At 43.8% G+C, this 144,179-nt stretch overlaps 1 protein-coding gene and 1 long non-coding RNA gene across 2 annotated transcripts; one reads left to right on the forward strand and one right to left on the reverse strand.

Moving 5' to 3' along the window:
- Window positions 1–48,865: 48,865 nt before the first annotated feature.
- On the reverse strand, window positions 48,866–68,261 carry EMP1 (epithelial membrane protein 1). Its single transcript, XM_028532829.1, has 5 exons — window positions 68,038–68,261; window positions 54,269–54,380; window positions 52,335–52,431; window positions 52,082–52,222; window positions 48,866–51,154 (listed from the first exon to the last, which is right to left on the reverse strand). Exons 2-5 carry the CDS (start codon window positions 54,344–54,346, stop codon window positions 50,988–50,990), a joined length of 483 nt encoding a protein of 160 aa, XP_028388630.1. The 5' UTR covers window positions 54,347–54,380; window positions 68,038–68,261; the 3' UTR covers window positions 48,866–50,987.
- LOC118499129 lies at window positions 54,702–58,470 on the forward strand. Its single transcript, XR_004901646.1, has 2 exons — window positions 54,702–54,903; window positions 57,997–58,470. It is a non-coding gene; the product is annotated as an uncharacterized LOC118499129 (long non-coding RNA).
- Window positions 68,262–144,179: the final 75,918 nt, after the last annotated feature.

Below are 144,179 nucleotides of genomic sequence, written 5' to 3' on the forward strand. Positions count from 1 at the left end.
GGCCATCAGACATGAATTTCCTCCTCTCCAATGTCCCTCCACAGCCCCACCCTGTGCTCTTTCTCCCCTTTGGTTAATGCCACACCTTCCCACGTCCTCTGCAACTGCACCATCAGCTCTGTAGTCTCACCCTCACATATTGCATCTTTCTTGGCTCTGCTTCCTGAACCAGTGAAAGTATTCCTACTCCCTGTGCCCTGATATATCCCTCATCCCTACTGATTTCCCAGGAAACTACCGCCTTTCTCTCATTCCCTTCATTGTCAAATTTCTTTGAGTATGATCTTCTTTCCTACTTTTCTCATTCTCTCATTGGGCCTTTGAAAAATAACATCTAACATCTTCCTATAGGCCAGCATTGTTCTAAGTGCTTACGTATTGTGTATTAACTCATGTCACCCGCATGTTTAGTACTGTGCACTGAACACTACCATTAGCATCCTCATTCCTCAGTAGAGGGAACTGAGCACAGAGTGGTTAAGCCATTAGCCTGCTATCGCACAGCTGTCAAGTGGTAAAACAGGGCTTCTGACCTAAGCATTCTGAGTCTGTACTCTTGATCATTAGAGCAGCTGCAGAAGACATGTTCAGGAAGCCTGCCCATCCCGTGCTCCTCTCTTTAAAATTGTCAACCTGCCCACACTGATTGGACCTGCAGTGGATAGGTCCAGTAATGTACTGAGCTCAGCCAATCAGATTCTCAGTGTGAAAAACAGAGGGAGTAGCTTTGGTTCCTGACTTTCTAGTTCCAATCCTAATGTGTCCTATTCTTACATATCTATTAGATTGTCTGTAATAGCCTTAAAATAACTAGCTGCCCTTCTTAGTTGAGTGGTTTCTTTCCCTGTAATCCAATAATGCCTGTTTAAATCACATCCTCACAACAGCCCAGAAGCTGATCTTTTAAAGATTGCTAATCATATCTTAAAAATTGACTCCAGTGGCCTCTTTGTTCTGTTCTACATTTTTCAGTGTTCTACCAGGTGACTGCCCCACACCCTCGGGTGTTGCTCTCCTCTGTGCCTATCTGTGGTCCCCCCACCACCCTGCCTGACATCCCCTCCACTACTTTCCTACTAGGCTGTCTATGTCTCACCTTCTGTGGCCTGGCTCAGACATCTCTTCTAAGAGAAGCTTCCATAATTCCTTAAGGCTGAAAATGCCCCTCCTCTGTGCTCCCACAGTCCCCTCTGCAAATGTATGTCATTGTACTCCCTTACAAAACAGATGTAATTGGATATTACATACTCCTGAGCAAAAATAGCAAACTACAGAACAAGATGGATAGTATGACCCCTTTTATGTAAAATTCTATCTGTCATGTTAAAAAACATAAGCAGCTCATGTCACTCACTTGGCTAAAGCCTCCAGTGAATTTCCAATCATACCCAACGACAAAGCACAAAGGCCAGAGCTGGCCTCAGAGGCCCTGCAGAATTGGCCCCACCCAACCTCTTTGTTCCCACCTCTCCTTCTTTCTGCCTCACTCACATCAGCCACACTGAACTATTTTCCTTTTCTTAAAAACACCTCGTTTGCTCCTGCCATACAAACCATCTGTGCCCCAGTTGGCTTTGCCTGGAATGCCCTGTCCCCAAATCTTTGTCTGACTGGCTTTGCCTTGCCATTGCACAGGCAGCTCCAGACCCCAACGATGCAGTCCACATGAACCGCTCCCCCCGTCATTCTCTGTCACATCATTCTATTATCTTCTGAAAGTCACTCCTCCATTTATGTGGGTTTTGTTGGTCTATTGCCTGGAGTCAGCTAGAACTCGGGGTTCAGGATGCTGTCCTCTAGAAGCCAAACTTGCCTGAGACTTCTGACACCAACCCAAAGTTCGGGAATTTCCCCAACTCACCCACAGTCTCAATAATTGTCTAGAAAGATGCATAGAACTCACTGGAGGCTATTCTATTTAGGGTCACATGTTACAGGGAAACGATATGGATTAGAACCCACAAAGGAAGAGACTGGGTGGAGTGCAAAAGGTGGAGCTCCAGGTAGTCCTCTCCCCATGGAGTCACGCTCAGTGTTGCCTCCTCCTGACCATGATATGTGACATTACACACAGAGAGTTGCCAACCAGGAAGATCTACCCGAGCCTCGGTATCTACAGCTTGTATTATGTTGGCAGGATTGATTGAATTATTGCCCACATAGCTGATTTCAACCTACAGCTACCCTCTCCTCCAGGGGTGGGGCTTGGGGCTTACATCATACAGCCCAAGGGGGTCTCACATGAGCCATGTCATTTAAATAAACTCAGCAGCACCACCAGGCATCACAAATAAAGACACTCCTATCTGTTAGGCAGTTCCAAGGGTTTAGAGGTTAGATTACCTTCCCGAAGCAGACAGAAGCCAAACACCTTATTGGACATGGCCAAATTTCTTACTACACATTTCCTGTCTCTCCATTCTCTACTAGAACATAAACTTCTGGGTTGCAGAAAATAGACGATCTGTTTTGTTCTCCACTGTGACCCCAGCAGCACAAACAAGGCCATGTAAATTTTTATACAGAGTGTAACACTACTAATTCATTTCTGCCTAGTGTGTAACACTACTAATTCACAGCCAGGGTGTTTGCGAGATGCTGAGAATGTAGAGATGAGTGAGACAGATGAGCTTCCTCCTCCCAGGAGACGGACAATAGACAAATAAGTAAGCACCGTGTCACAGAGTGCAATCAATGCTGTGAAGGAAGTAAGCAGGTGATGTGGACAACTGGGGGCATCAGGGTGTTCAGGAGAGACATCTCCAGGAGCTGAGAAGGGAGCCTCTCAGAGAAAGACCCAAGGGCAGAGCAAAATCCAGGTTCAGAGTCAGCAGACGCAAAGGCTGCAGGGAGAGACAGAGCTTCCCATAGCCAAGGACTAGCAATGAGACCTTTGCAGCAGTTCTTACAGAGGACGGAGTAGTCGTGACTAGATTGGGATAAGAGGGGGCCAGAGGCCAGATCGGGAAGGGCCTTGGAGGCCATCCAAGGCATTTGGATTTTGTTCTAAGTGTGATGGGAAATCAAACGGCAGCATTTAAGCAGAGCAAGAATCTAATCCGACTTATGCTTTTAAAAGTTCACTTTCGTGGATGCATGAAACATAAATAAACCATGGGGAGGAGGGGGCAAGAAGGAGAGAAGGAAGGCAAGTTCAAAGCTTTTGCACCAGACGAGGTAAGAGACAGTGACAGCTTGAACTGCAGGATTGTGGTGAGAGATGGTCCAACTGGAGATGTATGTTGGTGGTAAGGCTGCTAGAACTTGCTGATGGATTGGATATGGAAATGAGCAAAAAGGAGGAATCAAGGATGACTCAGGGTTTCTGGTACAAGCAACTAGGTAGATGATAATGCCTTTTCGTGAGTCGTGGACACAGGAGGAGGAACAGGGCCAGCTGGCAGGGGCTACAGCAGGGAATTAAGAGTTTTGTTTTAGACATGCTGAATTTAAGATGCCAGTGAGACATCCTGATGGAGATGTCAGGTTGGCAGTTGGATATAAGAACTTGGGGCTCTATAGGAACAGCTCTGGGATGGAGACAATTGTAGACATTAAATTTATGCCATGAGAATACACAGATGAAGGGAAAAGAATAGAAGACATGGATGAGAAGGGAAAGGAAAAGAAAGGAAGGAAAAGAAAGGGAAGGGAAGAGGACAAAAGGGACCCCAGAACCAGGTCCCGAGGCATGTCAGCACTTGGAGGTCCTGACTGAAAGGATCAGCCAGCAAAATTGCATGAGAAGCAGAGGCTGGTGATATTAAAAAAAAATTCAGGAGAGTATGATGTTATAAAATGAAGAAAGAAGAGTGTTTCATGAGGGAGGAAGGGTCAAATGTTCCAAATATAACCAAAAGACCAAGATAAGAGCAGAAAACAACCCACTGTGTTTAGGATAATAGATATTTTGGCAAAGCAGTGCTGTGAGCCAGACTGGAGCGAACCGAATAGGAATTCATAGATGAAGAAGTGGAAGCAGTACATGTAGATAATACTAGGGAGACCTTTTACTATAAATGAGGCTATAGGTAGAGTGAAATGTGGCATCAGTTGCAGCTTTACTAAAGATGGGGACTTATACAGCACATTTACATGAATATTAAGGGGGAGAGATGCCATGATGCAGGACCAAGGAGTCATGAAGAAGACAAATCCTCTAGAAGAGCAAAGGGGAGGCACTGGCCTTTGATAGGAGACTGCATCCCAGGAGGAGGAAAGATGGAGGCAATGGTACACATACAGGTACACGTATAGACCTGGTGGATGGGAGAAAGTTTCCACTGAAGGGTGATGAGAGATCATCCCTGGGATGGAGAGTGAAGGAGGGGAAAGGGATGCGGGAGAGGGTGTTGAGGGGCAAGCATGAAGCCCTGGCTCACATCTTCTCCCATTCTCTCTCCACTCCCAGTACAGCGGCACTAGTTCAGGCCTAAATTATCTTCATCCATACAACCTCGATGGCCTTTTAAAAGATCTCCCACACCCAGCACCCGCTTAACCCTCTCTACCCTTTATCCAACCATCCTTTGGAGGGGTCTCCCTAAACCACAAATCTGTGGTACATGGAAACTTCTCATGGGCTTCCCTGTGTTTATAAATGCTCTAACAACTCCTCATCTGGGCGTGCCAAGTTCTCTATCCTCTGGTCCAACCTACCTTTTCATGCTTACACCCTGTGAATACATACTCTTCCCCTCTTCCTGTCCCTGAACCAAAACCACTGCAGCCCATGTATTGCTCTCCCCAAATGCTATGACATCTTTCACTTTTATGTCTTTCTTCAAGCTCTTTTTTTTTTTACCTGGCATGCCCCTTCTGTTTTTGCAGAAGTTCCACATATTTTTCAAAATCCAACACAAATGCTACCTATTTCAAGAAACTTACCAGATCGTTCATTAAAATTAATTTATCTTCCCATAGCTCCTTATTCCTTTAAATCGTATTATAAGAGATCAAAGTCTGGCTCGTACGATAAGCATGTATTTATGCATGCATATTTGGCTACTTGTGCACTTGCCTCCATCTCTAAGGAAGGAAGAAAGAAACAAAGCAAAGGAGGGACCACAGGGAGGGGCAGGGGAAAAGAGGAGCGTGAACATTTTCTGGGCCTCTGCTAGTGCACCCAAGAGTCCTGAAAAAAGGTGCCAAACAGTGCTTCCCACCACTGGCCAACCCCCCAGCAAGCCCCACCCAGCTCCTCCCCATTGCCTCACTGCAAGCATCCTGGGCCAGCAGACCCTCTCCCCTCCCCTCAGCTCCCTCTCCCTCTTTTTCTTCCCCCTCTGCCTCCATCTTAGATGCCTGGTAATTGAACCAAATCCTAAGAAGCAGCCCAGTCCCTGAAAAGAGCAATGCGGAGGGACTTGAAAGAAATACAGCAGAGAGATGAAAACGTAGTGTTGAAAAATCCATGCTAGAGGAAGCACGTGCCTCTCCCACCGCACACCCCACCCCCGCCCCTACTCGCTTCCCTGTATCCCATCTGATAAAATTCTGGCAGAGGCCTTGCTTTCCAGGCACACACGGAGACCTTGGGAGGCCGGGCCGAGCCTGTCTGGGGTGACAGAGGAATCATTGGTGAGCTGTGAGCGTCCACGTGTGTGCAGGAGGAGAGTGGCACTTTGCTTCTGGGGATCGAGTAAGAGGTGTGGGAGAGATGACCTCTCTTAGGAAGATCTGGCCCCCTCCCGCCGTCTCTCTCTCCGCTCCTGATGCAGTCAGCCCTGGCCAGGTACTGCCCTCCGCAGTCTCACAGGCCCCCTGTGGTTTCTGACCTGCTCCCTTTAGGAATCCTGAAAGGCAGGGCACGACCCTGGGCCAGGGTGTGTGGCTGGCCCCGCTCCACTTCATTGAGCACTGTTTGCTCTGAGCCTGGGGCGGGAGAGTTGAGCCGACCGGGCTCCAGTGGCCTGGAAAAGCCGGATCTCGCTCCCAACCCTGGTCTCTCTCACTCCCCTCGAAAAGCACTGCAGAGCTGCAGCCTGATTAATGCTGTGCGCTGACACACAGGAGATGGGCCTGCGATTCCCGGCAAGTGCCTCCGCGCCCCGGCGGAGAGCAGGCTCCTGTTGCTCGACTGCGACCCCTGGCGGCCCTCCGAGAAACTCTCCACATAGCTTCAAAAGCAAATGGGCCGCGCTGGACGGGATGCAAAGGGAGGATTTTAAATGAAACTGGGGTGAGAAACAGGCAGCCCCCAGATGGTGCAGGGTGGGGAAGAGAGTGGAGAATGAAAGGAAAGCCAATTTTGCTTACTTGTAATCTCAACAAGAAGGAAGAGAACAATCTGTTGAGGACAGTGGGGGCTTATGGAGGGGAGCAGGTGGAAATGTGAAAATCTGTTTATAGTTGGAATGGAATCTGTTTAATATGATGCTTACACAAAATAAGACTTAGAAGTTTTCCCCTACTCTGAACTCTGCTTCCTTTATCTTCACTTTAATTAGCAGTGGGCTCTGATCCGATTTTCTCTTTCATACTCCCAAACCAGCTGTATTTTAGAAGAGACATCTATTCAGGGAAATGAAATATACTTTGGCTTCCTCCAGTGCCTTCCATGAGCCTTAGCCACAAGAGCCAATATAAGACAGAAGTTAAGAGTCTGGACACCTGAGACACACTTTAAATCCTTAATGTGAATCCAACATCTGTCACTCACTAGCTGGGTGACCTTGAACAATTTGCTGAACCTCTCTGAACCTCTGTTTCTCTGCCTAGAAAACAAGTATAAGCAAAATGCACCTCCAGGATTATGGCAACAAGGAGGAATGGGTGAAGAGGTGCTCCTGCCCTGGTCTCTACCTCCAGAACAGGGAAGCTTTCTGATGCAAGTTCTGCATCCCTTGGGAGGACCCCTTTGGGGCATGACTGTGATACCCTCTGTTCCAGAATAGACCAAGTGCCTGTGATAAGTCCTCCATCACTTTCGCCACCTCCTTCCTTGTCTTTCCCATCAGTTCACACAGCTGTCCCGTCATCTCAGAACACACAAGCAGACCAGGCAGCACCCACAAAATGATATGTGGATGTAGGTGTGTTTGATATGCAAGGAGCTTCTTGGCATGGAGCCAGTCCTAGCTTGGGTTGGAGCCTGGGGCCTTCAGTCAGTCCTTAAAAGCTGAGGATCAATGTCCTTCTCCTTGGTGTCAGCATGCCATCATTCAATGTGAGGGTCTCCTCTAGGGGCTTGCCTGAGAAAGTGGTTCTCTAGGAGGTCCCTGCTCCTAAGGAGCTGCCCTAGTTGGAGAGGCATGACATATACATGGGAAAAATGAAATAATACATAATAAATGATGTGATAAATGGCATGGTAGAGGGTCACCTGAGGAGCTCGCCAAGCACTATAGGAAATCAGAGGACAGAAAACTGATTTAAGACATGTTTCTCAAAGTCATGAGGGCTCATGAGCCCCAAGAGCTACTGAAAGTGGTCATGGTACTTTGATGAGGTGGGAGAGCCCTTCTCTCTAATTCAAAATGTCCCACTGTGAGGGCACATCACAGGATCTACCATCCACAGTGGGAAGGACACATGCAGAAAATCCAGCTGCTCAGGGAGTCTCCGGCAGATGCTGGCCCTTCTTTAACCCCAGGCTTATCTCAGGACACAACTATCTTCCAAGGACTCCACCTCTGAGAGTGTGTCCACTTCATGCCCATCTTCTGGAGGACAAAATTGAGTTGCAACTAAATTTTCAGAAATGAACAAGAGGAAGGAAGATGGGGTCATGGTTACTCGTGATTCTTTATCCATTTGTTCATCAATTCACACATTTAACTATCCACTCATCTGTTCAGTCCTTCATTCATTCACTAGATATACTTACCAATTGTTGGATGCTCAGCACTGTGCTTTGAGGGGTACAAAATCATGATTCTACATTACCCTGCCCAACTTCAAAGCATCATCTCTTTTGTCCCACCCCATCTAAGGGACCAGATGTACTGTGAGATTCATGTGACTCCTTCCATTTTAGTATCTGGGCCCTGATAAATGCATATGCCAACACTCTGGTCAGCAAACTCTCTCATATTGAATCTAATCATTTAAATTGTATAGATACACCCACCCACTTGCTGAAGAAACAAAGAATATGACTCAATGTACTAGCAATTTAGGATCAGATACAAATATGTCAAGCCTTTGTCCCACACTAGATCGCTGATGACTGCCAAGGGGCTGGCTCTAGCCTGACCCTCACAAATGCCCACCCCTGGGGTGTTCACCTGCATTCATTCCAGTAGCCTTTTCTCTCTGCCTGCTGCCTCTCACTCCTACTCTCTGCCTTCATGGGATTTGTGACAGTCTGTGCTCTTTAAAATACTTTCTGGAGTGTATTTGCTTGTCCTTAGTGGTGGTAGAACGCTGTATAATTATCTCCCAATTCATCAGGCTCCTTAACAGGCAAATGCCTTTTTTTCCCCCAATAACTTTCTCTGGCTGAGGCACCAATAGGCCTTGTTGCTACGGAAACCAGGGTGGTTTTTTTTTTCTCTATTTTAATGGTACGTTTAAGGCTCCGCATGTGTGTGCACGCACACATATGGTGGCTGCTCGCTTCTCCAGCTCTTTCCTCCTCTCCTGCCTCTGCTGACCTGTCTGGCATTTTCCCTGCATCACATGTTTCAGAATGTTCCCTCCTCATCCGCAGCCCCTGCTTGTCCCCTTCCTGCCGTTCAGTGCCTCCACATCCCCCTACCCTTCCATCTGGTGTTCTCAGCTGTTTAAAAAGAAATACCAGTTGGCTGCATGAAATCTAAGGGGAAGAGGGAAATAAAGTGTAATTGTAGAAACAAAGCTTTGCAAAAGTCTTTGACCAGCCAGGTGTTTCCGGCTGGACAACTGGTGGCCTTACTTGGCCATCTTCCTAGAATGCGGAGCTTCTTCAGAAGGGGAGAGGGGATGAGAGCGCAGGTCTCAGCGCGGGAGTGGAGGAGGGAGAGCTCAGTGCAGGGGCACCATCTGCTGCTGCCGCTCCAGAGCAGGGACAAACTCACCTCCACCCAAGTCACTGGGTTCGGTTCAGGGACTGGTAGGGAGGGGCGATGTCAGAATGAGGGGTTGGAGTCAGAAGTTTGAGCCTTGGGCTGCCATTTCCTAGCTGTAACCTTGAGTAAATGACTAACTCTCTTTAAGGCTCAATTTCCTCATCCTTAAAAGGAGCATCATAGTAAAGTTGTTTTTGACAAGTAAATAAGTAATGAATATTTGTTAACGTCATGCCCAACATAGAGCCCGTACTCAATAAATATTTGTTGCCATTGTTGTCCTTATCGTTATTATTACCATTGTCAGGACTATTGGAGGATCGTGATAATAGGCAGGGTGACCACTGAGGCAGCAAAGCCTCCCACAGGAGGGACTAGACTGAGTCTTTTCTAGGTGGGAAAAAGGGAAAGAACATTCTTGTCAGAGAGACCAGTATGTGCAAAGGCATGAGGCAAGGACAGGAAACTGGTTCTGTGTGGCTGCAGATGCATGAACAGGGCAGGGACAGGGACACACTGACTTGGCCTGAACTGTGAGGACACTCGTCTTTAGTCTGGGGACTGAGCCTCACCTCCAGTTAATGGGCATGCGCAGGAAGGTCTTAGGTTTAAGATGGGCACAAGCAGATCAGCTATCTTGAAAGAAGAGTTTTTCTTGTGATACACAAAATGCCAAAGCTTTCCCTTGCTTTAAGAGTGATCCCTCTAGTTCCGCATATGAACAGATCACCCCCCGTTTCTCCACTTCAGCCCCATCCTTCCCAAGCGTTCCAGGCCGCACAGAGCTGTGCATCGGGACATCAGATGCAGCATGTCCCAGCCGTGTCCTCGAACTGGGCACCAGTGCAATGGCAGGGGTAGATGAGATGCCTTCTGAAGGCTCTTCTAGGTCTTGACAACATGACTGTGTAAGGAATTTAAAGGGTGGTTAGTTGGCACTGCAGGTGGAGCAGTTGGCAAGAGTAAAAGCATTTGTGTCTGTAAACAGAAGGGCCAAGGTGGGAGCAGCAACAGAAAAAATGGGGCAGAATGTACAGGCAGAGAGACCAGCCGTAGTGTGGTGATCGAGCTGGTGATGGGAGGGAAGGAGAGAGGTCAGTGAAAACTCAGGGCTAATTCTATTGCGCTTGGGTGCTGGAGAAACGCAAGGCAAGAATAAGATCGGGTGTTCTGGGTTTGGCCTTATTAAAAAGGAAACAGCAGAGCCGCGCGGTCTGCCGTGGGTCACACGGTGCCTCCACCCCCTGCTTCAACACTGAGCAAGCATTCTTGAACTTTGCAATCTGAAATTATGCCAAATGTTTCTTTTAGCTTTGGCTTAAAATAAGACAATGGTAGTTCTGAAAGTGTGTCAGCCTGGATTTCCAGAATCAAAAAGAGATCAGGGCTGACCAAAGGTAATGAGGCAGGGAGCAAAATTGCTGCTTCCTCTTAGAAGGGGTCTGGAAGTGTGAGAATGAGTGTTCATATTTTGGGGTGTTACATTTGCTCTTCAGAGCTCATAGGAAAGGGAGACTTTTACCCTCGTTGACTGATTTGTATTCTGCATGTTATCTGGATTTTAATTCTGTAATTAGAAAAAAGCAGGTATATACACATTTTCTAAATGGGTTTGACAAAGCTTCCAAAGATATACAGTTAACTCTTGAACAACTCAGTGGTCGCACAAGTCTGCATATAATTTTGACTCCCCAAACACTTACTAATAGCCTACTGTTCACCATAACACATAAACAGCTGATTAGCACAGATTTGGTATGTTATATGTATTATATACTATATTCTTACAATAAGGGAAGCTAAGAGAAGGAAGTGTTATCAAGAAAATCATAAGAAAGAGATAATACATTTACAGTACTGTACTGTATTAATTGATACCATAAGTTTACATTGTCTGTTCACAAGACAAAAAAAACCCACACTTAAGTGGATTCACCCAGTTCAAACCAGTGTTGTTCAAGGGTGAACCATCTAGGTAAAATATTTTTACAAGTAAGGAAAATGTAGAGGAAATGGGAAAACCAGTAAGCCCCAGTCTGAGCAAGGCAGCAGGTGAAGCTCTCCATTTGCATTACCCCTTTGGGCCTCACAACACCCAGATGAGATTAATACTCTTATGCTCTTTCACACACTAGGAAACTGAAGTTAAGATCAGTTGAAAAACTCGCCAGGGGTCATCCATCTAATCAGTGCTGGACGAGTAGGCAGGTCCACGTTTGCCTGATTTCAGAGCCTCAGAGACCTATACCATTTACACTGATGAATAGGATAATGAGAAGACAGTTCATCAGTCCATTACAGGGTTGACCTTAGACATGAAATCACATAAGTTAACCCTTTTATCTCCTGGGACCCTTCCGCAGAATCTGGTTCGTTGCTGAGTCATTTTATCCTGACCCTCATCCTCCAAACCTCCTCAGGCTCCAACACTCCATTTCCCTCTCTCCCTGACTCATCTGAACTCTAGTTCATACGCTTACAGCTCTGAACCCCAGCTGTTAAAAGTAAGCAAATTGACTTAACTGATCAAGAATGTGAAACTCATTTATAGAACAAAATGACTGATTGGTGAATTCTAAAACAGGAAAAAACGCAAAATGGTGAATTTCAGAGAGAGAAAAGAGAAATGGTTTGGGTCCAGTGAGAGTGTTTCTTTTTTCTTTTTAAACAGCTTTATTGAGATATAATGGACACACAGCAAACTGCCTACATTTAAGGTGCACAAACAATTTGATAGGTTTGGGCACATGGACACGTGTGACTGAGCCCTCACACAGGGTAATAAATGCATCTGTCATGCCCAAACGTTTCTTCCTGGGGGGGCCACTGAGTGTTTGACCCCCTCAGACTGGGCCAGAACCTAACCGAGGTGACTTTGTGGGTAAAATGGCTCTGTTCACCACGACAGAGCTCAACAACATTTTGTGAACTGAATGCAGCATTATAAGCAAGTGATTTTTAAGCCTGTTCACTATTCTGGAAATAGGCTGTGGACCTATTTGTAAACAAAAATCATGTGGAGATGACGACCTCCAGAAAACATATAACGCCCCCAATAGCATGATCTCCACAGGTCCTGGTTAGGAAAACACACATGCATTTAACATGGATAACTCATACAGGGGAAAATGCCACAGAAATGAGCTCACCATCCAGCCCCACGACCCTCACCAGCAGGCGCACAGCTCACATCCCATGGGACTGAAAGGACAGAGCTGAGGAGGCTCCCCGTCGGACAACTGTAAAGATAGCCAAAATTTGGGTTTTGGGGAAAATGAAATTCAACATTACGGAGAGACCCGTCACTAGACTCTCCGTCCCTCAATGACGGGAAACGTGCTCATTGTGTTTGGTGTCCCTGATCCCTGTATTTCCTAGCACAGGTCTGAAAGTGTTTGCTGGAAAGAAATGCTGACTCATTCATTGGAATACTTATGCAAAAGGAAATGCTCTCTGGCTTCGCATACCAATGGGAATCTGTGTTGTGGCTACTCAAGGAAATTTCACCACTCTGGAGATGAGCTGGCACAGACCCTGCTTGGGAGAAATGCTCTCACTGGGATCTCTTCATAGCCTGTGGACTTCAGGCACTGAGCCTTTCCCGCACACCAGACACTGCGAGGTTATGTTTTGGTTGGAGAGGTGGCTGAGCAAGCAGGCAGGGTGACAAGGACGATTCAAGGGGAATGACCCACAGCACAATGGCACATAGACGGAGCATCTAATCTATCTTGGGGAGTCAAGGAATGTCTCCCAGAGCCTCTGGCCTCCAAGCCGCATCCCAGCTACATCATCTATAATAATGGCCCACTTCAGAAACTAATAACTGATCTTGGGAAAACCAGCCTTATCCTGGAGTGAAATATCATGTTAAATACGTGCCTGGTGAAAAGCAGCGAGGGCCACGGGAATGTGAGCCACCACGGTGCCTAAAGATGGATGGAGAGTTAGGGTTTCTCAGTAAAATATTGTTGTGTCAAGTTCTTGGGGTTTTTTGTTTGTTTTTTGTTTTGGGTTTTTTTTATCAGGGTGCTAACATCTATCTTAAAATATGTCACAGAATGTTTTGTGAGGAAGTAGAAAGATAACAGAATGGAGAAGGTAGGGTGACAACAAGGGAAAGAGAATAAAAGGTAAAATGGTGTGGAGAAAGCAGAGGAGAAGGGAAGCTTGAGAGAGGAGGGTAAGGAGGGAGAGGCCAGAAAATGCTGAAAACTGAAGAATAAAAAAGCCAGCAGGGAATTAAAGAGACAATGAATAAAAAAGGAAGGAGCTACAATGCTGAATGCATATTAATGGAGAAACAAGACCAACAACAGAGGAATTTAGGGTGGGAGCAAGCAGAGGATGGAGAAATCAGCACCCAAGCAGCCTGGCCCCCTGGGGGGTAGAGGGAGCCATCTACTTACTGCCTCTCCACACAGGTTGGAGCTCAGAGGACCGGAGAGGGCTCTTGCAGATGTGGGATAGCATTCACGCAGTGCAATCCAGAGCTGGCGCCCCCTCCTATCTGATTGTCTCTGAGGGCAAGTTACAGACAACCACTTGTGTGACAAGGGCCTCTGTTAGCCATGTTCTTAGTAACATTCTTCTCTGTCCTTCACCAATTCTCAGAGTGTCCTCTGGTATTTAAGACCAGATGGCCAAGAAAGGACAAGGGCTTCTAGAAGTCTTCAGGGGCTGGCCCCTTGACACACTGCAGTGCAATCTCTGCCCCAGAAGCTTTTGCCTCCTTGATTCAGGCCAATCTCCGGAACAAGTGTCTGGTGAGGATTTTTCAAGTGTCCACATGATAGGAAGACTTTCTGGCTTTATCATGAGATATCCTCCAGCTATTCAGGTCTTAAAATAGCAAATGTTCCCCTTAAGAATCTGTTTAATTTTTTTTTCATTTACTGTTCCTTAGTTTGTTTTTCGTTAGAAGACATGAAAGGCATTCCCTGAGTTATGGTGACATTTATGTGAGCACGCTTGTGTCGATATAGACATCATGCCTACGCCAGTGCAGTTTGCATCCCTAAGTCTTCAGGACAGACAAGAAGCTAACAGCAAGAAGTGAAAGATATGGATGTGTTTGAACAGAGAGCTAATATAACCAATGCAATTAAACTGAGGATGCTAATAGAATTAACCAAATTTACCAGCTACTATGAGGTCATTGTTGATCAAATCCAAGAGTCTCATGGGATCACTCAAGGTCTTCAATTCCCCTCATTCCACCTCCAGGGAGGATGGTAAATATCAAAGATAATCTTATATTTTTAAGGTCACATGAACTTGATCAGGAATTGGCGCTCTCAGTGCACAGAGCAAAGGAGTTACCGTTTCTGTTATTCACCCCAGTATATCCCTTAGTTCCATCTTTTGCTATGGGTAATTAAGGCAATATCTGGGGCTGCCTTCTCTCTAGGTTTGTCTACCTTTTGCAAGGCCAGGTGATCCAGAGAACCTCAAAGGAAAGGCAGCAACCACAAATGAAGTAGGCCCAGAAGGGCCTAGATAGGCAGAGATGGGCCAGGTTAAATCCAGGCTGACCTCCACCATAAAGTCTTAATAGGGTACCGCTCTCTCTGGTGCTTCAACAGTGTCTTGAAATATATTTTCTTCTTGGGGGAGGTGGAGTTGATTGTAACTCATGGGGTCATGGTAACTCCAACTCTACCTGTTGGACTAACTTCCTTTGTCTTATTTCTGTTTGCTCAGCAATAATATATAAGAGTCTAGGACCAAGCAGATCAGAATACAGAGTTCCAAGTTTCCTTCAACTCTAAGAATCTATAACTGAGGAGGAGGGACACTTAACCTCCTCCCTGGGTTTCTGGGAACCATTAAGTATCAAGTCAAACCAAGAATTAAAGAGCATTAACTCAGAGAAAAACAAGACATGAATGAAAGCCTAAATGCTATTGTAGCAGCACAATTAAAGTTTATTTTTTAATTGAGAGTTTATTCAGTACCTACTAGATATTTTTTTGTTTATTGAGGATTTGCTAGATCCTTTCTTTATATTAGTTAGTATTTACTAAAAATCTACAAGGTAAGCATTATCATACTCAATTTACAGGTGAGGAAACTGAGGAATGGGGAATTTAAATAGACTGTTCAAAGTTGTACGGCTAGTAGGCAACTGAGCTGGCTCAGTAAGACTTCTGAGCCTATGACATGTCACAGTAAGTGACATGGCTGAGCCTGTCACTTAGGTCTGGGAGCATCTCTCCCATAGCCCTGTGTAGCTGCACACGCTTCTGACTCTCACTGGGTGATGTCTCCCAGTCAGGTGCACACTGACTGGCCACATGAGACATGATTGGGAATAATTGTGACATGACACAGTCCAGAATGACAAGCAGCTAGGGCTTGAGTGCACAGAAACCCTTTTGGGTCTGAGTTCAAGGGAAGGAGACGTGGTCATCTTAATAGTGTCTAGCATGCTTGGGCAAGAGGAGTTAGAGAGGACAGGTGACACTCCAAAAGCCACTTGCTGCCTACAATTGTAAGTTATCATTGCCAACACAGCCAGCTCTGGAGCCTGGAACCAACAGGGGTCATATGGAAGGGGTAGGAAATCAAGGTCAATCCTTTGGAAGAGTTCTAACCATGACCAAGATAGACCCAGAGCTTGTCAGACCCAGCAGCAATGGCTGGACTGGAGGCAGGCCAGGGGAGAGGGACAACGGTGCAGTGAAAGAGTGCCGCTGGGAGGCCTCCAGGGGGCCTGGCCCTAGTCCTACCTGATGTTGTAGGTGTGTGACCCTGGAGAAATCACTGACTCTCTTTGAGTCTTGAGTTCAATCCCTTGCAATTCTAAATTATTCTGATTCTAACCTGAGCCTATTAAATACTCCATAGAAAGATACCCTTTCTATAGAGCATTTAGAAACAAAAAACAAAGGTCCCTCTTATAAGAAATAGGGCAATACAGGGTTTCAGTCCAAAGACAGCCATAGATTGGTGTCTAGCTTGCCATCCAAGGGCATAAAAGGTCTCTTTATTCCCCATATTTTTTGGATGCCTTGGCTGCAGTTAAGAAAATACCATGATTCAACTGGCTTAAACAATATGGAAATGTGTTTCATGAGGAGTCCAGAAGTAAGTCGACTCCAGAGCTGGTCAGTTCACCCTTAAGAACCCAGAATATTTCCATCTCTCCCCTCCGCCATCCTGCAGGTGCAGCTTTGTTCTCAGAAGTAGATTTCTCACAGGGTTACAAAGGTGGCTGCTGCATTTCCAGGCGTCATTGTAATGTCTAGCAAGAAGTCTGTCTCTTCCCAGGCACCACTGTTTTAAAAGCAAGGAAACCTTTTCACAAGTCGTTTCATATCTCTTTGTCCAAAACTAGTTCATATGCCTCATCACATTCAACCACAGGCAAGAGGAGTGGTACCTGGGGAGGGGCAAGAACCTGGAAAAAATCAGAGCTCTGATAGCAGAAAAGAGCTGAGGAGGATGGGTGGAGAGATGAGGGTAGTGACAGAGTTGGTAATAATTATGACAAAAAGCAACTGTTTGCCTTCCAATACCCATTTTCTCTTCCTTCCTTAACAACATAAGCCCCGGTGTTTAACTGGGCAGTCTGCCATGCAGATTACATTTGTCAAGTGAACATTTTCACCAATATGTATGGCCATGTCCTTAAATTCTGGCCACTGAGATGTAGGCAGGGGGGCCATGTGGAACTTTGTAGATGTTGCTTAAATGGAGCTAACTCAGCTTGGAGACCTGCCACCTGTGTTCTTTTGCTTTCCTGCTTCTTCCAGCCTGCAACCCAAATGGACACCTGGATCTCCATTGGTCATCTTGGACCGTAAGTCAACCTTGAGAATGAAAACCACATCCTAGGATATAGTTTAGCAGAACGACAGGAGGAGTTGAGGTCTCTGGTGACTCCAGAGCCCCCGTACCTGTCCCAACATCCTATCTCTGTATTTACGCAAGAGGATAAACTCGTGTTTGTTCAAGCCATTATTTGTCTGCTCTGTTGCTCACCGCCAGCGCAGTTCTTAACTGGTACAGCAGCCCACAGTGGCGGCCACACTCCCGGAGTTAAATTACAGGGGTTATTGAGTTTATTCTCTCAGTTTGAGAATGCGGCAGGGAGAAGTTTTGGAGTCAAACTGATCTGCATGCAGATCCCGGCTTTGTCACTGGCAACTGTGTGACCATTGGAGAGTGACTTGAGTTCTTTGAGCTTAGTTTCACCATCTGCAAAAAGAGAACTGGCCATTTCTACTTCAAAGGGTGATCCTGAGGGTGAAGTAAGGAAATGTTTGCAAATTATTTTATGTTGCAAATGCATATAACAGATGCCTAATGCATGGTCCTAAATATTTTAGGAGACATTCATAGACTTTTAAGGACTTAGAAGTCCCATTGCCCAAATCTCTCATTTTTATAGAAAAAGAAACTGAACACCATAGAGGTGAAATCAGGTCCCAAATGCACCTGAAGGCACAGTGGTCATGATCACTCATCACAAGGAATACTTTCGTCATTCTGTGTCCTGCACAGCATCTACACTGCCCGTGGCCCTGGTGCTCCAGGACTTCCCTTCTGGACACACTGCCCGGCTCCTGAGGAGGGGCAGATGCTCAGTCCTGAGCGCCAGCCACCAAGATGCCTTTCTCCTGCACTGATATCATCAGTCACATCATGTGGCACTACTTTAATTGCTATCCTATTTTTGGAAAAATAGATGGCTAAACATAAGCAATTTTTTCTTAGCATTTTTTTTGGTTACTGAAGCAAAGTACTCAGTAAATAAGGACTGATTTGCATGACATTTTGCATGAATAGCGACGTTGAATGAACAAGGTAACAGACTTTGAACTTTCATAGGCCTTCTATTCAAGTTTAAAATATGTTGTTGTTGTTGTTGTTGTTGTTAATTCCCAGTAGATTTCCACTGACATTAAAATCAACCACAATTTGGGAGGCCTCTGCTGGCTACAAGGGGAAAATACAAAAGCAGTTATTAGCCAGTGTGTGCTTGTTTAGCAAGGTGAGGTTTGCCTTTATTTGTGCACACTTGGCCATGCAGATTTTCCAGGCATGGGGACCCTGGTTATGCTCTAAACCCCAGGTAACCTCGCAGCCTGGGTGTTCGCAGGGCCTTGTGGGGAGCCAGAGAGGACTCATGCCGTGCCTTCCCACGTCGGAACTGGTCAAAACAACGCCCACAGACATGCAAGGGCAAGCAAACCACAACAAAGGCCAAATAACCACATACCTCATATTCTAAATAGATAGCAAATTCCGCACTAAAATAACTACATAAAAGACTTTTGGTGTTTTTTCCACCAGCACAATCAGAATGCTCTCTCCCCAAGAAATTTGCCCCATGTGGCTGTTCGCATAACACACCCCAGGGCATAATTGTAGAGCATAGCCATGTTGGATGACTAGGGGAGAACAAATAGAATATAATAATTATTCTGCTCTGAATTTAAGTAATGCTTTTCTTCCCCAGAGGTCTATGTGCTTTCACATAGATTAGAAGGTAAGGGTGGGTATTAATACCCCCAATTGTGGTTAAGGAAACGGAGTCAGAGATGGAAGTTGTTCATCCAGAGGCTTAGAATAAAAGCCTATTAGAGGTAAATAATGATCTTTGACATTGTCTACGAAACGCCCTCATCTCTCAGATGAAGAAACTGAAGTCAGGATGATGATGTGACTTCTCTAAGACTGCGCTGTGAGTGGCCAAGTAATACACCTACTGCTTCATGGAGCCACAAACAAAAATTAAGTCTCCTGACCACCCGGTAAATGGGCTCTTCCATCTTCAAGGGCGGCTTTTCCCAGAACGTGGCTCCAAAACTGAGCCTTCCCACCCAGCAGCTATAGAGCAGAGTCTCGCTGGAGTCCAGGCCCACAGTCGAGGTAACATCTGCCTCTAGCATCCCAGGGGGAGTTTACTTCATGTCAAGAGTGAGCAGCCCAATAACTAGAGAGACCTTGAGGGAGTTCACGTTCCCACACAAAACCACTATCCAGGAGGACAGAAGAGGAAAGGAAGTCCCCTTTCCATATTACAACAGCACTCAAATTTCCTGCCCAGCTCCCTTTCATCATCATCATCATCATCATCATCATCATCATCATTACTCACATCCCATAACAAGATGGGATGCTACCAGGAGTGTGGGAAGGGCCTTGGTGTGTATTCATCCTCAGAGATTCTTTTCTCTGAGAGTGTTACTCTTCTTTCCTAGGCTTTGAGGGCCCGTGATATGTAGTCATAGGCACCAGCCCATGGAAATCCCCATTAAGATCTAGATTCCCATGAAGTTTGGGCTCCAGGGTTTGCCCAGCATAAGAGGAAGCTGCAAAGACCAGGCCTTGCTCCTGAGCTCTTGGGCTACAAGAGGCCAATGTAGCTGTCAGGGTTAGAAATCACAGGCCACAGAAGAAGGGGCAGTGTGCTGCAAGAAAAAAGGGACTGTCACAGCCCCTTCTTCTCTCTGTGCAGCTCTGTCAGAACAGTGGACAAGGGTCTGAGCAGAGGCTGCAGGCACACAGAGCCCATCCTATCCCTGCCTCTCCCTGCCAGGCTGCCTCACCCTCTTTCCCCACCTCCCTGGGCTGCAGACTGATTCTTCCCACCCTGGGTCATCTGCCTCCTCCTCTCCTGTCTCCTACTCTACTGCCTAAACTACTGCCTCCTCTACTGCCTCCTACTCTTCTGTCAAGAAAGGTGCAAAATACTTGACCTCCCTCTTCAGTGCCCTGCCCCTTCACCCCTACTTACAATCTCCTTATTGAGCCAAAACCCATTTCCCCCACTTATGAAAGACAGGAAAGATGCTCTCAGATTACACACCAAGCCCTTTTCTCTCAGGCACAAATGTCCTTCTCAAGGGTTCACATCCTCACCTCAAGAATAGATCTTCCTTAGGAGAAATGGGGATGATAAAGAATTTCACCTCTAAATCACAAAATATTCTAAGATACAAGGGCTTGTATGATATCACTGATAATTCAGATATTACACAAATATTTACCATATAAAACCACTACCCAGGAGAACAGGAGAGGAAAGGAATGGTGAGGAGCATGGAGTGGTTCACTGAATTCCTTCACATCACCAGCTGGGGCTCAGTTCAGCTCACCCCAATTTTGGACCTGTGTCTCACATGTCAGCCTCCCCTACAGGATAGGTTGTCAAACTTCTTAGGACGTGAAGACTATGTGGGGTGTCCTTGAACTCTGAATTTCAATGATATCTGCAGCTCTTAGGTCCCGGATCCCCCCTCACATCCCATCTCCTGGTTCCCGCTAGTGGCCAGCCACAATGGTGTTGGTACAAACACAACCAAATCCTCAGTTCTGGGTTTCTTAGGAGCTTGACATGTAGGTGGACAGTTATCCAGACCTCTGCTTCCATTCCTCTTGCTCCCATTTCGATGTTTACTAACATTTCAGATGGAGGACATGAAAGAGGAAAAGTGAAAATCCGGTTAGTCGATTTTGCTATTTTCTGGGTGCAATGGTGAAAAATGGATAGCCAAGGAAGGCAAAGCTATTAGCTATTGAAATCTCTAGATTTCTATTAACCTTATTTCCTCACAGATAATGGATAATTGACAGTAAAGTTATTTTTCTGCAACCTGCTTCAGAAAAAAAATATTTCATTTCTGATGCCATCTGCAAACTGGGATGGCTCAGACCCATAAATAATCTGTGTCCTCAAAGCTTGGTGAGAGAGCCCACAGACAGAAGACTGCCCAGGTCTCTGGGTCATGGGGAAGGAGACCCCACCTCACGCTCCCTCCACTGGGTTTTCTTTGTGCCCACGTGTGCGCCAGCATCAGCGACAGGTCACTCCAGCCTGCCATCTCCAGCCCTCCTGCACAGGCTTCACACCACCAGTCCCTCCGCCTGCTCAGACTGGCCTGTCATTGCTCCTGACCGCACCTTACCCTCCCCTGCCTCACTCCTTTCTCCCTTCTAGGCCCATTCCAAAAAGGCTTGACTTTTTCCCAAACCCAAGCATTCAAGGCTTGGCTCAAGTCCACGAGGACCACAGTGACCTGAGACAATGCCACTCAGCACGGCTTTGAACTCTCCACCACGACCACATCTTGTCCTCTGGAAACATCCAGTGGGCAAGTCCTGCCACTAACACAGAGTTCAAATTGGCACCAGGAGCCAGGATGGCAGCCATGTGCCCTGGGGCCCAGTCCATCTGCTGCAAACCCAGATCCTGCCACTTCTCAGCTCTGTCCATGAGCTAAGTCACCCTCAGGTTCCTCTTCTGTGAAATGAGACTGGAAATAGAATCTACCGTTTAGATGTGTTTTGAAACCTAAATGAGAGGAAACTACAAAGCACGTAGCATGAGGCCTAGCAGAAAATAAGTCCTGGGTGCATGCCGATTATGGCCATCATTAGTAACATCCCCACCAGCCCAGTCACAGCATGGGCACCTGGCGAGCATCACCTGGGACTTGCTCTGGGCCTGCCACTGGTCCTACACTCTTGCCAAGAGAGTCCCAAGGTTGTGTAGCTTGTACCTCGGTGCCTTCTAGGATTTTTAGTAAAAAGTCTCTTCTGGCATTTGCATGGGTGTGTGTGTGTGTGTGTGTGTGTGTGTGTGTCAAGAGGCAGGCTTGTGTGATGACTCTGGAGCCATTTTCAGGCCACTTGCACAATTAGCACTTAGTGATCCAGGACCAAACTGTTACTGGTCAAGCTCAGCGCTGCTCCCCTCCCCCACCCCAGGATGAGTTTGTCCCAGGAGGAGCCTCAATTCTCAAGCAAATAGGTTACTAAGAGAGCCAGCTCATCCTGTTTCTAGACAGTCCCAGATCTGTCTGCCTTAAAGCAGGTGTTTCCTCCCACCTCAGTTACAATTAGAATCAAATTATGCTCCCTTCAAAAGTCCCAGTTCTTACTTCTGGAACCAACTACCACTGCCACTGTTCAATCCTCCTGCTTCCTCTCCCTCTCCCCCTCCCCCCATCACTGCTGGCTCCCCCCCTCTTTGCCTTGACTACCCCTCCCTCCCAGGTTTTGCAGGCAGTGCCACATTCTGTACGCAAACTCAGCAGCAGTTTCCCTTTCCAGTCTGGGGGTTGGGGGTGGGGGGCGGTGCCAGGAGCTGGCCAGGATGAAGGGATCTTCACCTCCTGCCTTAAAGTGGATAGTTCTGCAGCAGACCTGCAATAGTTAACCTTTGCTTTTGAAAAGCAAGGAGACACTCATTGTAAGAGAATAATGACGGGCCAAATGTAAACCAGACATATAATTTAGGAAAAATAAATTTCATCTTAGGCAGCCTTTTACCTTAAGACTGTGAAGTGTTAACAGTGATGACTGCACATTTACATTTCTTTTTCATCTTTTTTTTTCTTTCAAGCAGCTTCTCATGGGAAAGCATCAGCTTTATAATTTCATACAATGGTGTACCTTTTTCCTTGGCATAAAAATAATTACCAGGCTAGAGACCCTTAGAGATCTTCCCTAAGTAAGAGACAAAAAGACATAAACCCTCCCGGAGATGTGTAGAAGTAGGCTGGGGCTCCCCCACAATAGGAAAGCCTGGTTATTATAGAAAAAACACATTATGAGCAATGGATCCCACTTCTCCCTGGGTCTCAGGAAGAAGTCCAGATGGTATCCTGGTTACCATTAACCTACTATTCTTTTTTTAACAGTAAGTTACCTTGAGGAAAGGGGAGTTTGGTTTCTTTTTGTTGTTGTTGTTGTTTGTTTGTTGTTTCCCTGAAAGGAGCATTTCTAGTGGCAGTTTTTCTCTTAGTGATGTCAAATTTATTATTTGTAGTATGTCATGCTTTGCATATAAGTAATTGTACTATGGTGATTTAAAATTATCAAAATTAATAATAATAGCAGCTAACAGTTACAGAGCACTTACTAAAATATATTATTCTAAAATTCATATATATATATATCTTAGATTATTAAATTTTTACAACAGTTCACTATGGTGATACTATCATAATCCCTATTTTTTAAATATATTTCATTGATTATGCTATTACAGTTGTCCCATTTTCCCCCTTCATTCCCCTCTACCATGCACACCCTCTCCCACCCATATTCCCCCCTTTAGTTCATGTCCATGTGTCATAAGTTCTTTAGCTTCTACATTTCCCATGCTATTCTTGCCCTCCCCCCATCTATTTTCTACCCACCATCTATGCTACTTATTCTCTGTACCTTTTCCCCCTCTCTCCTCCTCCCACTCCCCTGTTGCTAACCCTCCATGTGATCTCCATTTCTGTGGTTCTGTTCCTGTTCTAGTTGTTTGCTTAGTTTTCTTTTGTTTTTGTTTTAGGTGTGGTTGTTAATGATTGTGAGTTTGCTATCATTTTACTGTACATGTTTTTTATCTTCTTTTTCTTAGATAAGTCCCTTTAACATTTCATAAAATAAGGGCTTGGTGATGATGAACTCCTTTAACTTGACCTTATCTGAGAAGCACTTGATCTGCTTTTCCATTCTCAATGAAAGCTTTGCTGGATAGAGCAACCTTGGATGTAGGTCCTTGCCTTTCATGACTTGGAATGCTTCTTTCCAGCCCCTTCTTGCCTGCAAGATCTCTTTTGAGACCTTGAAATCAACGATAGTCTGATAGGAACTCCTTTGTAGGTTACTGTCTCCTTATCTCTTGCTGCTTCTAGAATTCTCTCCTTCATTTTAATCATGGCTAATGTAATTATGATGTGCCTTGGTGTGTTCCTCCTTGGGTCCAACTTCTCTGGGACTCTCTGAGCTTCCTGGACTTCCTAGAAGTTTATTTCCTTTGCCAGATTGGGGAAGTTCTCCTTTATTACTTATTCAAATAATTTTTCCACTCGTTGCTCTTCCTCTTCTCCTTCTAGTACCCCTATAATTCAGATGTTGGAACATTTAAAGATGTTCTGGAGGTTCCCAAGCCTCTCTTCATTTTTTTGAATTCTTATTTCTTCATTCTTTTTTATTTGATTGTTTCTCTCTTTCTTCTGGTACACTCCATTGATTTGAGTCCCAGTTTTCTTCCCATCACATTGGCTCCCTGTGCATTTTCCTTCATTTCACTTAGCATAGCCTTCATTTTTTTCATCTAATTTGCAACCAAATTCAACCAATTCTGTGAGCATCCTGATCACCAGTGCTTTGAACTGTGCATCTGATAGTTTGGCTATCTCTTCGTCACTTAGTAGTATTTGCTCTGGAGCTTTGATCTATTCTTCCAGTTGGGCCTTTTTTTTTTTCTCTTGTCGAGCCTGTTGCGTATGAGAGGCAGAGCCTTAGGATTTCACCAGGGCAGGGCAACCCAGTTGCTGGGTTGTGAAGCTGAGTGGGGGCGGGATCCAAGAGGGAACAATGGTGCTTGCTGTGCTCTCTGTAGGATTTCAGTCACTTCTGATGCTTCCTCCAAGCAATCTGGGCCTTTCTGGTGCTAATTCCTGTGTGGGTGGGCTTGTGCACGTTCTAGGACCCTGTGGGTCTCTCCAACGAACTGTCCTGTGAGGCTGGGAGTCTCTTCTGGCACCTCAACCCCCACAGGTATTTTCAATCCGTGTTTTGAGGCTTTATTTCCAGGTGCTGGGACCCTGGGTTGTGAGGTCTATCTCACTCCCCAGTTTCACCTAGTTTATCTGTGTGCGCGAATGTGGGACCACCCAGTCAGCCAGCCACTTTGCACACCGTGCCCCAATTCACAATCACAGCCTCACTGGGTCTGCCCATTTCCACCCCTCGCCCAGGGTCTGCCAGCCGCCACCTGCGCACCCACGGTTTGTCAGCTGCTTCCCTTTGCACCCAGTGCCACTGCTTTTTTTGCCATGACCCCTCTCCACCCAGCTACTGACTCCACCCCTCCTACCAGTCTGGATGAATGTGTCTATTTTAACTCTTTGGTTGTCGGACTTCCATACAGTTCAATTTTGTCAGTTCCAGTTGTTATTTTGTTTCTAAATGGTTGTTGTCTTTATTTTGGTTGTGTGAGGAGGCACAGTGTGTCTACCTACACCTCCGTCTTGGCCGGAAGTCCCCATTATCCCTACCTCTAAAACAGGGAAACTGAAAGACTGATAGAACTAGTTGCCAAAGTTGCACGCAGCCAGGATTTGGACCTGGCGGTCTAGTTTCAGAGGCTATGGATTTAACCATTTCAACCTGCTGCCTTCCAACAGACCAGCATCTCCAAGGTGCCACACCAATGAACTTTCCAGAAAGAAAAAAAGGAAACATTGTGATTCTAACTGAATAGCTAGTTCTTGCCTTCTCCTATTCTATCCATCCTCCATGTATTCATGCACAATCCTGATCCTAATCCCAAACACATTAGTGAAGTAGAAGAAAATACAGATGAAAATTGAAACAAAGAGATAGAGGCAGAGGTGAGAGAGAGACAGAGACAGAGAGAGCAGGAGAGAGAGCATGTGGGGCAAGAAACAGAAGGCAGACAGACAGCAAATGAAGAGATTTTGACCCAGAGTTTTAACCTGGAGTCTGAGGAATCCATGAACATCCTGAGATTATATGCAGATTTGTGTGCAGGTGCATTTTTTTCTGGGGAAAAAGTCCTTAGCATTTTAAAGATCCTGAAAAGTACCTGTGTTCCAGAAAAGATTAGAAATTACCAATTGCAATTAAGAGTAAAATTGTGCAAGCAATCAGCTATCTCCTTAGTTCTTTCAGATGGGACCATCTCATACACAATCTACATGTTCCCTTTTGGTCAAAAATTGAAAGAAGACAAAAAGGAAGCCTAGAACATCAAAAGACATTAAGACTGTCTTAATTCATCAACATGTTCTTAGTTATTCAGTTAATGCATAATGTACTAGATATTAAGTCAAACATAGATAAGGAAGAAAGAGGATCGACTTTCTTTTATTTTTGTAAAGATTTTATTTATTTATTTTCAGATAGGGGGGAAGAGAGGGAGAGGGAAAGGGAGAAAGACATTGATGTGAGAGAGAAACATCAGTTGACTGCCTCTCACACACTCCCAACCAGGGACTTGGCCGGCAACACAGGCATGTGCCTTGACTGGCAAATAAACTAGCAACCTTCTGGTTCACTTGCCTGTGCTCGATCCACTGAGCCACACCAGCCAGGGTGAAAGAGGATCAGCTTTTACTAAGGACATACTACAGTAGCTCCCTCTTATCCACGGGTTATGTGTTCCAAGACTTTCAGGGAATGCCTGAAACCACCGATAATACCAAATTTCCATTTTTTCACTTAAAGGAAGCACTTTACAGCTTCTCTTTTGTCTGTCCAAATTGCCAGTATCACTTCTCTTGTGCTTTGGGGACATTATTAGATAAAATAAGGGTTACTCGAACAAGTGTTGTGATACCACAAGAGTCGATCTGATAACCCAGGTGACGACGAAGTGACTAATGGGTGGGGAGTGTGAACAGCACAGAGACACTGGACAAAGGGCTAATTCACCACCGGGCAGGGCAAAGGGGGATGGTGTGAGATTTCATCATGCTACTCAGAATGGCATGCAATTTAAAACTAATGAATTGTTCATTTCTGGAATTTTTCTATTTAATATTTTTGAACCAGAGTTCACTGCTAATAACTGAAACCACAGAAAGTGAAACCACAGATAAGGGGGGGCTGCTGTCTAAGCAAGGCACTTAATTTTTCTAATAATATGGTGTTGTATCATTACTGCTATTCCCACATAATTGATCTCACACACACACACACACACACACACACACAGGGCTTTGAGAGTATGTGAATCACGCCCAAGTTCAGGCAACTAACAAGGGGCTGCTACCTGAGTCAAAGGCAAGTCTATTCGAACCTGTAAACCTGGGCTCTTCCCTCTGCTTCATTCTGCCCTAAGAAAGGCAGAAAGGGCTAATCCCTGTATCCACCTCTAATGGCCTTAGAAAATCTTTCCAGGATCTGTCGAAGTGAACATGGGTATGTGTGTATATATATTCTTGGGACAAGGTGGCCAAGCTCTGTTGCATGGCTGATGCACCAAATATTCAGAAAAAAGATCATTATTTGGGGATTAAATGACTTAATGCTGCTGTTATTTCTAGTTTGTGAATCTTTCCATTAACTTATCAACCTTATTCCAGAAATTACACTGAGCAACTGTCTAAGCTGGGCATTGGGTAGGGTTAGCATGTCATCTTGGAATACTGTCTCCAACAGACACACAGTCCCTGCCCTCGGAGAGCTTACGGGTGTGCAGTCAAATAATTACAATACTGTGGACTATGCATTAGAATCTAAGGATGTGCTGAGTCCAGTGGTGAAACAGAGAAAGAGCAATATGTTTAGGCTGGACCTTAAAGAATTAGGAGAAGTTCCCAGGCAATGTGTCAGCTTCTCTGGGCCTTGGTGTCCAGATATGTGGTCAAACATCATTCTGGAAGTTCCCATGAGGATCTTTTGGATGAGATTAACATTTAAATCAGTGGACTTTGAGTAAAGCAGAGTGTCCTCCACAATGAGAGTGGACCTCATTCAATGAACTCAAGGCCTGAATAAGACGAAAGATTAACCTTCCCCAAACAAGAGGGAATTATGTCATCAGATGACCTTTGGACTTGAACTGCAGCATTATCTCTTCATTCTGCAGATTTTGGACTTGCTCACCTTATTGTACAATCATGTGAGCCAATTCCTTAAAATAAATCCATTTACCTATTTTCTGTCTCCCCAGCTTTCCTCTCTGTCTCTCCATATATGTATGTGTTCCATATGTATTATATATTTTATACACACACATGTAAACACTGTAGGTCCTCAAATACATTGTTTCATTATAACATTGATGAGATGCCTGGATGGGAACTTAACTTGTGTTTATATCAGTTAACCTGTGGTAAAATTAATCATGTTATACGTCTTTTTGCCGTAATTCCAAGAACCTATCCACATCATTACTGAGGATTTATATGTTTGTTGTTGTTTCTTTATTCCCATTGGTTCTGTTCCTCTGGAGAACCCTAACTAATACACAATGTCAGTAGGGGTGTTCTAGGCAGAAGGAACAGCATGTGCGAAGGCATGGAGGCATGAGGCTGTGTGGCAGCTCTGGACAGCGACAAGCGGTTCAATCAGTCTGCTAGTCCTGTTCTAGAGCCCACTCTTATTGACTGGCCTGACCACTCTATGCCTTCCTCCCATAAAATAGATTCTAGGAATCTGACACTTTCACTCTGTGAGGTCATCCCACTGCTTTTGAAAGTGCATAAATTGCTTACACTTTCCTAAAACAATAAGTCTCAAAGGGCAGTTGTAAGCTTTGTCAGTTGGAACAAGCACACATTTTATCTGCCACCTTGGCAGAGGCCAGTACAGCTCTACCATCAGGAAACAAGGTGCACTCTGGCCATCATATTCCTTTTTGCCAAAAAACATCAGTACCCTTTGGGAAAATCTGTGTCAGTCAAGATTCTGAAAAAATAAAGCTAACAGTATGTGTGCAGTGTGAGTCCAAAAGCAGTCCATCGGCAGAGATCTTTCTTGCTCTCCATCAAGACACTCCTAGAGGCAAGTGAAACAAATCATGGTCATATCTTGTCAACTTCCCTGAGCCCCAGGGTCTTCTTAGAGCTATCTGAATGCCATGCTTGTCCCATGAATAAGATTCAAGAAGTTCATGAAACCTTGGAAATGTTTGTAAAATTATGAGCATATGTACAAATATCTGGGGGAAAGGTCTATGGCTTTCATCACTTCTTCAAGAGACCCACAACTGGCCCCCATCCAAAAAGCAGATCAAGAATATGCATTTTCATGGATAAAAGATCATTTGGATATAAAAGGACAGGCCAGAGCTGTAGCCCAGGTAATTTGACATACATTGTTCAATGACTTTCCAGGGGTAATAACTGTGAAGTTGATTCCTAAATTTCTACAGCTTCATTCATCTTTGTTGGATTCTCTCTCCTCAAAGTGTTGGCCAAAGGAACACAGGTTTTTTTCTCCTGCTAAAGTGGCATTGGAATCAAGTACTGGGTGTTAGGGCACTTGAATTCCACCCTGGTCTTGACTCCGACACTCACCTGTTCTGTGACCTCAATGACTCACTTCACTGCCCTGAGCCTCATTGCATTGCAAAGGTTGGGTTAGATGATCTCTAAGGTCCTATCTGATTCTTAGGGTATTATCCTCAGTGACTCTGAATTACTGTCATCTGCCTATTAGTGGCATTGTTTCAAGCTGTTCTTCAATGCCCCTTAGCCCTTCCTTCTACCTGCCCCTCTAATTGGGCTAAATAACCATGCAGATTAGCAAAGGCCATGCAAATTAGTTTGACTGAGAAAGAAATGCTACTCTGCAAAAGGAAGAATTTTTATATAATTCAAAATTATGAAGCACACAACCTACACCATGGTTCTTTAGGCCATGGATACCCACTGGTATTAAAGGAGGCATCGCTGAGTGATTAGGAGTAGAGACAGACCAGTGACAATTTTGCAGGGTAGATTAAAAAGTATTCTGGTTATTATTTTTATTTCATCCGATGCATTAAAGCTGTTCAAAAGAGCCTTCCACAAGAGGTGAACTGCGATCATTTTTATTATCTATGCCACATCTCATACATTAGCTATATTTCACACATCAAGAAATCAGTTGCTGGGATGGAAGAGACAGTTTGATGCAATGAAAAAAAAATGAGATAGGGAATTCTGAGACCTGAGTCATGATCCCAGTTCATCCATTAACTAGCTGCATATACGTCTCCTGGTATGATTACCAGTGTGCATTCACCATCTTTCTGTCCTACTTAATTGGGAATTCATTGGGGTCAGAGGCCTTATCTTGCTTCATCTCTGTATCCTGGCTTCTAGCACAATATCTATTACATATTGCAGGCATTCGTTAAATGTGCTGGGTGGAAGGGTAGATAGATGAATGAATTGAAGTTACATTCTCTTTAGACCTCAATTTTCTTATCTGTGAAATAAGATCTGCCACATAAGATTGTTTGGAAAATCAAATAAGATGCAATGCATGAAGCTTTGTCCTGAGCTAGTATCAGAATGGACAGACTAGGTAATCTGAGAAAGCCAGTCTCTACTAGTGGACATAACAGACCACGTGTTGAGGTGTTAATCCTCCCAGATTGTGTCAGTGTCTTTGCACTTTGGCCAAAAAGAGTAGCTGAGCTTGACTTTTCACACTCTTTGATTGAAAGAAATATTTGTGAACAGATGTCTCCCCCTTCCACAGATTACTCCGCACTCGTGAACACTACTTGAACATCTTATCTCCCAATCCTACATTGTAGTTTTATCCAAGTTGCTTCTGACTGAAATGACCTTCAAAAGCAAAATAAATAAATAAATAAATAAAAAGGGAGGCAGTGACACAAGAGGGCGGGTAGGTGTGAAAGGCTTCAAGGGAACTTTTGATGACAGAAAGACCTCCTGACTGAGATCATTTGGACAGAAAGGAATCTGGGGTTTTCTAAAGTGCAGATTAACTGGCCTGCCTCTCGCTGCCTCACCAATGTCTCCATCTCTGAGTCCTCTCAGCAGGGCTGCACGAGGTCTCTGCAGAGCCTGGGGCACTCACTGAATTTGCCCCTCACTGGCTGGGTGTGCTAAGGGTTGTGGAGGCCACTGGAGCAGTCAGGATCATTGTGTGTCAGAGTGGGCTGGCGTAACACCCACTAGAGATACCCACATGTCACTGACTGAGAGCCCTTGTGAGCGTTGGCCACAGTCGTTGGCTCTCTCTTTCCAAGAGCAGCTTCAGGGTGTGAGAAAAGCGATGAGGGTGGCATTCCTCTCTTTCAGATACAGGGACATGTGGTGGGTACTGGAGAATGAGCATGTTGAGGTCTCGGAGGATTTGAATCCACTGTCCCATCCTGGCTCCTTGGACTCCTGTAGAAAATGGACCTTGCCCGCTGGAGAGCTCCGACAAGTTGTAGAAACAACCTCCTCTGGGGAGCATTCCCTGCAACTGCAACCTGAAACATGCCCAGCAGTGCTTCAGCCGTCTCTGAATGTCCCTCCACCTTTCTCCCCCAGGGCATCTTTGAATGTAGAGGACAGCGTTCTGCATCAATCATTAATTTTTATCATTCCATTCAAAGCAACTGTGTGACAGTGTATTTTTCATGTGTTTTGGAGAATGACAAATGGTTCATTGTAGACTAAAAGATTTAGCTAGAAGGAGGAGGGAAGGGTGGGTCTAGGGAGGGGAAGGTATGTCATTTAATTGACTTCACAGAGTAGTCTGTTTAACATGTGAAAATTAAAGTACAAAGTCAGTTTTGAAGGTAGACCAGCTCGGCATTCTTACCGTGGGCAGTTTGATTGCCTTTCAGCATCCATTCCAGCTCCTCCCCAATTTTTACAGTGTGAACACTCAGGGATTTCTGGTTGAATCTGTAAGGTGGGCCACGATAGGAACAATTCACAATGAATGATCCAGTACAAGGCACTAATTTGAGGCATTAAGGCAATAGTCACGTGTCGATTCCTTGGCCATGAGTGTGGACACAAGATCCAAAGTGGTTAAAAATAAAAAATAAATAAAAAAGAAGAAGGCTGTAGGAGGTTCCTTCCCCTTGGCCCTGGCCCCAGAGGAAGCAGCAGTCCCTATTGCAGCAGGGCAGCAGGCACAGCTCCATTCTTAGTGCTGGGAATACCAAGTCTTCAATCTCAAAAGGTAGTGAAAGAGGCAGAAAATAAACATATAAACACACTGCCTACTGCCAAGTGACAAGGTCTAAGAAGAAAAAATAAAGCAAGGTAAGGGAACAGAACATTGTGAACCGTGACACCGATTTAAAGGAGAAGCAACCAAGGAAGCAGAGATGCTCAGAGGAAGGTGAGAGTACACCGAGCTGGGGACACCTGGGAAGGCTTCCCAAGGAAGGGGATGGACAGAATGAGAGAGAAAATAGAAAAAAGATTGAATATGCAAGACATTTTGAGAAGAAACCTGTTATGTGATAACTGATTAGATTTGGGAGTTAAAAAAGAAAGATGAGTCAAAGATTATATAAAAGCAATATTTTTAAAACTGCAATATCTCCTTAGTGGGTCATGAAAGTGATTAAATGGGTCATACAATCAGACTTTTTTTAATGGAATGGAACAAATTGGAATAAAGTAAACTAGAGAGCATCACACATAGTAAGGGTAAGGACTGTTTTGTGAAAATTTGCTTCATTTATATGTGTGTATGTATGTCTGAATGTATATATACCAGTCATGATGTACAATGTATTTCTTACCATTGAAAACATTGACTTGAGGTTCTAAATCTTTGTTAATGTAAGACTATGGTGCCGTTGGGTTTTTTTAATAGACACATTAACAAACACCAATGGTTTTGAAGATGAAGACTTTTGAGTTTGAGTTTAAGGTTTCAGCTGAATATCTAAATAGAAAGGAACAAACACAGTTGAAAAAGTGAGTGCAGAGAAGAAATCAAGAAATCAAGATAAAAACTTGATTTACCAAGTGTCCCCCTGGTATTTCCAGTACCCAACTGACACCATGCATAGTTATTGCATATATTACATTATTGACTATCTTTCCTACACTGTACTTTACATCCCCATGACGATTTTGTAACTATCAATCTGTACTGCTCAATCCCTTCACCCAGTGCCCCACCCCGCTTTCCTTTGGCAACCATAAGTCTGTTCTCTGTGTCTATGACTTGGTTTCTGTTTTGTTTGTTTCTCGATATTCTTCTTTGGATTCCACATGTAAGTGAAATCATATGGCATTTGTCTTTCTCTAACTGACTTATTTCACTTAGCATGACACCCTCTAGATCCATCTATGGTAACATCACAAATGGTAAGGTTTGGTCTTTTTTATGGCCAGGTACTATTCCATGGTGTATATGTATCACAGCATTTTTATCCCCGCTTTTATTGGTGGCCGCTTGGGCTGCTTCCACAGCCTGGCTCTTGCAAATGACACTGCCGTGAATGTGGCGGTGCAGGTATTCTCTTGAATTAGTGTTTTGGGTTTCTTCAGAGGTATTCCCAGAAGTGGAATCACTATTTAGACCATTTCTTGAAGCACCTCTGACTTTCCTCAAGGTAATGATCATCGACACAACCAAACAAGCTGTATGGGCTCAGAATGAGCAAATCTTTGTCAAGGGAGGTGTTTTTTTTTAATATTTTCAGTGCTGATAGATAAATCCTGAGACTCTGGAGGGGCTCCCACTCCACTGGGACTGGCAGAAAAATTCCTCTTTGGGAAATTCTTGAATGGAACTTATGGTTATGCAAATGAAAGTCTCAGGGCCCAATCTAGGGGAAGATCAAGGCCGTGATGACTTATGGTTTCTAAATGGTAAAATTAAAGGAATTGTCTGCCTTGAGTACAGAAACAGTCATGCTGTTTACCGATTTTTTGTTCCCTCGGGACTCAGAGACTAGGGACGGGGGGGGGGGGGGGGGGGGGGGGGGGGGGGGGGAATGGGAGATGAAAAAGGAACATGCGAACTAAGGAAGAGGGCAATTACAGCAGGAGGCAGAGGCCAAGGACCAAGGAGAAAATCAACTCACTCGGCACCACAGAGTGGCCAGTGGATTCAGCAGCAACAGCATCTCATATCCAGTTTCACATTGTTCTCCCCAAAGCTGTAATTTTCCGATAACCTAACTTCCTCAGTAAAGTTTCCTAACCATTACAACCTATCACTAGTAATCATTAACATATGCTGCAGGTTTACAGTGTGCCTCGAGCTCTTCATAGAATTAACTCATTGGTCCTTACAGCAACTCAATGAAGCAACTATTATTTGTACCCCCATCACACAGAGGAAGAAACCAAGGTATAAGTGACTTGCTTAAGGCCACTCAGTAAGTAAGGGTCAAAGCCCAAGTTGAGCTCATGAAGTCTGACTACAGAGCTCATAACCTTAACCACTGGTGTTCTCTGTATCTTTAGGTTTGTGTCAGCTGGGGAACTAAAGGGAGGATCTGTGAGGACCTTTCGGGATGGGGTGTACCAGAGATGTTGGTCACCATGAAGAGGGGAAAATGAGCCGAGCAGAAGAACATAAGGAGAACGTAGGCAATTCCTGGGAACCTCAGAACCCCTTGGGAAGGACCCTGGAGTTCCTGCTGTGCCTTTTGGGACAATGACTCTCACAGGATAAATTTGCATGTGAAGAGTGTGAGTTCCACCTCTGTGAAATGTAACAGCTGCCCCTGGGTTTCACAGCGCTGCTCGGACACCCAGTAATTGGTTGCTGTACATGTTAAGAGTTCCTGCCATTTCCTGATACTCTTTCTAGCATCCCTTGGAGGACAATCCAGGTTTTTCACTCATCTCCATGATTCAGCTCATACTCATTCTGTTTTTGGCAGGTCAGCAAAGTTGACCCTGTGGCATTACTTCCCCCTTTCTGTCATTGTTACTTCTAAAGCATATAGGCAGTCTCCTAAGATGCTTTACATGCTGGGAAATAATTCCATTTCTCCACAGATAAACAGACCCGAATGAAATCAATTTTCCCCATTAATAACGATTCAAGTGCATATTACTTTTGATCAAGGAAATTGAAAGCCAATGGAGGAATACAAAGTTTATATATGAGCAGTTAGTAGTCAATTCAGCAGAGATGAAAGTGTATTGGACGAAAACGAATATTAGTTAGAACAATATGTAGTCATTTTGTGTCTTTGGAAGAGGAATGCCAATGAGAAACTTAGGTGTGGAAAGACAAGATAACTGCCTTCCCCCAACCCAAAAAGAAAATAAGCTGCTTATCAGGCCTGGTGGGTCTACTGCACGTGGTCAGCCTTATTAGCATATCTTAATTGGGAATTAGACTGTCATGGACAGAGCACATTGTAAGTTAAAACTTGGGGAGACAAAATAATTCATTTAAATTCCAAAAGCACATATCGTTTCCTACTTATTTCTTGAAGTGTTTTTACCTTTTTCTCTTCCTCACCCCGACACCTTGCCCTGTTATTCGTGTCTTCTTTCTTTCTGCAATCTACAGCCGTACCCTCAGCATTCCTGCTCAGGGTCCTAACCCCATCTTTTCCACAATTCTACTCGTGCTATATCTCCACAATTATCAGAAGTTATTACTTCATTTATATCCTTCTGTTTTATATGGTTTCTCTTTTATCTCTACCTACTATTATTTATTCCCATTCATCTTTTTTGCTGTCTTTCCCACTTTCTCCTCTCTCACTCCCTTTTCCTCTCTCATTCATTCACACAGGCTCAATCTGACATAAAAATTATGCCTAAGAGATTGCACAAGATTGGGTGTATCTCACAGCCTGGTGCTCTAAGTGGCAACTGTTTTTCTTGACACTCTCCCACCCCACTTCACCAGCAGATGGAACAGCATTATCCGTGTCTCCTTAGAGCAGGGCTGAGAGGAACACACTGCGGAACATGCATTTAGCCGAGACCTGCATCTGTATAATGGGAGACAGTGTTCACTTTCAGAACAGAACACACTGGCAGCCACATTCATAGCCTCCTCTGTAAATGTGTTTGCATTGCTCAGCAGCAAGGGCCCTGGTGGGCAAACTTTGCCCTGAACAGTCGTGAAAGCTGTTGAGTTTGGCTCATCTATAACCTACAAGAGGGTACCTCTCCTTATCCAGGGCCAGGAGTAGTACTGGTGGGTGGTGCGTCTGAAAGAGGCTTTCAAACAAAACAAAGTAACCATACACCAGGCCGTTGGTGTTTATGTCACAGACCTGATCTCGTTATGAGAAGACTCTCGTGAGATATGAACCATTTGCCTGGGAATATGCACAACTCTGTTGGTGTGGGCTTTGGCTTTATTCTCGTGGCTGGGCGTGTAAGTTGCAGGGTCACACGGAGGAGCTTAAGTTTGCCAGGAACATGATGTGAACGGCACGCTATTTCCTGAGTAGCGGCTGGGGCTGTTGGAACAACTCTTCCACAAGTTCGCATCAGCGTGAAAGATCTGACCCACAGGAGCACTTTCTTCTCAGGGTGGGCCTCAAAGTGCCACGTTCCAGCTAGTCCCCTCAAGAAATCTCTGAACCTTCGCCCGAGGATGAGTTTGAAGGTCTCCAACAGATGAGTGCTGAATGAAAAGTTGCCCGGGATAGTCAGGGGGAAGCCCTACCTAATTGGTCTTCAAAGTACTTAAGATCCAAATGGCATAGGATTTCTTTAAAAAACCCAGGGAATGTGGGAACTTGCCCCAAACCCATCAAACTGTAATTACTCTAAAAATTACACTCGGTTACTGAGTTTATATTGCCATAAGCCAGACAGCTAAGCATTTATGGCATATCTTGCTTATTAAACCACATGGTGCAAGTGATTGTAACAATATGGTTGGTCTCCCTTTTTATCAGTAGAACATGCCTACGAAAAAATGTATTGTCCCACCCAGAAATAGAGACGGAAATGCAAAGACAAGCTGAGTGGCTGCCACCCATCTCTCTAGCTGGTTTGGATTTCCCATTGAGGTTGGGTGTTGGGTCTTGGCCTGAACTAGCCTTCTGCATAAAGCCTGATAGTGGATATTCCAAACTGAGCCACCTGGATGTAGGAAGGTTGTTCTCTGAGCCAGGCAAATGCCCTCCCCCAATGCCAAGAGAAGCAAGAGAGGCCACTGCACCCCATGACGCCGTTCTCAGGGTGCAGGTCTACAGTCTAGAAAGACAGGTCCCAGGTATGCAACTTCAAATGTGACTTTTTCTAAGACAATTGGCATTTTTCTAGAAAATATTCAGTTTTATAGAACTGACTCAGTTTTCACCAGACACCTAACCTGTTGGTAACATTAGAAGTCATACCAAATTTCAGATGAGAAAACTGAGACAAAAGATCATAAAGAAAAACAACACAGTGACTCAACAGAAAGATAAATTTATGTATCTAGTTACTGAATTCCAGGACTGTGTGGTTTGCATGAGATATTACTGAGCCTTTTGTCTCAAAATTACTTAAGAGATTATATCATGGCATCAGTCTTACTTGTCTCAATTATAATATACAGCTACCATGGGATACAATCAAAAGAAATATAAAACTCAATTAAATTTTGGAAAGACATGCTGCTGCAGAAATACAATTTCCCGTACACTTGTGATTGCTAGTCTAATAATATCAACTTTCACACTTTGTCTTTCATTTTGGCATATCAGAATATAGAAGACATTATCCCGAGATCCTCACCTTCTTCCTTTCAATATAAAGAAGAGTTGGAAATGATCGTCTGCCTCATTTCTCCAAGGAAGCCTGGGCTCACAAAATTGCAGTGGCAACCCGACTTGCAGCTTTGAGTAACTATGCATCCCAGGCTGCCCAAGATGATTCCAATTTTAAAGACTCTGTACTATTATCAACATAGGTGTCCTCTTCCTCCCCAGGCCAGCCTGACTGGGTTCCAGAAAACATGGACCCCGGCCTCAGAGTTGATATTCCCTTCCCCATTCAGCAACTATTATGGACCTACTCCACACACGACGTGGTGTTAAAGTAGATCAAACACCACACTTGCCCTAAAGAAACGTACAAATCTGACAAAGGTAAGTCTGTTAAAAATCAAACCAACTACAATACACAGTCAGATTGTTTTGGTGGCAACGTGAACAATGGTCAGGCAATTCATGGAAGTCAGAGCCTTGAGCTGGTCTGGAATCACATGGGATTGACCGGCAGGTAACAGTGAAGGGTCGGCATTTCAGATAGAGAAAACAGCATGAGGGCGACACGGTTCTGATGAAGCTTTGGTAAATGGGCAAGGTGCCCCACGCATGTGAAGGTGGGGAAGGCAGGGGAAGAGTAGAACAGACTGAAACTGTGAAAACAGATTGAGCCCAGACTTTGAAGCGTCTGGAATGGCAGACTGAGGAGACAGGACTTTATTTCGCATATAATTGGAAGCCATTGGATGTTTTTGAGCACAGTAATGGCCTGAGAACTAAATCATTAAGAAAATGATGGTGTTAAAGGAAGAGAACAACATGTGAAAGGAAAATCACTGGAGCCTGACTTTTCTGATGAGAGGAGGCAATAATTCAGATGAGATGCTAAATCCCAAACTGAGGCCAAGAAGTGAGGTCATATAGGGGGATGCAGATTTCATGCAGAATGCATATGGAGACCACAGCTTCTTTGGGCATCACTTTTATCTGAACTTGGAGCAGGTATCTCCCCTCTAACTCATCCTGCTGGCTTCCACAATGTGTCATATCTGAAGTGGACACCAGGGGGCACACTTATCCTAACAACGGTGGAAGAGACCAGAAAAGAAGCAGGCCCAGTGGGGTGTAGACACTAGGGATTAGAGCAGAAAACATGGATGGGAAGAGGTAAGGGGTAGTGAAGTAGTCCAGGGGCAGGTTAGGGGGAGGAGGGGAGGATCAAGGCGAGAGGAATGGAATTCTTAATGTTTTAGGAAGCGAGATCATTTTGCAACATGGGCAAGCGAGACTGGAAAATGAGACTGGAATCACATTCATTGCATTCCCAATATACCTTGTATATGAGGACCATGTGCTACGTGCTTTTCTCCTGGGTCTAATATATACATGATTTCTACGTGATCACTACACATGGTCTCATTTACAGCCAACCAAACCAAGTAAGAAGTCCGCTTGCTGGGATGTTTACTGTGCAGCCACTGTATGCCACCTGCTGTTCCAAGCCCTTGGGATACAGTGAGTGAACAAGACAACACTTGCTCTTGTGAAATGCATGTGACATGAGCAGTGAGGGGGGATCACAAAATAAGCGAACAAAGAAATGAATGAGATGCTTCAGATAGTGTGATTGCTATCAGGGTAATGGCCACTTATTCCCAGGACTGGCAAGTTGACACCAGCTGCTGGCAGGAGGCTTCTGTCACCATGTGGAGCTCTCCCATGGGCTGCTTGTGGGTCCCCATGACATGGCAGCTGGCCTTCCCTGGGGTGGCTGATCAACGGGAGAACACAGCGGAAGCAGTGATATCTTTTATGGCCTAGCTTTGGAAGTCACACTCTGATGCTTTTGCAATGTTCCATTAGTTACCCAGGTCAGCCCTGTTCTGAGTGGAAGGAAATCCACGAGGTCATGGTCATTGGGACACAGGATCTGGGGAGAAGAGCTTCAAGGCTGGTTTCTGTGGGAAGCAAGAACATTTATTCTATGTAATCTCACTGTGATGTCTTCTTTTATTCTTCCAATGACTCTAGGAATTAATTATCACTGTTCCCTATAAGAAAGGCTGGTTTCAGAGAAGTTAGGTAAAGGTTTACACAAACTCAGTTACTAAGTGGCAGGGCTAGGAAAGAGGCAGACATAAGTCCAACTAACTCCAACATCATAAGCTGTAAAACTCCATAACGCAGGAGAAAAGGTGTAAGACTCTGGGTGGAGATTCAAAATTGGGTAAAAGAAAAGGTAAGTGAAGTGGTCCCCAGGATTCTAGCCCTAGCTCTCAATACTTAAGCAATTTACTCAATCTCTTTGTGCCTCAGTTAACTTATCTGTAACATAGGACTTGTACTGGCACCTACTTAGTAGGGTTGTTTTAAGGATGAAATGGATTGATAGTTGTAAAATTCTTAGAATGATACCCGGCACATAGTATGTGCCACATGAGTATTTTATTAATAAATAAATTAATAAATCAGTCAACAAATCAGTCAATAAATCAATACTACCGACAGCCCTCCACATTTGTTCATTCTTGTCTGAGTAATCTTCTAATCTGAGATACACTGAGTAACAGCCTTTCTTGTTTGGTCCACATTCATTTACCTGGAAGCTCCACAGGGTGGGCTTGTCAAGGTGGCTGCGTGTGGCAACAGGCAATGCTTGTACATCTCTACCAGGAGTGTTAGAATGACTTGTCGGCATGTTTCTCTCCTGTCTCCATCGTGATCCGTCAGAGAAGCCACCTTTTTCTTCTCGTGTTCCCTGTGTCTTGCCCAACATCCAGCTCACAAATAAATGAAGAACACACCCATGTGACATTAATGCTATTTTTGATGATGATATAATGGCTTCCAGAATCACCAAGAAAACTCCTGGAATGTATTCTCGCCAGGCGGGTGGGACTGTAGGATCATGCCTGGGCGGACCCTCTTCCCACTTGTGGTAGTGCTATTTTTAACTTTGGGCGGGTTGATGACTCCTTATTTTTGGAAGATGGTTGAGAAGACTATGGCCGTGACCCTTTAGAATTGGGGCAGCAGGGTGGAGCCTGTACAAAATGAGCAAAATCATGAGCCCTTTTCTGGCTTTGTCCTTTACAACGGTCCTGTCTGACTTCAGTTTGTTCACACTGCCTTCTTTCAGGTAGGTAGGCAGTAAGGAAAAGAAAAGGATTGAGAGAGATGGAGAGAGGCACAGTGGGAGGGAGGAAAACTTTTCGTATGTGCCATCCACAGTAATGAAAGAGCACATGGTTTTTTATTACATCAGAAAGCCTGTTAAGGGGCTGAGAGCCTTGGGAATCCATCAATATAACTAAAGCAGGTCAAGATTTAGTTATTCTGCAGTAAAACCACATTTTTACTTAATATCATCTAAAACAAAATGCCATTTTTACAAAATGAAAGGGCTACCACAGGGTATTGGAGTGATCTTATGAGACAGTCGTGTAATTTTTAATCAGTTGGGCTGTTTCCTTGTTCACTGACAAAAAAGATTATAAAAATATGACTATGTTATATCTACTGTCCTCTTTTTTCCAAGTAAAACTGAATATTTTTAATAATAAATTTGAAAGAATAAATTGGTGATTCTTAGTTCTCCCCCACACACACAAAAAAAAACCCCTAATTCTCTAAAGTGACCTTGATCTAACCCATTCTGTGAGTGGGATTTAACAGCATCAAGGGAATGTGCAATGGGCTGTGTGCAGGGTATGATGTTTTGACATAAGAACCCTGGTGTCAAGCCCTGGCTGGCGTAGCTCAGTGGATTGAGCGCAGGCTGGGAACCAAAGTGTCCCAGGTTCGATTCCCAGCCAGGGTACATTCCTGGGTTGCAGGCCAGAACCCCCAGCAACCGCACATTGGTGTCTCTCTCTCTCTCTCTCTCTCTCCTCCTCCTCCTCCTCCTCCCTTCCCTCTCTGAAGATAAATAAATAAAATAAAATCTTTAAAAAAAAATTACAAAAAAAAAAAAAAAGAACCCTGGTGTCCCCAGTAGCCACAGTGGGAAATTTGCTGGTTTTCAATGCCTGATTTCTCTCAGCAGGCAGCCTCCCTTCCTGTTGCAGGGGTGTTGAGCCCTGCAAATTAGGATGCTAAGTCTTTCCCTGACATCTAGTGTCAAAGTGTGAAATAACAGACTGGGAACCAGCCCCTCATTAAGGCAAGGATGTAGCCCCATTTGTTAACTGGGTTGGCAAGCAGCACTCCTTAGGGGGTGGGCTCTTGGTCTCAGCCTTGAAGAATCCATCTATAAGCCACTCTGAACTTCACCCCTTCACAGGTAGCCCCAAGACAGAAGAAACAAAGGCGTACCTGGAAAATGGAAATGCATTATTTTTCTTAGTGTAAAATATGTCTTATTGATATTGCATTCTTTGGGCTGATTTACCTCCTTGTTGAAAAATATCAGACATGATTTACATCTTCATAAAGTGTCTTCTTACTCTGAGTCCTTGTATTCAGGGTCTTCTCTAACCCATTCTCTGCCTGAACATGACCTTTTTACTCTTGATTTTTCTGGTATATGGAATTTACACAGAATGTGCAATATAGGTCAACAGATGCCAATGCGGGGGGGGGGGGGGGGGGGGAGAAGAATAAGAAGGAGGAGGGGGAGGGGCAGGGGAGGGGAATGAAAGAAAGAAAGAAAAAAAAGAAAAGAAAAGAGAAAAGAGCAAGGGGAGAGGGGGAGGGGAGGAGAGGAGAGAAGAAAAGAAAAAATGGGTGGGAATAGCTCCTGAATCAGATTCTTAATACCTGATGGCTAGCACCAGGATCTACTGATGCACTATATATATTTTTTAAATTTTATTTTAATCATTGTTCAAGTACAGTTTTCTCCCTTTTACTCTCATTCCAGCCTACCCACCCATTTTTTTTATTTTATTTTAATCATTGTTCATAATGCACTATATTTTTAACAGAGGGGCCACTGGCCTTCTCACATTTCAGTCCTTCAGGTCCTTCAGCAGATGATGCCATTAATGTATTAGAGAAGCCATCATCTCTGCTCTGAAAAGGCCTTTCCTAGTACCATACTGTCAGTAACGCTTCAGGATCGTTGGCTCCTGTACTGCAGTGACTGTGAGGAAGCTGGAATGACCCGAGAAAATAGGCTCATCCAGTTAGGGGAGCAGGGAAGTGAGGAACTTTCCTGAGAATCAGAACCATCGGCAGCAAGAGAAGGATGAGAGCCTGGAGCAGCCAGCCCACGCTCTCCTCCAGGCAGCCCACTGAAACCAGTCCGGAACTCCTGACGTTCTGCAGTGGTCATCATCCCCTTAGATTACATGAAACTTCCTCAATAACCCGTAACAGACTTCAACTGCATTCCCTGCCAGGAAGTTCCCCGGCAGGTATACCTTACCTCCCTGATCCTTCAAAAGGAGTCCCTTTCTCTTTCATTTAGGTTAAAATCTTTTACCCCTTCCCTTGTTTAATTTGTTCAGTGAATGTTTACTCTGTGTCTACTACAGGCAGGCAACATGGCCAGCTCTGGGAAAACAATCTGGAAACCTTCACAGAACAGGCCCTCAAAGCACTCACTGTTGGTAAGGAGGTACACCTGGTGTTCATTAGGTCGGGTCTCCACGGTCATTATGATCTGGCCTTAAGCCAGCCCCTCAAACCACCATATCTCTGCCTCAAAGCCCTGAGGTAAGTCTCTCCTGGTTGCTTTTTACAGTTTTTTTTCTCTCTCAGTGTCTCTCTCTTTCCAAATAATCATTATCGAGTCTAGCAGGAGGCTCCCCCTCCTCCTGAGCTCTGGTCTATAGGTTGGTCAGGTGAGTTTGCAGTTGGTAAGCAGGCAAGGCCGGGCGAGAAGAGCCAGCCCCTTCCTCTGTGGCCGCCAGGCCCAGGGTGATGTGGGCACTGTGCTGGGGATACCCTCTCTGCAGTCTTGAATCTGGACACCCCGTCTGAGCTTGTCCCAGACGGTGCCCGACGGCTGCTTCAGGAAAGCAGCAGTAAAGGCCATATGTTTGGCTCTAAGAAGGCTCCCAGTGAGGCCTCACACATTTCTTCTGATTACCAACCGAATCAGCAAATTTCCTAACAGCAGCCTTATTAGCTCAAATTTCAAGAAGCGACTCCATTCTTTTACCAAAAAAAAAAAAAAAAAAAAAAAAAAAAAAAAAAAAAAAGCAAGGGTTGGGGGGACTATCAATAAAAAAAAGACAGAAAAATAAATAAACACTAAAAGTTGGTCATTGAACTGCCCCCAAAAACAGCAAAAATATCTTTGAAGACTGGTCGTCATTCCTTTATTGTTTTTCAGGGGTGAAACTTCAAGTGAGCGTATGCAAATATCTGACTTGGAGGAACATGGTGAGTTTACGTAAAACGTGGTGGAAACTGTTGCTGTCCCCATCGGAAAGAAACAGTTTTTAGGGACTCTGCCTTATGTTTGTATTTCCAATTTAGAGAGTCTGTGCGCCAAACAGCACTGAGGAAGGAGCGCCCTGGAGCTTAGCATGGGGAATGCTTAAGGTTCTTTTAAAGCAAATTAGCTCTTTTTACTTTATTTTAATCCATTTTGGGATTCAAAAACTTTCCTTCAATAAAACAAATGCGTTATTGTTAGAAAAGCTAGAGAAATTAGATGGTAGAGAAGGAAACTGAGACACTAACAAGCTGGATTACCTGCCACCTTTGAACCTACCCTGATACACAGCCCCGTATGTATCCATATGGATACACAGTACCCATATGAGGGTACACGTGGCAAAGACAGAAACCTAGACCCACAGGGGGGAAGGAAATTTGTAAACAACAGAAGTTCAAACAGTGTGATTTGAAAAGTAACATCTCTCCGTGTGGTCCAACCCTTCTCTTAATTTACTACAGCGTAACAGCAAGTATTGATTTCTGCCCTCAGCTTCCTGATCTGCCCTTCGTCACTGTTTACCACCCAGAGACTCATGTCAGAAAAGCACTGCTCATCAGCTTTGTTCATAAAAACACATAAAGAGCCACAGTAAAGGCAGAGGTTTCAGTTAGCTTCATTAGTGCACCACGATGCCTTTCCTTAGCCAGTCAGCATTCAAAGTCAACTGAGAGCCAATTTTCTTCTCCTGGACCAAATAGTGCATTTTAAAGAGAGGATCCTGGTAGAAGCACTTCCCTTACAACTAGCACCATCCGTATATTTCTTTTCACTCAAGCAATGTAAGACTTTTTTTGTTAGCTTTATGAGACTTTCTAGGATGTCTGTGAAGAGCTTGTTTGAAAGGACAGCTAAACTTTATGTGATAAAATAAGCAGCAAAATCCCCAGTTCCTTCACTATAAGCGTTCCAAAGATGTCCAGTTTGCTCAAAGGGCCAAGATCCATTATCGTCTGTATATTAAGTTACTTCCTCAAGAAACTCATTTAACCACATGAATTAGTAGAATCATGGTCCTGAAAAAGAGCTTTAAGAAATCATCTGGTAAAACCTCAAGCCCTCAGAAAATAGAATATCTAAACCTAGCATAGCAAATGGGTTTCTTCTTACACAAAATTTTCAAAGGACTGATAGAGGTTGCCTGGAATTCCAAGTGGAGGATTTTGAGAGTTGGCCTAAACTCTGCAAAAGAGTGTTGTGATTAATTAGTAATATCTGCTGAGTACAGGAAAGGGTCAAAGGTGGACTATGGTTTAAATTATCCCAGATAGAGCATTTTTTCTTAGGTTTGCTCACAGTCTTCCTCCATCATGCATTCTAGTGTTGTATCTTTTCATTAACTATCCCTTGCCTTATACAAACCTTCCAGAACCATGTCTCACCTTAGTTCCCCATTCTGCAATTTTCCCACATCAAAAATCTTTTCATCTTTCACTCTGGGACCTATTTTCCAATGTTTCAACCATCTTTGTTGCTCCAATTTCTTCACATCCCTTTGAACTATGATGACCGACACTGAACACATTCTAATCCAGGCTATAATCTGGCCAGTTTAGAATATAGAGAAACTCTTGCTCTTTGTCTTTCTATTTCTTTATACACCCTCATATCACATGAGCTTTTCGTAATGGCATCTGACTAGTGTCCACGTCAGGTCACGGCTGTCTGTGTCCAGGCACTATTCCAGATCTTTCTCACTGGTGAGATGGATGTTCGGAGGCTTAGCATCAGAATAGTCTGCCCCAAAAAAGTCTCCATTATGAGGGTAAGAAAGTTTAGACAAAAGGAAAAGACATCTTTTAAGAAGGAAAAAAAGCAATTATTTTTAAAACAAAAGCAGATGTTAAAAATGTTCAAAAGCAAAAGTTAGTTAAAGGCAGCATTTTTGAAAAAAAAGTCAAACAAATCAGATATTTTAATGAGAAGTTTTATGAGATACCAAATGAGAACTCCAGTGTGACCCAGACCCACGCCCTGCTCCCTCGTCACCCCACCATGCCCACACCACCCCAACGCCTTGTTCCCACAGGGCGACGTGACCGGATTGCAGCTGACATGAAGAGAAACTATGATGTTAATTTGAGTCAGCTAAATTGGGCCATAAAACAATTTAAAAATAAAATTTAAAACAAGAAGACAGCTGAATTAAAACAGATATAAGAAGGGTTAGTCCCAAGTGAGTTGACTCAGAATGATGGAAGTGCCCAGAAAAGCTTTAACTATCAGGAGTTTCAACGTGGAAAATATGCAGCCTCTTCAGGGTGTGTATTTTGGGTGCCTTGGGGACTCCCAGGACCACTCTGGAAGAGAGCGCTTCAAGATTATCCTAGGACCTCTTTAGACTTGAAAAGGAAGGGGATGGGAGGGGCTCCCTAAATGTCCAGCTGGCTCTGATACTTAGCATATTCAGATCTAAGTTTGTCATCTTCCCCCTAAAGTTAATCCTTCCTCCAGCTTTCCTGTTTCACTAACAGCCTGGCCAGCTGCCCAGTGTCCAAGCTTATAACTTTTGTTGCCTTCTCCTTACATTCTTGCTGAGAATTTTTGGTGTATTGTGGCTATTTCTCACTAAGCATGGGAGACAGCTTCCCTTTTTGTTTAAGTGTGGAGTCCTGCACAGTATTCTCTTAGTCGTCATATGCCTTCTTTCAGGCCTTTCTGAAATATTTCTTTTCTGTGCCTGAAAGCCAGTAGAGTTTTACACAGGGATGGTCATGGCTGGGTCCAGAGCAGAGTGGCAAAGTTGTCTGTTAACCATTTGGTACCTAAAGTTTATCACTCAGATGAATAAAGGAGTTGTCATTTGCCCATAGATCCCATTCTGGAGTGGCGACCCAGGGCTCCATAGCTCACCTTCCCTATTCTCAAAATCTGGAACAGTTTCTTCTAGGACTGTTTAATTAATAATTAAATCCTTCAATATTCAATTTGATTTGATTTTTCCTAAGGCATTTAATTCAACAAATAGTTATTATGCTCCTATAGAAGAGACTCTGACAATTTTCCATCAGGATGTCTAAGATCACCTCGCAGGTTGACCCCTATGTATTATGTCACCACTTAAAAAAGCTAAGTGTCAACTCTAATTACTGCTTAAGGTCCTTCTAAATTATTTCTGAAATTATTTAGTAAGTCAGTGCCTTCTTATCCTTTATAAGGATGTTCCCCCCACCATGATGGTTAATTCGATGTGTCAACTTAACTGGGTCATGGTGCCCAGATACATGATCAAATGTTATACTGGATGTTTCTGTGAGGGCATTTTGGGTAGGATTAACATTTAAATCAGTGGACTTTAAGTAAAACATGTTGTCTCCCATAATGTGGCAGACCTCATTCGATCACTTGAAAGCCTGATTAGGACAAAAGACTGACTTCCCTAAACAAGGGACAGTATTCTAGCAGACAGCCTTTGAACTTGAACCATGGCATGGGCTTTTCTCTGGATCCCTAGCCTGCCAGCTACCCTCCCCGCTGCAGGTTTTGGACTTGCCTGCCCCCATAATCCTGTGACCAAATTCCTTACAATAAATTTCTTTACATGTGCACACAAATACTGTTGGTTGTTTCTTTTGGGAATCCCAATTAATACACCCCCATGCACCACCCAGGTCTTTCACGTGGAGATTCCATCCTGGCAGGACCTGGCAATTTGGGTAGAGTTAGTCTTTTTTTTTTCTCAGTCATTGTTCAAGTACAGTTTTCTCCCTTTTACTCCCATTCCAGCCCATCCACACTTCCCTCCCATTACCACCCTCCCCCCAGTTTTTGTCCATGTGTCCTTTAAATTTGTTCCTGTAAACCCTTCCCATTCTCTCCTGAAATTCCTTCTTCTCTCCCCTCTGGTCACTGTCAGCCCATCCTCCATTTCAATGTCTTAGACTATATTTTGCTTGTTTCTTTGTTTTGTTGTTTAGGTTCCTGTTAAAGGTGAGATCATATGGTATTTGTCTTTCACCGCTTGGCTTATTTCGCTTACCATAATGCTTTCCAGCTCCATCCAAGCTGTTGCAAAGGGTAGGAGCTCCTTCTTTCTTTCTGCTGCATAGAATTCCATTGTGTAAATGTACCATAGTTTTTTGATCCATTCATTTACTGATGGGCATCTAGGTTGCTTCCAGCACCTAGCTATTGTAAATTGTGCTGCTGTGAACATTGGGGTGCAAATGTTCTTTTGTATTGGTGTTTCAGTGTTCTTAGGATAGAGTCCCAGCAGTGGAATCACAGGGTCAAAAGGCAGATCCATTTTTAGTTTTCTGAGGAAGTTCCATACTGCTTTCCATAGTGGTTGTACCAGTCTGCAGTCCCACCAACAGTGCACTAGGGTCCCCTTTTCTCCACAACCTCTCCAACACTTGTTGTTTGTTGCTTTGTTTATGATGGTCATTCTGACTGGTGTTAAGTGGCATCTCATTGTGGTTTTAATTTGCATCTCTCTGATAGCTAGCGATATTGAACATCGTTTCATGTGTCTTTGGATCTTCTGTATGTCCTCCTTGGAGAAGTGTCTGTTCAGGTCCTTAGAGTTAGTCATTTAATGGAGATTCTGACTAAAGACACGTAGGCAGAAGGGAAGAAGGGATGCTCTGGAGGTCTTATCTGTGACTGGGCCCCTGATGTGGAGTAAAGAATTCCTAGGAGAGTAGCCTTTTATACTAATGTCCCAGAAGCAATCTAGAAAATCGCATAGGTCTCTGAGAGGGTATCAGTAGTTAATGCAATTTAATTAATTGAATTTAAAATACGTTGAAGTTTGATTTTCCAGTTCCTTTGTGTATTTTTTTTGTGTACTACTCTGTGAAGTCATTTCATACAAGATCACAGGGGACTGGAAGATTGCCGACTTCGCACGACAACCATTCTTACATTGGTATTGATGTGGAGCTGGGGCACCCGCTGTCCACCCTGTTTTCTAGCATGGATTCCCATCCTTACGGCTCACAGAGAGCAGTAAAGCTTTCTCCTTGAAGAGCACATACAGATGTGCTCCAGTTGATGCAATAAATGGGCTCCGGCAAACGTATGTGTCGCACACCGTTGTGAATTGCTTTTTTTATTGAAGACACGTTAGAGGAGTTGGCTCTTTCAAAGAACTTCACGAGTATCTCATTTTTTAATGTCAAGAGCCATTCTGATTCAAGATCATAACCTCCCTCTAATGTAGTAGCTTATGAAGTTCCATTTTGTGCTTGAGTTTAATTAAAGCAAGATAAAACTATATTTAATAACATTCAGCTTGGAAGAGTTATTGTAGAAATGTCTAATGTACTGCCAGAAGTACCCAAAGACTTGCATAAATGCCAAGTTGTCCAAATCAAACTGATTGACAACTTAAGTAGGAGTAATTGTCACTGTCACCCATATTTTCGTATAATTTTTCAAAAGAAAGCATCCACACGGTGAAGGGAATCAGAATCTGTTTTTATATCCCTAGAGTTATAAACATTTGTATCAAAATATTTACAATTATAGTATATGAAATATCAGTCTATGAAAGAAGAAGCCAAATACAGTACTAGAACAACCCACCGATGTAATGCAAATTACATGAGACATAAATGGCACAGAAAAAAGTAAAAGACAAAGGAATACATGTTTCACTCCAGTCATAGTTTGATGTTTTAACATAATGCGAGTATCTCCTTTGGATATATCTGATATGTAAGTATGCTTCTGTACGTCAAACAGCCTTCTATAATCACGTGATAATCAAATGATAACTTAAAACTTTATCATCCCACAGTTTTTGCTTGCCAACCTCTCTACCTCCAGCCCAGAGAATTTGGTGGTCTGCCCTCAATATCCCCTTAACCAGAATGAACATAGAGAAATATACCTAGCAGGCGTCCTTTTACATAGATACCAGCAATCATGGCATAACAACTCCCCAGAAAGGAAAAGCATATAAGAAATGGGATGAGGAGAGAGCTGGGAGACAAAAAGTAGGCAAGATGTCTCAGATTCTCCCTAAGATAGATCCACTCAGGATGATAAGAGGAAATGTGTTCCTAAAATAAACTCTTTAGGCAGAATCTGAGATGGCTTAAAATAGCTGCTCCAGGCCAGAGCCTTGCCTGCTTAACCAGGAATAACGTACTACTTCTAAGGCCTATATTGAAACCCTCTGTGGCAACAGACAGATCAATTACCATCTGACTGGGCACCACCAGAGTTGGTTTATTTGTTTTTTCTTAAAGAAAACATCTGCCCATCACCTATATTTTTATTTACCTCATGGAACTTTTCTTATTTTCCTGGGAGCAGAGGCACTCTGTTCTTCCCATGACTTAAACCTAGTGTGCTTAACACTCTGCAGTTACATAGCACCTCTCACCCAAGGGTTTGTTGTTTGGTTTGGGTTTGTGTGTGTGTCTCCATAAGCTTCCAGAATTGTCCTGCCTCACCTCGGAAGCAGGGTAGGCAGGTCCTCTGATAGGTGGCCACTCCAGCCAGTGTCAAAGCTGGAATTGCCACTGAGCCTAGGAGTCCTGACCCCCAGTGTGGGTAATGAGACAAAATGTTCTGAAAAGTTTGTCCTTTAGAGGGAGAGTAACAGATTGTGTTACAAGGAGCTATATCCGTCTTTTTCTTGTTACGTATTTAAAAGAAACATTGATTGCATGGGGAGGGAATCCTAAAACCATAACTCTAATACAGCACTGTTACAAGATTGCCTTGTGATCCCATAATTTGTGTGGCACTTTCGCCACAGGATTGGTCGTTAGTGGCCTTACAGAAACTCCAGAAGAGCCGCCTTGGCTTTAAGCAAGAGGCCTAGCAAAGTCCGTAGCAAGAGGTCTCCATGAGGGATAGCTGTGTGAGGTCTGGTCTGGGCTCTGACCGTGCCCCAGGCCTTTCACTGTGAACAGTTCTCTTTCTTGGTTTAATTAACCTACCAACTTGGTTTCATGACTACATCTCTTCCTACCATTTGTCCCAAATACCACTGAATTCCACAGAGTGAAATATCTGTTCTAAAGAAGAATAATGGCTCACTGGCCAAAGCCCTCCTGTGGGCCCTTCAGACTGGAATGTGATGTTTTGCTTCGGGTCAGGAGGGTGGATGGCCTCCAGGCTTAACACATTTAACATAAAACAGTATTTGCCCTTGCTGGAACTTGTACCGCTATTTCAGCTTGGTGCAGCAGGTCTGAGGACCGCAGTGCAAGACCCAGAATTCACCCTCGGAAGTGGAGCCAGTGGTGTGGCAGCTGGTGGGGCCCCAGGCGGTGTGTGTAACTAAGAACAGCTGGAGGCCGAGCTGGCGGCTGGAGAGAGGCTCTCTGGCCCACATCTAGGGAGCATGGAAGTTCTAGCCAAATGCTTTCTCCCAGGGGCAGGGGCCAGACCATAGAGAACCTCCTGAGTAACGGTTTAGGCTTCAGCCTCTCCCACCCTTATGTGTCCCTCCCCCACCCCCCTCCCCTGTCTTGGTTTTTCCTGCAGAGCAACTTTCACTTCCCTTCCAGATTCCATGGCTTCCTCCTCCCCACCCCCCAGATCCCCATAAACTTGTTCAGCTTTATTTCTTTCTCAGGACCAGGTAGAGAATGCCAATGATGAAGCTAAAGCAGAAGCAGATCCAGGTCAGGATGAAGCAATAGCCGTGGTGACTTTGATAGAAGAAGGTCTGCTGACCACCCGCATAATGATTAGTGTAGATGGACACCCCAACCATAATGCATAGCCCTGCAGGGGAAAAAAAGTTAAGGTAAGGTTCTATTGTTTGTTTGGTTGGTTGGTTGGGATTGGGGGGGGGGGGTCTTTTTTTTCCCACTGAAACCAAGAACAGGTTCTACATCGGGGTATCAAACTCATTTTCACCGGCGGCCACATCCACCTCGCAGTTGCCTTCAAAGGGCCGAATGTAATTTTAGGACTGTATAAATGTAACTGCTCCCTAACAGCTAAGCCGGAGCTCGGCGCTGCCGCCCAGTAGAAACAAGGTGCTGGGTCGGATAAAACAAGGTGGAGGGCCAGATTCAGCTCAGGGCCCTTGTGTTTGTTACCTGTGTTCTATAATTTTTAAAAGATCCTATTTTCCTCATCTGCACTGGAACAATGACATCTGGCTGTTTGGCCCAAACAGTAGTTCTGTTGATCTACCCGGATCCAAGTTTGATGGTCCTGTGGGTAAATGAGAGCCGTCTGGCCCCTCACGTGTGCACGGGGCTGTGTGGCTGCCGGTGTGAGGGCAAACACAGCACCTCATGTCCTCGGCCCAGCACATGTGGGCAGGCTGCCTGGGGACGCAAGCATGCCACCAAAGTGCATGCATTTGGGGAGAATGACAGGAGGATGAGAACGGCAATCATCGTGAGCCTTGTGGCAGTGATTTTTATCTTTTGAGGCCTCCCACCTATCAGCCCTCTTCAAGCATCTGGTGCACAAGTGCTATTGGTGGGTGACCCACCACTCAGGAGCTGCCTCAGAGTACTAGACTTAAACAGGGAAGCAGTGAGGGTTCTTATTCCAAGCATCTATCAGGGGTCCTCAACAAGAAAACAAATAACCAGAGCCATGTGCTCATCTGTTCAAGTTGCCAGGAGCATCTATGGTAAGATTTACTGTAAAGCTTTGCGTGGGTAAGCTGGAAGCTGGGCCTCAGGTACTCACAGCACACCAGCATGGTGGCACCCGAGAGGAAGAAGCGGTTTCCCTTCTCCATGGTGAAGAGCTGGAACACGAAGACCACGAGGGAGATGACCGAGAAGATGATGGAAAGGATCATGAAGGCCTGCACTGCCTTGAGCGCATCTGTGGGCACAGGGGGAGGGAGCAAGGGGTCAGGCTGGCCAGTTCCAATAGGCTGGATGGTTGTCAGGCTCGCCTGATTGGTCAGCTCTGAATACAACATCTTTATAGATACCTTCATGGCCGTACACCAGGGATCCCTCGCAGTTACCCACGGTACAGTTTTTCCAAAGGCCTACTGATGCTTTTGTCATATCTGAAACCACCCAGACCTGAAACCAGGAGGAAAACAAAAGTTGGGTTTAAAAACCGACCCTCTTCTTTAAATACCAAATCAGCTTGTACCTGGACCAAATCTTAAGCAAGTCACCGTATTTAGCCATAAATATGGCTACACAACCCATCTCTTGATGGAAATAAGATTTGCCTAAAACTGAAGTTGCAAAGTTCCCAAGAGAAAAGAAAAAAGAAAATGTGACCAAGGGAAAAATTACCTAGCCTCTCTGGGCTTCACATTTCTCATCAGGTTAAAATAAAAAAAAAAAAGGAAAGAAAAGAAAAACAGGAAATAATTTAACCACAGTGGTTCAAAATTCTAAGGTTCTAAGAAATGGAAACCCTGGATGGGGAAATTGGTTTTAAGAATGCACAATTCATACAAAGCTCATACACTCTGTCAAGAGTGAGTCAGGTAAGGGCCTAGCTAAAAAGAAAAAAAGTAAGGAAAAATGTTCAACTGGAGACAACTAAGAAACACAAGGGTAACTAAGAAAACACCAATGAGTCTGCGTAGTTAATACGCCACTTTCACCTAAACAGGAAGATCAAATTTTAATTGTCACAACATGCAAAGCAATTCCATAGCCAAACAGTGCAGCAAGAGCTTTACTATGGGGTCAGCTGGAATTGGAAAAGTGTCCAGAATACAGTGCCAGCTCCCCCTCTTACTGGACCCAAGAAAAGCAGTTACCTTTCTGGAATGGAAAACAAACATCTAACTCTGCCCACACAGAGTGTCTGTAAAAATGCACGTTAAATGAAAGGTAATGTCAAGGACATGCAATTGCCTGCTCTTGATTCAATATTCAGCACTTTGGCATCCACTGATACAGTTGGCAGTCATTTATCAGACCTATTACCCTGAGAGGCTTGGGGACTGTCATACAGAACAGATGAATGACAGTTTGGAGGAGGCTGTGAGGGCAAGGGTTCCATCTCATCACTGCTGTGCTTACATTAGCCTTGCTGGTAATCACACCCACCAATGTTGGCCAAACTCATCCATCTGAACTTTAAAACCCATTGAAAATGGGTTTTAAAATTTTTTTACATTTAAAATGGGGCTTTAAAGTCCTTTAAAATCCTTTAACCGTAACAGGAACCTAAACAGATTCTGGAACCATCATTTGCCTGTCTAGTGATTAGTGGCTTTGGTTCTTGTGTCCAAAGAGCTGTCTTGTTTTTTCTGAGAAAAGCACAAGAAAAGCAAATTGGAAGCTATGAACTACCACTAGGGGGCAGGAAAGCCCAAGGTTCAGAGAGAAGGGACTTGCTACCTTCCTATTTTTACATTGTTTTGAGTGAGTGATAATCTTGCAAAATTCCACTTTCACACACTACTACTCTCTGCTCAGAACCTGAATCTGTCAGTCTGGCGACCAAAGCTTCTCATCATCTCACTCCCCTCTCTGCTTCTAATCGAGGCTCCCAGAAGGAGGGGAAGTTCTGCTCCTGACACCTGGGTGCCTGAGTTATGCCCTGAGCAAAGCCTGTCCCTCCTACCTGAGCCCCTTGGCTAGCACTTCTGCCTGGAATGCAGCCCTGTGCTCCTTCCCCTGTTCACCTTATGCCAAGAGAAAGCCCAGCCAATTACCAGTCCTGTAAGCTCCACGGCAGCTGACCAGACTCCTGTGGACACAGAAGAAGCCTCACTGGGTTCTCCAGCCTCTAGAGTCTAGACCTTCAGGCAGACACTGACTTTTATCCTCCTCTTACTGAGCTGTTTGAAGTGCGAGTGTGTGTTTTCTTCCACAACTAAGCTGAAAATTCACGAAGGGCAGGGATTGCGGCTTAAACTTCTGAATGAATGAACAAAAGAACACTACTCACATTGGCAATGGTGGAAACAAATAGCATAATGACAGTGGCGATGTGGACCACAAAAATGCCAGCCAGTAATACCAACATCTTGGCTTTTTGATGATTTGGCAAGTGCAGAGTCCTGAGAAGAAAGGAGAAAACAAATAGAAAACAAAAGGTTACGATCAGATTCAAGAAGATAATTCAGCTTTCTCACACATACGGACTATCTGCTAAAATAGTTGCAATAAAAAGCGTCGCAATTTTATTGTACATTTCTAAAAAACATTTAGTTAGCCCGGTTTCCTAAGTGCCTATTTGTCTATTTACATGTACCTAAATATAAACATAATTCTGTATCTCAGGTATTTATAAATCCATCTCTCTAATATAACCTGTTTCCAAAAAAAAGAACATTTTATGATAACTGTTAATATTTTATTTCATTTGTGTTTTAGAGGCCAAAACTAGGCCTTTTAAAAGGCCTTTGGACAATTCTAATTTCCAGTGCAACGATGTCGTGTAAATTTCCATTTCCCGCTGGGGAGTGTCCCTGCCTCTGTCCAACTGCTCATCCAGCAATTGTAACAGAGATGGTTGCCTTCCACAGAACAGCAGCTATTGCTCAATCCCACAGACAGAATATGCTACTAACTTGATCCCAGGTGAGATATAAAATGTGAGAGCCACATTTTCTATTATTATAATGCTGTTTGGTATTCAATAATTGTAACAACCTAATTACAGTTTAATGGTCTGAGTGCCTACTCGTTGACTGTTTCAGATTTGTATTACTGTACCTGGGCCTTTGGGCTGTGTGTGCCCCACAGTAGGGAATCTACTATTGGTCTGGGAGTCTGTTATATTTCCTATGACTCAACATGACAGTTCTGGGGGCTTTAGAAATATGCAGCTTGGGATACCACCAAATATGCCTTCTATTTGTGCATGACATTTACACAAATTCCAGTCCTTCATGATGACTCAGTACAGAAGATAGGCAAGTGCATAAATCACATGGTGGGAGAATTGGGAACTAATAGAGATTAAGGATATACCTGGATAAACAAGAGCGGTCAGCCAGAGTCTCAGCAGTGTAGGAAAAAAGAGCCCATTGATCACAAAACCCAGAAAGTAAAGGAAGTGGGGAGGAGGCACATGGGAGGCTATTCTGATCTTTGTCAGCTGCAGGAGTGCATGGTCATGCCCAAGGCAGTCACAGGTAGTGCAGGCTCCCAGGGACTTCAAGCAAAGGGCTCTGGCTGATTGGCTCCTTCACACCCTAGGCAGGGGGATCCTGGGACGTCCCCACCCAGGCAGGAGATGGCTCTGCACTTCCTGCCATCGTCCCACTGCCCACTTCTCTCTCTCACTCCGCCTTATTTAATTGAAGCTTCGAGTGTGCTCCAGCCACTTTCCTATTGTACCAGGTATTGGCTGGAAAGCACTAATACTCTCCTGCCAACACTTCAGGGGCCTTTTATCTCTGCTCAGGAAACACTACAGTGCCTTGCTCTTTACAGGCCAGGAGTGAGAGACAGATACTGGCTCCCACTTCTGCCCCCCACCGGACCATCCCCTCCAACGAGCCCCGCCCACCTTCCCAATCCAAGCATTTCCCTCCCACCCAGGCCTTTTTGTAGGAATTTGTCCAATGTCACTGTGAGTGACACGAGTGATGCAGTTTCTCCTGCCACCCCAGGGGAGAACTTGGAGCTTTCATGTCTGTTATGAATATTCGCCCCACATTCAAATTCATTTTTGCTTTTCCCAGTTTTTTGCACACTTCCACAATTTTCTGCTTGACTTTAATGCACTGTGAAAGAGGTTTTGGAGTTAGAGGTTGAGTTGGAATCATATAAAGTTTTTGACTTTTGGCCTCAGTTTCCTCCTATATGAAGTGGGAGGTGGCAACACCAATTATAGAGGGAAATACGAGGGTTACATTGGATCACATATGTGAAACTCCTTGCCTGGCGCCTGGCATGTGGCAGGTACTAAGGGGGTTGCTTTGCTTGTGGTTATTAGTATTACTATTGCTATTATATGAAACTGAAGAGCTGTTGCCAACCCTCACGAGGCTGCCCCATGTTAAGTGTGAGTAATAGGATGTCTGCCAACCAGTTCACAAGGGTGTGTGTCTAATATCAAGTCAGTCCTCTTAGAAATTGCCATCATGACTAATCCTTGCTGTTTGAGTGCTGAGACCACTAAGAACACACCCTCAGGAACAAAGAAGAGAAAGTTCATTCTTCACAGCCTTACATGACTCTGGGGATCTCACAGCACTTTCTGTCTCCTGGGTCAGCCTAATTCGCACCTGCTCACACTCTCCATTTTGATGCCTTGAACATTAGTGTGTTCCAAAGACCCTCTCCCCTCTCTGTACCCCTACCTTGGCCCATCCATGCACCCCCGGGGCACTGGAGTTCCTGGCCTGCATATCTCACTTCTGATCTACACCAAAGCCCCACTGATCATTGATCCTTGTCCCCTGCCCAGCACAGGCAGGAGGAGTGGTGGGGGCGGGGGGTGGGAATCAAGTAAAGAAGCAACTCTCTTTCATCTCCAATTTCCATGATTGTGCCATATCTCTTCACCAAGCAAGGAAAGGAGCACAATGTCTTGGAATACAGCAAGTGTTCTTAGCAACAATTCTCTCTGCTTCTGGCTGCTGGAGACAGACAGAGTTAGGGGCTGTTTAGCTGGAGTATCACATATTACCTACAGTGTCATCCATTGTCCGCAAAGAGGGGCTTCCATTGTTTTCAGTGGCCCTTCCAACATATACGGAAACAGAGTGAACTATATTCTTCAATTCCTGGCCTGGATCATCCCCAGCTATTCAGTCCCTATACTATGGTCACCAGCAGAGACACCATTTACCATCCTTATGGACCTAATGAGTGAATGTCTGGGAATCTAACAAACAGCAGAGAAGAAGGGGTTTAAACAGCAGCAGATCCCATTCTCTTGACTTCCACCCACCCATCACTTGCAGTGTAGGTTGCGGGGAGACTCATTTCCCGCCCCAGTATATATCTTGCTTCATACAAAAGCACTGAAAAGACAGCATTTCTGAGCATTTATATCATTGGAAGTATTGGTTGCTACAACTTTCTTTCCTGGCAGCATGCTTCACTAAAGCAATAATTGACTCCCTAAAATGCTATGGATGGCCATCTCCAATAGAAAGCACACCACTAGTCATAGCTAGGCAGCAGAAACCCAGAAGTAGACAATAACGGCATTGCAATTCTGAGTTCTTGGGTGCAATGCCTGCCTCTCTCTAAGCATTTGGTGCACCAGGCAGCCCCCAAATTTGTCAGATGATTGTTGGGAACTCCCTTAACAATAGCGTTATTCATGGTGCTTAGATTCTCAGACCCAGGCCACCAGAGCCAGTCAACTCACACTGCCCTTAAAGGGTAGGACATCCACTGACTGTACTCTGAGGGGTTCCAGCAACGCATTTCTCCACCCAGCCCCGTAAGCAGAGTGAGATCTCCCCGCTCACCCTCACCAGCCCAACATACTCGGGACAGGCATGGATAAGGCTCCATGGGGCTGGGTGGGAAACAGGACAACAGAGGAGGCATGGACATTGACTCTAGAGAAGTGACTGTTAATAAAAATGGAAGTAAGAGACTTAAAGCCACCCATCGGTTCTCTGTGATCCCTCCCCGGTTCTTCTCCCTGCGCTCACGTGCAGGCCTGCCAGTTCCCTTTCCGCCAGTGCCATCTTTGTTTCTGACCAGGCTTCTCCTTTCCTGCCCACCATGCCCAGGCCACTTTAGAGAAGCAGTCTCTTTATGCACCTGTCCCAGACACAAGCATCACAACCACTCACTGTTCTAGATTTGGGTTAAATTCTTCACTAATAGGAAATTTACTACAATTCATGGAAATGACCCTGAGGATCACCATTGCGGCTGACTGGAGCTGTAAATGACTACCGCATGTGGGCCCGGGGCACAACTGCCCTCTCCTGGTGTCTCCATCCACTTAAATTCTTATCAGGGTCTGGACCCCCTCTGACACCTGTGCCCGCAAATGAAAGAACCGAGGGAACATAGCTCTGAGACTGCCTCCAGTTGCCTCTTTGCCTTTGTTAAGGCAGCCTAGCCCTTCTACGGCCCTCTGACCATGAGAAGTTAATCAGGCCCCTGTGGACACCTTTCCTTTTTTAATGAGCAACTAATACCAAAGAGAGTTTACGAATAATTGACTTCCAAAAATGTTGGTTTAATTAATTAATTAATGCAAATAAAAATGTTGGTAATTGGGTTGCTGAGCTCCAGGTCACATAACGTCTTCCTGCCATGTTGTTGTGAGTTTATTAAGCTTCCCCTGGAGTCTGGGGAAAGAGGCTCTTTAAGGGCAATCTGAGGTACAACAATTGGGAGCAATACAATAAGACAGAGTAACCCAAAACCTACTTCTCCAGCAAAGGAAGTGGTGGAAATCCTGGGCCTGAGTCATGGAAGACCTACCCTGAGCCTGGCAGTATAACATAATCAGAAACAGGGAGGCTGAGGGCAGTGTGAGCAGCAGGAGAGTCCTGTGGGTCAGAGTCCCCAGGGCAGAGTCCCTGGGGCAGAGTCCCACAGAGTGCAAAACCCATGATTCATCTGAGAGTGGGTGAGATTCCCCCAGACAATGGCAGCATGGAGACACCCTCTACCACATGGCGCAAGAGAGCTTTCTGGGAAGCCTGTGGCTCTGGCTGGCTAGACAAAGCAGTTGGGCCATTTCCCTGGCAGCCTAAGATGGCCCAGGCTTTTCTGGGGAAAACAGAGCAGTAACAGCCAGATGCTAAGTTCCCTATTTCTCCTTCCTCTCATCCCAGTTTCATTGCACAAAACATCTTCCTCCATTATTCATCTTGCATCCATTCTTTACTTCCCATTGTCCTGGTCCAGTTCTGGTCCTAGTCTGGACCACAGCATCAGCTTCTCCCAAGATCCTCCCTCTGAACTTGCCCTCTGCTACACCCTCCACACTGCCAGTGTTATCTGACCATGCCACCCCTCTGCTCAAAACCCTCCAGACTCCCCCGCACCAGGAAAGAGACTCCACACACTGCATGCACGCTGGCCCTGGTGATCTGAGAAATTTGAGGATCTCAGGAATTTGGTCTCAAAAAGGAAAAGAATGCCCTTTCTCCAGTAACTACCTATAAAATTCTTTCCAAAAAGCTCGAATCCTGCCCACTCTAGGAAGCCTTCCCACTTACAGAGGTCAGAAGTCGGCATTTCCCCCAGTTAAGCTAGAGCACTTCCATAGCCCTGTATTAAAACCACTAGTGGCCACCTGCCTGGTAACAGTTATTTGGGAAATGTATGGCTCCCCCATTCCAAAGACTCTAAGTTCCTGAAGGAAGAGTCTTGCCTATGATAGGACCAAATAAATATCTGTTCAGCGAGCAAATATATTTTGTTCTTGGTAGAAAAATAATCAATGTCAAAGAGACTGCAGGCTTTAAAATAAACAACAGAATTCTAGAGGATATTTCATTTTTTAACATACCTGAACTCTTGTCCTTTATTATTTTTAGACATTATTTATATATTACCATAACTATGTATTGAGCATCTTTTTACATGTAAACTCTCTGTTACATATTTCCATAGAAATACCTATATAAACATGTGTTTCTTGAGTACCTTGGACACTTGAATATATAGAGGCATTATAGTGTTCTGGAAGGCACTGTGTTCAGTGCCTTTTATTCCAGAGGAAGTAAGTTAATGAAAAGATAATTAAATTTCTAAACACTCATTTGTCCACAGGTTTAACATTTCTATCTATCTCTTTAAGTTACAGAATCTCTGAATGCAGAGGGGGGCTTTAACATTCCTCCGCAGGACATGGAAGCTCATCTATCAAGCCATACCAAAGAACTGTGTAAATCATGCCTGCACTCCTCTGGTCACAGAGAACTGCCTGCCTACCCAGACACCCTCCTCCCCCAGTTAGGAAGTCCTTCTGACAAAGCACCAGAGTTTGCCCTTGGCAACAACTCCGGGCTGCATTGAGTCCTGTCCTTTGGCTAAAGCTTCCTCTTCAGCCCTTTTCTCAAATGGTTACCTTTGCAGAGCGATCAGGTTATCAGAGAACTAGCCAGAGAACATCACCTCAGGTTCCCAAATCTCTATCATATTAGAACACAGTCCTGAGATTCCTCAGCTGCAAGGCGCGACTCCGCCTTTTCATTGACTGATGTCTTTCCAGCAGCGACATCCCACTCTCTCTCTGGATAACTGCAGACTTGGAAGAAAGCTTTCTCACACCGTCTGACCGAAGACACGCTGCTTCCTCCGAGGCACAGGAGGAGTGAAAGGCCACGCTGCTCCCGGTCATATGATCTCCATGAGTCGTATGACCGTGTCCCTGCGCCGTCTTCCTCAGCCGGACACCCGAAACTTCGGCGGCTGCTTCTCCCTCGGGACGCTGTGCAGGGCGGTGGCACGCACGTCTTCCTATCCTCCACACGTCAAGATCATTTTGCTTTTGTTTGTTTCTTTTTTATGCGTTTGCTTCCCACGGAGGGTCATTCGAGTTGGCAAGAATGAATGGCCACTGAACACAAAAGCAGAAAAGGAAACGCTCTCTTCTGGGAGCAGCCGTAGAGGATGTGTCCGGAGGAGGAAAAGGCTGGGATGAAAGTCAGGCCCAGTGGATGGGACCTTGGATGAGCTTTTCTGGCCATTGCTATTGTTGTTTCATGTCAAGTGTACTTTCCATTCTAAACACTGTTTTCACACATAGCGCTGGGGGAGGGGGACATTCATTTCTCCGTGGGAAACATGTGGAGAAAAAGCCTCCTAAAGGGCCATTTCCTCCTGCCTCGGGATATCTGATGCTTAGGGTAGAAGGAAAGCTCTCCGGATTGCACCTCACTATACACATCATCCCAGACCTCGTGTTTTTAAGTGCAGGGAAGTTTCTGTAACCTGGAGGAAACCAGCCATCAAGCAGGAAGAGTAACAAGGATCCACATGCTCCAAGGAAAACATCTATTTTTTCAGGGTCCTGCGGGAACAGAGACTGCATCTCCCAAATGCCGGCCACCGTGAATGGGGTTATTATGGAGAGGGTGGCATTTATCCGGCACTGGTATAGACTCTCACATAATTAGGAAGAAGAAACCAGGGGGTGGGGGTGGGGGACAAACATGATATTTTTTAAAAAGAAGAAGAAAGAGCACCTATTAGAAAACCAGCTTCTCATAAAAAACTCGTCCTCTGACCAACGGCTGACTTTGGGAAAATCACACAACCTCTCTGGTCAGTGGTTCCTAGAGAGACAGTACCTAATGGTGAGGTGCACAGGTTCACAGTTCAAATCCTGACTCTACCACTTCTTTTTTTTTTTTTCATTTCAGTTTTACTGAGATGTACTTGACATATAAGATTGTAAGATAAGTAAAGTATATACTGCGGTGATTTGCTGACTCCACCACTTCGTAACTGTGATCTGTAAACGTCCTTGGGCTGATGTGAGGATTAAAGGGATCATGCCTCACAGTGAGCACAGGCTCTGTGGTTGTTGGTGATTCTTTTTGTTCAATCACGTGAAATGAGAGGCTGGGGCCAGCGAAATGGGCTTTACGTTTCTCTGGCAGACTCTGAGCACCAACAACTACGCTAAAGGCAAACACACAGCACGAATCTTGTTTTTGCAAATGCTCCCGTGGAGAATAATATGTCTCTCCTGGTTCCCCTTGTCCTCCATCGTGTCCGGCGAGGGGGTGGTTCAGGGCCACAACTGCAAAGGCTAAGGCCAGCCTTGGGTTGTGAAGAAGCAGGCCTAGGCTACGCCCCCAGACTGCAGCTGGTCAGGCCATCTGGAGAGGTCTCCTGGGCGAGGACGGAAGCTTCAATGTCTTCTGCTTCTGACAAAGAAGAGTGTTCTGGCAGCCAGAATGTCTTCAAGGGAGAGGCTGCCAAGATAATAACTAGGGTTTGGGAAGAAATATCAAGGTGTGCCCAGCCCCAGCGGCGCTTGGGCGGGCGACAGTAGATGGCGGCAACATGCTTCAAACAGCAAACTGCAGCCTTGAGGGGTGGAGACTAGCTGGCGGGACCCTCCCCCTAAAGCAGAGGTTGTCCTGGGAAAGCTCTGGGTGGGCTGTGAGTTTTTGTTTCTCTTTTGAAGGGCAATGGTTGTTTAGAAGTCCATGGGTGGTTAGGTTATTCTGTCCAATCCCTTGACAAAGGAAGAAGTGGGGGGTCCCCAGAGGAAAAACAGATCAGAGCCGAAGCCCACCATCTCCCGGCATCTAGACCTCAGGCCTCTTCACTCCAGGGTGACCTCTCTCCTGTGTTGGTCTTAAAGTCCAGCAGACTTCTGGAACTTCATTCTGTTCCTCCTGCTACCTCCTAGTTAATCAGACCCTCAAAACAGGGCCACTGGCAAAAACAAAGTCTCTTTCAAGGGCTGCTGCTTCTTCCTGCCTGCCCACCAAAGACCCAAACCCATCCACCCCCATGCTGCAAACCCTGAGACGAGCTGCCCCCACCCACAGCACAGAGTCCCCTCCCCACTGAAGTGCAAAGCAAAGGGAAGCTCCAGGCCTCAGCATTCTTTGAGCTAAGTATGAACACGCCCCCATGCCCAACTCATCATTCAGGACAGTAATGCTCTCTCCACCACGCTGTAGCTCCAGGCAGGTCGATTATTTGAAATAAGTCTAAGTATCAAAAACCTCATTTTGCTCTCAGCTCTGACCTGAGAAGAGGAGAAATGTTGGGAAAATTACCACCCTACTGGCACAAATATTCCATGGAAACACATATGATAGCAAGGATGTGTTGACCAACATGTGTGCCTGAGCAACAGAAGATTCTTCACCGGCACAACAAACAGAGTATTTGACCCCCAGGAAGATCCTGAAACACTGAGAGCAGGTGGTCCCAGAACAAGATGGGAGAGACTTAGGAGTGGAAACATCCTCACGCTTCTATCTTGCTCTTTCAGCACCTTGGTCTTCCTCTCACCACTCGTTTTTTCTTCCTTTCTCAGGCCTTTGTGTTTGCACCTTTGCTTTGCCCCAACACAGGGGCCCCAGGGAACCACAGGCAGTCCCACTCGCTCCTTCCCCGCCATCTCCTCCTTGCACCTTCCCTTTCTTCCTCTCAATTTATTCCTCAGAGGTTCCCATCCACACCTTTGCAGCCACACCCTCCTGCTGCAGGGTCTCCCTCCCCGAGAAGAGGGTGGAGCTCCTTTCCCAGGACCTGCTCAGTTTCTCGCCGAGCCTGGTTTGGTCCCTGTCTGTTCTCAGTCTTAGCAGGCTTAGCTAGCCTGCCCCTCCTCATTTGAGCTGGCTCCTTTATGTTTCATTAATCAAACCTCTTCCTTTTCATCCCCAAGCTGGGTGAGTGCTCATTGCTATTGGATGATAAAGGCCGCCCACACCACACCTAAGGAACCTCCAAGCTGATGCAGCAGAGGAAACCGCCTGGGTCCTCAGTCCTTCAAACGCCTGTTTCAATGCAACGTGTTGCCTCGTCCCACTTCCCTACCTATTTTTTATGGATTGAACTCGCTACTAAAATGAGTCCAGGATTTCTCAAAATAGGAATGTTAGGACCTTAGAACAATAGAATTTCAGAGCCACAAGGGGCACTGGATGCCACCAAGTTCAGTCTCCTCAACTGAGAAGACAGATGACCTAATCATGGTCACATGGCAGTGTCGGGACAAGACCCCAGCCCCTCATCTTCCTGTTCAGCCACCTTGCATCTACTCCAGGATTCCTGCCACCAGGTCAGCCTGTGCTTAAAGGGCTCTCGCTTTCACATATGCCCTTGGAAGAGAGACTTTATGAAATAGGCTCAGAAAATACAGAAACTGCCAGATCCACGGAAGGCTGCCAGCACCAGGAGCAGAGGAGTCCATTTAGTTCTAGGAAAACGCCTTTTCCACAACAGGGAAGGAATGTTTAACCCAAATACTGGGTTAAAACAAAACAGAAGCCCTGATCAGTGTGGCTCCGTGGTTGGGCATCATGCCGCAAAGCAAAAAAGTCCCTGCATCGATTCCCAGTCAGGGCACATGCCTGGGCTGCAGGTTTGGTTCCGAGTCAGGGCAATGCACGAGAGGCAACTCATGGAGGTGTTCTCTCACATCAATGTTTTTCTCCCTCTCTTCCTCTCTCCCTCCCCCTCTCTCTAAAAATAAACAAAATCTTTTTTGGAAAATGGAAAACAGCAATCTCCACAAGTGTTTAAAGCTTTATCTTTATGCATCACATCAGTGGATCTTACAATGAAATTGAGAGAAACGATTTACCCAGTCACAGCACTAGGGACTGAAGTGTCACAGAGTAGATGGTGAGATGCGTGTTTGGGGAGAGTGTGGGAAAGTCAAGTAAACTGCTAATCGGAACCACATTTGAGCCCCCTTCATTACTGAATAAACTCTGGAGTCATCCGGGCAGAACTGGGAAGAGGGTTGGAAATGGGAAGTTTATGGTCAGAAAATTCTGGCTCTGCCCTGGCTGGGACGATGAACTCTCTTTAAGGGACTGACATCCAGACTGCCTGCCAGCAGTGACACCGAGCTTACACTGGGTTGGCAGCCTGTTCCCAGAGTTACCATGACAGGTGGTTACAGTGTAAAGGCATGGGCTACATGAACTATGGACCAAGGTAAGAGACAACCCCACAGGGCCAAGTTAGAAGCCTCTGTGTCTAGTATTAAATTGATTTAACCATGACCTTATAAGTAGCAACTGGGTGTGTCCCCCAAGTATGCATATCTGAGAGTCTGGAATGTCTCTGAGCTTTTGTATATACATGTAGTAAGTTAAAGAAGGAACCATATTCATGTGCAGAGAAGGAAATATCTCAGAATCAATCATATGGCCACAGTTTACTACGTGCACAGTTTCAAAGCTTCAAAATGTTTCCTGCCCCTCTTGCTGAGTGTCAGGCAGTAATATGATACTAACCAAGTTTTACCCAGTAAGTATTCAGTAAGGGTTTTAAGATTTAGGGCAATAAGGAGTGTTGGGTGGAGCAGCAACAAAAATGGAATAGATATTTTCTGGGTCAGACTGCAGAACTAGAATAAAGAATGGAAGTTGTAAAGAAACCAATTTTGTCAGATTTAAGAGACTCCAATAACTAGAGTTTGTCCGGTGTGAAGGGGCTGTGAGCATGGGGTGCACTCTCAGGCAGTGAGCTCCATCCCCCAAAATTCCCCAAAGTTTTAAAGAAATGTCAAATGGCCATCTGTCTGGGGTGGTGTAAAAGTAAGATTTCTGCATTTGGTAGGAGAGTAATAGACTTGACCTTCAAGGTTCTTCCCAGACCAGGAATTCAATGAACAAAATTAAGAGTGGAATATAACTAAATTTGTCTTGTGCCCTTCTCTGTGGCCACTTTTCAAACATGTTCCCCATCCACCTCTGAGAAGCCTCTTTTTAAAAAAGCCATTTTGCTTTTTTCATGCGGGAACCATTGATCTCGGTGGGTCCAGCATGAATCAGACAAAACCCACGGAGCCACCCAGACCAGGCCAAGAGGGTCTGCATCCTCAGGATGGTCTTGGTGAGGCCCATTCAGTAATAACTGCCCCCATCCCCAAGTCCGGATGTTGCCCCTGGTAACCACAAGGTCCCCTGCTCTGGTCTCAGGGCGGAAAGCAGGAAGAGTTGAGAAAGCCACAGTAAGTCTTTTCAGTGGTCTGTGGAAGGATTGTCTTCCCTTCCTCAGAGGTCTGCCCTGTACTCTTGGGATCGGTAGCCAGTGTCTGTTCTGGGATGTGATCTGTTCTGGGTTGGTCCTTGATGCCTTCGGACAGCTCCCAAGCACCGTCTAGTCCCTCAAACCCATGGCAGATGCTGGGGGTCCTGCCCACCAGCCGCCAGACCGGACATCCCTCTGCCCTCCAGACCCCCCGCCCACCACCGTTCTTCAGGTCGGGGTGGAATCCGATCCTCCTGCGGGTGGGAGGCAGCAGGGGAGGGGAACATAACCCTCGCAGTTCAGCCTTGTCGATGACTTCCAGCTGCATTCCAGAAACGCTGCCTGCAGCTAAGGGCTCTCTCACCAGCCAGAAGGGGAAGAGGGAAGGGGAACCAGAGTAGCATTTTTTCAGTTGCCCTCAAAGCCCAAAGCCAAAACAGCACACAGCCTACTTTTTCATGTATAAAACTACAGTATAATGCGAAACGCTGTGCAAATAATGCAATCCATGACAGTTTACGCCCCCCAGGATTTTCAGTATTTTCTATTTGCTGACTGGTTAAGTTAGCTCATTAGTTTAACCTGCACAGAACTAAAAGATTTGTACTGACTTCATAGAATACCATTACTATCAACTTAATAATGGCTTCCTAGTCCACATCCAAGGTAATCTGGAAATAATAAACCTTTTAAGCAAATATAAGAGTTCTCTGCATCTTGAAAAGTTGCCCTCGAATTTACTTAGTCATCCCCTGCGGGCAGTTTTACTAGGAGCGTTGCCTGTACAATTACACAAGCTGATTACACTTAAATTTTCCCTTCAACAGACTGCATTTCTAAAGGAAAAGTGTAATTTCATCAGACAAGCTGAATCCTGTCATTTTCCTCTTCTTGTTTATGTTGGGTGGGGGGTGGGGGTGGTAAAGCCACCAGTATCTATGTGGAAACGGGCCACCTCAACCAGAATGCTAACCAAAAAAAAAAAAAAAGCAAGAGAAAACAGAAATCACCCTCCTTCCTTTCTCCAGATTCACTTTGTGATCAGCACGGTCAAATTGTGCATCTGACAATCACAATTTGGAAGAGTGAGAAGACAAATGGCCCAAACAATCGCTGGCTTCCCTGCAGAAAAAGTCCACATCCATCTAAAAAAAAAACGTTTTTTGATCACTTCTGATATACCAACTTTCCACTCAGCACTAAAATTCTGCTATTTCTGGGGTGGAAGGACAAAGCCATGCCACAGTTGTGGTACAGGAACAGATGACGTCACCCTGCCCACCCTCCCCCCAAATCCAGCTTCCCCCCGCTCTCCCAACTCTCGCATCTGGCCAAGGAGAGAAGGAGATCTGGGATCTGCATCAGGCTCCTCGTTCAGCAAGTCAGCCCCTCCCGCATTTATTTGAAACACCAGTGCGCTCTCCTCACTCTCCCTCTCCCTCTCTCTCTCTCTCTCTCTGTCTCTCCTCCTTCTTGCTCTAACGGTTTTCTTTAAACAAAACCCCTCTCTTGTCCCACCCTGTGGGGAGGAAAAACCACTTAAATTCAAACAGAAGTGAAAGAACAAGCAAAAGGCAGCAGTAAAAGCAAGAGCAAAAACAATCTGAAAAGCGGCTCTCTACCCACCGCCACCCCAGAAAGACCCGCAAACAACCAACAAGCAGAATCACAAGTCAAGTCCTGAAGGAATTTGAATCAAAATGGAGGAATGGAAAACATGTGGCCAGCGCGGCTTGTCATTTCAAAGGTGCGCAGCGTTTCCTCCATAAAGACGGTCCTGTCCAGGTGTGTTCCAAAGTCCCTGCTCCCTTCACATCTTCAGAGCGAGAACCCGGGTACTGCAGGACATAATTACAGCCCAGCCCTGCTGATTTCCCTGACCCTCTCCACATCCCACCGTCCAAATACATTTTTCTGAACCTTATGGAAAAAGTTGTCTCAGTATCTACTTTCAGCCAAAAGTTTCAAGGATTCATTTCAAGGAATCACAGAAAAATCACAAAGGGGAAAAGAAAAAGCAGGACTTGGATGAAGTCAGAAGAAGGAGAGCAGTAGAAAGGAAAGAATCCTGTTTGCTCACAGGGTTGGGAGCTGTCCTACCTGAGGATCCGGCGACAGAGGCACCTCAAGTGGCAGGAGCTGGCGGCTGCTGGTGGCTCGTCCGCTCTTCTGGAGCTTTGTGACCACAGTGAAGGGAGGGACCTGCCTCCCGAGGTTATAAGTTTCCTGCGCTGGTGTGCTGGGGTGTGTGATGGGCGGTTTCTTTTCACTCTGTTTTAAAGGAGTTTCTATGAATCAGTCTGGCTTTAAAAAAAAAAAAAAAAAAAAAGATTTGCTGGTAAGCTACGCCCTGCTTAGGCTGGCAGTCAGTCAAGAGAGGCTGGGAGTGAGCCATCAATTCAAAGAGGCCTGTTTAGGCTCCCTCTGACTCAGACACACAGACCACAGTGGAAAAAAGACTGACATGGCTTCAAGTGAGTAATAGAAGTCACACAAATAGATCTGTTTACCGAAGCCCATTCCTCCTTACCAAAAAGGAGTCTCGGTTACCAAGGGGATAAGGCAGAGCACAACTTATCTGCTCATAGTTTCATCTGGGGAGGGGAGGAAGAGGGGCAGTGCCCTGCCCCTGGAAATTCTATTTAATCATCAAAGGAGAGTCCCCTTCTTCCTCTCCCATCAAATGCATCAGCTGCTGCTCATGATCAAGAATGATCAGATTTACTTATTTACTTCCCTGTCTGACCCCGGTGCACTGTCCTATAAGGTGGGGCCCTGGAAGTGGAAGGGGACACACCAAAAGTCCAGGTCACCCTGCCTCTGAGTGAAGGAGCTCTGGTGACAGCAAACTGATTTATCATCATTCTGCCCTGTGAGTGCCCATGTGGCTTCTACACATTTGGGAGGAAGTCCGCTGGCCGATAACTTTGCTCTCTGATCTCCATGCACTAATCCTGTGGACCTTGCTCCGCAATCGACTTTCGTGTGCTTGGCCCAGAGCATAATCATCGAGGCTTCCCTGCACCCCTCCTCTTTCACTCCGGACTAGAGCCGGGAGGGGCCGGAGGAGTCATCTGATCCCACAGCCAGGCATTCCACTGGAGAGGAGGCCCAGATACCCGGGTTCAAGCCCAGCTCTCCCCTTTAGTTTCTGTGTAACTGACTGTGTGCAAACCAAAATCAACTTCTCCAGGCCTCAGTTTCCTTGTGCATAAAATGGGGGTAGAAGGTAGCTATCTCATACAGTTGTGGAGAGAAGCACCCAGAGCTTATAACAATGTTTTGCACATAGTAAGCACTCAGTAAATGTTAACTATAACAATTGTTTTATCGATGGAGAAATTGAGGCCCAGGGAGCTCAAGTGACTGATCAATGGAGACACAGTAGCAGAGGCAGATTTGTTCCAACCTTGTCACATCCAAACAACTCTATTTCTGTTTCTCTGCTACATCATGACAACCTATTTCAATTCAAATTATTCGTATGTGGTTATTCGTTCATTCATCCATTCATTCATTCAACCAACATCTACAGGTCATAACACAGTAGGCACTGTCAGAGCATTGGGCCACAGAGTGAGCAAGATCCCTGTGTGTATGTTCTTGGAACTTACATTCCATTAAGAAAAAAAATAGAAAACAGACTGGTGGCTATTCACCAAAATATTGATAAAATTAGGTGGTAAAATTATAGGTGAAGTTTCACTTCTTCTGTGTAACATTTCCACATTTTTCAAATCTTCTGCAATAAACCTATAAAACATTGGTTTTTAGGAAAAAATTTAATGGAAAGGAGAGAATATTTTTCTGAAATAGATGATGAGAAAAACACCACAGGCACAGGCACATGCATACATGTAAAAACATTCACATGTGTGCATGTGTGCACACGCAAGCACGCTGATTTGATGCCAAATCGTCCCAAGTCCAAAGAACTGAATTCTGTCCCTGTAAGGATGAGACAGTGTCAATTTTTCATTAAAAAGTGGTAATGTGACAGAGGATTGCTTCAGTTTCTCCTATCTTTCATCACCCCCTCCCCCATCACTTGTTTCATAATAAAAATGCCTGTTTGAGAGGAGCCACTCCCAGCAATGGGTTGCATCCCCGTGATCTCTGAGCAGCCTAGCCCTCTAGGAGGGCTGGACGATGGAGCCCAAAAGTCCTCTTGGGCTATAGGAACAGAATGACACACATTCTTTCAAAGCAGCATTCTACCACCCTCCCCGGCCTTCCCCCGCCCTTCCATTTGCCTCTCACGTCCCAGGCCTTCTGCCAGTTTCAAACTCTTCCCTCAGCAGCTTGTAAAGGAGGGCTGGGCTCTAGAGTCCTGAGATGCTGAGGCATCTGGGCTGGTGACATCTCTTAAAGACAAATCTCCGGGCCCCCGGGAACATTGAAAGGGAAGCATGCTGCCTCCTGCCGCCCTCTCGGGGTTAACTATGGCAAAAAGCAGAGGCTTCCCTTTAGGTACTTCAGTAGAGGGGTGTTTGACCCTTCTGCATTCCCACTCTGGTTTTGAAAGGGAGAGGCAGTGGGTTTCAGTGGGTCCTGAAAAGGGGACTCAGAAAACAGGAGTTGTAGTTTTGTGCTCCCACTGCCTGGCCTCGGGGTGAGCCAGTGATCTGCCTCCTGCTGTTCGACCTTAAAGTGAGTAGACACCATAGCCTAGTAAATCTCACCTTCCATGTACTTTTGGAGACGTAAGTTTAGAGAGAAAATGTTAAATGCTTTGAGCTCCACAAACACACACATGCCCGTGCGCGCCTGCACACACACACACACACACACACACACACACAGAGGTACCATATAAAGCTAAATTGCATAACTATTTTTTAAAAATAAGTACCCATCCAGGATCACTAAAGGCTTATAATTAACCCTTGAAATGTCACTGAGCTCATTTTATCAAACAAAGTTATCAAGTGTAGGAAGGAAATTGGATCTGCTCTGGCTGAAGCTCCAATTCATTGAGCCTCTGGACAGGATTAAAACATTAAGCCTGCTTTTTCCACGGCTGTGAGCTGGGCAGTTTTAAGTCTGCTGGTAGCAAAAGGTTCAGGGGTCTAAAACCACATGGGGCTGGAGAATGCAGCTCTGTCTGGCCTCTTCTCAGTCTTTTCAAACAGGGAGGGGACCCTGCCAATCCCCTCTGTACTCCCGTTCCCCTCTTCTGGAAGGTGGACTAAACACATTCACTTTCCATGGGACTAAAGAACTGAGCAAAACTTCATTTGACCCAATAAGCCATGTATTCTTGGAAAAGAGTGTCCCCTCTTGTCCGATGCCACTATTTCTCTCAGACACGGCAATGTTTCCTCCTCCTTCTGAAGAAACAAAAATCAACTTCTGGCATGATGCCTTGTGGGGCAGATTTTCAAGTCTGAACTGGCATAAATGCTTTTAGTGAATGTATGAGTCAAGGGTTTTTAATGACTAGATATAAGGAGAAATCTCTTAAAGTAGGTCTGGCCCCGGTGGCCCTCAGGAAAAAAGAAAAAACTAAGAATAGCTTGAATTTGTTTTTGCTCAAACTCAGCCCAAAAGAATTTCAAACATGTTCCCCAAAGCTATGCTATGCACAGGGACATCCCTGGGCATATGAGCAATGAATGCTTGAAAGATAAGTCAATTAAAAAACATCAAATAGTATTTTCCGAAGTCGCATGAATGTACGTTCCTTGCCACTCCTGTTTGAAATTTGAGAATTTACCAGCAATTTCATCTTCCTCCCTGTCACCTCTTTCTGCTCTGCTCTGCTCTTTATTTCTCCTGCAGGCTGTTTTCTTCCTGCTTTTATGGTTTGCTTTCTTCAAATCTTCTCATCAAAAAGTAACACAATTTACAAAATGAGGAGTCTCTAGAATCCCCTTAGTCTTCCCCATTCTAGTCTCTTAGAGAGCTTGTCCCAAAACAGCTCTGAAAGAGAAAACTGATGGAACTCCAAGTTTCCAAGAACGCTGGTCCTTGGTCTGACAGTTCCCGCTGCGTGAAAAGTCTCGACAACAAAGTGCAGTGATGGACAGGGTTGTAGGAGAGACACGACTGTGTTGGCAATGACGTGTGAACCTGGCAGGTGAAATAATAAGCCTACCCTGCCACCCTGGACAGTGAGCAGATTGCTATTAATCCTGTACTCCACTTGCTCAGGCAATTGGGAGTGTAGGGGTGGTTGAAATGTCTAAAAGAACAGACCTCCCACGCTATGTCTACATGGTTAGGGCTTCAGAGCAAGAGAATATCAAGCAAACAAAATAAGAAGAGAAAAGATTCTTTCTCCAACTAATGTCAACTGCAATACCAGAAGGGAGACCTTAAAAGTATATCACCTTTTTCACTTTACGCCTCATGTTACCGAACACGTGATTCCTACTGTTTAATGGACCATTTCAGGTGCTGCAGTCATACACAATGAATATGCATGAAGTAGGCAGCAGGTCCAGTAGTTAGATGCTGCCTACAGAGCAGGTACTCCATTAAAATCTAATGGAGTACATTTAATCAATGGCGTGTCCAATTTCCAGGTAAAAGATCTGGTGTTCTCCAAGGTTTCCCCTCAAACTCAGCTGCTGATCAGAGCACCCTGTAGCTACCCCCACAGCTATAAGAAAAGCAATGAACACATGTTTTTAAATCTGCCCAAGGAAATTTTCATGGAAGGGGCCTGGCAGCCCATCCTGGGGGGATTTTTAAAATACATTCCTCTCTAGGACTATGTGGTCAGCAAGGCACACAGGGACACTCTAGAAGTGACCTTTGAGACCAAGTTAGCACTTTCAGGCTCACAAAGGTGATAATGAATCGCTTAGTGATAACGAATAAAAACTAAGTAGAGTGACTCAATAACTCAGCCTCATTGGAAATTCCTTCCGGTTAAATTTTAGGGTGATTAGTTGAATATTTGTAGGTCTTATAATACTTAAATGACATCTTTTGAATTTTTAAGACATATACACGCACACACACAAGGTGACCTTTGCCATTCCAAACACACAATGCCAGGTCCACCCTACTCCTTGTGGGTGGTATGTAGGGAATTGGCTCAAGGCACTTGAACCTGGAAGAGTGTGTGTTCTCAGCATGTATACAGCTGTTCTTTCCTAGCATGGCTGGGTCAGTGCTGACGAACACGCCCAGCTCCTTTTCCAGACCCTGCACTGATCATTCCCCTTTGGTTCACACAGTGGACCTTCAGCCAAATTATAGTGCTGCCCAGTGGGATTTATTCAGTTACGTCTTTCTAGTTATCATCTCACCTTAGCCACTCTTGCCTGTGGCTACACCCAAGCATCTTACTTAGAGTGGGGGGACTATAAATCTCTGACACCTTTTGTGACAATTTGGAGGGGTCATATCCACACAGGCTCAGACCAACCTATTCCTCCTAATTTTTACCTTTTAAATTATTTTCTATTGAATATTAAATTGATTAAACCTGGGGATAGTGAAACAAAAAGGCAGCAGGAGAGAGCCTAGGTGAGGCTGCTTTGGCTCTCTAGAAACGATATAGGAAAGAGCTGAGCCTAGGTGGGGCTGCTGTCAGCTCATTGAAAAGTCAGAGAAAAAGAGTCTTTGGAGACAGGTTCAGGGGCTTAGCCAGGGACGAGCTGCCGCTCCCCACTTCTCCCTAGCTTATAAGTTTCTGAGGACGCTTAGAGTTTAGGAGAAAGAAAATTCACTCCAAAAGGAGATTCGAGTGGGCATGCCCCAAGGAGGGCTTGCCTAATTCTTACTCTTAAATGAGGACTTTATTCTGCTGTTCTGGGGATGTCTTAATATACTCTTAGTACTCAGAACTTTTACTTGAAGATCCAAGGCATCATGCCCTCCAAGATGCCCTTCTGGATTGTGTGCTGGGCAGCACTTGCATGTTATGGAAGAGAAAGAAACTATAAACCAGCCGGATGTGGAGAAATTTATTCCCCCCATCCAGCAAGCCTCTGAAACTATGCACAACGTCCATGATCCAAAAACAGGATTTCCTTTCAGTATGTGACTTCTGATTATAAAAAATGAATCACTATCTTTGAACAAAATTCCGATAATGCATGAAAATGTGAAAAAGAAAATTAAAATCATCCAAAACCTCACCTCTGAGGTAATTATTGTAAACAATCGTTCATGTGTAGGTATACATATATAAAACACCATCTACACACGCTGTATTGCCATGTGCTGTTATCACACAACAGGCTGCAGTATCCCTCTGGCTCAGCCTCACAGCTTCCAGTGTCAGTAAGTCCAGATCGGCACCGTTATTTGTAGTGGCTACCAAGTATTCTGTTACGTGCATCTGCCATTAGGTTATTTTTAAGATTCCCTATTAATGGAAAACGGATATTTATGTTGCTTTGATTTTCTTGTCACCCTAAACAATCCTGTGGTGAAAATCCTTGTACATAACATATCTGCACATGGAATGACTCATTCGCCACCTTACTGAACATTCTATCCCCCATTCATTGAATTGGCAGGTAGTACAGATTTCATTGCTCAATTCTGTGCAGTCTTACAACACTCACTTAAGCACCCTGGATCCTATCCTTGTGATCTTGAGGGTTCCTTTTAGTACTAACATTTTAGGACACTTTCCCAATTCTACAAACTCATGCGAAGCGTGTCTAAATGGATGCCAACCAGCTCTCTCTAGCCTCCTCCTTCTCTTCTGCACCTCATCAATAGCGATCGGCAGTTCACACGATTGTCCTTCTGATCTTTTATCTGAGAACATGGATCCAAATGGGACTGCTGAACCCTAAAAATATAGGGCTGGGTAGTTGCCAGGAATTTGAGATTTTAAAGATTCTTTAGTTCTGGCTAAATTCCATGGACTACTTCATTAGTGTTCTCAACTTGAACACACCCATTTCCCAAAATTCCAGACTCATGGCATCATTTCACTCTCTTGTATGCCTTAATCCCCTGGCTCAGGATGTGATCCTAGCCAGTTGCCCAGGATGGAGGCCCCCCTCGAGTCAGAGTCCACAGGACATGTGCCAGTAATCTGCCCACGATAAACTTATAGTTCCCTGCCTCCTGGTACCATGTGCTGCCTTTTTCAGACTGGATGCAGTGAAACAGACAAGTCTGTGCTGGTGGGGCTCTTGCCAAGGAGTTTCCAGCCTTAGCTCAGAACCAATAAAATGCAAGGTCCGTGCTAGTAGGGGCAAGGTGACAGCTGCACAGATTCCGTAGCCCCGTGCTGGCTGACTGATGGGCAGGGCAGGGAGGGGTGACTCACTGGGCACTGGCTGCTGAAGGAGTGTCCAGGTTCAGAGTGGTATAGATGCCAAGAGGGAGGCCTGCTAAAGTAATCATAACAACAACAGTAAAGCTTTACATTTGCATAGCATCTTCTAGACATACATTCCCTGTATTTTAACCTTTTTTAAAAAAACCTTAATGGAAGAGTAAAATTGAGGCTCAGAAAAGCCTAATTGCTAGACCAAGGCCACAGAACTATTAAGAAACAGCATCTAGGTTTCTTAGGTGTTTAACTCTTTCTTTGCTGTAACTTTTCTCTCTCATTTACATTGCTGAACTTTTTGTGACTTGTGCAAGCTATAAAGGGTCTGCTATGGATCCAGGATGATCCCAAAAAGTGGAGGACTCCCAGTATGTGAGGTGGTTTTCAGCTACTCCAGTTGGCTTCCTATATAGTCAAGGAGCAGCTGTGACTACAAGAGACCCCTCCCCACACCCCACACCAGCATTGCCTGAGTGGGCAAACATCTGGGTTCCTCATTCCAGGCATATCTTGCATGCCTGGTGGTCTGAAGAGAACTAACTCCCAAGGGAAATTTGCGTGAGTCTCCTGCTCTATCTACCAAATTCAACTTAGTGAACCAGTTCAAGCTTGCATTCCGGGTACCGTCTGGACACAGTGGAGACCTTTCCCCAGAAAGAACTCTTAGCTGAGGACAAAGAATTAAAGATTGTAAGGGCTCTATGACAGAAGTGCACACTGATGATTAAGGTAATGGGAGAATTAAAGGTTCATCTTCTCAAAGGAAAACATAAATTGTTTTCAATTTATGTAGAGGGGCTGACACCTCTGGGATTTAAAAAGTTATGGTCAGACCCCTGACGGAATGGCTCGATTGGTTGGAACATTATTCCACACACCAGGAGGCTGTAGGTTTGATTCCTAGCCAGGGCATGTATCTGGGTTGTGGGTTCCATCCCTAGTCAGGGCACATACAGGAAGCAACCAATAGATGTTTCTTTCACATCCAAGTCTTTCCCTCTCTCTCTTCCCACCCCCTTTCTTTTCTCTCTAAAGATTAAAGAACACATCCTTGGGTGAGGATTTTTTTTTTTAATTATAGTCAGAGAAATGACAGTGGCAGTGACATTTAGAACTTGGGCAAAGCACTTAAGTTTCTGTTTGGCACAGTGAAGTCCCAGTTGCCAAGTTAAGAAGCTGCCATTGTGTAGAAAATTCACACTAGGGGAGGAGAGAGGCTCAGGTGAAGAAGTGTGCAGCCCCACTTGTGAGAGGGCTGGAGGAACATTATCCTGGCTAGAAGGAGGCATCCATCTGTGCACATCCCAGAAAGCAACACAGAAATCAGTAAGAGCCTAATTGTTTAGGCTGCAGCAAAATAGGGCTCCACAGGGGTAGGAATCCTTCTTTATTCACAGATGTACTCCAAACAGCTAGAACAGTTCCTGGCACTTAGTAGATGCCCAGTAAATATTTGTTGAGTGAATAAAATGAAACTTTTGAAAGGATTTGAATAAAGAATGTGGAGTACTCTTGGGAAGTAGGTAGAGTGATTAAGAGCACATAGTGCTTCCCCCTTAATTAATCCACCAGATAATAATAATATCTGGAAAAAAAGCAGATCATATACCACAACAATGATGAGTAAACTAAAAAAGCAAGTACAGGCTCATTTTACAAATATTGCAACACATAAGGTAGACAGCAAGTGGGAAGGGACCTGGGGAAGCTGTGGACAATGGCAGTAACACCAGCATCTGCTACACCCTCAGCCATGTACCCACTGATCCTGACCATGTAAATAGAGGACAGAGGAAAAACATGACTGCAAGAGAGGAATGTCTCATAAAAGTGAGCCAGCCACCTAGGCTTTCAACTGTCACAAAACTAAAAGCATCACAGAGGGTATCAGATCACAGATAAGGCTCAGCTCAAGTAATCCAAAATCAGACTCGTGATCTTCTCTCTCACGCGTGTGTGTCTCCTGTATTTCTTATTAGCAGAGCCTTCCCTGACACTCCACTTCCTAAGGTTGGAGGAAGTGCTCCTTTGTGCCCCCAAGCCTCCCTGTGCTTACCCTCCAAGAGATGTCTTCACAAAATTCTCGGCTCCTTCACAGCAAAGTACTATGTAAGTTCTTGATTTATCCCAGCTCCTAAAACAACACCTTACATGCAGTAGATGCTCAATAAACAATTGTCCCAAAATTAAGCAAATTAATGACTCCATGATCCACCTGGTCAGTTTAGACTCTTCCCTCTGCCACCCTCTGCATCCAAAGTCTCCAAGTTCCATTTAATCCATTTAAAATGTATTTCAGGACTTCCAGACAAGATGGAGGCATGGGTAGACACACTGTGCCTCCTTGCACAACCAAAATAAGAACAACAACAATTTAGAAATTAAAAAAAAACCAGAACTGACAGAAAATTGAACTGTATGGAAGTCCGACAACCAAGGAGTTAAAATAGACACATTCATCCAGACTGGTAGGAAGGGCAGAGTTGGGGTGGCCGCGTGGAGAGTGATCATAAAAAAAACAGTGGCACCAGGCATGCAAGGCAGCAGCTGACAAACCCCAGGCTTGCAAGACAGCAGCAGGCAGACCCTGGGTGTGGGGTGGCAACAGGCAGACCCAGCGAGGTGGCAATTGTGAAGCGAGGCACAGTGTGCAAGGCGGCTGGCTAACTGCACGGTCCCACATTCCCACCCAGATAAACCAGGCAAAACTGGGGAACGAGACAAACAGAGCAACCCAGGGCCCCAACGCCAGGAAATAAAGCCTCAAAGCACCAATTGAAAACACCTGTGGAGGTTAAGGCGCAGGGAGAGACTCCCAGCCTCACAGGAGAGTTTGCTGGAGAGACCCATGGGGTCTTAGAACATACACAAGCCCACCCACATGGGGATCAGCACCAGAAAGGCCCAGTTTGCTTGGGAGAACCAGTGGAAGTGACTGAAATCCAGTAGAGAGCAGAGCAAGTGCCATTGTTCCCTCTCAGACCCCGCCCCCACATACAGCATCACAACCTAGTGACTGGGATGCCCTGGTGAACACCTAAGGCTCCTCCCCTCATACATAACAGGCACGACAAGACAAAAAAAACAAAACAAAACAAAACAAAAAACAGAATAACAGATAAAAGCTCCACAGCAAATTCAGCTAAGCGACGAAGAGATAGCCAACCTATCAGATGCACAGTTCAAAGCAATGGTGATCAGGATGCTCACAGAATTGGTTGAATTTGGTTGCAAATTAGATGAAAAAAATGAAGGCTACACTAAGTGAAATGAAGGAAAATGCACAGGGAGCCAATAGTGATGGGAAGAAAACTGAGACTCAGATCAATGAAGTGGACCAGAAGGAAGAAAAATCAACCAAACAGAAAACACCAATGAAGAAACAAAAATCCAAAAAAATGAGGAAAGGCTCAGGAACCTCCAGGACATCTTTAAACACTCTAACGTCTGAATTATAGGGGTACCAGAAGGAGAAGAGGAAGAGCAACAAGTGGAAAACTTATTTGAACAAATAATAAAGGAGAACTTCCTCGATCTGGCAAAGGAAATAGACTTCCAGGAAGCTCAGAGAGCCCCAAAGAAGTTAGACCCAAGGAGGAACACACCAAGGCACATCATAATTACATTAGCCAAGGTAAAAATGAAGGAGGGAATCCTAGAAGCAGCAAGAGATAAGGAGACAGTAACCTACAAAAGAGTTCCTGTAAGACTGTCAGCTGATTTCTCCAAAGAGACCTTCCAGACAAGAAGGGGCTGGAAAGAAGTATTCCAAGTCATGAAAGGCAAGGATCTACATTCCAGATTGCTCTATCCAGCAAAGCTTTCATTTAGAATGGAAGGGCAGACAAAGTGCTTTTCAGATAAGGTCAAGTTAAAGGAGTTCATCATCACCAAGCATTTTATGAAATGTTAAAGGGGCTTATCTAAGAAAAGAAGATAAAAAATATGAATAGTAAAATGACAGCAAACTCACAATTATTAACAACCACACCTAAAACAAAAAAAAAAAGAAAAACAGACTAAGCAAACAACTAGAACAGGAACAGAACCACAGAAATGGAGATCATATGGAGGGTTATCAGCAGGGGAGTGGGAGGAGGAGATGGGGGGAAAAGGTACAGAGAATAAGTAGCATAGATGGTAGGTAGATAATAGAGAGGGGAAGGGCAAGAATAGTATGGGAAACAAGCTAAAGAACTTATGACACATGGACATGGACTATGGGAGTGGGGGGAATATGGGTGGGAGAGGGTGTGCAGGGTGGAGGGGAATGAAGGGGAAAAATGGGACAACTGTAACAGCATAATCAATAAAATATTTTATTGATTATGCTGTTACAGTTGTCCTATTTTTCCCCTTCACTCCCCTCCCCCCTGTGCCCCCTCTCCCACCCACCTTCCCCCCCTTTAGTCCATGTCCATATGTAATACTTATAAGTTCTTTAGCTTCTACATTTCCCGTACTATTCTTGCCCTCCCCCGATCTATTTTCAACCTACATTCTATGCTACTTATTCTCTATACCTTTTCCCCCTCTCTCCTCCTCCCACCCCTACTGCTAGACCCCCTTGTGCCCTCTATTTCTGTGGTTCTGTTCCTATTCTAGTTGTTTACTTAGTTTCTTTTGGTTTTGCTTTAGGTGTGGTTGTTAATAATTGTGAGTTTGCTGTCCTTTTACTATACATGTCTTTTCTTTATCTTCTTTTCTTAGATAAGTCCCTTTAGCATTTCATAAAGTAAGGGTTTGGTGATGATGAACTCCTTTAACTTGACCTTATCTGAAAAGCACTTTATCTTCTCTTCCATTCTAAATGAGAGCTTTGCTGGATAGAGCAATCTGGGATGTAGGTCCTTGTCTTTCATGACTTGGAATATTTCTTTCCAGCCCCTTCTTGCCTGTAAGGTCTCTTTGGAGAAATCAGCTGACAGTCTGATGGGAACTCCTTTGTAGGTTACTGTCCCCTTATCTCTTGCTGCTTCTAGGATTCTCTCCTTCGTTTTTACCTTGGCTAATGTAATTATGATGTGCCTTGGTGTGTTTCTTCTTGGGTCCAACTTCTTTGGGGCTCTCTGCGCTCCTTGGATTTCTTGGAAGACTGTTCCCTTTGCCAGTTTGGGGAAGTTCTCCTTTATTATTTGTTCAAATAACTTTTCCACTTGTTGGTCTTCCCCTTCTGGTACCCCTATAATTCGGATGTTGGAACGTTTAAAGGTGTCCTCGATGGTCTTAAGCTTTTCTTCGATTTTTTGAATTCTTATTTCATCATGCTCTCCTGCTTGGTTGATTCTATCTTCCTTCTGGTCCACTGTGTTGTTTTGAGATTCAGATTCCTTCCTTTCACAATTGGCTCTTCTCCGTGTGTCTTCCTGCATCCCTTTTATGGTAATCTGCATTTTTTCATGTAATTTGGATCCAAAATCCACCAGTTCCGTGAGCTTCCTGATCACCAGTGTTTTGAACTGTGCATCTGATAGATTGGCTATTTCTCGGTCACTCAAAAGGATGAGTCCTGGGGGTCTGATCTGTTCTGCTGGAAACATATCTTACGTCTTTCCCCGTCTCTCCTATTATTTTACTTATTTATTTATTTTTTTCTCCGGTCTGGTCGCTCTTGTTATGGTGGGGGGCGGAGCCTTAGGTGTTCACCGGTGCTGGGTGCCCCAGTCGCTAGCTTGTGACGTTATATGTGGGGGCAGGGGCGGGAGCGGGGACAGGAGGGATCAATGGCGACCCTTCCGTTCTCCTGGAGTCAGACACTTCCCTGGGCTTCTGGGCTGTGAGCTCTGCCCTGATCCCCAGTCGCTGCCCCACTGATTCCCCCAGCCGCCGCTTGCGTACTCAGGGATCACCGCTACACCGCTGCGCTCGCTCCTGCATCCAGGATTGCTGTCGCGCCGATTCTGCGCCAAATTTCCCCCGACCTCCGCGCGCCTGCAACCCGCGCCAGCCCCACGCCTGCTCGCTCAGCTTGTCGTCCCCTACCAGTCTGGATGTACGGGTCTACTTCAACTTCTAGGCTGTCCGTCTTCCATTTAGATAAATCCTCTGACAGTTCTGATATTATGACTGCAAATCATTGTTGTAAATTATTGTTGCTGTGTTCTTGGTTGTGCGAGGAGGTACGGTGCGCCCACCTATTCCTCCATCTTGCTGGCCATAATCAATAAAATATATTTTTAAAAATAAAAAATAAAATAAAATGTATTTCAGGCCTGATCCCTCCTTGTGCTGCCAACTGCTATGGCCTGTGCTTAAGGCTCCTTCTGTCTAAACTATTACAGTGGCCCCTGGACACTAGTGTCCTTGCCTCTGAGCACTCTCTATTCCAAGCTGTCCTCTATACCAGACGTGGCAAACTAACAGGCACGCACATAATTGGGCCCTGAAAAATTCTAAAAATAATCGGAATTAGTTTTCTACATTTCAAAATTAAGAAATTTCAACTAAAGTTTTGGTTTTCCAAAATGTCTTTAAAAATCAGAGGGACTGACAACAAGAGGACTTCATCCCCACATGGCAGCACTAAACCATGAAGAGCTGCAGGTGTGGAGCCCGCCACCTTCAGCAGGGACGTGCCCTCCTTCCCACACAGCCTGGTCCCTTGGCTTTCTGGGCCTGGTTCCCTAGGCGTGGGGGTTTGCTGCGGCTGCGGTTTCCTGCCACCAGAGTTATCTGTATGAAACACGGATCTTACCAAATCGGACCACATGACTGCATCTAACTTTGCTGGCAAAGTAAAATGGTGGTATGCCAGGCCCACCACACACTGGCCACATCCACCTTTCAAGCCTCTGGCCTCCTGTCACCCACCCTGCACCTTGAACATGCTGGGCGTTTTCTCATCTCTGAGGCTTTGCTGAAGCTCTAGTCTCCAGTTAGACTGCCCAGCCTTGTGCTGCAGTGGTAGAAAGAATGTGCTGGAATCAGACTGCTTGGGCGCATGCCCTCCCTAAGCCTTCATTTCCTGATTTGTAAAATGGGGATAGTACTAGTTGACTCCTCATGGGGTTATTGGGAGGAGCAAATAAACAATACTTGCAAAGTTCTTACCATGGGGCCTGGCACATAGCAAGGGCTTACCGAGCGATACCCATGCTGTTGTTGCTGCTGTCGTCCTGCCCTCTCTCCCTAAAGAAATGCAGTTCTACCTCCATAGCCAGTTCAATGGCACCTTCTCACTGAGGCCTGCTCCAGCTCTCCACCCCACCCTCAGCAGAGTGAGTAATCCTTCACCCTGAGCCAGAGGGCTCTGAACCTTCCTCGAGCGTGACACTGACCACACCGTCTCACCTTTTGCTGAACTGTGTTCATGCCCTCGGTGCACCCCTCACTTCCTAAGGGCAGAGTCATGCATCTTCGAACACCCAGGGCCTGGACACTGTAGGCGCTCAGTGTTTCTTGAATCAGTTGCATTGGTGGTGAAGACAGAAACAACCAGAGGGTCAAACAATTGTTCCCCAGAATTCCATATACCAGAGATTGTCATGGGATGCCATTTGCTACCTTAATGTGGCCAATAAAAGACAATAAAAAGGACGAAGTCAGAGAATTAAGAGCAAGCTATATCACTTAATTATACAACTTTGCTTCTCTGAGCCTCAGTTTCCCCAACTGTAAGGTGGAAATAATAATGCATTTCCCACCTCACTGGAATACATGAGGATCTAATGATGGTAACATAGGTGAAAACATTTTACCAACTACAAAACCTTTGTTCCAGGACTCTACACAACTTTGACCCTTATTTAATATGAGGATTGGAGGGTACAAAAATGAATTTCATGTAAGATCTGGATTACTAGCATACAGTTCTAAAGTGTGGGTGGAAAAGCAAAAAATTAGCCCCCAAAACAAATATGAAAAATCCATGATGGACTTCATTGAGAAGACAAGCTAAGTTTGAATCCCACCTTTGTAACTTTGAAGGACTTTGGGCAAATTCTTAACCTTTCCAAGCCTCAACTTCTTTATCTCTAAAATGAAGAGAATGAAATCCATCCCAAAAACAACATGACATATGTAGGAGCCTTGAACGTTACTTGCCACCAGGGTTCTCAACAATGTCTGCAGACTCTGTGAGTGGTAATCAGTGAACATTAGATATAAGAAAACTAGAAATACTAATTTGAATTTAAGTATGATGTTAATAATGTTAAATGAAGGCATAATATGTATAATACTTTCTGATTTGCAATGGAGGGGAATTGAGTGTTCCAAGTCCTCTACCAAAATCAAAGCCCTCCTCCCCAGCCCTGTCCCTGATCGTCCACCTGGATCTCTGTGGTCATTTCTTATCTTATCTTCCCACTCCAAGCATCCTGTTCTGATTATTCTGTGCTCCTCTCAGAAGGGCTTTTCAAAGCTACCATGGCTTTCCTCTGTGTAAAGGGGTTCAAAGGCAACCCATTGTTGCTAGAATATGGACCCACTGGTTGGCCATATGCAAGGACTTTCGTGGTCCCCCCCACCACCAATGTGTCACCCCACTCCTTGTGCCTCATATTCCAGCCACGTGGCTCTGGCACATGTCCAAGTCATCAATGTCCTGATTTGATGACATGCCCTTTCCTTCTGGCCTAGTCTCCAAGAGTCAGCTTGGGCATCAACTTCCCCAGGAAGACACCCTCCACCCAAGTGTGGATTTGGTTCCCCTCCTAGGAGCTCCCACAGCCTATGAGCACACATGTCTTTACACTCATCACAAGGAAACATAAGATTCACTTATGTGTTTGTCTCCCCCTTTCCATCAGACGGCAAAGTCCCGGAAGGCAAGGATGGTCTTCTGTGTTTGAATCCTCACAAATTATCAACTGTGCCTAAGCACAGTTAGTGTTCTATTATTTTTACTAAACAAAATATATTTATAAGTAAATGGATGATTGTGAAGAGGTACTATAAATAAGTTAATCTCCCTGCTCCCTCCAAAAAAAAATCACTAGCTTTAGGAACTCACCTTTACAGACAAAAAGAAGTCAAAATATACCATATTTTGCCATGTATAATGTACAATCACATCTTTGGCCCAAATTTTCAGGGGAAAAAAAATCTTTCATTTTAATTTTTTAATTCAATTTATTTATTTTTATTTATATCTAATACTTGTTTTTGTAACATAAAGGAATTTCAGCATTTATTTTTAAACATACTATGGTACAAGAAATTTTTTTGTAACAAATAATTATAAAACACAAGAACAGATACAAAGTATTTCAGGTACTACCCACGTATAATGTGTATCCTTATTTTTCCCTCAAAAATTTGGGCAAAAAAGTGAGCATTGTACATGGCAGAACACAGTAAGCAATGATGGACTGTGCAGCCTTGTAGCACTGTGTTCAAGCATACAGCAATGGGTGTTAGACAGAGGCTGAGTTTGAATTTTGACCCTACGACTTCCTAACTATAAGGCCTGGGCATATCATGTCATCTCTCTAAGGATCAGTTTCCTTCTCTGCAAAACAAATGTAATGAGTACATGCTTCATAAAGTTTTAATGAGAACAAGACAAGAGGATGCAAGTAAAGCACAGTACCTACCTAGTATGCGATATGTGTTCAATAAATGTTAAAAACAAATTAAGGGTTAAGAAGTCTTAGTAACAGCCTTGTTAATGAATCAGCAAGTAGTTGAATGCCTGCCTGTCTATTAGACCCATGGGAAGCAAAGACAGGTCCGAGCCACCGTCATGATATGGAATCTAGATTGTGTGTGGGAGGGACAGTGCACAAAGCCCCAGAAATGCTTGTCCCCTGTGCTCAAAGAGAGACCTGAGCTCAGCGGTGAGCACTTGCCTTGGCAAAGTGGCCGAAATACTCAAGAAGCCAAGTGTGTGTGGTATTTGCAGCGGCTCCTGGTGCTACCACCCAAGTGTTAACCTGTATCACACTCCATGGACCTTTAATTTGCTCTGAAACACTCGGCTCTCCCCATCTCCTGCTTTGTTTCCCAAACTTCTAAGGGCTTTCTGGCCTTCTTGACTCATGATGCATTCCCTCAGGCCTTACGCAGGCCACTTTTAAATGCCTGAAACTTCTCATAGTGTCAGAGTTGGTTTTATCAGGATTTTTATCAGATGGCTTTTGTGCAGTCACATGGGTGAACTAAGATCAGTAAGAGAGGGGAAGAAGTAATGCATGGGCAGGGTGGCTGTCCCAGGGCCAGCTCTCCCCAGGTCCCATCCTGAATGTCACTCCTCAAGGAAGGACTGGTAGGCAATCATCAACTCTGCAATGCTGGTGAACTAGCAACTTCTGGTAGGAAGGTTTCCAGGAGGGAGCCCTGGCCCATTGGCTGATGTTTGCCTTGGCCCTCCTCCTCCTCGGTCAGTGCCACCTACCTGTCTCTGCCTCATCTCTTGACTCCCCTTTCCCATCAGCAGCCATGAGGCCCTGGAAGTGCTCTCTGCACTGGTGGCTCCAGATATACAATCCAACCACAACCCCAGTGCATGCATAGTCACCAAGGTGCATCACTTATCCTCTCTTTGTCCCCCATTTAGTCACTTACCCCAGGCTGAAAGCTCTACAGTGAAATATGAGTTTGACTTAGGACACGATTCCACAACAGCCATAGGGGGCCCACCATTTTATTTCACATAGTTATGTGATATCATGATAATGATAATAATGGGTTCGACTTTCGGCATGCTTTATGTGTACCTGACAAGAGCCCTGTTTCTTTTAAAGGCGGTATTTCCAATTGAGAGATGAAGAAACTGAAGCTCAGAGCATTAACGAGCATGCCCAGTCACAAGGGTAGTAAGTGGCCAAACGGGAATGAAACCCATGGCCCTGTGGCTGAGGGCAGAGCCCTGCTTTTCTGCCCATGCCACCTCCCCAGAAAACTCTGCTCGAACACAGGACGCCCCCATCCCCGTGCAGCCTCCCCACCCCAAAGGCAGTTGTGGGGATGCCTGGACGTCCCTAGTAAATCTCAGGATGCTGATATATCTACCCATGTAATCGGTCAATATAATTGTTTTTCTTTAAAGTGTGTAACAGGACACATGAAGAAAACATTTATTGTTGTGTACAGAATCTCAGTATGCGATGTCTGTTTTGACCCTCTCATTTCTTCTTCCAGCTAGAGAAAGCTTTCTCAATTTTTAAAGGTTTGGATCTAGCCTCACCCCTGCATTAAATTCCTCTGGCTACTCATTGCTCTGTCCTTCTGAAGTACTTACCCAGCCTGGACCATGCAATTTCAGTACTTTTATCTTTCAGGTTTTTACTCAAATATCATCTTCTCAAGTAATAACTTTTCTGGTCACCTATTCTAAAAGTACATCCCTCCCAACACCTGCTATCCCCCTTTGCTGCTTTATTGTTCTCCTAAACACCTGCACTATCCGGCATGTATGTCCTACTGATTTCTCCTAGTTATTCCCTGCCTCCTCCCTTACAACGTAAGCTTCCTGAGGGTAGGCTTTTATTTATGCTTTTTTTTTTCACGGTTGCCTTTCTGAGAGCAGTGTCTAATAGGTGGTCAGTATTTATTGTTTGAAGGCTTGATGTGTTTTATTTCCAGCGTACTTAAGCTAAGTTAGTTCTTCCTCTTTAAGTAACTATAAAGTCCTCAGACATAATGAACAGACTTTATGCAGAGGTATACAGTTGTGAGTACATGAAAGTGTGCTTGAGTATAGCAAGTAGGCTGCAAGGATGTATAAATAATGCAGGCCAGTGATTTGAGCGCTCCTGAGATTGTACCTGAGTGCACTGTGCCATTGTGACATGCTTCTGAGTTAATAAAGCAATTGTGATAATCATAACCTGCTGGTCTTTTTCCACACAAGCAACTGTATACCTACGTTTGTTCACCTGTGTGTATCTTCTGTATCCTCCCAACACTGAGAGGTGCCAGGCATGTAGATAGAAGTTGTTTTAAAACCCACTTGCCTGATTAATTGTGTAGCAAATTAAGGAAAATTATTGCGAGCCATAAGCCCTATATTGAGGTGACCTGGATCTTTCCATCATTGTGAATTTACCTCCAATCTGAGGATTTTAATCTGCATGGCAGCAGGCAGCGGTGGGCTACTTCATGGTGAAAAATTATTTCTCCTTTATTCCTCAAAATTAACGGCTGGTGACCCTTTGTGCCTTCTCAAATTATTTTTCTCTTCTCCTTGCCTTAGAAGCTCACTGAGTCCCTTCCGTACCTGTCACTCTGACCAAGAGTGGAATTCAGCTTGTGGTGCACATGCTCATGTCCACCAGGTTCGGGGAAGGACGCACATGCCCCCGACCCACAGGAGTGACTTAAACGACAGAGGATGTGCCCCAGGCCTGCCTTCATGACCCTGGGTGGGCCTGTGCTGCCTGCACTGCACCCAGGCTGTACCCCGGAGAGCCTGCTGGTTTCCACAGCTGCCTCACCCACCGTGTGTCTGTGTGTGCACGTGCGTGCACACATGTGTGTACAAGCACGTGTGTGGTGAGCCAGCTCTGCCTGATTCACAGCCCTCCCGAGATGGGCCGGCTCCTTGGGGAGCACCAGGTGTTGAAATCTTGTGGGAAGGACCAGCCTCGACCCTAAGAGAATTCTCAAGGTGCCGAGTCAGAGGATTAGTTCCATCTGCCACCACCCAAATCAGGCCACGATTTGCAGTGGGTAGACAGTGAAATCATCTTTTCTTCGGGTTTTGGTGGTTACTATTTTTAACTGTGTTGCATGGCCAGGAAGAACCTAAGGGGAAGGTAGCCAGAGCAGCAAAGACCAATTTCCTGGCTCAGGATCCCCATGGCCCAGGCCATTTCCTGTTTGCCAGAGGAGGGCTGAGGGGGCACAGGATGGGGGAGTATTCTCTCACAGTATTAAGGTTTTGCAGCACTATAAGGAAGAGAAAGAAGAAATCTGCAGCCCTGCCCAGGCTCAGCCCTCATGTTAATTATTTTTTCTGTTGGGTTGGGGTGGAAGAGGTTGATGAGCAGGGAACAGGAGAAGAAGGAGGGAGAACAGAATAGTGGGGAAAGGAAGCTTTAGCAGAACAGGATGTACTTAAAATTCTCCCTGTCTGTTATCCATCCAAAAACTGGCCTCTCCACGGGTGTAGGAGGCCACTGTGACTTCTGCGTATTTATAGTGTCTGGCAGATTTGCAGAACACGGCTCTAACACTGTGTTTTAAATGAAGCTAAATGAAATGCATTCCTAGTCCGTGGGAAAGTTCTCAATGTTTTTGCTCTTTGTTTTTGGATATAACACAGTGTGAAGAGTGGGTACTGGCTGAAGTGTCCCGGATAATCCCCTGGTGTGAAGCTGACGTGAGTCTGCCCGGAAGCCGGGTGACCCAAGCCAGAATGGGGCACCCTGGAAAAGATGCAGTCACTCAAACCATCCCCTGATCTTGGAGCCCCCAGGAGCAGGGCGTAGCTCCAGGACCCTACCAGTTCTCTCCCTACCATGTTTCCAAAGGTTTTTTGATGACCTGTCTCTCTCTATCCTCATTAGCCCCAGTGCATCTCTCTACCCACCAAAGGTCTCCAGGATCGGGGCAGATTAGGGGTCAAGTTTCTGGAATCAGCATGCAGAAGTCACACAGCCAAACCCAACCTTCTGTTTCCTCTGATCCCACAATCACATTATGGAAGTTTCTATGTCAAACCTTAAAATACACTTACATTATTTTTTAAAAAGTATACAGGCCTACTTGAACTTCGCTGGCCCATGTGGATGTCTGTGCGTACACCTTCTTTACTGGCCTGGCAAAGCCCTGGTTTTCCTCATTTGTACAATGAGAATATTGGATGTTGAACTAAGGGCTCTTCCCGCTCAAAAATTCCAAAATTCAACAAAAATATATTCACTAACACTCCTCCAGTCCCAGTCCTGTTAATTGTTCCTCTGCCTTACTTCCTATTGCCAGGTATTTCTCTCCTTTCCAAATGCATCAACACTAGTTCATCTTTAAGCTTCTCAATGCTAGACTATTAGAGCTATCTTAGGGATTTCTTTGGTTTTGATTTTTATTTTATGTTAAGTGACACCACAAGTAGCTCTGCAGAATAAATAGCTGCACAGACCACTTCATGTCAGATTCAGGACCTATGTATGGCACCTCATTTCCCCACTCCCATACCCTCCTTTTACCCCATTACCATCTGGTTTAACAGGACACGGCCCTATGGCTCTAGTCATGTTTGCGTATTAATTACCCTGCCCTCCATTCACCTTGAAGATCCCTGCCCCTTTTTCCTCAACAATAACATCTCCGTGTGGCCTCCCCTACTCTCCAAACGAGTCTGTGTCTGTCCTTCCTCCAAACCTCAGCCAGGATACACTGCCCAAGACTGACACCATTCCCTTCAGGACTCCCTTCATATGCTTTGCTTTGTCATCTTTTTAAAAATTTTATCTATTTATATATTCTTAGAGAGGGGAAAGGAGGGAGAAAGAAAGGGAGAGAAACATCAATGTGTGGTTGCCTCCCGCGTACTCCCTACTGAGGACCCTGCCTGCAACCCAGGCAGGTGCCCTAGAGTGGGAATCGAACTGGAGTGACCCTTTGGTTCACAGGCCAGTGCTCAATCCACGGAGCCACACCAGCCCGGGCTGCTTTTCCATTTTGATAAGATATTCCATGTCATTATCTAGTGGCCTCATGTTTATTTGTTGACCCCTGTTTAAAGGAAAACATCCAAAAAGTGGGTTCTGGGAAAAGTATAACCTTCTCTCTTTTATTTGCAGTCAATAAAGGATAAAAAGACACTTTTCTAAAAGTTTATTTTAAGGGCTTAGAAATTAAACCTTTTTTTCTACAGTTGTCTTCGTTCAATAGTCTCCTCAATGCCATAAGAAAAATTTCCTGTACAACCTGCAGAAACGCCATTTCTCGCGATAAGAGTTACACTGTGACTTTCGGCTTTAAGGCTTCTGTCAGAGGACTGGTTCAGTCTTCCCAGGTCTGTCTGCCGAGCTCCAGGAGCACATGGGAGCACATGGATTGTCACCCGTGGAAGCAATGGTACCACTGAGGCCTCACGTTTGGTTTGTGGGCCTCAAGTTCTCTACGGAAGGAGACAGGGTGATGGTGTAAGTCTACCCGCAACCATGCCTCCAGTCCATACCTACATAGGCTTGTCCTCCGGTGGCCAAGAGAGGTTGTTCTTGAAGGTGTCGTGGGTATGCCCAAGAAAATAAATTTGAGGGGAAATAGTTTATGCACTTTTAAAATAAAAACACTACCTTGTTACAAGTTCCACCATGAATATCTGTACCTTTGATTGTTTTATAAAACCGAGGATCAAGTCCTTGACCCTGTTTTATCTCACTCCGATAATTCCAGCCCTTTGTTCCATCGCTCAGGGCCTATGAGTTACAGACTCTGCCTCTCCAAGAGCAGGGTCATGAACCTGAAAGGAATCTCCTCAATCAGGTTCAGCTACAGACTTAAATCAACCCAAAGAAAAGGGTGGCGGCAGGTTCACACACCTATGGCAAAAGTCATTCGGAGGGAAACATCTGATTTTTAACCCGAAATCTCCCTTTCACTGTACAGGGGCGATTTCTAACATTTCAAGCTCTGACATGCTTTCCTCCTCCCTTTCACTTCATTATACTACCTATGAGACATTCTGGCATCATTATTTTTATTAATTAAGTGAATTCAAGTATGTTTTCAATATTTTTTAAATTTTTTTAGGAAGCTCGGAGAGTCCCAAAGAAGTTGGACCCAAAGAGGCACATCATAATTACATTACGAAAGATTAAAGATAAGGAGAGAATCTTAAAAGTAGCAAGAGGAAAGGAGACAGTTACCTCTGAAAGAGTTCCCATAAGACTATCAGCTGATTTCTCAAAAGAAACCTTGCCAGCAAGAAGGGGCTGAAAAGAAGTAGTCAAAGTCATGAAAGGCAAGGACCTACATCCAAGGTTACTGTATCCAGCAAAGCTATCATTTAGAATGGAAGGGCAGATAAAGTGCTTCCCAGATAAGGTCAAGTTAAAGGAGTTCATCATCACCAGGCTCTTATTATTATGAAATGTTAAAGGGACCTATCTAAGAAAAAGAAGATGATAAAAATATATGAACAGTAAAATGACAATAAACTCATAACTATCAACTACTGAACCTAAAAAGAACGAAAACAAAAACAAACTAAGCAAACAAGTAGAACAGGAACAGAATCACAGAAATGGAGATCACATGGAGGGTTATCAGTGGGGTGGGGGAAGGAGGAGAATATGGAAAACGTACAGGAAATAAGAAGCATAATTGGTAGGTACAAAATAGACAAGGGTGGTTAAGAATAGTATGGAAAATGTAAAAGCCAAAGAACCTGTATGTATGACCCATGGACATGAACTAAGCGGGGGAGTGGATACTGGTAGGGAGAGTGCAGGGCAGAGAGGAATAAAGGGGAAAGAAAAATGGGACAACTGTAATAGCATAATCAATAAAATATATTTTTAAATGAATCTAGTAGATTGGTTTGGGCATTTGAGGATTTCTTGAAATCACAGAGGGCCTCCTGGGGTAACCTGAATCAGAACGAAAGTCTTTGGAGAAGAGGCTCTGGACCAGGTGTAATCCGATTTCCAGCTGCAGGGCCTTGGGCAAGGCATTCAACGTCTTTGAACTTCAATTACCTCATTTGTAAAATGAGAATAATACCACCTAGCTGATTGGGTGTTAGTAACAATAAATGTGATAAATGAAAGTAAATTGCTTGGCACACAGGCATGCAATAAATGGTAGATTTATTCTAATAGATTAGTATTGGAGGACTAGGTGCCATAGCATGCAGAAAAGAACTCAGGGATGAAGCATAGTTTGTTTCTGAAGCATTTTCTGTAGCTTAAGTCACCGAAAGATAAGAATTAACACGTGCATGCAAGAGGGCACAGCTAAGCATAGCAGACAGGTGAAAAGAAAGGTGGAGGACAAGTCAACAGAAAGGAACATTCCAAATAAAATTATAGCCTTTGGAATTCAAAGACAAGGGCTGGGTTTTGAACATTAGTCACTGCTGAGGTATGATTTGCTACAGAGGGCAGGGCTGAGATCCTCTCTCCAGCAGGGTCCTGAATTGTGATGGGAGAAAAGCCATTTGCCTTCTCTCTGGAAAGGCCTGCTGGAACCAGAGAAGCAAGTGCAATGAATACATGAACCCCTATGTTCACTGCAGTGTCATTTACAATAGCCAGGATATAAAAGCAACCCAAGTGGCCATCAATAGGTGAGTGGACAAGAAAGCTGTGGGACATACAGGGTGGGCAAAAGCAGGTTTACAGTTTTACGTATGGAAAATAATACAATAATTAATAAATAATAATACAAAATAAACTCTGTGTTTCCTGTACTCACAACTGTGAACCTACTGTTTTTTTAAAGGAGTTTTTTAATTATTTTAAGACCTTATTTACTTTTATAGACAATGGAAGGGAGGGAGAAAGAAAGGGAGAGAAACATCAATGTGTGGTTGCCTCTCACACATTTCCTACTAGGGACCTGGCCCATAACCCAGGCATGTGCCCTGACTGGGAATCAAATCAGCAACCTTTTGGTTCGTAGGCCTGCACTCAATCCATTGAGATACACCAGCCAGGGCCATGGAACCTACTTTTGTTCCACCCTGTATATACAATGGAATATTACTTGGCCATAAAAAAAATGGAACCTTACTATTTGCAACAGCATGGATGGACCTAGAGAGTATTATGCTCAGTGAAATAAGTCAGTCAGAGAAAGACAAATACCATGTGATTTCACTTATATGTAGAATCTAAAGAACAGTATAAATGAACAAACAAAACAGAAACAGACTCATAGACACAGAGAACAGACTGATGGTTGCCAGAGGTGAGGAGGGTTGGGGGACTGGGTAGAAAAGGTGAAGAGATTAAGAACTACAAATTCACAGTTACAAAATAACAGTGATATAAAGTGCAGCATAGCAAATACAGACAATAATATTCTAACAACTATATATGATGCCAGGTGGATACTTGAAATTTCAGCAGGAACACTTTGAAAAGTATGATCATCTAACCACTATGCTGTATACCTAAAAGAACTAATACAAAACAATATTAAATGTAAACTGTAATTGAAAAAAATGTTTAAAGCACCATTTCTCCTGAAACTGGACATGTGTGAGTCAGCTAGGAGGTGTGAGGAAAGCCCAGAAAAGAAAGCAGAGGAGAATCTTCTTTTAAATATATTTCATTGATTATGCGGTTACAGTTGTCCCATTTTTTCCCCTTCATTCCCCTCCACCCTGCACACCCTCTCCCACCCACATTCCCCCCTTTAGTTCATGTCCCTGTGTCATAAGTTCTTTAGCTTCTACGTTTCCCATACTATTCTTACCCTCCCCCTGTCTATTTTCTACCTGCCATCTATGCTACTTACTCTCTGTACCTTTTCCCCCTCTCTCCTCCTCCCACTCCCCTGTTGCTAACCCTCCATGTGATCTCCATTTCTGTGGTTCTGTTCCTGTTCTAGTTGTTTGCTTAGTTTCTTTTGTTTTTGTTGTAGGTGTGGTTGTTAATAATTGTGAGTTTGCTGTCATTTTACTATATATGTTTTTCATCTTCGTTTTCTTAGATAAGCCCCTTTAACATTTCATAAAATAAGGGCTTGGTGATGATGAACTTCTTTAGCTTGACCTTATCTAAAAAGCACTTTGTCTGCCCTCCCATTCTAAATGAAAGCTTTGCTGGATAGAGCAATCTGGAATGTAGGTCCTTGCCCTTCATGACTTGGAATACTTCTTTCCAGCCCCTTCTTGCCTGTAAGGTCTCTTTTGAGAAATCATCTGGAAGTTTGATGGGAACTGCTTTGTAAGTGACTAGCCCCTTATCTCTTGCTGCTTCTAGGATTCTCTCCTTCATTTTTACCTTGGCTAATGTAATTATGGTATGCCTTGGTGTGTTCCTTCTTGGGTCCAACTTCTTTGGGACTCTCTGAGCTTCCTGGACTTCCTGGAAATCTATTTCCTTTGCCAGATTGGGGAAGTTCTCTTTTATTATTTGTTCAAATAAGTTTTCCACTTGTTGCTCTTCCTCTTCTCCTTCTGGTACCCCTATAATTTGGATGTTGGAGCGTTTAAATATGTCCTGGAGGTTCCTAAGCTTCTCCTCATTTTTTTTGAATTCTTATTTCTTCATTCTTTTCTGATTGTGTGTTTTTTTTCTTCCTTCTGGTCCACTCCATTGATTTGAGACCCAGTTTTCAGAGGAGATCCTTTTTAACCCTGACACTTGGGCAGGATGCAATGACTCAAGGCCTACAGCGCACCGTTTCGGGATGAAGTTGGCCCATGGTAACAACAGGCTGTTTGGAATTTTTTTCAAAAACAATGAATACAACCAACTTACAAGAACAAAATAATTTGCCACCACAAATGCCAAACAAAATCTATCTGATTCAAAGGCATGAAATACACTAAGTTTGTAGTTGAAAGTCAGAATGAAGTATACACATTTTCTGAACCACAGGCTGAGCTGAACTTACTTATTTTCCTAAGCCTTAAACCAATTAGTGAGTTTAAGTATGTAAATTTAAAGATGTACATGCTAGTGTGCCAGGACAGAATCGATTTTATAAGAATTGAATCAGGCACTAAATGGAATATCAAAATTAATCAGGCTTAAACAGTAGCTTGAGAATTCAACTCCAATTAGATTAAAGCAAAAGGAAATAAAGAACTCTTAATTTGTCAATAGAGATGATGAAGATGATATGATGATGATAAGGGGGTGGTGATGATGATGATGAACTGATTTCGACTGTGACACTACAGTACTTCCTGGCACTTGACTCCCGGGGTAATGACATCTGTCTATGTCCTGAGGGATCCTGGGCTCCCGGCCCAGTGATCTTGGTACCTTCTAGCTGAATCATCTACCTTCTGACTGGTGTGGGCTTTGAGAAATGGGTTGAGCTGCAGGTCACAGGGAAAGATTAGGCCTCACATAGGGAAACAGAAGGTGGCTGGCTAACTTTTACAACTTAGTAATTATGAATTGTATTATTAGTATATGGGCCAGACATTATGCTGTGTGTGTGTGTGTGTGTGTGTGTGTGTGTGACTGGTATATAGGCATTGCTACATGTGTACATGTTTGAATAACATAAATAATTAGCAACTTACATTACTGATTTTGTTGGTATATATTCTTTAAATCCTGACAGAGATAAAAATATAGACTGCCACCAGTGAGACCAGTGCAGTAAGTCACTTGTGTTGCTGAAAAATATAGAAGTAAGAAGGAATAAAAATCCCATGTCCAGAGTGACAAGGAAATTGGTGCGAAAGCGGCAGGGGGCGGGAGGCTGGGAGAGGTACACCTGGAGCAGTAATTTGGCCCATCTTTCTGGAGACGGTGAGGATGCTAAGCAGGGGTAAATAAAGGGGTTTTATTCCAGCCAGGAGTTTGACGATGGTTCAGATTTCAGGGATGTGACAAACCACAATCACTTGGCCACAAAGCCTGTTTTCTGTGGTTTCAGGTTTACTCATCTGTGAAACATGGGACTTCCTAGCCATTGTAAAGGAACAGACCAGGTGATCCCCGAGAGAATTTGTTGCTGATTCAGAAGCTGAAGAAAGAAAGAACTGTGCAGTTGCTGGCTCCTTCTCCTTCCGCATTTTGGCCTCCGTTCTCAGAGCCTGTCCTGCCTGCTCTGCAGCTTTGACTGTTCTTCATTGGGAACCTCCTCTAAGGGGCCGAATCAGATCCACTTAGAAGAGCGTGAGTTCCTGCAGGCACAAGACCTTCAGAGTTTTCTCTCTAGAAGCACAGTTTGAGGCGTGGCCTCTATGTTAACCTGCATATTTAAAATGTCAGCCCACGTGGGAATGATTCCTTCCAGTTAGCCTGGCCCCACATTGAAGAGTTTAACTTGGATTCTGTTTCTCTCATTTCAGTTCTCTTCCCCTTGTCCTACTTTCCTCTGTGGCTAAGAGCTGTTTTTCCATTTCATTTTGCAGACATGTGAGGCATCTCACTCCCCCACCCCACGCTTCCACACATCTGGAAGAGCAATGCTCACATCTGGAGACCATTCTCATCTGGAAGATTTCTTTCAACATTTTTTTTCTTTGAAACTCAATCCATGTAACCTCTTGTTCAAAAGGGCCTCTGAACTACTGGAATCATTTGCAGAGGCTCAGGAAAAAGTCCTTAGTTTTATCCCTACGTGGTGGAATTTATGACTCAACCCAAACCCAGCATTTTGTTTCTGATTGATTTTTCTTTTCACGATAATTACTTTTCTGAGCTTCATGTTGAAAAGGACTGGAAGTCCTAAGTCAGGTCACATGCAAAAGGAAGGTAGAAAGGGAGATATTCAGCAATCACAATGGGAAGTTCAGTTCCTAGCTCTGTGTACTTGAACCAGTCATTTCATCAATAAAATTGGGGTCCATTGTTTAAAATGTGATTAATAACCCTGTTTTGTTATCCTATAAGATCGTGCCAGAATAAGGCAAGATAACATATCTGCTCATGCCTGGTCCCACACCTGGGTAAGGTGAAGATTGGAGAAGAGAGGGGAGGGGGCTCCTGTCAGGCTGACACAGTCCCTACATTTGCACACACCCCTCTCCAAAAACCCAGGGAGACCCCAAGGCTGTGGCTCTGTGATGCCCCACTGGGCAGGGGAAAGGCTGAAATCTCTGGCATACAAAAGTCTGGCAGTCAGTCACATGTTCTCATTTAACTAAGCGAACAGTAAAGTATTTGATCAGTGATGCTCAAATGTAAGGTGCATAAAAATTACCTGGCCATTCTGACAAAAATGCAGGTTCTGGCTCAGCAGGTCTAGTGTAGGACTGAGGTTTGCGATTCTAACAAACTCCCAGGTGATACTTATGCTATTAGTCCCCAGACCGTATTTTGAGTAACATGATACAAGGAAGTAGATCACCAACCCCAAAAATTCCACCTTGACTAGCAAGGGAATTTGTCATGGTTGCAGTGTCAAATCTAAATCTCAATCACAGTCAGTGGAAGGAGAGGCATAGAGAGAAATGGAATTCACATTCCTAAAGTGCACAGACTTGTTCAGCTCAACTTTGACCCATTCCTGCCAGAAGGCTGGAGCCATGTGCCTCTTGGGTGTGAAGGGAAAACTAACTGCCCTACTTCATCCCATTCCCTGCCTTCAAGTATTTCCTCTCACAGTCGGGTTCACACCTAGTGGAGAGAATGCCACAGCTACGGATGGCTGTCTTTGACCTTCAGCAAGTTGTGCAACTCCCAGCCAGGAGGCTGCTACAAGAAGGAGAAACACCAATGCTTTTTCAAGCCAGCCAGCCTCTCTTGCCCCTGAGCTATGTTGCCTGGCAACCAGAGGGCAGGAGAAAGGCAGGGATGGAAGTAGGTAAGGAGGAAAAGAGGAAAAAAAGGTAACCGGAAAGACCGGGATAAAGCCAGTCTGAGGCTCCTGGTCAGACACACACACCCAGCAGGGCAGAATGTTAACAAGCCTCAGAGGGAGAAGAGTAGTGGGTGTGAACCTAGAAAGCAAGAGGCCAGAAGTTTATGTTCATTGTTTCCATTTTATTATTTTAAAAATATCAATACTAATAATAAAAGGAAGAGGGGAAAATCCTACTTCTTAGATGAGCTGGCAAGGCAGGGGGAAAAAACTGAAAAACTTATAAAAACCCAAGGGAATCATTAAAGGGTGTGGAGGGGGGTGGGGAGAAGTTGGTAAAAGTCCTGCACTAAAAGCTAAAACATGTCTTGAAAAGCAGCCAAAAAGCAGTTTATAGTAAGGTCTAAAAAAACTGAAATCAGACACCACCCAGGCATGGGCTCCCGGTGGCTCCCGAATGAGGCGAGGAGGGGTGAGGCCATGTGGCCTGCTCGCTGCCACCCACCTGCTGCCCCATCGGTGTTGTCACTGAGCAGGGGCCGTCCCAGCCTTAGGAGGGCAATGGATGACAGACGGCAGTCCAGGAAGGTAGCTAAAGGGGCAGGAAGAGTTTTGACCCCAGTCACAGTTCTGGAACTGCCATTTCCCTGCATGTTGAAAGCCTTAACTCAGGCCTGTAAGAGTCTCTTAAACTGTTGTAACTGCCTCTGCTCTGGCCTCCAAACCTTACTCCGAACTGCCATAAGGATAAGCCTTCTAAAACACAGATGGGATCACGCTGCTCAGAATTATTCGTAGTTCCTCGTTGCCAGTAAAAGAAATTCCACAGTTCTTATCATGGCATTCGACACTTTCCACAGCCTGGCCCTGGTCTACTGTTCCAGAGTCATCTCCAGCTACTCCTACCAACCCCCAACCACCCTACGGTCAAGTCAGCTAAACCATACTGAGCTCCACCATGCCGTGAACTTTTCCTCTTCCGTACCTTTGCACATTGCTATAATTCCTCATTTGGTTTATCTCCCAAACAAGCCCTTTTTATAACTTTGAAATTACACAGAAATGACATTTAAAATGTTTCAAATACTATGAGCACATAATTTATGTTTTTCTAAAGGTGAGGAAGACTTAACATGCAAAGAAATAACCTCTTGCCTTCCTCATCCCCCTGCCCATGTCCTCTCCTTCAGGTAAATCACCTTTCATTCCTTAACTCTTCTCTCCTGGTGGTTACTTTCATCCTTCTAGGAACTTTTTTTTTTTATTTCTCTAAAGTTATTTCTTAATTTAGCAATTTTACATAGTCTTTTTTTTTTGCCATTCTAATAAATAAGTGGCTTGCACACATTGAATGTACTGCTCTTTCTATTTTCCCATGGAAGCCTTTAATCGCTTTCAGATAAGTTACAAGAAAAAAAACAATGTATGAGAAAGAATGAGAGTTCAGGCTGAGAAGTCATTCTGGCTGAGTCCCAATCGCTAATTTACTACTTACCTTTATGATCTCGGTCAGTGGACCTAACCTTTCTGTGCTTACAACGTCTTCATAAACACAAATTGGTGCTTCCTCTGGCTGCGGTGTCTGCACTGATGTCTCACTAGACCTGCAGCAAGACTTGTCTGCGTCTCTCTTCACCGCTGCCTGAGGTTGGAGATACTGCTTCCGGAATCCTACATTTTCCTCTAGCTCACTTCACTCCCTCGTCTGGCAGGAGTGTGTTCTCAAATGACCTCCTTAAAAACATGTGCAGACTTGAAACTAATATAATATTGTATGTCAGCTGTAATTGGAAACATTTTTTAATTTTTTTTTAAATGTACACAATTCAGCACCTCACCTGTCTGAAAACGTCTTTTCTTCTGGTTTCAAAATGCACAGTTATTTTTGCTGGATAGGGAATCCTCGTGGAAAGTCATTTTTCATCATAATTTGAAGCATTTCTTTACTGTCTTTCAGCATCTAGCATTGTTCTTACAAGTCGTATCCCCCATCTTCTAAATTAGCTTTTTCTTCTTGTTTAATTCATGGAGAGTCTTTATAAATGTCTCTGAGGACACAAATTCATTTCACTCAAGCTCCTTACTTACCCTGAATTATCTCTTGTTTTCTGATTTGATCATTTCTCTATTTCACAGTGTTTCTTCTTCCTGTAGCACAATTCTCTCTAATATCTAGTCACTTGCAGGGCTAGCAAAACTGACTGGAAATTCAGTGTACACCAGTGGGCATTGTTGACTATTGGGCTCCATTTCAGGGCGAGTGGAACGAAGCCCAAATGTGGCATTAACTCCCATACTAGGAACCGCTTGTTCAGTTCCTTTAGAGAGGAACAGTCCTTCCCCCTTGACGTGTGGATGAAGAAGCAAGGGGTTTCTCTGAGCCTGTTACCTCCCTCTTGCCCAGCATCAAATCTACAGTTCTTAGTACTGAGCCCGTCCAGGAGCCTGCAAGAAAAACCACCCTGGACAGCCACCTGCAGTGTATCTGTTCTTCACAGCATCTTCCTCTGTCTCCCTCCTTTGTGAGCCCTCAGTCCCCCTTGCTTCCTATGATCCATATATTACACCATCGCTTAACTTCTGAAGACCCTCTCCACATTCTCTTCGTTGTAGAAGTTTATACTCATTTTATTTCCTTTGCTGTCATATCATTGGAGCTCAAAAGGTAAAGATTAATAAAATGTGTTCCAAGAAACCAAAAGCAAAATGACAATTCTAAAAGTTTCCAGAGAGAAGGCATAGGTCCCCTGAAAAAGAACAGGTGTTCTTAATATCAGCAATGGATGCCAGCCAAGAGAGTAATTTTTGCGTTATTGAAAGATAAGAACCTTCAACTTAGAACTGTAACACTGGTTAAACTATCTTTAAAATTTGGGGCAAATTAATGATATCTCATATGTAAACCTCTTTTAGTAGTCTTTTAGAAGAAGTACTACAGTAAGAAGAAAAATAAATACAAGAGAACATTATGAGACTTATGTTAATTAAGAATAAATAAATATTATATAAACTTTATAATTTTTCTAAAAAAAACAAACGAAACAATGAAAGTTAAGATATGGAACAGAGAAGCAGAATTTAAGAGATTTACGAAGTGTTATAGAACGTAGATGAGTGGGAAGATCCATACCTAGGCACACTGTAGTGAGTTTACAAAGTGCCAAAACTGGCAAAGAATGAAGTTAAAACTTGCGTAGATAAATAACCACTATAGAAATTAAAATGTCAATCATTTTATGAGATTAACAAGTATGACCTCGATCCCAAAACTGGGTAAGAACAACACACACAAAAATTACAGTATCTACATACAAGATAATTTTTATGTCTCACATATACAAGAAACTCTTGCAAATCAACATGAAAAGTTTAAAAAAAAAAACAAAAAAGTGAACAAAGCATGAAATACACAATTTAGAGAATGGATACCAAATATGAGATGTGTATTCCTAAGAAGACCTGGAAATCAGAGAAATACAAAGTTTAAGACAGTGACTTACTACTTTATACACATCCAATATACAGTGATTAGAGATTAGAAAATGGAGTAATACCAAGTGATGGAGAAGATTCAGGGAAATAACTTATTTGTGCATTTCTGGAGCAACCTTAAACTGACATGTCTTTTCTAGGAAGCAACCAGGGAGTATTGGGTGAAAATTAAATATTCATGTACCTTATGTCATGTCAGCAATCGCCCATGCTGAGTCTGTGCCCAGAGAGGCTCTTACGGAGGTCCATAGAAGCACAGGTACAAGAGTACTTGTTCTATCATTAGAGACTGTCCTATGTGAGTCAGTGATTGGCAGCTGGGGTGGTGGGAGGGGATAGAGGAGGGGGCAGAAGCAAAATGGGAGTGAAGATCAGGAATGAAAAGGAAAAACAAATAAGCAATATAAAACCAGAATGCGACTTTGCTTGCCTGTTAATGAACTAAGGAATGTGTTTAACTCAGTTCTCTGTGTCTGCCACTCCACAAACCAAAACCACAGTAGTTATTTACCACCTGGTGTCCTATTGTGGGTCAAGCACTCAGGGCAGAAAAATAAATGAGCAGCTGCCACCAGACTGCTTCACTCTGCTTGATCAAAGAGGTGAGCTGTGGACTGGGTATGCCCTCCCTTTCCTGACCTTCCAGCACTCTCCTGTCCCTCATCCCTCCATTCATCTGGCCTCGTGGAAAAAGAGAAGGCCTCGCCCTCTATAAACAAACCCTTCCCTGACCCTCAGTTATTTCCAGGCTTAGTGTTTCCTGCCCAAATCTTGTTTTCTTCCACACAACCTTTGCAGAGTCGGTTGCTCAACCCCTAAGTAATCCTGCCCACTTCACCTGGAGTCACATTAAAGTAGTGTTGACATCTGTCCCTTGTACTCACCAGAGCGTCAATGCAGCCATCTCATGGGTCTTAAGACCTTTGTGGAGAAGAAGGGCTAAGGAACCAGATGAAGGTGAGATCCTGCGTTTTCGGGGGGAAAATATTAATTTTGTAGCAATTATTTTTGCACCCTTGTAGATAATCAACGTGGACACCTGGAAAAAGAAGCCCCCACTTCTCACAGCTGAGGATCAGAATGGGCTTGTTGAAGTGACATGGAAATAGAGAGAAAGCAACACAAAGATGAATTCTAAGAGCTGGCGAAGTTACAAGAGACAGAATTTTTTTTTCCATGGGGACATTGCTGGTCCCAAATTAGAACCAAATCTTCAGGGGTTTTTTTATTTCCCCCAGATTTCTATTGCATGGATCGTGCCGCACACCCTTGATCCCCTGACTCAGATGCACACTGCAACTGCCGCCCCACCTCCTTCAACCCACTTGGCTGGGGGCCCTCAATTCTGACTTCTCAAACCTCACCAAACCACAAAACGGCCTTAAATCCTGTTCAGCGTGCTTGTTCCCAACTACCAAATAAATGGGCCATCCACTATACTCATTAAGTTTACCCTGTGAACAAGGCAGCCACCTGAGACCTCATCAAGAAAAACTATGGGAATGGAAGTTACAGGCCCTGCCCTTAAGGAATGTGAATTCAGGTCTGTGGGTCACCTGTTAAGCATAAATTATTATTCTCAGCACTTCTAAATAGTACATTTCTTTATTTATCTTCACAATGAGCTCAGCAGTGAAAGCCCCAGTTTCTCTGTTTTCCAAATGAGTAAACCAAACCCTCTCGGAGGCTGAGGAACGTGCCTCAAGTAACAGCTGGTAAGTGACAAGGTCAGGACTTCTGACCCCAAGCCCAGGCACTTTTCACAATACCATCATTGCATTAGAAAGAATGTGTCCTGCTTGGAAACACAAAGCACTTTGCCCTGAAATCGACTCAGAGTATTTTCAAAATAGCATGTCAACAAGAACAAATGCATGATAAACTCTGAGCTCATGTGTTCTGGTCTCTTTATGGAAAGGAAGGGTTTAACAGCAAAAGATTCTAAAGGGGGCAACCTCTGAATCTGGTTGAAAGAACAGAGGGCAGTAGGTTGTCAGGGGAGAGAAAATAAAGTTGGAATAAGCATCTTCTCTTAAGGTTGCTCAGACATTCCTCCTGCCGTGGAATGAATTTTCCACTCTGTCTCCCAGAGTGGGAGGGAGCATGATGCAACACGGCAGGCTGGATCCAGGTTAGAGGGCATGAAAAATATTTCTGGTGATGAAGTAGTTAAATACCAAACTATTTCACTAAAGGAAGTGGTGAAATGTAGGGTTTTTTTCCCCCTCAGATGGTTTTGGCTTACTCCTGTTGGAGAGGGAGATGGAATGCATGAGCTCTGGAAATCTTGTCTGAAAATGGCAGTTCGGTAGCTATAAGATAACTTTGTTATGCTCACGTAAAAAGGGTTCAGGGAAACCCATATAATAACTAACTATTACTCAACCTCAGACCCTCCCAGAGAGCTACTTGCAAAGGCTTTTCTCACCTTTTCTTTCTGGTTCCCATACTCCAACAAGCACGAACCAGAAAGGGCCTGAGTCACCAGGTCACGTGACTGAAAGTGTACACGGGGCCTCTCCACACTTGGCACGGCCACATGAAACCAAAATCACCCATGCCCTGCAAGCTGAGTAGAACTAGGCAGCTACAGGTCTGTGTCAGGAAATGTCCCGGGCTGCTTTCCCGCCATTTGAGTGTTACACAAATTTGTACTTGGAAATGATTCATTCCAAGACACAATGGCCTGGCTGTTGTTGGCCATGCAGATTCCATGTTCGCATTTGGGGTCTGCTGGATGCTGCAGACCCAGGATCCCTGAGGGAAAGCACAGCACCACTCCCTGTGTTAGCCTCCCTTCACTGATTTTCACAGACAAGGACGTTTCAGCCAGTCAGCTGATTAGTTGGATAGTTAGCTGGCTAATTGGTTAGTCAGTCAGTCAGTCAGTCAGTTTTGCAAGTAGCATAAGGATAAAACACACCTCCAAGAAAATGACGTTTCTCAGATCTGTGAATGATTTCACTGCTTCTGCGGGAAATCAGAAAAGGCCTTGCGCAGGAAGTTCACATGAAGAAACGTTTCTCTTCCTGCTCTAATGATTTCTATTTTCCTAAGAATCATGGACTCAGACACTAAGTTTAGTCTGACCTTAAGAATCACCTAGTGCAACCGCATCTTCCAGGAAAGGAAGCCCAAGCCCAGAGATTTGAAGCGACTAGCCCAGGGTCACACAACTGGTCAGTGCCCTTCACCTGGGAGGGGACCAGCACACATTCACAGTGAAGGCGGAGAAAATAGGCCATTTCCCTCTTGTGTGTAAGTACTCGGGTTTGTCTAGGATTGACACGTGTAGGTTTAGACGTTTCTCCCCTCTGTTTATGTCCCAACCGCCACCATCACCAAACACACACATCAATTGCCTGCTCTACTGCTCTTAAGAGCTCCCTAAGACTTTTATTTCCAAGAAAAGATTTTAAATGTACAAGCACCATCAGTTCCTTTAGCAGAACTGGGAATGGCTTCCTGACCCACAGGAGGAGGTGACTATCCTCGGCAAGCTCAAGCTGGCGGCACATACAGGCATTTTGCCACCTAGGTTTGTCATGGACCTTTTTCCTCCCCATTCCTCCCTCCCGATGCCCAGAACCCACCTCTTCACCACTAGAATGAACCAGTCGATTGTAAACAATGTGGATGGTTGAAAGAGCCCGGTTCACAAATCAAAAAGCCTAGATGTGCCTTAGCACCATGGCCTCACTCAAGATATGTAATGATTGGCATCTTTAAATTGGGGACAGTAATGCCATGGTGCCATGAACATGAAATGAGATCACATTTTGGGAAAGCCCTTTTGAAATTGTTGAGAGGAAATGTAAGAGATTTTTGTGACCGCCTCCAAGCTGCCCTGTGCCTGACCATGCGGTGGAGTTCGCAGCCCCCAAAGGAAGGGTGTTGGCAGCTGGGCTGGGCCTGGGGCAGGGTTAGAGACTGGAAATGTGGTGTTCTCCACCTGTGTACACAGGAAAAGAGCCTCTTCCCACAGTCCTCAGAGGCGCCCGGCGGGGGCACATCGTGGCTGGGGCCAGCTGTGAGCACCATCCCAGAGTGCACTGCAGCGGCTGCTCCGGGTCAGCCCCTGAGGTTGCTTTTTCTTCTTCTTTTTTTCTTTTTCAGTTCTCATGTCTTCTGGAGCATTTTAAAGAGGCTGTGTCACGACTGGCCTGGCAGACAAGCAAGGCACTTTAGGGCAACAACTCATTTTTCCCCAGTCTGAGCTTGGGCAAGTGGAGAACATCAGGGACCTGGACGCCTGGAGTAATTTGCTATTTACTGCATGTCCTTCGGGCACTCAGTTTCCCTTCTCACTCCAAAGTCTTCAGCGGTCTTGGCAAGAAATGATAATCTTCTATTGACGAAGGTTGTTGCCAGACCTTCCTTCTCCATCTCTGAAGACTTTGTTCCTTACAGAAAGAGCATCCTCTTTTACCGACAGAAACGCCCACTGTGTCCTCCCTCTTCCCGAGCCCTCCTCCCAGGGGTAAGCTTGCCTGCCTCCCTCCGGACGTCCCTTCCCTGCCTCTGCACAGACTTTTCTCTTCCCTCCGTGAGCACGTTCAGACTTCTGATCACTTGAAAAATGTTCCTCAATGTTACTTTCGCTATTTACAATCCTATTTTTCTTTTCATTGCTATGCTTCTTAAATCACTGGCCTTAAGTCAGTCTCTTTTCTTTTCCTGAAAACAGTATTTCTCTCCACTTCATGCTCTATTGGAATTTTACTCCTAAAGGTCACCAAGGACTTACCTAAAGGTCAATGACTAGTTTTCTATCCTCATTCTTCCTCTGTAGTATTAGTGTTCCCCTCAGTGTAGTTCTCTCCACCCAGCATCTGTGGCAGAACACCCCATGTGCCCCTCACCCCCTACCTCCAGCCCCACCACCTCTGTTTCTCTGCCTGCTCCCACATCCCCTTTGTCAGGAAAAAGAGTCTATTTGCTTGAGTCTATTTACTAAATTTCACTTTTCTGATGTTTTTAGGTTCCTGAGTTGGTTGAGAAAAGAATTGTCAATATATATATGAGCTAAATAATTTTGAAATCGTCCCTGGGCAACTGGTGCTCATTACTGCTAAAACACTATAACTCAGAAAATAGAAGAATTCATTTAAGTAACATAGAATTGAACAGAAAGGGGAAAAAATAGAAGTGGTGGTGGGTAAGTACTCAAGTAGCAGTTGATTCAATACTAACAGCTTCCCCAAGTGATCAAGACACAAATGTACAGATGCTGAACTCTAACTCCTTGAACATCTGCTCAGGAACCCTCCCAGGCCACCCACAGAAAACAGAGGGTTGTTTTTTCCTCTCCCCAGGGATGGGAGTGGAAGACTTTGGATAATAGACTTCTTAATGCAGGAAGTGAGAAGTAAAATAGAACAAACACTTGGATTTGGAGTAGAGTGAATTAATGATCATTTATATTTTATATGAATTGTGGATAAAAATGGTGAAAGGCAGATCAAATGAGATTACTGGAGAAGGTTCATGATTTGTTTACACTCTGCCCTTCTCTGTGTAGGGCTGCAGAAACTGGAGCGAATCTCAAGTGGTAACTGTCTACATACATGAATGTGTAGAAAAAGGTAAGAAAAAAAAAAGACAAGACAGAGCGGGGGAAGGAAGGGAAGGAGAGATAGGCAGGAACTTCAGTGAAGTGTATTTCATTTGTAGAACAGGGTTCCTGGATGAGGGGAAAAGACAGGATATCAGTCACCATTTGATTAAATTAAAAACATTTGTTGAGTACTTGCTCTGTACTAAACTGTGCTAGGCATGAAGAAGTGTCACAAAATAACCAGGGAATTAGATCTCTGCATAAGGTGTAACCTTGTGGGCTTCCCACCACCACCTGTCCAGAGAGGATGGTCCAGTTCTTACCCCATCACAAGGTAGGAATCCAAACCAGGATGGAGCCCAAACCAGTTCTAGGACCCCTCTGAACAACACCAATTTGGAGGAGCCTCCGAAAGCAGGAATAATTCCAGAATTTATCTGGGGTTAGCAGAGCTGCCCTTAATCTTGAGTTATTGTCAGCTCATCTGTCAGTGCTCTCTGGTCATTTCCAGGATTCCCTCTGTCTTCTGATTAACCTCTAAACAGGTTATATTGGAGATCCTAGGAATGACCCCAACCAGAACAAGGTGTTCTAGGAGGACGTATAAAGCATTATTTATGTCTAGGTGGGTTATTTGTAGTAGGTTACTCTCCAAGAAAGAACACCATTGCTGTGAGTTAAGGGAAACCCTAGTGTCTGGGGCTGAAGATAGGAGAAGGAGAGGGGTCAGCAGAAAGCCCGGAGAACTCAGATTTAAGAGCCAGTAACGAGTTGGGTGCTACTGAAGGGATTGTTCAACCTTTCATTGTCTCTTGTTTTCTCAGCCTTCAAATGATGGTAACATTACCTATGTCATGGGGTCACATTGATGATTCAATGACATAAGATATCTGATCATTCTAGGAATGTCTAATACAGATGTTCATTAGTATTTATAAAATTATGAGATATCTGAATAGGTGAGAGAATAGATTTTTTGGACAGCTGAGAGTGTAAGGGTAAGAGATTAGCCTTCTCCCAAGAGAGTTTCTGGAGATAAAGAAAGGGCTAGGCTCAAGGTGTTAAAAGGAAACATTCAGGCCACTGGCAGAAATTACCCAAATAATCAAATCCCACTCTTTAACTTGTGAACCTGAGACTCTATTAATTGTATTAACCTAAATTCCACATGCTGTGTGTGATAGGATCATAACCAGAGAACACCAGAAGGCAGCCTGAAATTTACTGCTATCAAGGGCTTTAGAGGCTGGGTGTGTTGTGTTCCAGAAGCCATCCAAACCCGGAGGGAGGAACTGGCCACTTACAGCCAACTGGCTACAATTCTACCACACCCTCATCTCCATCCTGTTTGAGATGGTGCTCTGGGACCCGCCTGAAGCTGCACCAGATTCCACGTAAGCTGGGGTGCAAAGCGCCTCTCCCTGGACAGTCAACCAGGAAGACTCAGTGTTTCTTCTTGGGTCCCAGTCCTGGGTTTCTTTTCCCTTGTCTTTGTTAATTTTGTGATTTACCTTGTTGCATTTTTAAAGCCCACATAATAAAGCTGTGAGAAAACAAATGCCAGATTGAAAAATAGGGCTGCAGAACTGAGCCAAAATTTAAGTGGTCCTTTGGTTCTCACATCCAGCGAATCCTAGAATTACCAGCTTATTGCCCCTTATATGTGTTTGCTTCCTCCTGTCAACAAAAAGCCAATGAGGAAACATACTTCCAAAAGCTTACTTCTATTTTGCAGACAGTTGCAGAATTCCAGGACCCTATGAGAATTTTTGAGCAACTAAAAAGCAGGGTCCATGAATAAGCAAACTGCCATTAGCTTTGAATAATTAATCCATGTCAAAAACAAAATGATAATACCTAATATTTAAATAGCATGTTAAGGTTTATAAAATGTTGTATACCAATTTCTTCATTTGATAGTAAAAGCTACACTGTGAGGCATGCATGTGTGGTACGCAGCTCTCAAGATGGCTCCCAATGATTATGGCCCCCGGGTGTTCATGCCCTTAAGCAGCCACTCCCACATTGCATAGGACTGACCTGCACAACCAATAGAATAGTACAGAAATGATAGCGTGCAGCCTCCATGGGTACACCATAAAACACATTGCATCTTTCATCTTACTTATTCTACTTATGCGTCACTCTCTCTGGGAGAAACCAGCTGTCATCTTATGAAGACACTCAACAGCTGTGATGATTAATTTTATTTTACCTTGACAGGGCTACATGGGATGCCCACACAGCTGCTAAAGCATTATTTCTGGGTGTGTCTATAAGAGTGTCTCTGCAATACATACGCAAAAAGATAGAAAGAGAGGTAGAGAAACATCAATGTGTGGTTGCCTCTCATGTGCCACCAACTGGGGACCTGGCCAGCAACCCAGGCATGTGCCCTGACTGGGAATTGAACCACCAACCCTTTGGCTTGCAGGTTGTTACTCAACCCACTGAGCCACACCATCCAGGGCTAATGGTTCTTAGTGTATTCACATATGTGTAACTGTCACCACAGTCTTTCAGAATATTTTCATCACTTCAAAAGAAATCCCTTATCTGTTAGCTACCTACCTATTATCCCATATTCCCCAGTCCTAAGTGACTACTAATCTACTTTCTTTTTCTAGAGATTAGCCTCTTCTGGACCTTTTATATAAATTTAATCATATAACGTGTGGTCTTTTGGTAGTACCTTCCTTCATTTAGCATAATGTTTTCAAGGTTCATTTATGTTGTGGCATATACCAGTACTTTATTCATTTTATGGATGAATTATATTCTAGGTCATGGACTTTTGGGTTGTTTTCAACTTTTTTCTATTATGAATAGTGGCTGTTATAATTATTCATATGTAGCTGTTTGTATGAACATATTTTTATTTCTCTTTGGTATATATTTTGGAGTGGAATTGTTGGGTTATATGGTAACTATATTTAATCATTTGTGGAACTACCAGACTATTTTCCAAAGTGGCTGCACCATCTTATATTCCTACCAGCAGCATATAAAGGTTATAATCTCTCTACGTACTCACCAACACTTGTTATATATGCCTTTTTAACTCTCACGATCCTAGTGGGTGTGAAATGGCATCTCATTGTGGTTTTGATTTGCATTTGCCTGATGACTAATGATGTTGAACATCTTTTCATGTGTTTAGTGGTCATTTGTATATCTTCTCTGGAAAAACATCTATTCAGGTACTTGGCCCATTTTTTACCTGTGTTATTTGGTTTTTAATATTGAGTTATAGGTTTTCATCTATTCTAGATATAAGGCTCTTAACAGATTTATGATTTCTATATATTTTCTTCCATTCTGTGGTTTGTCCTTCCACTTTCTTGACAGTAATTTTTGAAGCACAATATATTTTAATTTTAATGAAGTCTAATCTATTTTTTCTTTTATAACTTATGCTTTTGATGTCATATCTAAGAATCTATGGCCAAATTTTAGATCATAAAGACTTATCTATGCTAAAAGTTTTACAATTTAAACTCTTACAATTAAGTCTTTGATCTTTTTGGAGTTAATTTTTGTATATGCCCTGAGATAATCCAACTTCATTCTTTTGTGTGAATATGCAGTTTTCTCAACCCGATTTATTGGAAAGACTATTCTTTTCCCCGTGGAAGAGTCTTGGGAAAACTCAGTTGACTATAGACACGGATTTATTTCTGCACTCACTGCTGTTCCAGTGACCTCTATGTCTATTGTTATGTCAGCATCACACTATCTTGACTGCTATTGTTTTTCATCAGTTTTTAAATTGAGAAGTATGAGTCCTCCAAATTTCTTCTTCTTTTTCAGAATTATTTGTCTCTTCTGGGTCCCTGTAATTTTATATGAATTTTAGAATCAGCTTGCCTAAAAAGCCAGCTGAGATTCTGATAGGGATTATATTGAATCTGTAGATAAATTTGAAGAATATTACCATCTTAACAGTATTAAGTTTTCTGATCTATGAACATGGGATGATTTCTATTTATTTGGATCTTAATTTATTTCAAAAATGTTTTTGTAGTTTTCAGAAAATAACTTCCGCACTTATTTTGTTGAATGTATTCTTAAGTATTTTGTTTTTTGATATGTAAATGTGATTTTCTTAATTTTATTTTCAGATTGTTTATTGCAAGTATCATCTGAAACCTAGCTGAACTCATTTATTAGTTATAACAGTTTTTTGTAGAGTCCTTAGGATTATCTATATATATACGATCATGTCATCTAAAAGTACAGACAGTTTTACTTCTTCCTTTCCAATCTGGATGACTTTTTAGTTCTTTTTCTTGCCTAATTGCCCTGGCTAGATCCTCTAATACAATGTTGACAGTGGTAAAAGTGACATTCCTATCCTGTTCCTGATTTTCAGGGGAAAGTATCTAGTCTTTCACCACCAAATACAATACAATGTTAGTTATGAGTTTTTCACAGATGCCCTTTACCAAGCTGAGCAAGTTCTCTCCTATTCCTACTTTGTTGAGTGTGTTTGTCATGAAAGTGTGTTAGATTTGTCAAATGCTTATTCTATATCTATAAAACCGATCATGTGGGTTTTGTGTTTTATTCTCTTGTTATGGCATATTACGATGATTGACCCACCAAAATCCTGACCAAGGCCTCACTAGAAATCCTACACAAGAACCAGCTAATCTATTCCTAAATTTCTGACCCATAGAAACTGTGAGATAATAAATACTTACTCTCTTTTAAGCCACAAAAGTTTAGGACAATTTGTTATTTAGCAGTAGACAACTAAAAGTGATGTTATTACTGATTTATAAATGGCGTGTTTACCTGCTTCATAATCTGGCCCTGGGGTATAGAATTAGATGTGGAAGTGATTTGAAGAAGGTCTTGTGCCTCAAATAATAAATAGTTTTTCCTCCATAATTTTCTACTACTTGTGATAACAGAGTCCGAGTTTACTGCAAATTATTGTCTCTGGTTGGCAAGTCCATTTCATATGATTGGAAGGTATTTCACTACACAGGGGCAACTGATTGTGCAGATGGGGACTGATATCTGACCTGTGCTTTTCCTGCCAAGCTGTGCACCTGACTCAGGGTTACACTGGCCCAGAGGAAATAGCCCTTCTTCAAACATGCCCAGAGGCCCAGTCTGATTGCCAGGCCATATGCCCAGGGGGCTATTTCCCCCATGGAGGGATCTTTTCTAATTTGCACCCCCCAAAAAAGCTGTATAAGCCTGTCAGGTTGTTCCAATAAAATTATATAACTGAAGAAAGTTTCAGCTTTACCAGTTTTACATGCCAATTAAGCAATAGTAATTAATGGGACTAACCCCAGACAAATTTTTAAATCTAAGACAAGAGTTGTTCTCACCACTTGTTCAACACTCTCTCTTAGCGTCCCCCGCAACAACTACCTCCTCCTTAGGCACCTCCTCTTAGGAAGGAGAAGAGCAGGAAAAATACCTCATATAATCTGAGTGTCTCCTGTGTCCCAGTATGTGGCTGATCACCTTACATACTCAATATCACTTAATGTTCATAATTCTGAGAGGCAGATATTATCATCCCATTTTATAGATAAGGAAATACACGGAGAAAGGTCAGATAACTTATCCAAGTCCCAAAGATGGTAAATGGAAAAACTGAGGTTACAGCTCAGGTCCATCTGACTCTGGAACTTTCGATCCACCCACCACACCTTGTTCCATCTCTGTAACAAATCCTGAAGGGATGTCCCTGCAGGAACATCAACTAAACTCCTACTAAACAAGCATTCAAGACCCATACACATTCATCTAAAATGGTAAACTGCTGAGCCTTGAAATATGGGATTATTTGGGGGCATTTAAGAACTCTCAACTTCCTCCAAAACATTTCAGGTACGTGACCTCCTTGGCTTAAAAGAGCAATAGTCACAGACATTAGATAAGCCACTGATGTCCATGTCCTGGATCTCAGAGGCTGTTGTACTTTTTAACTCTAAGTTGGAAGAGAAGATCTGATACAGGAAGGCAGATGTTCATTCATTCCTTCATCCAGTATTTATTGAGTGTTACCATGTACCAGGCATGTGGCAGGGACAGAAGAATTTACAGCATTAAATGTGGCAGATATGCTCCCTGACCTCATGGAGCTTAGAAGATAATGACATTCCTTAAACTCACCCTTCCCCACTCCCTCCATCTCTTCCTCTCTCCTTCTTTTCTTCTTTCCATCTCTCCCTCTCCTCCCGCTCTCTAGATAGTAGAGAAACTATGCACTTAGTTCTCATTACAACCCCTACAATGAAAGGCTCAATTGACTATGGCAAAGCTTGGTAGGAAAGAGCTGAGATAATGCTTTCAAAAATCTTCCTCTTACCTTCTCCGGTGAACAACCAGAACAGACACAGAGACACCTCTAAGCAGCCACTTAGGGAGCCAGAAGAGGCTCAGACTACAGTCAGCACACAGGAGAAAGAACCTTTAGGAAAAGTTGGTTTTAAAATCAGGAATGTCAGCTTATTATTGTCGCAATTTGACCAGGGAATCTCAGAAGGCAGCAGAGTTTGGGTTTATTTCAGAACAACATGGTTTATTTTCAGAACAACAGGGAAGGGAGGAGAAGTAGAGAGAATTGACTGCCCACCCAAAACCTTATCTGAACCTAAAATGTCTGCAAAATTGGGCAACAAAGTCCAAAGAAACAGCCATTTCCTGGCAGGCTTTTAGTGCCAAGACTCCTTCTAGTCCAGTTGTAACTGAGTGAAGAGGGAAGCCAAGAAAATTAAATGGAATTTTTGGAACTCAGTCCTGGGTGTGCTGCAAGCTGAAGACAGAAATATGTGGGTTGATGAAAGTGGGGTGTAGGCTTCTTTGCTTTAGGGTCCTTCCCACCCCCCAGAACATCAGCCACTATTACAGAGTCAGGCTGGCTTCCAGGCTTTTGTGAAGACCAAAGGTCAAGGTGATCCAACCAAAAATTCCTTCATCTATATCATATCATATGAAGAATATTAGCCAACAACCTTATTTTAAGACAGAATAGGTTTAAAAACTCCATATGCTAGAAAAAAAATGGTTAGAAAAAATGGAATTTGACACCATGTCACAGAAACAGATGCACAAGCACTAACAAGACGGTGCTGTGGTGGTGTCGAGGCCACCGCAGAAGGCGGAGAAAAGGCCAGTGCGTGGGGATCCAGGCCTGCATCTCCCTTCAGCTGGAGCAGCTCAGCTCTCCCTAAACCAGGGCTCTGGAAAATACTTATTTGTGGGAAAAAGATTAAGATAGATCAGACAGACAGACAGAAAATCTATAAAACATAAAAAACCTTTGTGGTGTAGGAAAAAATGCTGCATTGGGAATTAAGAGACCGAGCTTCTACTCCAGACTGCTACTAGGCCCTCATGTGACCTTAAGGAAGTGACCATAACTTGAAAGTCTTTTTTTTTTTTAGCTGATAAATACCCAATGTAGGCTAAAAGATTTCTAAGGACCTGCAGTTCCAACGTAAGTTAATTCTCTGGTCGCAAGAAAGCTCTAGAAAAAGGTTACAGCTGCCTTTAATGGCCAGAGCTGGAGCCTCACCCTAGTCTCCTCCTCTGGATACGATAGAGTTTTACACGGAGATAAACCCGAGGACTGCTAGTCACCGCTAAGCCGAGGAGACCCCTGTAACCAAGCACAGAAAGCAATGCAGAGATGAAATCAGCGCACTGTGTTCTGAAGGGGTCTATACTGGGCCGTAAAATAACTCCAACAGTGATGATAATAAAAGTATGTTGCTACTGAGAACGCACAGGGATGTCAGACACGGGACCCCACATTTTACACGTATTAACTCTTTTAATCCCCAGTCTCCTAAAAAATTAGAACATAAATTATCATTTCCATTTTACAGATGAGGAAACTAAGATTCAAAGAGGGTAAGTGCCTTGTGCAAGATCATATTGCGGCTAATAGAAGAAACAGATGTCAATGCCAGGCAGCCTTAAAGGTCGGGGCTCTTGACCACTGTGCTGCTCAAAATGGAGACCGAGATGAAGACTCTTTTGACATTTAAGACTCATCAGAGGAGGGAGGAGAAGTTGTAAAAGCAATGGAATACATTGTCAGCAAACAGGTAGCTACTCAACAAAAACTCACATCTCCAGAGGTGCCTCAAAGACACTTCAGAATAGCCTGGCTAGACATGCTGAGTTATGGAGGAGTGGGGGGCTCCAAAGGACAGAGAAATAGACCGAAAAGTAGTTCTCCAAGGAAACGATAAAATCCAGTCACTGACCATTGGCAGAATGAGGGAAAGATAAACAGACAGGTCCCTATAGACAGGGTGAGAGACATGTTGGCAAGGGCAACTGCCAGAAATTCATGCAAAGTGTCCAAGCGCCAGTCAGCATTGCCTAAGAGTTCAGAGTTCTTGGAATGAAGCTTTTACACTACTGAATTCCTGGTTTAGACCTTTAAAAAGGGCCCATTCAAGGTCAGGACTGCTGAGAGAAAGCTCTACCTTTACCTACTGAAATAGCTCTTCATCCATATTTGATCTCATTTCTTGAGGACAGGGTGAAAGGGAAGCAACATGAGGTGTCATTTGAATACATCTCGCTATAACATTGAACTAAATCTCACAGATGTTTCTCTTCCCATTACCTTTATCTTCTAGTCCAGAATTTCCAGAATTCCAGTCTTTCCTTCCTTTCCTCTGTCCATACTTGACCTTAAATATTCCACATGGTTTACTCTTTTTGAAAAACCTTCACATCTCCCTTCTTTCTATCCTAAGCAACAATGGTTGCTAGCAAGAATATTGAAATAGCACTGTCCCTAAAAAGGATCTAGAAAGGCAAGTATGTAGGACAGAGAGAAAGGGACAGTGGTGGTGAGGAGCCACCCAAGGCTGAAACCAACCAGGAGCAGATGGCAGGCACAGCGCCTGTCATATGCAAAGGACTCAAGTGATGCTTGCTAGAAGGAAGGAAGACAGGAAGGGAGGAAGAGGAAGAATTACTGTGATTGACAGTAATAGCTGATCTGAAGATTTGAAGTCCTCCAGACCACATATTCAGGGCCTCCCAGCAGCCTCTGATTTTTATTTATATATAAAATGAGTCAGAAAATACATTCTATTAATGACCTTGACAGCTGCTCTGTACTATTTTGTTCCTTCAACCCTGAGCCTTGAAATTCTTCACTGACTGACCCTAATAACTATCCGACTTTATCTCCCTCAGCTTCTTAAGGGGAACCCTCTGTCCCAGCAAAGCCACCTTACCTGGTCTCCTTATCTCACTGCCTTTTATGTGCATATCAGCCTGTCTACTATACACCTAAAGTATAAGCTTCTAAAAGTGTATGTGCTAAAACATTTTCTATTTGCCTCTCTAGGTCCTATTTCTGCCTTTCTCCACCCTGCCCTTGGGAGGCTGAACTGTCCAGCCTGCGGCCCATGGGCCGCACATGGCTCAGGATGGCTAGGAATGCAACCCAACACAAAGTCGTAAATTTACTTAAAACATTAAGAGATTTTTTTGTTTTCGTTAGTGTTCTTGTATTTAATGTGTGGCCCCAGACAACTCTTCTTCTCCCAGCATGGCCCAGAGATGCCAAAAGTTTGGGCACTCCTGTTTTAGGTTATTTACCCAGGCTCTCTCCGTACCTTTAGCATCCAGTGGATTTCGCCAATGGGAAGCACAGATGAAAGATTTGAAGGATGGGAAGAGAGACAGGTTTGGGACTTATTGTCTACTGCCAGGCCATGTTTGTTCAGCAGCTGTGTTCTTCTACCAAATGCTGCAACTCCTATTAAGTAGCCCCTCTCCAAAAGCCAGAGTTCTCCCCAGGGCTGATAGCTACTCTTACGTCTTGTGTCTTCAGACTGAGAGGTGGCGGGCTTTGCACTGTGTTCATCCTGCACTTTGATCCATCCCTTTCTGGCTTTCTCAGCCTTACCCCACAGCTTTGTAAATGATCTATTCATTAAACTTCCATTCACATTTTTATCCTTTGTGGGTCAGTCCCTTCGGTACATACCAGTTTGTTGTGGGAACAGAGTGCTTATTTCACCTCTCCCTCCTTCCTGCTGGGGCACTAGAATTCTGGCCCTAGACCTAGAGGGACAACTCCTATCTAATTCTTCTCCCTTTGCTCAGATTCTATTGAAGGTGATTAAGATATCTTTGTGTATATGCTAAGAAATCTCTTCCAGTGTAAATATGGCTTCAGGGAGGAGCTCATTCTTATCTTGATCATTATGGAAGTAAATAAGCTTATCAAAGTCATTGGGAGAGTGGAAAAATGTAATATACTTTGAAAGCCTATGATTTATTAACCTCTATTTAGGTGTTATCATTTATGCGAATCTCTAAAGACACAGCAGAGCAGATGTTGCTTTTATTTGGGACAAAGGGAGGAAAAGATTGGTTCTGTCTGTGCTAAGGAGGACCCTGAGGATATGTGACTAGAGGGCTATGAGGACAGGGGGGAACAAGGGAAAAGCATTGTATCCAAAGATAGGGAAGGACCCTGAAAAGAAATTGGATTCATTCACATATTTGTACAGGGCTGGGCTGGTCCCACCCACTTCCTTCCTCCTCTCCACCCACCATTACTTCTCTACTGGAACTATGACTTCCTCCTCCTCCTCTTTCCCTCCTGTGTCTTTGGTCACCACACATATATGTATTGTCTAGGTTACAGAGGAAATTCAGATTCACAATTGCTAGAAAGGCTAGCTACCTCTTGTGCAGCATTCAAGCAGTGGAGAGTTTGGGGAAAGGGTAGAGAATCAGATAAAGTGGCCCCCTAAGAGCCCTGACATTTGTGACTCTGCATGGAATGAGTGAATATTATGTGGATGAAATGCCAATAGGCAAGACTCACCATGTTGATGTTCTCAAGAAGCCTGGAGGGCCAGTGTGGTAGCAAATGGAATGATCCCTCCTTTCCCTAGCATTTAAATAAGACCAGTTCTAATTATATTACACAGGAATGGGGTTTAATGACTCTCTAGAATGGCCTCTACAACAGTTACATGATTCTCTGAGGCACAGGCTTCTGTGTTTCCAAGGAGAGAAGAGAGGCGAGGTTGTGTCAACTCTGACCACATGTACAGAGATGGGTTCTTACTCAGGATTTGTGGCAGAGGCTGCTACTTGCCTATTGAAGTATCCTTTCCTTATCAACCAGAGAAATGACAACATTTCCCATTTCTACTAAGTCTTGACCGATGTGTTATAAGCAGAAATGATGTATGGCAGCTTCCAGGAAATCTCTTTATAGGACCATTCTCAGGTGTGGTTTCCTCCCCACCCCTAACACCACTGACCCCTCTTAATTTCCTTTCCTTCTTTCTACTGTTTAGAATATTGATGTGATGGCTGGAACTAGAGCAGCCACTTAGGACCATGAGATACAAACCACATGCAGAGGATAAGAGAACATTAAGACTGAAATTTGAATCCCTGTCTACCACTATACCAACCTTAGACTACTTACCTCTAGACTTCTTATATTTGAAAGGAAAAGATATTACTTTACTATTTTTATTTAAAACATTGTTATTTGGGGTTCTTTGCTGTATGTGAACCTGATCTGATTCCAAATGATAAAGAATCCCTCCAGACTTTAAGTATAATACCTAAGTTGTCTTGAATAAATTCTAATCCAGAAATCCCATTGTCATTTCCTCAGTTTCTCCAGTGGTATCTAAATATGGAACTCACTTTCTCTTCTTTTGCAGGGAAGTGAAGAAGGCAATATTTTCATGGCCCCTGAAGATGTCCATCTCATGGTCTGAATGACAACGCAGAATGTAGGATACCATCTAGGTTCCCATCCAGGCCAACCTCTGGTTCTTTGGTTCCCTGAGAGCAGCTATACCACAGCCTGTTAAACAGACACATGAATCCCAACTACATTTAGGGCCATCATTGAGATTAGTAGTGATTCAGTGTCTCCAGATGACTTGGTAATCCTTAGATGAAAAGAAGCTTAGGAAATAAAAACACATCCTCATCTTCAGCTAGAAAACAATACTCCATGAGTCAGAGCCGGCACAACAGGACTGAGGCGAAAAAAAAAAAAAAAAGAAAAAGAAATGGTGTCTCTAGCCATTTCAGGAAGTAGTTAACAGTAGAGGGAAGTGGCGAGTGAGGAGAAGGGAGGGTGGAGGATAGTGGGCTGCCAGGGAGTGGACACAATGTTCCTGATCACTCTTTCCTCAAGCTGTGTCAGCCCCATGGTGTGCTTCAGTCTCTTCGTGGTCTTGCCTTAATGAACCTCTCTTTTCCCATCACTCCCCACCTTCTCCACTGCTGTAATCCCTGCCTCTCATTCCCTGAAGAAACTATGCTCTCCCATAGCTACAAGCCTCTGTGCGTGCTATTCTCTTTGTTTAGAAAGCTCTTTCTACCTGTTCCAATAACACCTCCTCAGTAAAGCCTTCTTAGATTTCCTCAGGCAAAGATAGAACATTTGTGCTTTCTGAGCACTTTATACATTCATACAAACTTCCATTTTAGGGATAACCAGAGGGCTGCATCATGTCTACTTTCAACTTGCATGGATTTAATGGCATGGGCTCAATAAACAGAAAGAAGAAAAGGAAGCAAAAAAAACAAATAAAAAGAGAAAGGCATCTTTTTATTTCTGACTTCTTACAAAATATACCTTAGGTTCATAAAGGAAGGAGGGAAGGGAGGGAGGGAGGAAGGGAGAGAGGGAGGGAGGGAGGGAGGAAGAAGGAAGGAAGGAAGGAAGGAAGGAAGGAAGGAAGGAAGGAAGGAAGGAAGGAAGGAAGGAAGGAAGGAAGGAAGGAAGGAAGGAAGGAAAAGAGAGAGAGAGAGAGAGAAGAAAGAAAGGCTTGGCTGGTGTAGTTCAGTGGATTAAGTGCAGGCCTGTGAATCAAAAGGTCGTGGTTCAATTCCCAGTCAGGGCACATGCCTGGGTTGCAGGCCAGGTCCCCACCCAGCAAGGGGTGTGTGAGACACAACCACACATTGATGTTTCTCTCCCTCTCTTTTTCCTTTCCTTCCCCTCCCTCTAAAAATAAATAAATAAAATCTTTAAAAGAAAAGGGAGGGAGGGAGGGGAAAGAGAAAGGAAAGGAAAGGAAAGGAAAGGAAAGGAAAGGAAAGGAAAGGAAAGGAAAGGAAAGGAAAGGAAAGGAAAGGAAAGGAAAGGAAAGGAAAGGAAAGGAAAGGAAAGGAAAGGAAAGGAAAGGAAAAATAGCTCTAGCTGAAATCTAAAGAAAAGTGAAGTAAGCTTCTTGGAGTTGATTTGATTTGGGAGATTTTTGAGGGGGTGATTTTATGGACTATTTGTCATTCACTTTCTTTATATGCTAACTTCGGACCAAATCTCTGAATAAGGTGGGACTCTTCTGTACAGCATCATGTGGTGACATCTCTGACTACCCCAGACAGACTGTTCTAGGCTGTGAGCTCGCCAAAAGCAGCTATGTGTGTTACTTATTTTGGGATTTTCTGGGCCTAGTACAGTGTCCAGTAGACAATTGGTGCTCAATAAACATTTTTTGAGAGAAAAGTTGAATGATTCCAGTATTTTTCACTGGTAACACCATAGTTAGAATTTGAAGGAATTTGGCTCACCCCACCCACCTCTGAGACACCCTTCTCAAACAGTCATTGGATCGCTTTTCTGAAGGCATCTAAACACGAGCTCTCTCCAGCGCAGCACACACCACTCACTGTTCCATGAGAAAATGCACGACAAAGTCCAAATGTTAGAAAACGAGGACTGTCCAGAGCCCTCATCGTGGCACCATGTGCAACATGGAGCTCAATTAAATGAGTTCTGCTGTGGCCACCACCTCCTATGAAATTCACTACAGGAATAGAAGCCCTACGTTGCTGCACTAATAACACTGGCTTTCTGCTATGAGGGTTTGAGAAATTGAGGATCCCTTCCATTCTCGACAACAGTGCTGAGATCTACCTTTAACACTTCAGTTACCCAGACAGAGAGCAGTCTCTTGAAATCTTCAGAATGGCCATGACCTGGAAGTAACAAAGGAGTAAAAGAGGAAAAAAAGTTTTTGGTTGATAATCTATCAACTCTTGATCATCTACCATAATAGATCCAGGAGAGATGAGGACCTAAGGTGACAGCTGGTGTTGCTAGGCTGAAGCAAGAAGAAAAGAGCCCCAGTTGCCGGTGATGCAGAGGACACGTGTGTGTATTTGGTAAGGAGAGGAACACAGCTGGTTTAAAGTACTTTTTCCTGAACATCTGCTCTGTGGCAGGCATTATGCTGACCATTTGGGATCCATGAAAGAAAAGATCACGGTCTCATGAGGAGACAAGTCAAGAGAGATTATATGCACACAATACAGTATGGTAAGTGCCAGATAAAGGTAAAAATCAGTATAACGGAAGTGTATACGAGAGGCACGTAGCCCCATTGTAGAAGAGAAGACAACAATGACAATGACAACAACAATAATAACTATGGCACAGTGACTATTTACTGCATGTCAGATGCCATTCTATGTGTTTTATGTATATTAACTTATTTAATCCTCATAACAACTTTGTGAGATAGGTAGCCTTACAATCAACCCTATTTTCAAAAAAAGAGAGAGGATGAACCTGAGCCCCAGAGAAGGTACATAACTTACAATTTATTTAAGGTCATGTGGCAAGGAAATGACAAAGCTGGGAACTGAACATAGTTAGTCCAACTTCTGAGCCTGTGCTTTTGACAGGTACCCTGCTCTGCCCTCTGGAGAGGAAGGGAAGATCATCCATGGGATATGACCATGTGATATCTGATCTGGGACCTGAAGGACAAGTGGGCAAGGACACAGGCAAAAGAAGGGTAAATGAGGGGAAGGTGTTGGGAGTAATGAGTGATCAGTCTGGGAAGGTAACCAAGGAGCAGATCAGGAATGGCTAAGAAATCTGGTCATTAACCTGAAAAAGATGAGAAACCATTAAAGGATAAGATCGGCATTGCAGAAAGTTCTCTCTGTCTACAGTGGAGATTATGAATCACTTGGGTTCAAACTGGAGACAAGAAGACCAGAGAGAAGAGGTATAGTTCAGATAGTCACCTGAACTAAAGTGGCACTGGGGAAAAAGAAGTAGATATTAAAGCCTATGATGAGCCCTGGCTGGTGTGGTTCAGTGGATTGAGCACCAGCCTGAGAACCAAAGGGTCACGGGTTCTATTCCCAGTCAGGGGACATGCCTGGATTATAGGCCAGGTCCCTAATAGGGAGCACATGAGAAGCAACCACACATTGATGTTGTTCTCCCTCTCTTCCTCCCTCCTTTCCTCTCTCTCTAAAGATAAATAAATAAGATCTTTTTTTAAAAAGCCCATGATGACCTGACTCAGTGATGGCTTGGAGGAAAGCAGGTGAGGAAAAGGAAGTCATCTAGGGAAAGTGGGGTCTCTGACTCCAGTGACAGGTGGATGGTGGTGCCCGTCACCGACAAGCAATCCTATGAAAGAGCTTATGTTCCATCCAGAGCATCCCACCATTGGGAGGAGAAGGGGAGACATGAGAGTCTCCCTCACTCTTCTCTATCTTATCTCTGCCAAAGTCAGGTACATGAAGCCATTCTATGGATGTCTGTAATCCAGCCTCTCCTGAAGATTCCTGGAGAACCTGAGAGAGTCTGGGAAGCAGATGGTCACCTCAGAGAAGATAGGATGGATACTGTAATGGTGGAGAAAAGGCTCACTTAGAGACAGAAGGCAGACACTGTCTCAAGTCCAGCTGGCCAAAGGCCACACAACTCCTCTGGAGCCTTACCACTGCCTATTTTGAGAGTGCCTTTGCCAAGTTACAAGAAATCATGGGGCTGAGGGATGGATGTATACAGTCCTTAGGCTAATAAGTGTATATAATATACACCAATGCCAGGTACTAACAATCCTTTGAGCTCAAGGTTTTTTTAAAAAGCTAGCTTCTGTGAACCTAGTGGGGGAGATTCATTCCTGGAAAAAAAATGTCGTTCAGTATATTGATGATGAGAGTACAAACCAAAGATTCAGTGTCGAAGAACCTGAATGGCACAAAAAAAATAGAGACAAAAAGAGTCCATTAGGTAGCTTTTCATACAGAGAAAGCATTGGTGCTTCTTGACAGTATCCCAGAAGAGAGGACCACAAGGCCAGGGGAGCAATTTAGCAAATGGTAGAGGTGAGCTCAGGTGGCAACTAGATAGAAAGGGAAAGAAGCATTCAGCTATAAGAAGTACAGCATGGAAACTTACTCTTGGAGATTAGAGTCTTCTTGGTGACAAATGGAAGAAAGTCTTTAAGAACTACGGCCCAGAGGAGTAAGAGGTAGGAGATCTAAATAGCAAAGAATGCCAGAGAAGAGAAGGTCGGGGCACCTAACTAGGAAGAAAGACGACCCAAAAATCCTGTCCCTGCCATTTTGAGACTACAAGTAGGAAAAGGAGCATCTGCTTCAGGAGATGTTGGTAGAAGAAGCATTTAGTGGCAGAAAGTGGGAGCTAAGTGGCCAAAAAGTGAGTTAACCAGAGCAGAAAACTAAAAGAAAAAGAGAGGCAAGAAAGTAGTAATGTAGAAGACTGAGAAGGAAATAGGGCAAAAGGGAGGGTCGGCACTTACCGAGTGAAGTTATAGGTTGGTCATGGTAGTAAAGTCATGACGAGTTTGGGAAGAAAGGCAGTGTGGCCAAGGGGTAGATGCTGACTCTGATAAAATCTTGACCATGGAGAGAAATAATGTTCCTCCTCGCAACTTTTGTGGTATTCTCACCAGCAACACGCAGATGGGCCTTGGGGTCCCGCCTCATGCGGCGCTTCATAGGTTGTCTGCCCCGTGGCTCCTGAAGTAAGAAACTTGCACCATGATGTAATCACAAACGGTTTCCTTCACCTAGAACACCTCTACAGCCGCCTCCCCCACCCCCAAGCCACATCCAGCTCCACTAGGCATTTCCCACCTATGCCAACTTTTGGGTGTTTTGTGGTTTTTTTTTAATAAAAAATTGGCCCTCGTGGATGTGACTCAGTGGATTGAGTGCCAACCTGTGAACGGAAAGGTTGCTAGTTTGATTCCCTGTCAGAGCACATGCCTGGGCTGCGGACCAAGGACCCAGTTGGGGGCATGTGAGAGTCGACTGATGGATTATTCTCTCACACATTGATGTGTTTCTCCCTCCCTTTCCTTCTCTCTGAAAAAAATAAATAAAATGTATATATTTTTAAATCATACTGGAACACAGCCACACCCATTTGTGCATGCGTTGCCTACGGCAACATTGAGTAGTTGGGACAGAAACTGGCCTGTAAAGCCTCAAGTGTTTACTATCTGGCCCTTCACAGAAGGGACTTCCAACCTTTATCTGAAAGGACGACAGAACCCGGCTGGGCGCTTATTGCCGTAGTGCATTTACATTTCCATGTCAGCTCCTTCACTGGTGGCAGAAGGGTAGCAGTTTGCGGACTGGCTTCAGCGGACACTGTGCAGCGCTGTCTATAGAGCAGTGAGGAAGGACAGTTAGAGCTTATCTGTGGGTTCAAAGGTCAGGCTCCAAAAAGGCACCGCCACCACTGTACCTCTGTAAAGGCAGTCACCCCGCACCACAGCTCCCCAGAGCGCACAGGCATCCCGGGCACCATATTTAAAAAGCAGGGGTGTTTGGAAACCACAGAAGAGAGGCCCTGCCTGGAGGTTATTTTGGGGAGAGAGGCACTTGTGTGTATTTATGCTTGCTTGCCTTCGTTATAATCAGACTGCTGCCTCCTCAGGGTAAAGCTTGTCTAACCATAAACTTCTGAGTGTGCACTTCATTATTAAGGGTAAATAAAGTAAAAACAGGAAACCACCAACTCTTTACTAGGGAAAAACTAAATATTTTTGTTCTATGGGAGCTTTTAGGAAGTAGTGTGCAATAATAATGTGCAGGCAATTTGCCTGATTTCTCCGGATTTTAGCATCTGATTAATTTCCTTGGATCTTACTGTGTGAGAAGTTCTAGAGGTAGCTCTTTGCTTTATTTCTTGTGTGTGTGTGTGTGTGTGTGTGTGTGTGTGTGTGTTTTAAATCAGGGATGGCAAATAGTTTCAGAAATATAGTGTATTCTATGGTAAGACAGTAGCGAAGAAGTTAGTCCTAAGCCCATTCATTTATTTATTCATTCACTCAACATTACTGAGCACACCTCATACTAGGAGCTGTGCTAAATACTAAAGGGGCAATGATGAGAAAAACACACAGAAAAGATTGCGGTTGAAGCTGGGTGAGGAGCAGCCTCATTCGTGGATTGATGCCGACTCCAGTTTTGATCCTGCCTAGCTGTTGAATTCAATCATCTTTGGGCCCACAGTGTTCCCTGACACAGAGATGACCCTGCCAGAATGTGTAACAATCTGACCTGCCTTCTCTGCTGGGTCACGCTCATCTCACTGCCCTGACACCCCTGGTAAACGTGAGTCACTCACTATGCCAGCCAGGCTGCGGCAGCGGGGGTGGGTCCCTGGAGTTGCTCTCCCACGGCTACGCCTCCTCCAGCCTCTCCAGAAAGGCCCCTCAAGGATTCCTTCATTCCAGCAACCAGCCCTTCCAGTCGGGCAGAAATTTCCTGCCTTGGCAATCAAGAAGCATTTGTTTTGTTTTATTTGAAATGCACAGCACCTCCCCAGGCAGCCCCACCCTCTGTTCTAACTCCATTAAATCTATTCATTTTGGAACTTTATTTTTTGTGCATTCAAAAGAGGAACTAGGAAAGAGGGTAGAGAGAGGCTGAAAAAATGAGGGACCTCCATCGACAAAGGACAATTGAGGCTCCCTTGTATCCCCCATTCTGTCTCTTTACTTTCTCCTTCCTTGAATATGTCACCTCCCAGCCCAGTCTCCTCACCCAGAGGAATAACAGGCTGCCTTAATATTCTTGTGAAATATATAATGTCACAGGGGTTGGCAATAATTAAAGGATAAAGCAGACATCTGTGTCTTCAGAAAATAACACATGCATCCTGCTCTTAATTTAAAACTAATAACAATGTCATGTTAATATAATTAATGTTTCATTTATTAGCTCCAGTGGGGAATGAACTATTCTACATAATTGATTCTCCCAGAGTGCTAGAATCTAAAATTTGGTAAGTCCAATCGGTGAAACATTTTCCATTGTTATCCTAATCTTTCTATATGTTCCAGTAGAACGAGCAGCCAGAGGGGAAATAAAGGCAGGCTGAAGGGCAGTCCTTGAAATTCTATGCATGGTCTCCACTACCTGGGAAAGAAAGCCTTTGAAACTGTGCTTTCATCCCAAGGCCTGAAAGGCCGGAAAGGGTGCACAGTGCCCAAAGAAAGAAGCTCATTAACTCCTTTGGGTATTCATGCCACACCCCCTCCGAAAGCTGGCACCACCTTTACCTGTCAATCAGTCTGTAACTTCTTCACCGCCATCCCGCCAACTATACAAGTTCTCAGAACAAAGGATTCCCTCTCTTGGCTCTCTGGCCACCCCACATGCTCGTCAGTCCGGCCTCTGGCTTGCACACCAGTAGATTTGTTGATCTGTAATTCGTTATGGCATAGGCAAGAAGTACCAGGTCTCTCCCGTTAACATAAATATATGGTTGTATTCTCCATTTTTCTAAATAAAACTCACCCACCATAACATATTACCCACCATAAAGACAGATTCATCTCCGTCATTACATACCTAGTGCCTGGTGAAGGAGTAGTCAAGTTCCAATGTATGTTTGTAGAAAAAATACTTATAACCTCCAACATTGAACTTTGATGTAGAAAAAAAATGAATTTTGGGGCTTTGGAATTATGGAGCGCTCTTTGTCTTTACCTCAGATTATGGGGGGGGGGGGTGCATTCTTATTTATGTTTTATAATTCTCCTGTCTCCTCCCTCACCATGAAGCTGCCAGCTTCTTGCTTCTGTAACTAAAAGTTCCTCCCTGCCCCATTAGCACACTGATTTTAATCTGCTGTAGATCAGAGTTAGGCTTAAGAGATACAAGTAGTCTTTAAGAGAGGAGCAGTAACTCCATGAATGTTTGGTGCCCACACTGGCCACCCAAAGGCTTGTTTTGCTTCCTTCTGGTTCCTCAGATGTGTTTCTGATGGCTGCACCTGCTATATGAGTAATTCCTAGATAAGTTAAGCATTACTATGACAGCTACAATAGAAACTCATAATAAATGAGTCTTACTTGGGTTACGACCTCTCACCATATGTCATCCAGGAAAAGATCACTTCTGATTGTAAAATGTGACATCTAAATTAACTGGTTCCTCCAGACTTGTGAACCAAAGCCAACAGAGGTCACACTGCAGACAAGCAGGTACAGAGGAGGAGGGTGGGGGGAGGTACCTGAAGAGGCTACAATATTCCTCAAAATTCAGGAGTATGCCTCTCCCAGCAAATCTTCCATTTGCTGATGCTGTGGGTCTAACAGGCTTTCTCTCCTTGGGTCCCAGAAACTCCAAATTTATCACATAATCCATCCAGCAGGATTGAGAGTTTCCCAGAGTTTCCAAAGAGTTGAGAGAATCTCTACTTTACGCTAAATAGCTCTCTGCAACCCAGATGAAAAGCAAATGGGTGAAAGTCCTGATTCTGAGTTTACCAAGGAATTCTTTAGCCTCCATTGGTATAGTCTCTCACTCACAAAGACTTCAACAAAGATAACAATGAACTGGTCCAAAACACTGAGGGAGGAAGTAAGGAAATGAGATTAGCATCAAACCCATTGGATCCCACCCTTGGTGTGCCTCAAATACCATCTCAGTTCCAAAGCAAACTGGTTAAGTCATGAGTTTTCTTCCCTCAACGTGGTCTGGTTCAGGGCCAGAGTGCTCTTTGTTGTTTGGACGAAGTAAGGAAGGGCTGAGAGGCAGAACTCAAGCTTCAGCCCTGAGTCTGCTGCTGCCTCCCCAGATGACTCCAGGCAGACTGTCTGAGCTCTTTCGGATTCTGACTCTCAACTCTCCTGTCTATAAAGAGAGTGATGATTGTACCCCTCTGCTCACAGGGTGGTGCAAGACCTTGTTAATAGCTGTTTGGAAAAGCTCGTATCTTCAGATGAAAAGCATTTACAAGTTTTGGGCTCTGTTCTTAGCTGAGTCTTTGTACAGTTAAATTTTCTTGACTGTGGAAATAGGGCTTCCGTAATTCCCTTTGGAGAATGAATTCTCTAACCCTAAGCGTGTCTGAGTGAACATAAAGCCTTTATAAATCTCCTAAGTTTCCCCCCAACTCATTTTTTCATCTCACAGACATGGACTCCTTCTACTCCAGGAAAAATTCTTTGAAAATGTTTAATTTAAAAAATTTGTGGCATAAACTAGACTTTTTAAAATCAAATTGTGGGTTGAAGGCAGCAGTACATCTTGCTTGTTTAAACTTTAATTTTGAATCTTTTAGAAAACATTGTTTTTCAAAGTAAATAGGTACCTTCTTATATTTTTAACAGCTGTATTGAGGTATAATTAACATACAATAAAATACACTTTTTAAATTGTACCATTTGAAAAGTTTTACATACACATCACTCCATGAAACGGTCACCGTAACCAAGATAATGAACATACCCATCACCTCCACTGTGTAATCCCTCACTGTCTCCCTTGCCCCCTGCAGTTTGCATTTTCTAGAATCTTATATAAATAGAATGAAATAACACGTGCTCTCTTTTTTCTGGATTCTTTCACACAGTATAATTATTTTTAGATTTAATCCATGTTATTGGTTGTATCAGTCCATTGCTTTATATTGCTGAATAGTATTCCATTGTGTGGCTATACCATTTGTTTTTCTCTTTACTTGTTGATGAATATTTGGGTTGTTTCCAATTTGGGGATATTACAAATAAAACTGCTATTGCATTCATGTGCAAGTCTTTGCATGAATATATTCTTTCATTTCTCTTGGGTAAATACCTAAGAGAGGAATGGCTGGGTTGTATGATAGAGCATTATCTTCTTAGTAGATCCTGAAAAACTAGATACTATGTTTGGAGAAAAGCATGATGGATGTGAACCTCTACACATAGTTCTCTGTATGCTTGCAAGTGTTAATCATGGATCAAATGAAATGATACTTTCTTCTCTTTTTCTTACATTATGACAGTCATATAAAGATTTGCGTTTGTGTTACACAGTGCAATTACAAAATGTAACCACCAAACCAGGGCTCATCCATGTGGCACCTTGATGCATGGCCCAACAATCAGTGTTGAAGGAATCATGTTTGTATTTACAGGATTCCAACCTTGGGGGTCTGAGAGCACTCCTGCACAGAGCCCTGTTCTCCCATGAGACCCAGCACTTTTCTTGCTCCCCACCAGGCTGTGAGCCAAAACCATGCCCAGAAGTTCCCCATATCCTTATCTGTTCTTAAGCCAGCTGTCCAACATGTGTCCATCCCCTCTGGAAGGTTCTCCTGTGGGCTCGAGTCGCCATCCTCTCGCAGCAGCTCTCTCCTTCAGGATCTGGGGTACGTTGTCCTCCGCCTCCACGTAATGGCTCAGGGAAACAGGTGCCGTGTTACATTGGATCATGCTGGAGTCCAGGGCAGCACACGTCCCAAGAGAGTAACTTCTCTGTGCGTCCTTCACAGAAACAGAAGTCTGCAGCTCGACAGTCCCAGTTGGACTCCAAGCACTTCTCACAAATCCGTGCTTGGTTTGGCAGGTCCCCGCACAGCACCATCAGCTCTCTCCTTGCACCCTTTCCTCCAGTCCTCGAGGCTGCTACCCTACTACGACCACATGGCATCTTCCTTCTTACTAACCTAGGCCAAATGGTGGGAAAAGCCCCTTCTCTTTCAGACCAATCTTATTTAAATGCTCAGCCCAGAACTTCCTACGTGACCTCATATTCCGCCCATCCTAGGATGTGTAACTTTTGCCAGTTCCCCCACATCTTTTACTTTCTTTCGGCTGCCATCTTTAGTTAGGACAAGAGTTCCCATGACACAGGGCCATCCAGGGTGGGCATCCACCTCCCCTGGCTATGTCATGAGCTCTTTCACGTATACCTTTTGCCCAGGGCAGCGTCACAGCTGTTAACTTGCCATGGTTATGCAAAGTATCTTAAACGTCTACTTCCTCCTTCCCCAACCAAGGTTTTTGGAGGTATATGCTCTGTTATATGGAGCATGTTATATTTGGAGGTATATATTTTCCAGGGGCCCTCTCTCTGCACTCCATTATAAGAATGCTTTTGTATATGTTGTCCTAACATATCCTTACAAGTAATTTCTTCTTCTGTTTCTCTGATTGATTTCAATTGATTATCTTCTTGCACAATAGTAGCATCTCCAAAACCGAATGAAGTATTCTAGATGTGTTCTCAAAAGAACTACATATCTAGATTGCTTTTGCTCTCTTATTTCTCAAATGGCAACATTTACCCTAGTTTATATTCCATTGCCAGAGGCTGCATTGTCCCCACCTCAAAAGTGAATCAGCAAGGTGTAGACCAGAGCTCATGTCTGCCTGCGTTTGGCTGCTGCCTTCTTTCTGTCTTTCTCATACCACCTGTCTACAGGCTCATCAATCACTAATGCTGTAGTGTATATCTTAAAAACTTCATATCTTGACTCCAATTCTTTCACAGAAATCTCCAATACAAATTTCCAATCCAATACAGATTTCACAAAAATCTCCAAAAGATACAGAAACTATTCTTTCAATTTTTAATTATTATTTATTTATTTTAATTTTTTTACTTTTTTCTTTATATTTTATTGTTCATGCTATTATAGTTTCCTCCACTGTTTCCCCCTTTGCCCATCTCCACCCAGCCCCCATCACCCCCAACCCCAGGCTATCCCCACACTATTGTCTGTGTCCGTGGGTCATGCATATATGTTCTTTGGCTATTCCCTTCACCTTCTTTCATCCAGTCCCCCTCTCCCCTCCCCTCCAACAGCTATCGGTCTGTTCCATGTGTCTATTCCTCTGATTCTATTTTGCTCATAATTTTGTTTTGTTCATTAGATTCCACATATAAGTGAGGTCATATGGTATGTGTCTTTGACTGGCTTATTTCACTTAGCATAGTAGTCTCCAGGTCCATCCATGCTGCTGTGTAGTGTTCCATTGTGTAAGTGTACTAAAGCTTTTTTTATGATCTACTGATGGGCTTTGAGGTTGTTTCCAGATCTTGGCTATTGTAAATAATGCTGCTATGAACGTAGGGGTGCACATATTCTTTAGAATTAGTGTTTCGAGAAAGATGAAGAAACTGTTCTTTATGCAATTCCCAAACTCTGAATCATCTTAGCATGTTGTTTAGGTTAGAAAATAATATTTGTAAAATACTGTTAAAAACCAAACTTGCATTTCACTCTTTTATGCCAAAAATGGCTTCATTTAATAATTGCAGAAAAATTTTAGTGAGGCCTTTACAATCATCACTCAAGAAGTCTTTCCCTGTCTCTCTTCTTCCCCTCTGCCCTGCCTCCCACTTTCTTGCTGCCTTTTTTCTTTATCTTTCCAATTTCTTCTAAGGTTTGGAAAAAACATCTGTCAAGGTAACCCTAAAAACAGTGTTTGGCTTTGGGACAACCAGTTTCCCCATTGCAAAAGTTAGGTTATACCCTCCCCTCCACAAAAACACAATTTAATATGGATTTTAAAAAATAAAAACAGAACAATGAAAGCATTAAAACATATAAAATTTAAAAAATAATATTAGAATGGGAGGAGTCTTCCTAAGTAAGACATAAATCCTAGAATACATAAATAAAATTACTGATAGATTGAGTATGTAAATTTTCCATTTCTGCATATGAAAGATAGTATAACAAAGTTAAAGAGTAAGAAACAGATTGGAAAAAAAAATACTTGATATATATAGAGCATTATATACATATATATACTCAATATATAAAAAGTTCCCTACATTGAATTGTACCCTTCAGATTTATACATTTTACTGTGTATAAATTTTATCTCAGAAAATAAAAGGGACTAACAAATATTAAATTTTGTTACTGATAATGTCTGAAGTATTTAGTGTACCAATATCTGCAACCTACTTTGAAATGCACAAAAATAAGGTGGATTGACACATGAATAAAGGGATACATAGATGGAAAGATATGTGAAAAGTAACAAAATGTTCATTATCAGATCCAGATGGTGAGTATATGGATGTTCACTACACAATTCTTTCAACTCTCTGTAGGCTTGAAGATTCCCATTACAAAATATTAGGGGAAAGCTTCCTGAAAAGAATTTAAAAGTACACTTAACTCCAGAACAATAAGCAAAGCAAATTAACAGGCAATTTGAAATAAGTAAAACCAGTGGACCAAAAGAGGGGGGCAATGTTTATCTCACTTAGAATCATCAAAAATTTATAAGGCTCAATAACATCCAGCAGAAAATACAGACACAGGAAAAATATACATGTAAGGATATTTGTCGTTCTTTCTCTCCTTCTTCTTCTTCTTCTTCTTCTTCTTCTTCTTCTTCTTTGCTTTAAAATAGTGGGCGGGGGAATGAAAAAAGAAAATGAAAAATGAATACCCTTCCCCAGGCCACTAATGCATGTAGATTATCTTGCCCTGTAAACATTCAAGGCTCAGAAGACTCAGGAAGAAACTTTGGTCTTGCCCTTTACTGTCTAAACAAATTTAAGATAGGCAGATACCATCATAAATAACTATAGTTAAATCTGAGTTAGGTAAACAAAGAGTAACCTAGCAAGACCCACTTGATCAAAGCCCTCCCTGAGTCCCACTGCTTTGAGATGGCCCAGCAAACATTTGTTTAATAAAATTAACTCCTTTCATCCCCTTGTAAATTGCCTTACTTCCCTGTGAAGTCCTATGAGCCCTGCTTCCCCTTCTTGGTCCAGAATGACAAATATTCCTTATCTTGCCTTACTTTCTTTGGAATGTTCATGCTTATGTGTAAATTCCCTGTATGCATGTATTAAAACTGAATCTTCTCCTGTTAATCTACTTTCTGTCATTTTAATAATTCTACCCGCCAGAAGAATTAAGAGGAAAAAGAGAAATTCTTCCTATCCCCAATAATGTCCATGTACAGAATTCTATGCAGCACTGAAAAAGAATGAGGTAGTTCTATAGGTACGGGCGTAAAAGATCGCCAGTCTATTTTCTACTGGAAAACATGGACATGACAGAATGAATTGTATAAAATGACCAGTTAAAAATAAATAAATAAAATGACCCTGTACATAAAAAATAATATTAGAACTGTAAATGTATGTGAATGCACACACAAAAATGTCCGAACATGTACATGTTTAATTTGTGCTTTATCTTAGGAAAAAGGGAACATGGAGGGAGGGAGAACAGACACTAAAAGGACACTCAAGCTTCTACTCTGCAGATATCTATATTATCTGGACTTTTTACAACAAAGGTACTACTATCATTACATTTTAAATTACTAATTGTCCTAGCATGCTAATAATGACTATTTTCTAAATATCCCTAAAACACCCTGTGAAAATTGCAAAATTTGGTCAAGAACCCACGTATGTCTCTTGCCTAACATCAAAAGCCTGATGTCTTGGAGGCAAAACATCTGGTGATCTCTTATGGGATTTTTTTACTTGTCATCTGAATGTCTCAGCATTCATGTCTATAAAGCCAAATGGTCACAAGCCTATAAAATGATGTGAAAGTTCTTTCTTCTCCCAACTGCATCCCCCTAGGGCTTAGCCCAAACTCTGGATGTTGAGCCTGCTCCTAATAGAAGCCCCATTGAGAGAAAAGTGTTTTTAAATATAATGGAACATATTCTGAGCTAAATGCCAAAGATTAGATGGGTCAGTGAGGGGAGAATTTTACAAAACCCCTGCAAGTCCAAGAAAAGAGATGCAAAGATGAAAAGTAGGAAAAAGCAGAAGGGAGATAGAGTTGGAGGGAGAAGAGAGTAAGGAAAGGGTTTTGACTTAAAAGTTGGCAACATTCTGACGTGTAAAAGAGTTCAGAATTTCACCACCTAGGAAAACACGTGTGTGTGTGTGTGTGTACAGCTTTGTTCAGGAAACCGGAAGAAACTTGCTGGAGACAAACAGATTCTAGCTATGCTGACATGCAGACATGGAAAGAGGAATGGGAGGAACTGACTTGGGATACATTCTCTGAAAGATTACATGCCAGTGATGGACAGGTTCCCTGCCCCCGGAGAGAACTCAGAGCATTGTACAAATGTCCTTGTCCTGAGTGGGGAGGGCATTCAGCTTATTGCCCACCTGTCACTTCTCTCATAGGGACTGCATGTGGAATCTGGCAAAAATGCCTGCATTCAGGTAAAGATGTAATGAAGCCAAGACCAGAATGTCACCTGCAGAGCATGTTTCTCACTACTCTGCTGCAGGAAAACCTCCCCCTGTGCTCTTGGGAGATCCAGGGATGCCCTGGTGACATGTCCTCACTTTACATCTCAGTCCACTCGACACACTTATGTTGGGTACTTAATTAGTGCCAGACTCTGTGCTCTGCTCCAGAAATGCAAAAATGAGGGCCATGACCCTCTCCCCAAGAATCTCACAATCTGGTGGCTATATATTTACAATAACATGGATGTTTGTGAAAGGTACAGTGATAGCTCAAAGTCAACAGAGATCAAACACTGAGGAAGGGAAGAGACAGGTTCATTGTCACAGAAGGTGAGCTCGGAGTTATGCTTTGAAGTTGAGTAGGAGTCAGAAGAATGACAAGATAAGCCAAAGACTGAGAGAAAATGCTTACAAAAGACATATCTGATAAAAGACTCTTAGCCAAAATATACAAAGAACCCTTAAAACTCAACAAGAAGAAATGAACAGTAAGATTTTAAAATGGAAAAAGTCTTTTTTAGGTATATTTTATTGATTATGTTATTACAGTTGTCCAGTTTTTTTTCTTCCCTTTATCCCCCTCCATCCTGCATCCCCCTCCCACCAGCATTCCCCAACTTAGCTCACGTCCATGGGTCATACATATAGGTTCTTTGGCTTCTCCATTTCCTATACTATTCTTAACCATCCCACCCTGCCCCTTGTCTATTTTGTACCTATCAATTACCCTTGTTATTCCCTGTCCCTTTTCCCCCTTTCTCCCCACCCCCCTCCCCACTGATAACCCTCCATGTGATTTCTATTTTTGTAATTCTGTTCCTGTTCTAGTTGTTTGCTTACTTTTTTTGTTTTTTTTAGGTTCAGTTGTTGATAGTTGTGAGTTTGTTGTCATTTTATTGTTCATATGTTTGATCATCTTCTTTTTCTTAGATAAGCCCCTTTAACATTTCATATAACAAGGGCTTGGTGCTGATGAACTCCTTTAACTTGACCTTATCTGGGAAGCACTTTATCTGCCCTTCCATTCTAAATGAAAGCTTTGCTGGATAGAGTAATCTAGAATATAGGTCCTTGTCTTTCATGACTTGGAATACTTCTTTCCAGCCCCTTCTTGCCTGGAAGGTCTCTTTTGAGAAATCAGCTGACAGTCTGATGGGAACTCCTTTGTAGGTTACTGTCTCCTTCTCTCTTGCTGCTTCTAGGATTCTCTCCTTCATTTTAATCATGGCTAATGTAATTATGATGTGCCTTGGTGTGTTCCTGCTTGGGTCCAACTTCTTTGGGACTCTCTAAGCTTCCTGGACTTCCTGGAAGTCTATTTCCTTTGCCAGACTGGGGACATTCTCCTTCATTATTTGTTCAAATAAGTTTTCAATTTCTTGCTCTTCCTCTTCTCCTTCTGGCATCCCTATGATTCAGGTGTTGGGATGTTTCAAGTTGTCCAGAGGTTCCTAAGCCTCTCCTCATTTTTTTGAATTCTTGTTTCTTCATTCTGTTCCATTTGAATGTTTATTTCTTCCTTCTGTTCCAAATCATTGAGTCCTGGTTTCCTTCCCTTCACTGTTGGTTCCCTGTATATTTTTTCTTTATTTCACTTTGCATAGCCTTAACTCTTTCCTCTATTTTGCATCTGTATTCCATCATTTTTGTGAGCATCCTGATTACCAGTGTTTTGAACTCTGCATCTGATAGGTTGGCTTTCTCTTTGTCGCTTAGTTGTTTTTCTGGAGTTTTGATCATTTCTTTCATTTGGGCCATATTTCTTTGTGTCGGTGTGCCTGTTACAGTAAGGGATAGAGCCTTAGGTGTTCTCCAGGGCAGGGCAACCTACTTTGCTGCATTGTGGTGTTGTGTGTGGGGAAGGGGTCAGAAAGGGAACAATGCTACTTGCTGGCTCTCAGTTAGCTTTCAGCCACTTCCCCCACTACCCACAAGCAAATTGAGCCCTTCTGGTACTAATTCCTGGGTGGGTGGGCTTGTGTACAATCTAGAACCCCATGGGTCTCTCCAACAAACTCTCCTGTAAGGCTTGGAGTTTCTTTTGCTGCAGCAACCCCCACAGATATTTATAGCCAGAAGTTTTGAGGCTTTAGTTTCCCCGCACTAGAACCCTGGGTTGTGTTGTCTGTCTTGCTTCCGAATTCCTCCTGACTTATCCACAAGTGAATGTGACACCACCCAGTCTGCCAGCCGCCTCCTCACCTGGTCTGGTCTGTCACCTTGCTGCACGTCCTCTCTGATGGGCAAGTCTTAATCAGATACCTAACCAAAGTAGATATAGCAGATCCTCAAATAATGTCATTTTATTCACTGTCATTTCATTATAAAACTGATGAGAAAAATAGATTGCCAGCTGGGGCCACCACCCATGTGGAGTTGGCACCTTCTCCCCATGTCTGGTTTCTCTAGGATTTCAGTTTCATCCCACATCCCAAAGCTGTTCACATTAGGTGAATTGGTGGGTCCCCACTGTCCCCGCCTGTGTGACTTAAGTGTAGGAGTTAGTGTGTCCCATGACAGAAGGGCATCCTGTCCAGAGATGGTTCCCACCTGATACCCTGAGCTGCCAGAATAGGCTCTGGCCACCCACATGTAGATTGGTAAATTGTCATATTTTATTATGTAATCTTCCCTAAATGTATATAGAGCTCATATTTACTTCAATATTTAATATTAGAAATGTTTTATATCTTTATTTAGGTTTGGCGATGTTTTTGTGATATGCTAAAGGAACTTAACTCTTGTTTATATTAATTAGCCATTGGTAAAATTGGTTTTATTATGCACAATTTCATGCAAAACTGCAGTTTCCAAGAACCTTTCAATGACCTTAAATGAGGACTCACTGTATACAGATGGCAAGTAAGCATTTGAAAAGGTGCTCAATATTGTATATCATTAACAAATTGCAAATTAAAACAACAATGAAATACCACCATGTACCAATTAGAATGACCCAAACTCGGAACACTGACAACACCAAATGGTGTTGAAGACGTGAAGCAACAGAAACTCTCACTGGTAAAAATGCAGAATGCTACAGCCACTTTGGATGACAGTTTGGCAGTTCCTTACAAAACCAAACATACTCTTACCAAATGATTGAGTAATCACACTCCTTAGTATTTACCCAAAGGAGGTAGAAATGTATGTTTACAAAGGAACCTACCCACAGATATTTATAGCAGCTTTATTCATAAATGCCAAAACTTGGAAGCAACCAAAATGACCTTCAGTAGGTGAATAGATAAACTCTGGTATATCCAGATATTAAAATATTATTCACTGCTAAAAAGAAAATGAGCTCTCAAGCCATGAAAAGGCATGGAGGAAACTTAAATGCACATTACTAAATGCAAGAAGCCAATCTGAAAATGCTATATACTGTATGATTCCAGTTATATGACATTTGGAAAAGGTAAAACTGTGGAACAGTAAATAGATCAATGGTTGCCAAGGGTTGGTGGGAGGAAAGGATGAATAGGCAGAACACAGAGGATTCTGAGAGCAATAAAACTATACTTCATGATCCTACAATGGTGGATACATGACATTATACATTTGTCAAAACTCACTGAATGAATACCAAGAATAAACCCAAACTGTGAACTATAGACTGTGGGTAATGATGGTGTGTCAGTGTTGGTCCATCAATTATAATAAATACAGCATCCTGGTGTGGGATGTTGATCGTGGAGGAGGCTGTAAAAGGGAGTTAGGAAGTATAAAGGAACTCTCTGTGCTTTGTGCTCAATTTTGCTCTGAACCTAAAACTGCTCTAAAAATTAAAATCTATTTAAAAGAGAAAAAAATGAATAACAGTTGCAGCACTGACTACCTCACATGTCAATGCGGGCTCCCCTGTAGATAGGAGACACAGGCAAAGTCAAGAGCCCTCTGGATTACAAGTGAAACATTAACTTGCATAAATACAAAGATTTGTTTTAAAAGCTCATAATATACTTCATGAGTTCACCAGGTGACCAAGGCTGGGGAAAGGCAGAGTTTGAATCTACAGCACTGAGCACCGAGAGTGGTGTATTGTAAATTCCCAATACATGCTGGCTGTTATTCTTATTATCACATCCTCCTCTTCATCATCATCATCATTATTATTAACAACATTCCCAGAAGGGGAACATGTCTAACATGGGAGACTGAAACCCCATAAAGCTGTTGAAAGTTCACAGGGTTGTGTCTCTGCAACATGGGAATCGAAGTAGGAGCAGTGAGGGGAGAAGCCAGACCTTGCAGAGCCACAATTGACTATAAGGAAAATTGGGCTTTTTTCTGTATAGACGCAGAGATAATCTTAAGCAAAAAAGTGCATGAGATCAGATCTGCTTTCATGAAAGATTAGGGATGGGAGCCAGCCTGGAGGTTGCAGCCATCGCCCAAGAGGGGAATTATGCAGTTCTGGACCCAATAGCGGGGATGAGAGAGGGGGAGGTGGAGACTGAGCTGGTAGAACTGATAGACTTCAGTGACCACTGAGATGTTAGAAGAGACAAAAAAGAGGGTGATATTTTGGGTTTCTGGTTTTAGAAAACGAGAATGGTGGTGGCATTAAGGGGAGGCACAGGTTGGGAGAAGGCAATGAGGTAAGGAGAAGAGAGAAAAATGGCATATGAACTATCTGTTGAAGAGACCTTTCTTGGACACCATGGATGTCAGGTGCCATCGATGATCAACATGAGCAGCATTTACGAGCACTAAATATGGCCCCACCTCTGCTGAACTATATTATCTCAGTTAATCTTACCAACATCCTTATGAAATAGATATTGTTGTTATCCCTGTTTAACAGATGAGGAAACTGAGGCCTACAAACTTGCTCCAAATCACACAGTAGGTCGTGGAGCTGAGATCTAAACCCATGCCTCTCAAATCACAAAACTCACATCTTCCTAAACACTCTATGAACTCATTGAATTGCCATCTGAAGACACCACTATCCATAAAAGGATTTCAGCTGCTATAAGGGGTCATGTTCCACTCTGGCTAAGTGACATTTCCCAGAGGAACAGCATTCATCTGCAGGTGCTGCCACTTCCCTTGTCTGGACAGTCTGCAGTGTCCTGGGAACTAGATAAGCCACTGTGATGAGGTAGGCTTTTCATTAAAAAAAAAAAAAAAAGTAAAGCAGGGGTAAAAACTGGACCAAGGGGAAATCAGAGATGGACATGTATTTGGTCCTACACTTGTCATGAAAACCTGTGGCACTCTGAAATTTGCTTTCCTCAGTGATGTGAAGCAATGGCAACTGCCGCCATTAATTAATGGCTACGACTTCCAGCACATCAGTCTCCAAACACCAGGCCTGGGGCCTGGTGAGTCCATGGTGAACTGTCGACACAGGAAGAAATGAGAAGCATAAGAGCAAGGCAATGTGCTGGTGTGTGTGTGAGTGTAGGAGGATATCACATGTATTCACACATATCAGTATGACTTTCTAATGGCCTTTCTTGGGAAGAGCTTTTCTTTATTCTGAGTCTATTGTCTTTCCATTTTTAGAGTATTTTTGACATTCCAAGTTGCAACTCCAAAATTCTGAAACAACTATTACAATTAGAAAACCTTATTGAATCATTTAAACAGCATTCACTATGCATCCGCTCTCTGTCAGGCTCTGCAGATGTTCCTGAGAACAAGGCCAACCAACCACTGCCCTCACAGATAGTACCCAGCAAGAAAGATGGGTGTTGGTGATGTCATAGGAGCTCTATGATGTCATCAGGAACACTATGAAGAGAAACACAGGGCATTACAGGAGCATATGGCTGGCAACCTCGGCTTGCTGGGGTCATCAGGGAAGACTTAGGGAGGACTTCCCTAAGAAAAATGGCACTTCACTGAGTAAGAATGAGAAGGCAGAGTAGAAAAGAGCTGAATGAAGTGGTTCTAAGTGGCAGCAAAGAGCAAGGCAGGTTTGAAAAAATGCTAGAAAAGTGCTGAGGCTCAAGGGCTGGGAGGCAGGCTACATCACAGAAACACCTAAATGGTTGACACTTACCATATTTTCTGACTATAAGACACATATTCCCCCCCACAAATTTGGGAGGAATAATGATTGTTAATGCTGCTGTTGAGTTCTGTTTACATTTACATGGGTGAAATATTATGTTATTAAATACTTTCCCACATTTTTTGCTTCAATTTTTTTTCCTATTTTCCTCCTCTAAAACCTAGCTGCATCTTATGGTCTGAAAAATATGGTAGTTAGTCAATGGCTGAAAAAGAAAGTTCCCCGGCACCAAGTAAGCCTGAGCTAAATCCATCATCTGTGTCCCCAGAGGATGTTCCTGACTGTTTGCAACAAAGCCACCCACTAATAAATGGCTGTTTGTACATGATCACACACTGATTAATAAATAATGTGTCCCATAAGTAAGATTTTGTCACTAGCTGGCAAGGTTTGGGCAAACAGACCACTTTGCTGACCACTCTATGCCTCATTTTTTCTCATGTCTAAAATAAGAGGGTTAGATTAAATAAACTCCTCTATGATCTAGTCCAGGGCAAACATTCTATAATGATAAATGCATAACAGTTACCACGGATGGGGGCAGTTAAAATCTGAAGTCTCTACACTAGATGTTGTACAGGTTTCCCCCACTATATGAAAGAGAAGATCTTTTTAAACCAAAATGTCATGAAGTGACAAAACAAGTGCCATTACTTTATATGGGAAAAATTTTGCATGTTCCCACACCAAAAAAAGTAACCTACCAAATCTGCTTAATTGTATCCAGTTTTTCACTATGTGTAACTCCCTTGTGAGCTCTCTTAGGCTTTTCTGATACCTTGGGACACATCTTGCTAGTGGATGCACAGAATTAATGGAGATAAAGCCCAGATGCTCACAGACACAGTTCAAAGCTCAGGTGGCTTGGCGCTGAGATGCTGGGTATGCTCCTTGGGGAGTTTGATGACGCCACTCTGGCTGCTTGGGATACCTGCTGCCTCTAATGGCTGGCAGAAAAACAGATGCTGAATGCTCTTCTCTCTTTTCACCCTTTTTCTTTAAAGTAAAAATCCCCTTTGGGCTTCTTTTGGCTAGCAAAAACAGATACTAAAGTAGTAGGCCCTTTGTAAAAGCAACATGATGAAACACAAACTATTAAAAAGTAGGAGATACCTGTATCTGTATTACAACAGTCCTCACCACAGCCCCATGAGGTATGAATTACTACCACTAATATATGGATAAGAAACTGAGACACAGGGCAAAAGTTCCCAGGTCATGCTCTGGTCTGTAGCAGATCCAGGATTCTAACCCAGTTCTGTCTGATTCCAAAACCCATGTTCTCACCCTGGCTGGTGTGGCTCAGTGGATTGAACACTGACCTGTGAACCTAAGGGTCACCAGTTCCATTCCCAGTCAGGGCACATGCCTGGGTTGCAGGCCAGGTCCCATTTGGGGGCATGTGAGAGGCAAACACACATCGATGTTTCTCTCCCTCTCTTTCTCCCTGCATTCTCCTCTCTCTAAAAATAAATAAACAAAATCTTTTTAAAAAACAACCCATGCTCTCTTTGTCGGCCCATGCACACTACCATGACGTCTCATGATGCTGTGTGACTCAGTCACTGTTTTCTACTGGTGTCCTTCAGCATGGCATTCAGAGTCTCTCTGTGCCACTCTTCCCCTTGCCTCTGATCACACTGGCCTCCTGCAGCACTCTGCTTATGCCCTTCGTCCTCGGTCTCCCATCACCACCCCCTCTGCCACTGGAGTGAAATCAAATAATGACCTAGAAACTGAACAGGGTCAGAGAAGCACACTGCAATACATATCTGAAGTCCAACTGGGCCTACGAAGCCACCTTAACACAGTAGAGAGAGTGACAGGATAAAGGTCTCGGTGGGCAGGTCAGCATCAAGGAGCTCCTCCTGCGAGCGTAACAGCTGGACCAAAGAGAGTAGCACAAAGATCCAGGCATGATGCTAGCCAAGAATGTCCTAGGCAGTAGAATTCCTGTGGAACTGGGCAGAAGACCAAGGCGGGCACTTCAGCCTGGAGGAACAAGGCCAGAAACATCACAGGAATAAAACCCAAGACTGGAGATTGGCCCCAAGGGACAAAGAAGGAGCCCAATCATTGATGAGGGGTGCCAAACTAGCAGCAAAACTCCTCAAATAGGATGAGCAATGGTTTCAGGTGTTGGGACAAATTTAAGTCTGATGTCTTGGACAGGGAATCAGTGAGCTCATTACGTTTGTCTTGACTACTTTGGTCCTAATCCTAATCCGAACCCTGGGTTACCCAGTGGGTAGCCTTGAGCAAGTTTGTTGGAAGACAGTTCTCCATGGGTCTCCCACAAGTTTGCATGTCTTATGAGAGAGACACTCACTAGCCTCTTTGCTCCACATTTCTCTTTTTGAGGACATTTGTATAATAAACTGTCTTGGGAAGTAAGAGTCTCCCTTAGCAACAAAAATCAAGAAGACGTTATAAAAAATCTGGGTTTCCTAAACTCAGGAGTCCCCTTCTGTAATGAAACCTGTATTATCTGCAGGTGTCATCAGGCCCAATTTGTATATTTACTCAACAAACTCTATTCTTCCCTTCTACCACCTATCTCGTAGAAATGGTATAGGAATCATAAAAAAAGCTTGCTCTAAATGTTGATGTGCTCCATTGTAAATGACTATTAGTAATAATACCAACTCTACACCTTCTTCAAAACCCAGTTCATTTGTCTGCATGATGACCTTTTCAAGTACTCCAGGGCAGAGGTGGTCACATAACTTATACATATTGTCAAAAAGTCTTATTCTCTCTTCTTTAGTGTTTAGTGTTAGCTCCTTGGCTTGGTTATTAGTGTTTACAGACAGAGATAACATCACCAACTTCTTCTGAATCAGGTACCTACACTTTTTATGGTAAAGATACACAGTAAACACTCGTAAATTGATTGAGTCTCATATGTCATCATACTTCATACCTATTATCAAGTGAAGCGTAAGAAAAGTCAACAAGAAAGAATGTTAATTGTTCTTAATCAGCTTTGCTGTGTCTGTGATACAGGCCTTATTGCCTAAGGAGAACAGGCTGGTAAAAGTGGTTTGTGGGATGGCATTCCCGCTGAACTCATCTGAGACTCTGATTTAGCAATTAATATATTCATAGGACATTTGCATGGAGTATATTATTAAACACAGACTTAAGTATTTATATATGCAAAGTAAACCAATAATCTGTATGAGGTTTTTTCAGTAACTAATCATGTGGAACAGGCCATCTGCCCACCCACAGAAAACAGTCAGGGTTAAACCTCAGAAGCCACATCTTCACCCTGTTCCTGAGATCTCTGAGCCACAAAGCATGTCATCCATTCCAAAAAGACGTTAATAGAATTAAGTTCTGAGCTATTATGGTCAGCAAGCAATAACTCTTATGAGGAAAAGCAAAACTAAAGCAGTAAGAACCAAAATTGAGCTATAAATAATACTGTAATGATACACATAATACAACAAATTATGCTGTTGTCATCATTATACATGTGTGAGGTGTCCAGGCAGTTTATTTCCTCCAAGATATTTGTCCTGCAAGATGGGTAGCAGTGGCTTGGCCATGGCCTCATAATCTAATAGCTATGCCTCTCAGACACATAGTTAACTAAGAGTTGAGAATGTTCTCTCAATGAGTTATGCTAAGATATGACATTGTTTCTATAAAGTCACCAGCACAAATCCAAAATGCTACTGTCATTAAGTATGATAGTCCACCAAGTAATATAAATCAGTCATTTCACATACCCACAAATGAGGATCTGTACTCCCAAAAGGTCTCCTGGGTTCTGGGCTAAAGCACCTATCACCCACCATGTCTCTTAACTTGTACTTTCAAAAACCAGGGCTTTCAGGTAACATTACAACTTGGGAAATTAAGTGAAATCAGGTACATAATGTCTCTGATTCATTATAAGCACTCACTGAATGTTAATTTCGCTTCTCTCTTTCTTTCTCAAAAACAAACAAAAACAAAAACCAGAAATTAGGGATAAAAATGTACCACCAAACCCAAAAGGACAGTGACAGTGAGACACTATAGCCAGTTCATTAAACGCTGTCTCTGTCACAGCCAGGCACGTGTGGAGCAGAGGCCAAAAGGGAAGCTGAGGCATCTGTTGCCACTGGAGATGGAAACACGTCTGTAAAAGGCTGCATTGTGAAGAGATCCACCCAGATTAATAGGTCCTGGCCTTACAGGTCCAGGTTATGGCCAGGCACATGAACACTCTATTGCAAGTATCTGCATGGGCCATCAGGAAAGGGAATTTTGCCATCTCTTTCTTTCAGTGGAGCAGGAGGGATCTGCAATGTGACTGAATGCCAGCCTTCACCCTTCACGGTTGT

This window comes from Phyllostomus discolor, chromosome 2 (assembly GCF_004126475.2).
Source record: "Phyllostomus discolor isolate MPI-MPIP mPhyDis1 chromosome 2, mPhyDis1.pri.v3, whole genome shotgun sequence".
NCBI classification, from domain to species: Eukaryota; Metazoa; Chordata; class Mammalia; order Chiroptera; family Phyllostomidae; genus Phyllostomus; species Phyllostomus discolor.

Excerpts from the sequence above, each read along its gene's own strand:
- EMP1 (XM_028532829.1), bottom strand. The coding sequence starts at position 54,346 with ATGTTGGTATTACTGGCTGGCATTTTTGTGGTCCACATCGCCACTGTC. Across the intron at positions 52,223-52,334 it reads CCTGGTGTACGGCCATGAAG|ATGCGCTCAAGGCAGTGCAG; the intron begins GTATCTATAAAG and ends CTGTGCCCACAG. Across the intron at positions 51,155-52,081 it reads TGCCACCATGCTGGTGTGCT|GGCTATGCATTATGGTTGGG; the intron begins GTGAGTACCTGA and ends TTTCCCCTGCAG.